General features: G+C 34.2%; 2 protein-coding genes and 2 pseudogenes across 2 annotated transcripts; 2 read left to right on the top strand and 2 right to left on the bottom strand.

Moving 5' to 3' along the window:
- Nucleotides 1-16114: 16114 nt before the first annotated feature.
- Nucleotides 16115-17421, bottom strand: LOC149578012 (expansin-like B1). The gene is made up of 5 exons (XM_089795138.1): nucleotides 17244-17421; nucleotides 17036-17145; nucleotides 16772-16950; nucleotides 16555-16687; nucleotides 16115-16456 (listed from the first exon to the last, which is right to left on the bottom strand). Exons 1-5 carry the CDS (start codon nucleotides 17371-17373, stop codon nucleotides 16259-16261), a joined length of 750 nt encoding a protein of 249 aa, XP_089651264.1. The 5' UTR covers nucleotides 17374-17421; the 3' UTR covers nucleotides 16115-16258.
- A 20126-nt stretch (nucleotides 17422-37547) lies between these two features.
- LOC149578011 (expansin-like B1) lies at nucleotides 37548-38878 on the bottom strand (annotated as a pseudogene).
- A 187-nt stretch (nucleotides 38879-39065) lies between these two features.
- Nucleotides 39066-78820, top strand: LOC149578010 (uncharacterized). Its single transcript, XM_089798963.1, has 4 exons — nucleotides 39066-39131; nucleotides 74958-75319; nucleotides 75409-75498; nucleotides 78817-78820. Exons 1-4 carry the CDS (start codon nucleotides 39066-39068, stop codon nucleotides 78818-78820), a joined length of 522 nt encoding a protein of 173 aa, XP_089655089.1.
- An 8532-nt stretch (nucleotides 78821-87352) lies between these two features.
- Nucleotides 87353-88458, top strand: LOC149578009 (ABC transporter G family member 39-like; annotated as a pseudogene).
- The last annotated feature ends 55721 nt before the right edge of the window (nucleotides 88459-144179 follow it).

The raw sequence follows: 144179 nt of genomic DNA, 5'->3' as shown, positions 1-144179 counted from the left end.
AAATGTGAGATGTTGCAAATGGAAAACCCTACAAGATACCCTATCTATGAGGGACTAGCAGATCACTTAGGCTTTCGGCCTCCTTGAAACCTACCATAATTTTTAAAATACCAAAAGGGAAGTAAGAAGAGAAACTATATGGAATAGATGTAATTTTTTTTGAGTTTAAACTCAATTTTGATGAAGTAACTTGGAGAGAAAGCATAATGGAACAAGGTATGATTTGGGATCATAAGGATTTTTTTCTACTTGCCTATGCATGGAAACTAGAAGTGGTCACTAACAATCAAGCAAAAGTAATGGCTCTTTTATGTCGCCTATTATTTTTTACCTCTATTACTAGCAATAAGATAAGCATATAAGGGGATTCAAAGTTTTTATTATGTGTAATGAAGGAAAAGATTAAGTGGGGTTGGATTTTTACTAATATCATCAATGATTATAAAGCTATCATCAAGGGGTTGAAGATTACCACATACAATAAATCTATCAAGAAGGTAATGAGGTGGCATATGTTACCATAGAAAAAAGGGCTTAAATGTGAGGAGCTTTATTGTTGGAGAAATTTACCAAGCCTTCTTGAAAATATAATGGCTCGTGTAACTAAGGAACAAAGATAAGTGGTTAATAATGACAAAATTTATCACAAATTTAAGAGGCAAGGAGAATAAGTATTGGAAGATGAGGGTAAGAAAGAAAACAAGTTTAAAAATTAATATTGACATGGATTATTACAAAGTTCTCAGGGTTGAAGTGAGAAGTATTCATAAATTAGCTTTTGAGAAGCATCACACCAATGACAATATGTATTCAGATATATCGAATGCATCATTATTTGAAATGAGAAATTCTATGATCTTTAGATATTGTATCATATCTCTAGATTATACAAAACACTTTCTTTTCACTCTACAATGGAATCATTTTGAGGACACTTAGTGGTAAAATAATAGTAATCATTATAGAACTGGTTGGTTCTCTCATGCCTTAGAGAAGACTTTACTTTCCATCAATCCAACTGATCTTTTATGTGTAAATGGTGTTCTTCATAATAGATAAAGAGTCCATACAAAAAATTGCACAAGAGAGAAAATGGGCAGAGATAGCCAAAGCTGGTAAGATTTCATGCATGGAAGTCATGATTGGCTTCAATGCCATATTCTTTCTACAAATTGTCAATAGTTGGAAGAAGAAATAAAAAGTAATGATTAGGAGTATCACTTTTGATAGAACATTTTGTTAGGCTATTCGTAGAAGGGTAGCAATGGAAAAGGATAAGTAGAGTTATGGATGAGAGTAGCCTAAGAAGGTACTTCTCCAAAGTGAGGAACAAGTAAAGTTCTAAGATGGTTTTCAAGAGAAGAGTTGATTGAACCATAGAACTTGGTTTGTTCCTTCATCAAAAACTATTTTATTATTTATGGTGGATAATTTTTTTGTAGTTTTGACCAATTCTCTTTTCTAAATCACATTTATCACCATGCCTCAATTTTAGTTTCAGTTTACCCTCTAGGGTCTTTGGAAGACATGATTAAGCATGTTACAGAGTGTAAGGGACTTGAAAAGAAGGAGATTTATTATTACACTACAAGTTAATGTACAAAATTTATAACTTCCATTTAGCCCTATTCCCTTCTTGTATTATTAGTATACCAACTCCTCAAACCCTCTCTACTAACCCTCTCATTATTGACCTGCCATAGGGGACAAATGGCCTGAAGAGTCTCAAAAATAATTTCCATGTAGATCTCCATGTCTTTGAATCCCAAAGGGATGTGGGTAATAAGGTGAAGTTAGCAAAATGAGAACATTCCAAAATGGCCCAGAAAACCAAGTGTGATTTATAAGTTCGTTTAATTATTTCAAAAGGTTAAAGAGGAAACACTTAGAAGATTGTTTAGACCTAGCTAAAAAACCTTGAACGATAGAAAAATAGGTTAAGGAAATAATTTTTTATGTGATTAAAACCACCAAAATTGAGAATAAAGTTGGGTCTAAGATAGGAAAGCATGATGGAAATAGTGAAAAGCATGTCTCTACAAATGTTAAAGTGGATAGAACTATTGAATGCCTAGATATTAGTGGAACCTAAGAGTAAATAAATTCCCCTCCCCTTATTTTACCTTCTTTCTTGCTCCCTTCAGTTAATAGTAAAATTTATATTACAAGTATGGAGGTCATCATGATGGCCAATAACAAGGAGGTTAGATATTGTAAATGTTGTACAAACAATTCAAAGGAACTTAAGGTGTTATGGAAAGGGCTATAGGGGATGTAAATAGACTTCACAAAGCTTGCCCATTTGTGATCAAGTTGATGCACTCTTTAGCTAATATACTCTACCTCTTAAAACAAGAGAAAGATAATAATCACAATTAGGGAGGTGAGGCTTCAAGGTTATCCTAAAGTACCTTGTATAGGACTAGATAACTATGGTTTTTGTCTTGTCTTGAAATTTTTCTCCATTAATATGAAGCAGAATATTTATAGGATTTTTAATATTGTTTCTAAAACTCTTTATACTTTTATTTGGATGTTCCCTATTGAGGTAGAAACTTATTAATATTTAGGTTTCTATAGCTTTAATTATAAGACTGCATACTATTGTTAAGTTTAACACTTTGGACATCATGATTTTAGTTATAAATTTTAATTGCATTATATGGGTTTTTTATTTAAGGATAGAGGCAAAGGATTTAGCATATTTTTTACTTTGTGGATCATGAATTTATTTAGAAAATTTAATTGGTGACTATATTTTTCCTATTTTGTTGGTGATTGTCCATGGATTTTTATCTATTTTTTGTCTTTCAATGTGTTTGTAATTGAATGTTGTAGCTCAGTTATAACTCTTTATTGTTTAGGTCAGCCCCCATTTTGGCTACTTATTTATCAAAAAAATTAGAAATGGAGAGAAATTAAGTGATCTAATCTTGCTAAAAAGTGGTTCTTCTTTTGCTTTATTGCTTGTCATTAGGTTGTGATTTGTGTTTTTTTATCCCTATAATTTTTTAACATAGCGTAAGAGTTCACTCAAAAAATATTTTAGCATTTAATTTAGAAGTTTTCTTATATAATTAAATACTTTTTCTAAATTTTAATCAAAGATATGAATACCAATAAAATATTTAATATTATGAGTATTTTTATGTTTATTATTAACAACTTTATTTGTCTCATGATATAAAGGATAACCCAACTGAAACTTAAATTTGTCTTTAGAACTAGCATTTCATTGAACAACCTAATATATCTATGTGCTAAAATGTGAGCACACTTTTATGAGTCATTTTATCCAAGATTTCTCAAGAATGAGGTCTCGAATAGTGGCTCATATCTCTCTATTTATGGAGTGTAAGGGTTTGTGATAAACGCCCTCAACTTGACCTAGTTTGTGCCCAAGCAAGTACACCATAAAATGAGATATTCAAAGATCAAAATATGAATGCAAATGAAGATGAAAACTGATGTGAATGATAACAATGCAAAGCAATGAAAGAAAGGAAATAACAATGCAATATTAATCTACAAAAACAAATATGACTCTAGGATAATATGAAAATCCAAGGATGAAACCTAATGACGGAAGCCATGGATGCAAGAGAGAATAAGACAAGAAGAAAGAAGTTGCAATGAAGCTCCAATGTCGAAACACTAAGATTCAAACTCCTCCAAATAACTCTCTAAACCTATATCATAACAATACTATAGCAATGAGCTATCTTCTCTATATGTCTCTCTATTCTCTATATTTATCTATATTTATCTCTATTGTTCTATATCTCTCTCTATATTTCTCTCTATATTGCTCTATATTAAAATGAGAAGGAGAGGGCTCCTTATAAAGGAAAATGTGGAGTTAGGAGGCTTCTCACAACCAATATGGGATAATAGAGTTTGATCCATTTGAGAAAAAATTCCACCAATGAGAAAAGAAGAGTCTTTGAGAAGAAAGTGGAAAGAGGAAAAAGAGGAATCCCACTTAGAGATATGCACATTTAAGTGCAGAGGAAAAAATAATTTCTTTATTTTTCTTTAATTTATTTCCTTTTTCAAGTTGATTTATTTTTAATTTATTTAATTTCCTTTTTCATGTAGGATTTTATTTCATTAAAAGGGAGCAAGTTCTTTTAATTAAATAGGAAATAGTTAATTAAATTAAAAGAGGGGTTTTTTTCTCTTAATTAATTAAATGTGGATTAATTATTTAATTAAAAGAGAGGTTTTCTTTTAATTAAATAAGACTTAGGATAAAATGATCAAACCTTCTTCTTCTTTTTCAAGAAAATGGCTAAAAACTTATTTAGTCAAATCTAGATTACAAAGTAAAGGCCAGAGACCCACAACAACACTATATATTCCTATCTTCCAATATACTTTTTTTTTGGATTTTTGAAATATATCATTTTTTTTTTGGATTTTTTAGGATCAATAAATATGTACAAACATTCTCCCACAGAGAATGGGCATCATGGATAGAACTTCTTTAGGTGCAAGACATTGATAGGATTAGGGAGCTTCTCTCCCTCTGCTATAGACAATAAATAGACACCAAACCCAAAAGTTGCAATAATAATGTAAGGTCTAAGACAATTAGGTTCAAATTTAGCCTTTTGATCTCTATTTTGTTAACTTTTAGGATTTTCACAAAGGACAAGATCTCCCACTTGGAGTTCTCTAGGGTGAACCTTTTTGTTGAATGCTTTTGACATGCACTTTTGATGGACATTCAAACGGTCAAATGATCCTTGGCATTTCTCATCTAAAAGTTCTCACTCTGGAAGTCTCATGCCATGGTAGTCTTCATTTGTAACTAGACCTTTGAGGGAAACCCTGAGTGAATAAATCTCAACCTCTAAAGGTAACATTGCTTCGACACCATGTGTAAGGGAAAAAGGAGTAGCCCCAACAAGAGTTTGAATACTCATTCTATAGGCCCACAAAGCTAGATTTATTTGTAAGTGCCAATCCCTACTATTCTTATGAACTATTCTATGTAAGATTTTAAGAATGGTTTTATATGATGCTTTTGATTGACCATTTCCTTGTGGGAAGTAAATGGAGGACCAATTTTGTTTTATCTTGAATTTCTTACAAAGTTGTTTAAGGTCCTTATTTTTAAACTAGCCCCCATTGTCAGTGATAATCTTGGAAGGAACTCCATATCTATAGATAATATAATTCAAAATAAGTAGAGAAACTATGTTGCTCAAGTCAACAGAAAGTGGAACAACTTCTACCCATTTAGTGAAGCAATCAATAGTAGTGATAATAAACTTTTGTCCACATGATGAGTTGGGATGAATCTACCTGACAAGATCAAAGACCCTACACCAAAAATGGCCAATGAGAGATAGAAGAAATGAATTCCCTACCTAGAGCATGTATCATGTTGCAACTTTTCACATGACGTTGCAAAAGATATTTAATCAATTTTCATCATAGGTCAATAGTATCCCAACCTAAGAAATCGTCAAGCCATGGAAAGATCATTTGAATGTCCTCCATAGATGCCCTCATGGATGTCAACTAATGCTTGACTAGATTCTTCCTTTTTAAAGAATCTAAGAAGTGTTCCATTTAGACCACTCCTATTCAAATCTCTAGAGATAAGGGAATGGAGAGGTATTTCAAAGAAGGTTTCTACATTTTGATTGGTTAAAGGTGTTAGGTATAATGCTATCCCAAAGGTATGAATAAATGGCATCATAATGGGCTGACTCATGACCAACAAGGGTACAAATAACATGACTTTCATGGGAATCATAGACAGGGTGATGTAGCTCTTCCACTAGGTATTCGAATCTTGATTCATGTTGCTCTAATTGAAGAAGTGAAGCAAGTGTAGCCATAGCATCAGCTACTTTGTTTTCTACTCTAAGTATTTTGTAAAATGGGACAAACGTGAAGTAGCATCTCAAGGAATCAACCAATTGTTTGTAAGGTACCAATTTCTCATTTATTGTTTAATAATTGTCATTGACTTGATTTATTATCAGCTATGAATCCCCATAGATGTGTAACTCTATAATTCTCCATTCTATAGCCATCTTAAGTCCATTTGTTAAATCTTCATACTCAACAATGTTATTTGTACATGGAAATAGTAACTTGTAAGGTTTTGGAATCATGTGCCCGTGGGGAGAAAAAAACAACACACTAGCTCTAGAACCATTTTGCATAAAGGACCCATCGAAGAACATATTCTATGTTCTTTCAGTCATATACACAAGATGCTCATCTAGGAAATCAACTTGAATAGGTGTATTATCTTGTAGTGGGAAATCAACCAACTGATCTACTATGGCTTTCCCTTTGATTTCTTTATGCTCAATGTACTCTATGTCAAACTCTAAAAGGATCATTGTCCACTTAGCAAGTCTACCCATGAACACAACCTTTCTTAGTAAATATGTAAGTAGATCAATTTTTGCTATGATCTGCATAGTGTGCACAAGCATATAATGTTGTAACTTTTGGGAAGAAAACACAACTATGAGGTAGGCTTTCTCAATACTGGTGTAATTAACCTCATATGAAACAAGAGTACGACTAATGTAGTATATTGTTCTTTCTTTCCCATATTCGTCTAGTTGAGCTAATAATGACACCAAGGAAGACTCTGTCATTGAAATGTATAGAATAAGTGGTATCCCTGGCTTAGGAAACATTAAAATAGGAGGATTTGCCAAGTATTTCTTAATTTGATCTATGCTCTTTTGACACTCTTCATTCCATACACATTTGATTCCTTTATATAAGTTCTTTTTTAAAGGTTGAGCTCTATCTGCCAACTATGAAATAAACCTCCTTATAGATTGAAGATGCCCTTGAAGACTCTGCACGTGGCTAATGTTTTTAGGAGATGGCATATCCATGATTGCTTGAACTTTGTTAACGTCCACCTCTAGTCCTTTTGCTGAAATAATGAATCCTAGAAATTTTCTAGAAAGTGACTCCAAATGCACACTTTTAAGGATTTAACCTTAGTTGAAATTGTTCCATGTGATCTAGACTAACTTGTAAATAATTTAACTATGTATCTCTTTTCTTAGACTTGGCCAAGGTGTCATCCACACAATCTTCCATGTTTTTATGCATCATATCATGAAAAATAGTTGTCATAGCTCATTGATAGATGGCTCATGCATTTTTTAATCCAAAAGGCATAATGTTCCAACAATAGGTACCCCATGTACAAGTAAATGTAGTCTTCTCTTGATATTTAGGAGCTATCTCAATCTAATTATATCTGGAAAAATCATCCATTGAGGAATAAATTACATAACCCTTAGTCATATCCACTATCATGTCTATATTAAGAAGTGGAAAATCATCCTTTAGGCATGCTCTATTAACATCTCTAAAATCTATGTAAACTTGAATGGTTTTGTCATGTTTTGAAATTGGTATAATGTTTGATATCCATTCAGCATAGTCAATAGCTCTTATTAATTTTTCACGAAGGAGTTTCTCTAATTTTTCCTTGACTAGGAGAGCTATGTGAGCATGCATCTTTCTCAATTTCTACTTAACTAGTTTAACACTTAGAGCTATGGATAAGTGATGCATAATAAGATTAGTGTTAACCCTAGGCATATCTAAATAAGTCCATGCAAAATTGAACTTCTTTTCTTGTAAGAACTTAGTGTAGGATTCTTTTATTTGTGATGATGGTTGAGCTGTTATTTTGTACGATGCTTAATGGAACGAATCCTTTTGAACTCCTCTCTTGAAAAGTTGATCTTGGGGATCAACTCCGATGTTTTGGGTGATCTTATGTATTGACATATCAGTCAAGTTTTTTAGTAGTGACACACACTTATTCAGATTTTGTATAGCTACCGAGCTCATTGAATAGATTACATTGTTTTCTATGTAATTTAGTAGCAACTGAGCTTTACAGTTGCTACCAAGTCTTTTGGATCAATTCCAGTGGCTACTAACTAGATTTAGTTAATGTGAAGTTTTGAAGTTCAAACCATGTATTTCAGTGTATACCAAGTTTATTAGTGGTTATCAATTTTGTAGTTCATGTGATGCAAAGCTAGTGGTTACTAAGCATTGCAGTATCTACCAAGTTCTCAGTTTAGGTGACAAGAAGCCAATGTTAACTAAGTCACTTCATGGTAACCAAGTGATTTAGTGTTTAGTTGCAACATATCTACTAAGTCACTAGTGCAGGCTGATTTCAAGATCATTTGAAAGTGATCAATATGGATTGAGCTTCTATGTCTACCAAGAGCATGATGATGCCAAGTACTGATAGTGGATGCCATGTAATTCAGTAGCAACTAAGCTTTATAGTTGCTATCGAGTCTTTTTGACCAATTCCAATGGTTACCAAGTAGATTCAGTTAGTGTGAAGTTTTGAAGTTCAAACCATGTATTTCAGTGTATACCAAGTTTATCAATGGTTACTGAGTTTTTAGTTCATGTGACTCACTTATCCTCCTAGGAGTGCAATTCTTCCAAAATGCATATGTAAGCCTATTAGGGTTCCACTTTAATACCAAGTTCAAAAAAGGTTTTGATGAGTTTTAAGGTACTATTGGAATACTTTTAGTATGCTTGAATGGATGGTAACAATGGGTTCATACCCAATTTCTTGGTTTCTTCACAAAAAGGCTACTAGAAGAGCCCCAAATTAGGCCTCCACCCGGATTTATAGGGCTAATAAATTATTACCCTTAAGGATTCATTAGACCTGACCTTAATAAAATTTGTTTCATACATTAAATAATCAAATATTTTTGAGGTTTTAGGCCACCAAAAAACCGTACAACAATAATAGTAAAAATAAGGGTTTTGAAGGGTTTTGAGGGCTGCTTTCTGTCCTCAACTTTGAAACACCTTATTCAACTCATAGAAACTTCTCCTATACAAAAAAGAACCTTCTTATATCCCTCTTGAATCCCTCTAAAGGGAAAATCTTGAATCTATATGTTTTTCTCTTGAGAACAAATTCTTTGTGTAGACACCTAAATTTGATTACACCGCTTTGGTAATCTAATTTAGCCATCTCTAAAGGCATCATTAATTAAATTCTTATTTAATTAATCCTTTTCCATCCCTAAATCATTAATTTAATTAATCATCTATAGTCCTAATTGATAAATCAAATAACTTATTATTTATCAATTAAATCCTATTCTTCTATCTAATTCCAAAAATCCCCATTTATTAAATAAATCTATTTGATAAATAAAATCCTCAAATCTAAAAGCCCCTAACTTATCCCTAATCCTCTATTTAGCCTAATCCACCCCATCCACCCATACTAACCAAGCTTAGCCACTAACTCACCCACCCTCATTAATGTCATCCACTTGCACATCTCTAACATCTCTAATCTAATCTTAAACCCAAGCCTAATCCACCCCCTAATGTTGTCACATTCCCTAAGAAAGGTTAAGACTTTCCTAAACCAAACCAAAGTCCCCCCTCAAAAATCCCAACCACCAAGTCATGAGTGCTCTTACAAAGTATAAAAGACTCTTACAAGCCCACTCATGACTCTTACATCCATCTTCCACACTCTTCCCTCTTTCACACTCATTCCTCTTACATCTATCTTACATACTCAACCCCACTCATCATGCCTTTAACCAACCCTTTACCCTACCCTCTCACACTCATCCTCCTTGTGATAAGTGTAACCTTCCCATTGGTGCTAAACAAGCACAATCCATGTGCTCTCCTTTGAGTGCATCCTAGCCCTCCTTAAGCCTTCATCTCTCCTTGCATCTTATCCCTCCATCCCTCAAGCCCTTAGCCTATAAATTGAATCCCCTCCCAAGCCATTTCAATAACAATCTTTGAGCTAAAGTTACCATGCTATTTTGAGAACCAAAGTCATTAATCTTAACCTTATAATGCCAAATTGAGAGCTCACGAGGCTACCAATTTTCCATTACCCATCTCCACCATTGAAGCAATTGGGGCAAGCAATTGAGTATACATCCACATCAAAGGACACATCTAAAAAATCAAGAAAGCATGGAGTGTTTTCTCTTTTGAGGTTTGCACTTCTTGTTTATTTTTCTTTGTCTAAACATATATGTGAATTTAGTTTTAGTTTGTGAATGTTTACTTTAATGTTAATGTTCCTTGCACACTAAGATCTAGTTCTACACTTTGATGCTTGCTCCTAGCGGAGCATTGCCTAGCTTGCCTGGGGCTTTGTCAAACAAATGCTTGCACACATTTTTTGGGCCCTTGCTTGCAATATTTTACACATTAGGATCTGTAGTCTTGAAATCCAAATGGCCATGGAAATCCCACTATGGAAACAAGAGCTACAGCCTGTTCATTGTTGACAACTCAAAATTGGACAACAAAATCTTACTTTTAAAGAAATTTAGTAAAACCTTCCAAAACATGTTTACAGATCTAATCTAATTCATGGATAATGGAGAATATAAAAGATACAAACTAGAACATGCAAAAAAATGACAATGAAAATGTGATTTTCTGCCAAACAACACTATAAACTAGTAAAAATGTATTAAACACCAGTCACAGTTTGCTGTAGCAACACCATGCAATGCAAAAAAATGACTTCCAACCCTTGGTTCAGATTCTTCCAACCTTAAATAGGCTATACCATCATGTATGGGTTGAGTTAGGGAATTTTCAGCCACTTACACAATTTAACTTTCTTTCTAATACAAGTTGCTCAACACTTTTACATAAGTGACCAGCAACTTAGCAATTTTTATTTCTTTTTATCTCTCTTTTTGCAATTCCATCACCAAGACCATTGTTGGGTCTTCTCAAGGAACTTTTGGGCTTTAAACTTCCCCCAATACACCATTCCAATATTTTAGTAATAGCCTATGCACCTAGAATGCAAAAAATTCACAACATGACAATACATTGCCAATCACCTAGACCAAGAGCCTAAACTAGAGCAAAACACACCAAATGAGTTAGAAACTCTTATTCTATCCACATACTTCTAAGAAGAAGTTCATCACACCAAAATTTGATCAGGTGGGAGTCATAAAAAGGTCCTCCTCCACCAGTGACCAAGCAAACTATATGTGAATCCATTAGCCAGTGCATCTAATTTTTCAAGCTTACGCTTAATCCACCACTTTGTAAAATTAGAAGACTGGCTTTGAAAGAGCTTTAAGATCTATAACCTCTTTTCTTTTCCAATCATAGGGCTGAGCTACCATTTCTAGATTGAATCTTTTTCACATCACATTTGGATCTTCCCCCATTTGGTCAAGAACCTTGCATATGTGTCATTTTATAATAATGGTTAACAATAATCTTGAATGCATGGGTAAAAGCACAAACCTGTGCCATCCCTTTACAAAGGAAAAGGCCAATGAAAGTATATCTTTTCACCTTCAATGACATAAAAGTTGTATGATTATTTAGAATTTGAAAATGAAGTAAACTAATGGAATGTGTAGAAATGGATGAAGTTTGGGACTATAATTTTTAATAATTATTTGAAATAAGAAATGATATATTCTCCTAATTTTTAAGGATAAGTTTTTAGTTGTTGACAAATGTTGGAAATCAAGGGTCTAGTTCCCACCAGAAAACTACATGGATATAAAATTATTTCCCTTTGATCTCATACTATGTTATAGATAACATATGTAGCTAGAACAATCAAAAATAAAAATTGGCTTTTGACATATATTTTCTCTTTTATAATGATTCAAACTTCAACTTATCCAAATCAATAGTTTTCATCTCCCACCACATTTTTCAAACTAATTCTATTCCAACCAAATGAAAACTTATAGATTCTAAAAGAGGCCTCTCTCATCTAGAAGATCATATAAATTTTAAATTTTAATGATTTGATTTAATATTTTTTTCTTTCACCAAATCGACATCTTCCCGAGTGTTAAAATAAGTTCTTGTAGACTTTTTTAATTACAAAATACTATATCTAATTAAAACATTATGAACTCTATATGTGAATATTCTTGACTTTGAGCTCTATAAAATGGTATTTATATGTTATTAAGAAAACATCATAAAAAATAGTAATAGTTATTGAAATGTCAATTTTCTAAATTAATTGTATTTCTTTAGTAATTGGATATAACTAGTATAAAACTTACACTTATTAAATGTTTCCAATTAGAAATGTGTGTGACCATATATAACTCAGCTAGAGTAAATTTATCAAGTTCATATGTTTGAACAAAATTATGTTTTAGGTAGAAATACTCAAATTCAGTCGTTATGATAAGTCAGCCTAATAGGAGAGACATCTTTGTACTTTTACTTGCATCTTCTTTTGAATCTCATTCTCATCTACAACATTTATTGAAAATTCTTCAAGGTGAACATTGTGTTGGTACTTTGATCATGCTACTGATGTGATCTTGTTACAAGGGTCAAAATCCATCCTTTTTGGATATAGAAAGAGACAAAAGAAGTGAAACTCATCTGTTGATTTCTCTACAACCTTTAGACATGGGTATACCTCAATTCTTCCTTCTCCTATCGAAATTGGGCATTGTAATTCCAAGTTATTCTTCCCTTTCTAGATCTTGTTGTAGCGTATGAGTTGTCAAGTAAGCTCTAACAAGACCAACTTAGCTATTGGGTACCTAGGAAGTTTGTATGGCTACGTGGAAAATCCCTGAACTAGGATGTATGAAAAGGTAAGAAATTGAATGAACCAGGCACCATAATATTCGACCAACTTCATCACACCAACTGACAATCTCATATGTTGTCTCTTTTGTAGTATTCTCACTATGCATATGAAAGAGATATCATTAACCCTTATGTAATCATCCTTTGAATATAAATACAACTACGAATAATGTTCATGAACTTTGAGTGGGCTTTACTTCCAATCAGTCTTTTGCATCATAGTCCATCATAATTCATTCTCCATGGTAGCATGTAGATGACATAAGAGCTTATATAAAATTTCCTTGTATTCTCTAGATTCATCAATTGTTCATTCAGATTGTCACTTATGATCCTAGCCCAATCTATTCTATCACTTTCCTCTATCACCTGCTCAACAAAATATCACATCCAAGATTCAAATCTATAAGAATGAGGCATGCCAAATATGCAACTCAGCATTGTGATCATGTCACTATAATCCCTCTACAAGTTGAGCCATACTATTTCCTTAGGAATCTTGGAATGATGCAAACTCTTCTTTTTCAAACATCTTTTGTTCATTATTTCTTCATAGAAATGGAATACAGAGGTGTAGAATCTAAATGCTTTCTCCTATATTTCCGTGGCTATCATTTGGTGAGAAGAAATCTCAAATTCCTTAGATATGGATGCTAGAGAAAAATATGCAAGAATATTTTGTTTAGTATCTCTAATATTTTTGTCCCTAGGACTGTAGTGTTTGGTGCATTCCGCAATCAACTCTAGATGCTAAAATGAACAAGGGAAAATAGTTGTAGGAACAATTTCACTTCTCACAATTCTTGTAGCTAGGTGTGTTGGATGGTGGTCATTGTATCCAAACACTCTCCAATCAAATTCTTTCAAATCAAGGCCGCCAAGGCTTGTACCATTGATTTCTGCCCACTTCGACATAATTTTGGATTGAAGGTTTGAATCCTCTCCTTTCATTCTTTATCAATTATCCACTCAGTTTTGTTGTTCCCCTGGGTTATATCATTCGTCCTTCTTGCAAAATAGAAGATGCCGATATGTAAGTATATGTAGAAAGCATAAGAAATAGATATAATTTGTCCAAAAGACAAAGATTTTGAATTTTTGTCAAAATTTTCACATTCCTCCTCAGGATTCACTTTTCAATATTTTCACGAGAAACATGCAATTTTTCACAACTCACTAAAAATGTTACTTTCTAATAAAATTCAAGATCCTTTATCATGAATTCTTAAAAAATTCCTCAATAATTTTAGAAATTCCTCCAAAAATCTTCTTTCCAAACTCTTTGAATTTCACTCTTATTCTCAATTTTCTCTTGAAATTTCTTTTTGGGAAGGATTGAATGAAAGGGTTTATTATATGATACATCCTTCAAAAAAGTTGCTTCAAAGCTGAATGTTAAAATTAAATAGTTACTTTACTTAACCATCAAGATTTCCAATCTTTTGTGCCACTTGTTGCTTTTTCCACTTCTTTTCAAAAAGTTGTCATTATTGATGCTTTTAGCTTCACAATGAAGCTAAGTCTTCATTTATCCCATTTTGATTTTGATTTTTAATTAATTGAAATCAATATTTAATTAATTTCCATAATTTAATGCAAAAAATCAAATTTCTTTCCAACTTTTTCATTTTTTATTTTGATTGATTTCTTTTATAATTTTTGAATTTGTGATTTTTTCTAGAATTTCTCAAATATTTCAATTTTTTTTGTATTTTTCACACTTTCGGGGTTTTTGTGTGATTTTAGATTTCATATTTTTAACTTTTCGAAAACTCTTGCTATTTGGATTCCAAAACACCTTTTCTGCCCTTTGGAAATATTAGGAAGTCTTGTATTTTCATGTTTCACAAGTTTTCATGATTTTTTAAAATTTCAAATTTTTTTATTGGCTTTGATTTCTACATTTTGAATTTTTACATTGACACCCAAGAAGTAAAAAAAATTGAATATTTCAGATCAATGATTTTATTATCATGAAAAATTCATGAAGTGCATTGGGATGTGTGCGAGAAAATATATAAGGTAGCCTGGTCTCCATCAAGGAGGAATAAATCCATAATAGGAGCAAATATACACCCCACCTATCTTGTGAGAGCAGTTTTGAGGAAGTAATGGATGTTTTCATAGACAAGATCTATAGTAATAGGAAAAATGTGCTCCGGACAATGCGGAGAGAGAAAGTTGAAGTGTGCCGAGGATTTTATCGACAGCAAGTCCGTTACCACAAAGTTCTGCTCCTTGCATGGCAATCTACACTTCACACAAACACAGAAACACCAGGACTACTCACGGTGGATTCATCTTTGACATTTGCCAAGGCTGTGAACAGGGGTCCCATACAAGGACGGTGAGTGACATTATGTCCCAACAGTTGCGTGTGGAAAATAACTTAATTTTTGTAGAAGTATATTTTTTCTTTTGTACAGTATAATAACAATTTTTAGCCATAAAAATTGAAACTACAATCATAAAAATAGGAAAATGTATTTTAATTACTTTACCATCTATTATGAAAGTAATACTTTAAAGTTATGATATCAATATTTTCACATACATTGTTGGAGTGCTTATAATTCAAATTAATTATCCCAAGCATCATCAATAATACCTCTAAACATTTCTCAATTTATATTATTTACTGATTACAAGTTTTTAAAATAATATTGATATTATTTTATTATATTTTTTTATCAATGAAAATAAAAATCCTATTTTAAAAGTATATTCTACAATATTAGTAAAAAAATTCAAAGACATAAAAGTCCCAACTATTATGAAAATAGAAGACAAACTTTTATTTTTAATCACAAGATACACAAAGAAATTGACCTCTTGATTTAGAACCAAGGTCTATCAAACTCTCCCAATTTTAAGAAGGAAAAACTAGATCTATAGATGTTATAGACAAGGAAAAATGGTCACTCAAAACAAATAAAGCTGCAAACAATGCAACAGACAAAGAAAATGACCTTGAATCAAAATAGCAAGATACAAATGCTACAGTCAAAGGGTAACCTTCAAATAGATGCTATAGAAGAATAAAAATAGTCTTCGAAATCAAATAAAAATGCTTATCATAAAGAAACTTCAATTTGCTGTGAAATGCAAATCTATATTTTATTTCCCACTGGGCAAAGACTCTAGCTCCTCCAGAGCTCTTGTTATTCCTGTTATTTACTTTCTCAATGTAATATTTGCCTAATTATTTATATTTTAAATATTAGATATAGTTTATCTTTAAAAATATATATATATTTTTTTAATATGCTAATTAGAACCCAGACAAACTAATAATAAAAAAATATTAAATAAACAGAAATAAAAACTAAAATATTTAATAAAGAAATATATTTCGATATGGAAGACCATATATAAAGCAAAAAAAAGTAAATGATGGAAAGAGACATATATTGATACATTTTCAAAGAAAATATTGAAAGTGGAAATGTGGTCCATTTCTCCAAAAAATACATGAGGGTAAATTATTATACTTAAATTTTTATTTACGAACAGTAAGATGACATGTTTTGGTGGCAAGTGCAAGAAGAGAGAAACGCATTGAATCTCCCTGCTTGAATTTATTTAATTTAAATGCCACGAAATTAAGTAGTCATTGTAATAATCAGTATTTGAGCTGAACACCGGCATCATAAACAGCGCCAGCTTTCCAGTAAGAGGGAAGAGGATTTGGAGCATAAATCCATTCTCCCCCTGACACTTGAAATCGGATAACCAGGCTTCCCTTGCTGGGTGGTGACATTACAATGTCCCACACACCGCCGTAACTCCTCCTCATTGTCTTCCACTCAGAACTTCCCTCCTGCCATTACAACCTCCCAGTGTCAGCGATACAAAAATATATCACAAAATCTGATATGAATTTGAAATCTAATATATGTATGCTTTTGGTTTCTATACCTGAGACAATTCAACGGCCACTACATCTCTTTGGCCACCTTGGTGCAGCAACACCAAAGATAGATAATATGGGTAATTGCTGCTCTTGTTAATCTTAAGATAAATGTTGTATCCAGGATAGTTGCAAGCCACTCTGCCAAGTATTTGCAGAATTCATTAGCATGAGCAATTGTCTAGAATATAGAGTGCAGTGTAATGCGAAAAGATCATATCTTACCGTTTGTACTCAATGTCAACAACACCCAACGCCGTCAGTTGCTTATGTTTGCCCTGCTTCGCCATAGTTGTGAAAGCGTGAGGACTCATAATGAAATCTGTTCTATCGCCTTCCCCATGATCTGTGACCACCACTGTTACGCCGCTCTGTGTACATAGATACTCATTCTTGCATCTCACCTATTTATATCAAGTAACGTCAATCAGCACTCCAGTTTATTACGAAAAAGAATGATGGTAATAATGGTTCATGTTCATTAATTACCTGATAGCAGGCGCCACATCCAGCCCCATTTCTGTACAAAAACTGACTCGCTGCAGCAACATTTCCTGCCATGACGTCTCTTCCGTACTCTTCATATCCGCAAGCACCACCTGCACATTCATATTTTGCTTAATAACATTTCTTTTGTTCAACGATAGAGTAAAACTAAATCATGATAATGGCAACATAGAATTCAAGTATGTATTACTGGAAGTTCCTAAGCCATCTGGAGACCCATAATAAGCAGCGCGTGAATGTATGAATTCGGAACTGCAGTGACCAACGCTGAAGAGTACTTGGAGCAATATGAGCGCGGCGTATAATTTAAGACAAGCCATTTGTACTCGCAGGGATATGAAATTGAATTCACCTGTATAGGCAGAGAGAGGAATGAAATAAGTTGAGATTTCTAGGAAGTATTTATAGATAAAACGATCGGCGCGGGCCTCCCGTTTGATTAAGAAACTACAACGATTCTGCGTTGTAGAGATAACTTCTATTCCTCACCTGCTACCATTTGAATTTGACCATGTCTGTATAAACCACGCGGCCATCATTTGTCTGACTTTTTCATTTAATTGATATATTCAGAGATGAGTATAAACGATTGACATTTTCTTGTAACACTTCGAGCTTGAATGTTTCATATCATGATGATGTAACTTGCACCATTAGGTGGCTGGCAGATTATTCTTTAAAACTCAAAAGAAGTGCATGGTATTCAATTTTTTCTACGCCGTCATGTCCGTCGTATTAGTTGACGGTACCACGCGCTCCCTGGTTTTTAACAATTTAGACAGAGCATTGGTATTTACATTTAAATATATACTGTATTCTTGCAGCGTGACAAAAACTCGGTTATAATAAATTTGCCCGCTTTCGTATACGAAAAAGGATAAAAAGGAAAGGTTCCATAATGTTTGTAGTCAAATATTTTTCATCTTGTTTAAGTCAGACAACTACGCTACAAAACAAATATCCTATCTCAGGTAGAATTTGAATTCATTTTTTCTTCTAACCATAGATCTTGAATACTGAACAAATCAACATAACAACATGATTTTTAAATAGTTTATATTATTTATTTGGAAACTGAACAATGTGTTTACATTTCAGTTTACGTAGAATGGTTGTTATCATATTTATGTGTAGTAAAAACTTAGTGCTTTCACATTTATTAGTCCTTGCGTAAGGCAGGAGACAAAAGTTATCCAGTGGTTCTTCTCAATTAGTCTAATCTTGGAAAATTGTGCACTTGATAATATTTCCTTATGTTTGGTATAGATTAATACATTAAATAATATTTTATCAATTTTTCATAATTTTAAACTTTTTTATGATTGGTCATTTCAGTTTTTCCTGGTAGTCTTTTTGAACTTTAGAGGAGAAAAATAGCATAATTTTTGACATCCTTATTGAGACCTCCTTCATGATGTGGTGATTTGCATGTGCTTCTAGTAGAATATTATTAAAGATGGCAAGAGTCAAGCATGTGCTGCTAGGAGACAATAATTAGAGATGACAAATTTCATGATTGTTCATATTTTATTTCTCTTAACTTATGTTGATCAATCACTCTTTCCTTATCATATTTTTTTGGCTGAAACTCAGTTTGGTGTTTTGCTTGCATTCCTAAAATGTGAAGGATAAAATGAAATTAAATTAAATCCTCTCAATTTGAAGGTTTGTCTCTGGATTTCAAGATTTCTCTACTACATAGTTAGACTTTTTTTGAAGTTTTAACCACTATGACGTAGTAGCATTTTGCAGACATCGTACAAAGCCTACTTCTCCAATGCACAAAGGGCATATATGTAAACTATGTTTCTTCATAGTTTGCAATCTATAGCCTAAAGTACATGTTTAGCACTCATTTTCTATAGTTCCTTTGAGTACTCAATCTTATATCTTGCTATGTGGAGAGATCTTTTCACTTTATGAAAGTCATTTTAATTGATTTCATTGTTGTGGTTCATCTCCTTTGACTATGGTTATGTAGTGATTGAGTTTTTAGATGATGTATACATTTTAGTTTGATTTGAAATGATTAATGGTTGCACACGATATGGTGTTGCTTAAATGCTGAAATCTATAAATTCTATACCAAAGACAAAGAAAATTTAAATCTTTGATTAAACTATATGATCATGTAATGTCCTAGCTTTAATTTCAATGGAAGATCAAAATAATTTTCTTACAACCAAAACTGCTAGAGGCTAATTTTATTTGCATTCAACAATTTTGGATGAATTTTTTATTATATGCTACTAGTAAATTACTCAATGGTATATGTAAAGAGCTGGTGATTTTAATGATTTAATTAATGATGATAATGTAATCTTCAACTAGTGAATAAAAATGTAAATTCTTATCATACAAAGGTGTGTATTATAGTTTTCTTTCTCCCTTTTGATTTGTGAATATGTTAAGAAATGAGAGTTCTCACTAGTAAGAATATATACACAAATAGTAAGTTTATCCATGCCACTATTGAATGAAAATCATGATTAGTTGCCTCAACCATAGCATTGATAATTCTCCAAAGCTTATACTGAGTCTATGCCCATTAATATGTTGAATTACTATCTTCAACTCCAGTTATAGATTTCGAGAAAGTTTTTTTATTTATTAGGTTTTCATTTCTAGAAAGTTTCTATTTTTAGTAGGTTTCCATTTTGGAAATGTTTCCTTTTTAGTAGGTTTCCATTTCTGGAAAGTTTCTATTTTTAACATGTTTCCATTTTAGGAAAGTTTCCACTTTTAGTCAATTTCCTTTTGAGAATGTTTTTCCAAATTTTAATAAATTTAAAATTATTATGGTAATAATTGATAAATATTATTAATAATAATTTTAAGAAGTATTGTTAAAAATTAAAAATTAATTATTTGAAATTTAAATTTATTACTTTGTTATTTAAATATAACTCTAAAGTAAATTGAGAATCAAAGAAATTAATTGGCCGGATTAATGTTTTCTTTTATAAACTTGGATGTGTTTATATGGTTCAAATATATGAAAATGATTTGCACTACTAGGGAAATTTTATTATTCGAAAACCCTAGTAATTATAATACTTTGAGAAAACAAAAATGTGAACCCTGATTGAGATTGAAAACTCTGTTAAAATTAATACTTGCAAAAGAAAATTGAAACCTTAGTTGTTATTAAATCTTGTGTTTTTAAAATGAATTGAACTATGAAACAATGTTTAAACAACTTTATATGAATTGTTGAATCGTCTAGGATTTTAGTGAACTCAAATACTTTAGAGAATTTGTAATACCTGAAAAACAAAAACAAAAACTTGAAAGCTTTAGTGAAAATTGAACTATTGTGTTTTCAAAACCTAATGTATTGAGAAAGTGACATTGTTTGTGTTGTATGCGATGTGTGGTTTACCGATGTTGGATTTTGGGGTTGACTTAGCTTTGACCAAATCAGGATGTTATCAAAGGCTTAAGGTTTGTTTTGTAATGTCATGATGATGTTTGGATACAATCTTTTATACACAACTTTGGTGATGTGTCGCATGTTTCTATGATGAGTTTGATCGTATGATGGTTATTGTTTTCTAGTGTTCTTGTGTGAAATTGAGGTGGATGATGTGTCTTTCCTAATATAACCTTTGAGTCTTTGATGAGTTATCTTTGGATAGCTTCCTAGTTGCTTGTATAGGTCTAAGGTGATTAAATGATTTTTGTTTTTTGGCAATGTCATATTATGATATGGATTTGGTTTATGTGTACTTAATTTTGGATCAATCCTATTAGGATGATCATATTGGTGGAATTTGTGATTATGATCAATAATATTTTAGTGATTTCTAGTTTCTTGTTTAAGAACTGATGTGTGGTTTATAGTCATTTGAGATGTTTTGCTTTTGCTAAGCTTAGGGTAGGTTTTTTGTATGTTATCTTTGGAAGTGGCTTGCAATGGAGGTCAAGGCCCTAATGAGGCTGATAGGTAACCTATTGTAAGTTATTTTAATAGATGATAAAATTTCATTAAATGGGTTTGAAACGAATTAATAAGGTATGGGTACCACAAAAAGTCAATAGGGGGTCTGAAGTATTAAAAGACTACCATGGTAAGATTAGAGCTAACTTGTTAGTATGAATTTTCTGAACAAAAGGATATTGATGTCGCAGAGAGGCACTAGGTGGTCCAAAGTATTAAAAGACTACCATGGTTACCTTAGAGTTGGTTCATGCGATCACACTTTCCCATTTGCACAGTAGTTTTCCTACATGCTTTTGTTGCCCCTAGGTTTATTTGATACTTGTGTTTTGGTACCCTTTGAGATAGTTTTCTTTTAGGTGATTTTTTGAACCTAGATGTTTGATTTGACTTTTAAGTTTGTTATGTTGTTTAGGACTTGAGTTTATCTCCTCACCATTGTGGGAATGGACCTTTTTGTGTTTCATGAGGTTGGGTGGTAGTGCATTTTTTGATACCATTGAGATCTGATAGTTCGATCTTGTGGCTAGAATTTCCTAATTTGTACCCTCTTTCATTATTTTCCTTATGTACTATGATCGATGGTTGTACTGTATTGTACTTTATTTTATTTCATAGATCATATGAGATGATGTAATCTATTTCATGATGTATATCATTTTAGCCTTTCATGCCCTGTGAACTATATAGTGGATGATTGTGCATTCTGATTATTGCCAAGTAGCATTCAAGATAATTGGATATTTTTAAAATAGGATTCATATTTGTAGTTATCATTTAAATTTAGAATTTTTTTGTATTGATTTTAGTATTAATTAAACTTAAATGTGATTCAATGTCATGGGACCCTTAAGAATTATAATATTTTTTATGGTATGTGCTTATATGTATGTTATTGCTTCCACTATATTTATATCTATTGTTGTTAAGTTATTATCTTTAAAAAAAATTGTTTGACAAAGTTAGTGAAACTTTAGGTTAATTTCTTTTGGGTCACCTGGTGGGGCTTTACAATAAGGATATGTTTGTCCTTAAGTGGTTAAAATAAAACTAAGTTTCCCATAATATTAGTAGTCAAAAGAAGGGTCAAAACAAGGATTGATCCTCCAAACTATCAATAGTTTAGAAAGAGATCCACAAATAGACCAAGGTCCGAGGAACTATCCATATTTCCTAGAAACTATAAGGAAAAATGAGAGAGTCCTAAACATGAAATGACAATGCATAGATTTGGGTATACCTCAAGAATCATATAAGGCACAAAAGGCTGAAGTGCTCCAATTTGTACATAGAACATGTATCTATATTCCATTGTCAATTTAATGAAGAAAAGTCATTTTGGGCCAAAAACATTGAGACCAAAAAGAATTGGTGCTACCATATCATATACAACCAAGAAGAATACAAAATCACTAGTACAAACAATAGCACAAGTATGACTTGATGTAATGTATCTAACAAAATACAAAAGAAAGAGAAACAAATAGAATAATTTATATGACATGGAAATCAGTTTATTCTCTTGAGTTGAAGAAAGAAACAAGAATAATGTAAAGTAGTCAAACTAAGATAGATACCAAAAATACAACATAAGAACATAGCAACTACCACGATGAAAAAACTCCACATCATGTGTTATGTATACTCCCCCCCCCATCTTAGTTATAAATGGTAGGGAAGTGTTGCGACTGGTGAGAGGAACATCTGTTATAGTGGGAATCACATCAAGTCCTAAGAAAGGACTTTGTGACTCACTATGCTCATTACTAGAAGTGATTGTAAGCTTGACATAAAAAGTATGTTAGAAAAATCATTATCTTGGTTATTGGATCATATTTCTTTGACATTAATGCATTCAAATCATCATCAAATAAAATGCCTAGGATAACTAATTTTCCAAAGTGAAATTTCCATACCTTATTCAAAGGAATATCAAGTCTTCTTTCTATAAACCATTTACAAAATAGCTCTAAATCCCCAACAGATACCTCAACATCTCTTAACCAATTTTCTTTTTCATAAAAACCTTCACTGACCAATAACCTAGGGTTCTATGGTATGAATTTTTTTCCCCTAGAAAATTCATTCATGGATTATGGCATGTGCTCTAAAAGATCATCATGCACAACCCTTTCTAGGTAATCTTCTTTCCCCAAGAAATCCCTTCATGGAGGCATGTTTAATAATTATCTTACTATAAATTTTTTTTCTCAATTTTCAAGAGATCCAGTTACTTACCCAGTTTTCCTTCTTATCTCTCCAAAAATTGTTATAGCAAAGTGAAACCCTCGAAAAAATGCACCGTTAGCTTTGAAAATCTTCGCTTTGTGAGAATTCTACAACTTTAGTGTTCAATAATGGAAAATCAAAATCCTTATTACAAAATTAACCTCACACAAAATAGCATTGATCAAAATTAATGCCCCAAATGTCATATTTTATGTTGTGTCATGGAGTTTAAAATTCAACCATCAATCTTCACAAATCAGATGACTTAGCTTCAAACATAAATGACTGCATTACCCTTTTGTGAAACTGGCCACCTATTAAGAAGGGGCTTCCCCCAATAGATACCTAAGCATCTCTTAACCAATTTTCTTTGTCATAAAAACCTTCATTGACCAATAACCTAGGGTTTTGTGGTATGAATTCTTTTCGCCTAGAAAATTCATTCATGGATTGTGACATTCGCTCTAAAAAATCATCATGCACAACCCTTTCTAAGTAATCTTTTTTTCCTAAGAAATCCTTTCATGGAGGCATGTTTAATAATTACCTTACTATAAATTTTTTTTTCTCAATTTTCAAGAGATCTAGATACTTACCCAATTTTCCTTCTTATCTCCTACAAAAATTATTAGAGCAAAGTGAAACCCTCAAAAAAATGCACCCTTAGCTTTGAAAATCTTCGCTTTGTGAGAATTCTACAACTTTAGTGTTTAATAATAGAAAATCAAAATCCTTATTGAAAAATTAACCTCACACAAAATAGCATTGATCAAAATTAATGCCCCAAATGTCATATTTTATGTTGTCTCATGGAGTTTAAAATTCAACCATTAATCTTCACAAATCATATGACTTAGCTTCAAACATAAATGACTACATTACCCTTTTGTGAAACTGGCCACCTGTCAAGAAGGTGCTTCCCCCAATTTGCTAAAGTTCAAGAAATTTTAAATTGTAGGAAAGTGTTAGTCATTGATCTTCATGAGATCCACGATCATGAATTTAAACCTTTGGAATTACTATGTTTTCCTTTAATATTTCAGACCCACTTACACAGTCACCCTCCAACTCATTAAACATGTATATTTCTCAACAAAATGGCATAAGACATTTGGCATGCATCCCAAATCAACATTAGTAGGAAAATTTTGGAATGAAAAACCCCACCTAGCCATGTGTCATGAAAGTACTTCCCTACTTTCTTTAAACATCAAACATCTTCATAACGTAGGAGAGCACTCTCAATCGATCTTCACAAGATCGATGACTCCATAACATTTACTTCATTGAAAATCTAGTTAGCAACACTAACCAACAAAAATGAGTTAACTTGCCATGTCTTCTAACATTTTCCAATTGTTTTGACAAATTTTCAATATGGTGGCTCATAAGAAAAATGAACTCACAAATAAACATGTCATGTATGCACTTCCTCGCATTCTATAAAGTTCACACGTCTTTAAATTATAGGAAAGCAGTCACTGTTGATCCTAAGATGATCTATCTAGTGCAATGTTGTGCTTTTTAAAATAGTCCTTGTCACCTAGTTTATCTAATGAAATAGCTCAAGCTTTTGAGCATGTCCTAAAAATAGTCTGATGACCTTGAACTTTTTTGACAAGTCTAACCTTTGTAGCTCATTAAAGAACTAACATCATTAGGGGCTAAGTGTCACCAAGGTGCTTCCCAGCATTTGCTAAAACTTGATCACTTTCATATTGTAGGAAATTGTTGATCGTTGATCTTTCTTTGTTCAATAGTATGTAAAAGTAGACCATACCACAGTTAAGAACACTTTCGAAGAGAAATTAGTGAGTCAACATGAGGGTAAAACCACAGTTTTAAAAAATAGGTTAATAACATTTAAAGTTTTTCTGGAAAGTAGTTTTTTTAAAGAAACATGGAAAAAAAAAAGAATTTTTAAAAGCGAAAAGCTTCCGATGTATTTTCTAAAATATACCAATACCTTCCTATTTTTTGAAAACTAGGGAATACACAATAGTGATTTCATGAACCTTAAGGTTTTTATCTAGGGATTTTACCACACCTTACTTCTAAAATCATGAATCCATTGGGTTTTCACTGTGAAATGCAACAAAATTATTAAAAGTGAAAAACTAGGCCAACAAACATGAAACAATCTAGGGATACATATAGATATGGCATACTACACCATCTCCTATGTGGTATGGGTTGTACAATATTGAATAAGCCTTCTAAAAGAAATTATTGAAAGCATCGACTGGTTCAGATTCTTGCCTATTTATCTAGATAAACTACCTATAAAATTCAATAGGGGTGATATGAAATTTGAGCTTCCCTTGGAAGGCATCCTTTAATTATTGCCAAGTTTATATTAAAATTGTAGGTAGATTGATATACCAATAAAATCCTTCCTCACCGAATGAATAAGGGATTAGTTTGCAAGCAACATCCTCATCTTGCACATTTCTATTCTAGAGGACTTCATCAAAAATCTTAATGTACTCATCAGCATTGTGGTTAACATCATTCACAAAGAATTTAAAACAAAAGTGTTCAGGATTCTTTCACATATTATTATAGGTGGAAAGAGTTACAAGGGGTGATGCATTCTACAAATTCCATTGCTAGAACTTGTTGTTGGATAGTTGCAGATGCACAAAATTGTATAGGTATTTGCAAAAATAAATTTTTAATTTTTGTAGCTCCTCATGGAACTCCTCCTTGGATTGATCCTTGTGCTTGTTGTTGAGGTTGTGGATTTTTGAATATCCTTGTGAGATCAGCTACACTTAGGGAATTCTGACTTGTGTATGCTTTTTCATTTCCTTACCTATGATTTGGATCAAAATTCAACTCTTGCAATTTGTGCGCTCCTCAAGTGAGTCTCAAGGATATTTAATGTACCTCAAGAGGGGTGAATCAATTAGCACCAATATGTGAAACTTCTATAAAATCTTTCAATTAAAGTGCTCTTTCTAGTGCTAGTTTATGTTGATGTGTGTTTTATGACCCACCACACAGTAGAACAAAATACTAAAATATCTTATCCTCTCTTGAATAAAGTCTTTTGTATGGTAAGATTGGTAGAAGATCATTCAATGACTTGAATGTTCCTTTAATGCTAGGTCTTGACTATGGATAAGATTGATGGTTGATGTGATTTGCTAATGATCAAAATGGGCCTTACATGTTTATTTAAATTCATTTCAACCCATACTAGATGTGCGAACTACCTTTAGGTTTTGCAATGAAGTACTTTTTGGAGTTTTCAAAAAATATGTAAGATTTAAATAGGATAGGGTTCATGAATTCTATTCTAATCCTAAGGATAATGATGAAAATAAATGGTACTCTAGTGGATAAATTCCTTAATTTACCAAGCTCTAGTTTGCAAAGTTATACTACAACTACACTTGAACTGTTGCAATCTTAGTTATAAATGGTAGGTAAGTGTTGCGACTGGTGAGAGGAACATCTGTTATAGTGGGAATCACATCAAGTCCTAAGAAAGGACTTTGTGACTCACTATGCTCATTACTAGAAGTGATTGTAAGCTTGACATAAAAAGTATGTTAGAAAAATCATTATCTTGGTTATTGGATCATATTTCTTTGACATTAATGCATTCAAATCATCATCAAATAAAATTCCTAGGATAACTAATTTTCCGAAGTGAAATTTCCATACCTTATTCAAAGGAATATCAAGTCTTCTTTCTATAAACCATTTACAAAATAGCTCTAAACCCCCAACAGATACCTCAACATCTCTTAACCAATTTTCTTTTTCATAAAAACCTTCACTGACCAATAACCTAGGGTTCTATGGTATGAATTTTTTTCCCCTAGAAAATTCATTCATGGATTATGGCATGTGCTCTAAAAGATCATCATGCACAACCCTTTCTAGGTAATCTTCTTTCCCTAAGAAATCCATTCATGGAGGCATGTTTAATAATTATCTTACTATAAATTTTCTTTCTCAATTTTCAAGAGATCCAGTTACTTACCCAGTTTTCCTTCTTATCTCTCCAAAAATTGTTACAGCAAAGTGAAACCCTCGAAAAAATGCACCGTTAGCTTTGAAAATCTTCGCTTTGTGAGAATTCTACAACTTTAGTGTTCAATAATGGAAAATCAAAATCCTTATTACAAAATTAACCACACACAAAATAGCATTGATCAAAATTAATGCCCCAAATGTCATATTTTATGTTGTGTCATGGAGTTTAAAATTCAACCATCAATCTTCACAAATCAGATGATTTAGCTTCAAACATAAATGATTGCATTACCCTTTTGTGAAACTGGCGACCTATTAAGAAGGTGCTTCCCCCAATAGATACCTAAGCATCTCTTAACCAATTTTCGTTGTCATAAAAACCTTCACCGACCAATAACCTAGGGTTTTGTGGTATGAATTCTTTTCGCCTAGAAAATTCATTCATGGATTGTGACATTCGCTCTAAAAAATCATCATGCACAACCCTTTCTAAGTAATCTTTTTTTCCTAAGAAATCCTTTCATGGAGGCATGTTTAATAATTACCTTACTATAAAATTTTTTTTCTCAATTTTCAAGAGATCTAGATACTTACCCAATTTTCCTTCTTATCTCCTACAAAAATTATTAGAGCAAAGTGAAACCCTCGAAAAAATGCACCATTAGCTTTGAAAATCTTTTCTTTGTGAGAATTCTACAACTTTAGTGTTTAATAATAGAAAATCAAAATCCTTATTGAAAAATTAACCTCACACAAAATAGCATTGATCAAAATTAATGCCCCAAATGTCATATTTTATGTTGTGTCATGGAGTTTAAAATTCAACCATCAATCTTCACAAATCATATGACTTAGCTTCAAACATGAATGACTGCATTACCCTTTTGTGAAACTGGCCACCTGTCAAGAAGGTGCTTCCCCCAATTTGCTAAAGTTCAAGAAATTTTAAATTGTAGGAAAGTGTTAGTCATTGATCTTCATGAGATCCACGATCATGAATTTAAACCTTTGGAATTTCTATGTTTGCCTTTAATATTTCGGACCCACTTACGCAGTCACCCTCCAACTCATTAAACATGTATATTTCTCAACAAAATGGCATAAGACATTTGGCATGCATCCCAAATCAACATTAGTAGGAAAATTTTGGAATGAAAAACTCCACCTAGCCATGTGTCATGAAAGTACTTCCCTAATTTCTTTAAACATCAAACATCTTCATAACGTAAGAGAGCACTCTCAATCGATCTTCACAAGATCGATGACTCCATAACATTTACTTCGTTGAAAATCTAGTTAGCAACATTAACCAACAAAAATGAGTTAACTTGCCATGTCTTCTAACATTTTCCAATTGTTTTGACAAATTTTCAACATGGTGGCCCTTAAGAAAAATGAACTCACAAATAAACATGTCATGTATGCACTTCCTCGCATTCTATAAAGTTCACACATCTTTAAATTATAGGAAAGCAGTCACTGTTGATCCTGAGATGATCTATCTAGTGCAATGTTGTGCTTTTTAAAATAGTCCTTGTCACCTAGTTTATCTAATGAAATAGCTCAAGCTTTTGAGCATGTCCTAAAAATAGTCTGATGACCTTGAACTTTTTTGACAAGTCTAACCTTTGTAGCTCATTAAAGAACTAACATCATTAGGGGCTACGTGTCACCAAGGTGCTTCCCAACATTTGCTAAAACTTGATCACTTTCATATTGTAGGAAATTGTTGATCGTTGATCTTTCTTTGTTCAATAGTATGTAAAAGTAGACCATACCACAGTTAAGAACACTTTCAAAGAGAAATTAGTGAGTCAACATGAGGGTAAAACCACAGTTTTAAGAAATAGGTTAATAACATTTAAAGTTTTTTTGGAAAGTAGTTTTTTTAAAGAAACATGGAAAAAAATAAAAGAATTTTTAAAAGCGAAAAGCTTCCGATGTATTTTCTAAAATATACCAATACCTTCCTATTTTTTGAAAACTAGGGAATACACAATAGCGATTTCATGAACCTTAAGGTTTTTATCTATGGATTTTACCACACCCTACTTCTAAAATCATGAATCCATTGGGTTTTCACTGTGAAATGCAACAAAATTATTAAAAGTGAAAAACTAGGCCAACAAACATGAAACAATCTAGGGATACATATAGATATGGCATACTAGCCCATCTCCTATGTGGTATGGGTTGTACAATCTTGAATAAGCCTTCTAAAAGAAATTATTGAAAGCATTGACTAGTTCACACTCTTGCCTATTTATCTAGATAAACTACCTATAAAATTCAATAGGGGTGATAGGAAATTTGAGCTTCCCTTGGAAGGCATCCTTTAATTATCGCCAAGTCTATATTAAAATTGTAGGTAGATTGATATACCAATAAAATCCTTCCTCACCGAATGAATAAGGGATTAGTTTGCAAGCAACATCCTCATCTTGCACATTTCTATTCTAGAGGACTTCATCAAAAATCTTAATGTACTCATCAGCATTGTGGTTAACATCATTCACAAAGAATTTTAAACAAAAGTGTTCAGGATTCTTTCACATATTATTATAGGTGGAAAGAGTTACAAGTGGTGATGCATTCTACAAATTCCATTACTAGAACTTGTTGTTGGATAGTTGCAGATGCACAAAATTGTATAGGTATTTGCAAAAATAACTTTTTAATTTGTGTAGCTCTTCATGGAACTCCTCCTTGGATTGATCCTTGTGCTTGTTGTTGAGGTTGCGGATTTTTGAATATCCTTGTGAGATCAACTACACTTAGGGAATTCTGACTTGTGGATGCTTTTTCACTTCCTTGCCTATGATTTGGATCAAAATTCAACTCTTGCAATTTTTGCGCTCCTCAAGTGAGTCTCAAGGATATTTAATGTACCTCAAGAGGGGTGAATCAATTAGCACCAATATGTGAAACTTCTATAAAATCTTTCAATTAAAGTGCTCTTTCTAGTGCTAGTTTATGTTGATGTGTGTTTTATGACCCACCACACGGTAGAACAAAATACTAAAATATCTTATCCTCTCTTGAATAAAGTCTTTTGTATGGTAAGATTGGTAGAAGATCATTTAATGACCTGAATGTTCCTTTAATGCTAGGTCTTGACTATGGATAAGATTGATGGTTGATGTGATTTGCTAATGATCAAAATGGGCCTTACATGTTTATTTAAATTCATTTCAACCCATACTAGATGTGAGAACTACCTTTAGGTTTTGCAATGAAGTACTTTTTGGAGTTTTCAAAAAATATGTAAGATTTAAATAGGATAGGGTTCATGAATTCTATTCTAATCCTAAGGATAATGATGAAAATAAATGGTACTCTAGTGGATAAATTCCTTAATTTACCAAGCTCTAGTTTGCCAAGTTATACTACAACTACACTTGAACTGTTGCAATCTTCAAGGGTTATGCCAAAGATTTTCATACCACCACATACACCATCATAAAGAAAAATGTATATGAATGATAGAATTTAAACATATGCATGAAAAAGGTTCAAGATAACTTTGCACAATGAGTTAGAATCACTAAAACATCAAAAGTATGAACCAAAGGAATTCAGCAATACACTATCATTTTTTTCATTTTAATCACCACACATTAACTAGGCTAAACCTAATCTAATTAAGGGAATTTAAGAGAACAAGAAAGCACTAAGACACATCAAGTATTCACCAAGATTGAATGAAAACTTTATTATCTCAGTTGCTCATAACAACAATCACATAAAAATCCCCCTTTTACTAATGAGAAATGGGACCTTTATATAAGTTCTCAATTATAGTGGGCTACCCAGATGATAACAATAATTGATGGCCAAGATTGTGCCACATCTACCCTTATCAGGGTTAGGGAAAAGGAAAGGAATCTACATTAATGCAACAAGGAATCTACTACTATAGTGGGTAATAAATGCCCACTATGCATACTAGTTTACGAAAGGAGTAGGGTGTAATATATGACCACTAAGAATACCCACTATGCATTAAATGCATATATCCTTGATTCCCCCACTAGAAGGCATGAAATTGATCCAATACTATTTCCAACTCCTCTCTACTGATGCTTGGTGTAGATTATTTCTTGAATTCTAGAACTACAATTGCTCTTTTTGCTTTTCCTAAGTTTTCCTCCCAATCTAGTAGCAAGTCCTAAGTAGTGTGAATTGTATTTGAGATGATGGAGAAGTTCTCAAAATCATCTCTTCCATAGAAATTTAGTTGGAAGAATTCCTTTAACTTGAATTTCAAATGATCATTTGTCATTTATTCTTCCACTAATATCTATATGATCACAAGGATGCAACCGCATTGGATTTTTCTTGCTTGATGTTGTCAACAATCTTCTTCCATCAAGTGAATTCCTTGGTAAAGCTCTCAAAATTTTCCTTAGCTATGATCACTACACTATACCATCGAAGAAAATCATAGACAAACCCCTCATTAATAACATGACTAGTGATCAACGCCTGCTTTGGGGTTGCCATCAAATTTTGGATGTCGGCAGTCACTTCATCTTAGTAAATATATTCATCCTCCAATGATTCTTCCATGCACTAGATCTTGGAGAGTGTAGCTAATGCCTTACTGTGTACTTATAGTTTTCCTTCTACATGTTTGAAGGCTTTCGCTTGAATTCCTTCGACCCAGACCTTTGCACCTTGAATAATCTGCTTGATTTTGTCAATGTCATCTACCACTTCAATGGAAACACCCGTCAAAGGGATGAATGATGGACCTTCCCCTCTTACTAGATGAGGAAAGCCATTGATGTACTAATATAGGATCTTAAATTCTCTTTTCAATTTCTCATACCCCTTTTTTTACCTTCTTTAGTCTATCCTTCAAAGCATATGTAAAGTCATCAAATTCCTCTAATTTTTTTAAGGAGGCATGACCAAAATTTATTTCCATAATAGGTATTCATTTGGAGCAATATGATTTTTTCTCTTGTTGACTATAGGATTTGGAATTTGCAAGATTCTAGACCCCAATTCTCCTCTAACAACTTTAGCATATCTTCATGCTTTACTTTACACTTTTGATCAGTTTGCTCGGTCCCAAATTTCTTGTAATTCAATTTTTTCATCAATCTCTTTTTGTTGAATCATCTAAAATTGTTGTCTCAACCATTTGAAATGGGTATGCTTTGGTCCCTTGGAATCACCAATTGCACTTTCCCTTGGACTGCTCAAATATCAGTATCCTCTTCACCTCTTAATCTATCTATTATTACTTCAGGAACTACAGCTTCAACATTTGGAAGATGTATTTCTATTGCAAGAGCCTCTCCTCTAGTGGACAATCTCTAGTGTTCATCATGTCTGACTCAAAGATTGTAGCAAGACTTTTCTCTGTAGTGATATATTCATCTCTCCCTCTTTCTTGCATGGATTTTTCATAAGCATTTATACTTAGTCTATTTTGCACTGGCCTATCCAATTTTTTTTCTCACTCAAATCTCATTATGCTTGTCTCTACATCCTACCTTTCAAATGTTTCTATCTCTTGGACATTGGGAGTGCCACTCGAAGAAAAGGGAGCATTTCCATGTGTTTTCTTCTTATTTTGAGGCTTTTGGATGACTTCCTCAATCCTAGGATGCTTTCCTCAAGATACCTCTTTCCCTTTCTTGGTTCCTCCATCCTCCAAGAAAGTTCCTCTTCTTCAATAGTCCCTTTAGATATTCATCTCGATCATTCATCCCTAAGTGGTCGGTGACCAAGAAAACTATATGTGAATCCATTAGCTGGTGCACCTAATTTTTCAAGCTTATGCTTAATCCACCACTTTGTAAAATTAGAAGACTGGCTTTGAAAGAGCTACGAGATCTATAACCTCTTTCCTTTTCCAATCATATGGCTCAGCTACCAATTCTAGATTGAATCATTTCCACATCACATTTGGATCTTCCTCCATTAGGTCAAGAACCTTGAATATGTTGCATTTTATAATAATGTTCAATGGTAATCTTGAATGCATGGGCAAAAGCACAAACCTGTGTCATCCTATAATTTTTCACCTTCAATGACATAAAAGTTGGATGATTATTTAGAATTTGAAAATGGATTAAACTAATGGAATGTGTAGAAATGGATGACATTTAGGACTATAGTTTTTAATAATCATTAGAAATAAGAAATGATATATTCTCCTAATTTTTAATGATAGCTTTTTAGTTGTTGACAAATGTTGGAAATCAAGGGTCTAGTTCCCACCAAAAAACTACATGGAAATAAACTTATTTCCCTTTTATCTCATATTATGTTATAGATAACATTTATAGCTAGAACAATCAAAAATAAAAATTGGCTTTAGACATATATTTTCTCTTTTATAACGATTCAAACTTCAACTTATTCAAATCGATAGTTTTCATCTCCCACCACATTTTTGAATCTAATTCTATTCCAACCAAATGAAAAATTATAGATTTTGAAAGAGGACTCTCTCCTCTAGAAGGTCATATAATTTTTAAATTTTATTGATTTGATTTAATATTTTTTTTCCTTCACCAAATTGACATCTTCCTCAATGTTAAAATATGTACTTGTAGAATTTTTTAATTGCAAAATACGATATCTAATTAGAACACTATGAACTCTATATGTGAATATTCTTGACTTTGAGCTCTATAAAATGGTATTTGTATGTTATTAAGAAAACATCATAAAAAATAGTAAGAGTTATTGAAATGTTAATTTTCTAAATTAATTGTATTTCTTTAGTAATTGGATATAGCTAGTATAAAACATACATTTAATAAATATTTCCAATTAGAAAAGCGTGAGACCATATATAACTTAGCTAAAGTAAATTTATCAATTTCATATGTTTGAACAAATTTATGTTTTAGATAGAAATACTCAAATTCAGACATTCTGATAAGTCAACCTAAAAGGTGAGACATCTTTATACTTTTACCTGCATCTTTTTCCAATCTCATTCTCATCTGCAACATTTGCCGAAAAGCCTTCAAGGTGAACTTTTTGTTGGTACTTTGATCATGCTATTGATGTGATCTTGTTACAAGGGTCAAAATCCATCCTTTTTGGATATAGTGGAAGACGAAAGAAGTGAAGCTCATCTATTGATCTCTCTACAACCTTTAGACATGGGTATACCTCAATTTTTCCTTCTCCTATGGAAATTGCGCATTGCAATTCCATGTTCTTGTTCCCTTCCTAGATCTTGTCATAGGTTGTGAGTTGTCAAGTAAGCTCTAACAGAACCATCTTATATATTGGGTACCTAAGAAGTTTTTATGGCTCCATGGAAAATCCCCAAATTGGGATGTATGAAAAGCTAGGAAATTGAATGAACCAGGCACCATAATAATCAACCAACTTCATCATACCACCTAACAATCTAATAGGTAGCCTCTTTTGTAGTATTCTCACTATGCATATTGAAAAGATATCATTAACCCTTATTTAATCATCCTTTGGATATAAATGCAACTACGAATAACATTCATGAACTTTGAGGTGTTGGGCTTTACTTCTAATCAGTCCTTTGCATTGTAGTCCGTCATCATTCATTCTCCATGGTAGCATGTAGATGACATAATATCTCTTGTAAAATTTCCTTGTATTCTCTAGATTCATTAAGTATTCATTCAGATTGTCACTTATGAGCCTAGCCCAATCTATTGTGTCACTTTCCTCAATCACCTGCTCAACAAAATACAACATCCAAGATTCAAATCTATAAGAATGAGGGACGCCAAATATGCAACTCAGCATTGTGATCATGTCATTGTAATCCCTCTACAAGTTGAGCCATACCATTTCCTTAGGAATCTTGGAATGATGCAAACTATTCTTTTTCAAACATCTTTTGTTCATTATTTCTTGATAGAAATGGACTATAGAGGTGTAGATTCTAAATGCTTGCTCCTATGTTTTCATGGCCATCATTGGGTGAGAAGAAATCTCAAATTCCTTAGATATGGACACTAGAGAAAAATATGCAAGAATATTTTGTTTAGCATATCTGATAGTTTTGTCCCTAGGATTGTAGTGTTTGGTGCATTCCATGATCAACTCTAGTTGCTAAAAGGAAGGAGGGAAAGTAGCTGTAGCAACAATTTCACTTCTCGCAATTCTTGTAGCTAGGTGTGTTGGATGATGGTCATTGTATCCAAACATTCTCCAATTAAACTCTTTCAAATCAAGGCTACCAAGGCTTGTACCTTTGATTTCTACCCACATAATTTTGGATTGAAGGTTTGAATCCTCTCCTTTCATTCTTTATCAATTGTCCACATAATTTTGTTGTTCCCATAGGTTTTGTCATTCCTCCTTCTTGAATAATAGAAGATGCCAATACATAAGAATATGTAGAAAGCATAAAAAATAGATATAATTTGTCCAAAAGACAAAGATTTTGAATTTTTGTCAAAATTTCCACGTTCCTCCTCAAGATTCACTTTTCAATATTTTCACAAGAAACATGCAATTTTCCACAACTTAGTAAAAATTTTACTTTCTAACAAAATTCAAGATCCTCTATAATGAATTCTTAAATAATTTCAAAAAATTTAACCTTAAAGCTTGTTGCAATTAATCCAATTAGTGAGACAAACAAATTAATAAGATCACTAAACAATTGACTGGCCACCATAAGAAATATTCAGGATCGGTTTTTTCTCAGCCAACCATCTGCCTATAGAGCTTATGATAATGGACAACAAAAATGTGATTAAATTGAGGGTTATGACAAGGTTGCTCAGATGAACTTGGTGGTTGTGCTCATGTTTAAATCATTCACTATACCAAATTATTGTAACCAAGAAATTATCAATGTGTAGGCATGAACTAAATCCTTAAAATTTATTTAATCTCTTGAAAATGTTTAGTTTTAGTTTAATGACGTGAAATTTGATCACTAGGCTGCATTGGATTCATAAATGAATGCATTTAACTTTAATAACAAAAAATTGTTATTCTAGGTATTAACAAGTCCTTAATTTTTCCTAAATCTCAAAACCGTAAAATGAATTCTTCTTTAAGGATCAAATTTGAAATTTATTACAGCTGAATGTTCTTGATTGTGGAAAATAACATAATTTTTGTAGAAGTAATTTTTTTCTTTTGTACAGTATAATAACAATTTTTAGCCATAAAAATTGAAACTACAATCATAAAAATAGGAAAATCTATTTTATTTACTTTACCATCTATTATGAAAGTAATAATACTTTAACTTATCACATCAATAGTTTCAGATACATTGTTGGAGTGCTTATAATTCAAATTAATTATCCCAAGCATCATCAATAATACCTCTAAACATTTCTCAATTTATATTATTTACTGATTACAAGTTTTTAAAATAATATTGATATTATTTTATTTTTATTTTTATTAATGAAAATAAAACACCTATTCTAAAAGCATATTCTACAATATTAGTAAAAAAACTCAAAGACACAAAAGTCCCAACTATTATGAAAATAGAAGACAAACTTTTATTTTTAATCACAAGATACACAAAGAATTAAACTTTGTGATTTAGAACTAAGGTCTGTCAAACTCTCCCAATTTTGAGAAGGAAAAACTAGATCTATAGATGTTATAGACAAGGAAAAATGGTCACTCAAAATAAATAAAGCTACAAACAATGCAACAGACAAAGAAAATGACCTTGAATGAAAATAGCAAGATACAAATGCTACAGTCAAAGGGTAACCTTCAAATAGATGCTATAGAAGAATAAAAATAGTCTTCAAAATCAAATAAAAATGCTTATCATAAAGAAACTACAATTTTCTAGGAAATGCAAATCCACATTTTATTTCTCACTAGGCAAAGACTCTAGCTCCTCCAGAGCTCTTGTTATTCCTGCTATTTACTTTCTCGATGTGAAATTTGCCTAATTTTTTATATTTTAAATATTAGATATAGTTTATTTTAAGAAAAAATTAATTTTTTTAATATGCTAATTAGAACCCAGACAAACTAATAATAAAAAAATAAAACATAAATCTCCCTTATACTAGATTAAATAAACAGAAATAAAAACTAAAATATTTAATAAAGAAATATATTTCGATATGGCAGACCATATATAAAGCAAAAAAATGTAAATGATGGGAAGAGACATAGATTGATACTTTTTCAAAGAAGATATTGAAAGTGGAAATGTGGTCCATTTCTCCCAAAAATACATGAGGGTAAATTGTTATAATTAAATTTTTATTTACGAACAGTAAGATGACATGTTTTGGTGGCAAGTGCAAGAAGAGAGAAACTCATTGAATCTCCCTGCTTGAATTTATTTAATTTAAATGCCACGAAAATAAGTAGTCATTGTAATAATCAGTATTTGAGCTGAACACCAGCATCATAAACAGCGCCAGCTTTCCAGTAAGAGGGAAAAGGATTTGGGGCATAAATCCATTCTCCCCCTGACACCTGAAATCGGATAACCAGGCTTCCCTTGCTGGGTGGTGACATTACAATGTCCCAAACACCGCCGTAACTCCTCCTCATTGCCTTCCACTCGGAACTTCCCTCCTGCCATTACAACCTCCCAGTGACAGCGATACAAAAATATATCACAAAATCTGATATGAATTTGAAATCTAATATATGTATGCTTTTGGTTTCTATACCTGAGACAATTCAACGGCCACTACATCTCTTTGGCCACCTTGGTGCAGCAACACCAAAGATAGATAATATGGGTAATTGCTGCTCTTGTTAATCTTAAGATAAATGTTGTATCCAGGATAGTTGCAAGCCACTCTGCCAAGTATTTGCAGAATTCATTAGCCTGAGCAATTGTCTAGAATATAGAGTGCAGTGTAATGCGAAAAGATCATATCTTACCATTTGTACTCAATGTCAACAACACCCAACGCCGTCAGTTGCTTATCTTTGCCCTGCTTCGCCATAGTTGTGAAAGCGTGAGGACTCATAATGAAATCTGTTCTATCGCCTTCCCCATGATCTGTGACCACCACTGTTACGCCGCTCTGTGTACATAGATACTCATTTTTGCATCTCACCTATTTATATCAAGTAACGTCAATCAGCACTCCAGTTTATTACGAAAAAGAATGATGGTAATAATGGTTCATGTTCATTAATTACCTGATAGCAGGCGCCACATCCAGCCCCATTTCTGTACAAAAACTGACTCGCTGCAGCAACATTTCCTGCCATGACGTCTCTTCCGTACTCTTCATATCCGCAAGCACCACCTGCACATTCATAGTTTGCTTAATAACATTTCTTTTGTTCAACGATAGAGTAAAACTAAATCATGATAATGGCAACATAGAATTCAAGTATGTATTACTGGAAGTTCCTAAGCCATCTGGAGACCCATAATAAGCAGCGCGTGAATGTATGAATTCGGAACTGCAGTGACCAACGCTGAAGAGTACTTGGAGCAATATGAGCGCGGCGTATAATTTAAGACAAGCCATTTGTACTCGCAGGGATATGAAATTGAATTCACCTGTATAGGCAGAGAGAGGAATGAAATAAGTTGAGATTTCTAGGAAGTATTTATAGATAAAACGATCGGCGCGGGCCTCTCTTTTGATTAAGAAACTACAACGATTCTGCGTTGTAGAGATAACTTCTATTCCTCACCTGCTACCATTTGAATTTGACCATGTCTGTATAAACCACGCGGCCATCATTTGTCTGACTTTTTCATTTAATTGATATATTCAGAGATGAGTATAAACGATTGACATTTTCTTGTAACACTTCGAGCTTGAATGTTTCATATCATGATGATGTAACTTGCACCATTAGGTGGCTGGCAGATTATTCTTTAAAACTCAAAAGAAGTGCATGGTATTCAATTTTTTCTACGCCGTTATGTCCGTCGTATTAGTTGACGCTACCACGCGCTCCCTGGTTTTTAACAATTTAGACAGAGCATTGGTATTTACATTTTAATATATACTGTATTCTTGCAGCGTGACAAAAACTCGGTTATAATAAATTTGCCCGCTTTCGTATACGAAAAAGGATAAAAAGGAAAGGTTCTACAATGAAATATTTTTCATCTTGTTTAAGTCAGACAACTACGCTACAAAACAAATATCCTATCTCAGGTAGAATTTGAATTCATTTTTTCTTCTAACCATAGATCTTGAATACTGAACAAATCAACATAACAACATGATTTTTAAATAGTTTATATTATTTATTTGGAAACTGAACAATGTGTTTACATTTCAATTTACGTAGAATGGTTGTTATCATATTTATGTGTAGTAAAAACTTAGTGCTTTCACATTTATTAGTCCTTGCGTAAGGCAGGAGACTAAAGTTATTCAGTGGTTCTTCTCAATTAGTCTAATCTTGGAAAATTGTGCACTTGATAATATTTCCTTATGTTTGGTATAGATTAATACATTAAATAATATTTTATCAATTTTTCATAATTTTAAACTTTTTTTGTGATTGGTCATTTCAGTTTTTCCTGGTAGTCTTTTTGAATTTTAGAGGAGAAAAATAGCATAATTTTTGACATCCTTATCGAGACTCCTTCATGATGTGGTGATTTGCATGTGCTTCTAGTAGAATATTATTAAAGATGGCAAGAGTCAAGCATGTGCTGCTAGGAGACAATAATTAGAGATGAAAAATTTCATGATTGTTCATATTTTATTTCTCTTAACTTATGTTGATCAATCACTCTTTCCTTATCATATTTTTTTGGCTGAAACTCAGTTTGGTGTTTTGCTTGCATTCCTAAAATGTGAAGGATAAAATGAAATGAAATTAAATCCTCTCAATTTGAAGGTTTGTCTTTGGATTTCAAGATTTCTCTACTACATAGTTAGACTTTTTTTGAAGTTTTAACCACTATGACATAGTAGCATTTTGCAGACATCGTACAAAGCCTACTTCTCCAATGCACAAAGGGCATATATGTAACCATATTGTGTGCATAGACATTAGTAATGAGGTGTGTCCATAAATAAGGAAAATTTGTGACCAAGAACAAATTATTGCACCAGCTCCTTCTACCCATGATTCTCAAGAATTATGCATATTATATATTTTTTCCTTTGAAGTTTTATATTTTCAACTAAAACTATGTTGCTTCATAGTTTGCAATCTATAGCCTAAAGTACATGTTTAGCACTCATTTTCTATAGTTCCTTTGATTACTCAATCTTATATCTTGCTATGTGGAGAGATATTTTCACTTTATGAAAGTCATTTTGATTGATTTCATTGTTGTGGTTCATCTCCTTTGACTATGGTTATGTAGTGATTGAGTTTTTAGATGATGTATACCCCAGCCTTCCCCCACCCCTAACACTTTGAAATGGCCAGTACGGGAAAAGTAGTTCCAACAAACTTATAACTAATATTTAGCAAAGATAACATTTACATAATTTTTATCTTTCATTCAACAATATTTATGTTAGGATTTACTTAATAGTATATTAATTAATAATTCTACTTTTAAATACATTCATTTATCATAAAAATGTAAAAACGTTTTGGATAAATGACATACATAATTTTCACATTAGAGACACTTCAAAGGAATTGGGTGGTTACTTATAACTCTTTTGTGGCTGTTATTATGCCTTTTTTAAGAATATAGATCAACAATTAAATTTATCTTAATTATCACAACTTGGCACTATATTATGGAGTTGTTTCCATTGTTTCATTAGAATGTGGCCATTTAATGAGATATATAATTCACACAAATCATAATGATAAAAGGAACATAAAGAAATAACACCATGACATAAGTTAACAAGTGCCACACATAGAAAGTACTTGCCATAAATAGTATTTGAATTAATAGATTGTAATACATAGTTAAAGCATTAGTTAAAATATATAAAAAACGAGAGTTGTGTTACAACACAAGTCTCACCTAATGAAAAGCAAAATTGAGAAAAATAAATATTAAATGAATTGGATTTGTATATACTGAAAAGTCTTATGTCTTTATTTGCATTTCATGCAAACACATGTAAGATATTTTTGAAGGAGAAATTGTGTATAAAAATTGTAAGAAATTAATTAGATTGTTAAAAAAAATTTTTAATATTTTAATAAAAAAATCTGAATTACACATTGAAATAAATTATGTAAAGCTATATTCTTGAAGTGATAGAACCTATTTGAAAACCTTTTATAATAATTACACCAAAATAAGTCACTACTTAATAGTGCTAGTAGTCAAACAATAGCATTCACCACAGCAAAAGTGATAGAAGAAGCTACCTAAAAAAGTAAAAAATAAATAAATTACACTAACAAAATAAAAGTCACCACTTAATGAAAAATATATAAAATGAATCATTTACCATATTAATAAATAAACAAGAAGTTGCCCCATCACCCTAAGTCCAATATATAGCCAGACGCATCTGCCAATCGGCAGAATTTTTATCTGCAGTGCTATCGGTAATGAGATAACCAGAATACACAAATCCAAAAGCATGAGGTGCGAGGTACAGGCAGAAGTTGAGAAACAAGGGGGTGCCCTTTACAAATAAGGAGGGATTGGTTTACTTTAATTCCATTGCTCCGCTGGCCCTACTATCTATAAGGGGCAGTCGGCCACGTCCGGCTCGCGGGCATGTGATTCTCATTTTCAACTGGTACTCTCGATGGGATAATGGAAGCTCACTCTAATGGCTGATCCAACTATTGGGCTATTGGAGTAATGTAGGCATACTCCGGTAGCTGCACCCGATACTGAGGCAGGCGTTCCACCTACGGCTCTTTGCAATTCCACCTAGATCTGAAAAGGATGCTTCTCCTCTTCCCATTGGCCCTCTATTATCTACCATTTTAAATTTAATTTAGAACTAAAGTTTTATTATCTAATCAAAAGTAAATGTGTCTAATCACTACTCACACATCTTGCAATATCTTCTAAATGTGGCAACTTGTGCGAAGACTATACACGAAAGTCTTGGATATGTTCTTTGTGTTTTCAATGGTTCAATCATTTGCTCTAATTCACTAACATCATTGGATTTTAATTTTTATCGATCAATTAGGATTTAGGGTTTAGAATTTGTGATCTTTTACTTTCTCTAATGTGAAGGTGCATTTGCTAAGTATGAGGGAATTCTTACTGATATTTAATTTTCAAAGCTTAGCTTTATTTTGGCTAAGAAATTGGTTTTCTTTTCAATTTTCAAATATCTTACCTCATTCAAGCTTATTGGAGAATCGGTCTCTGTAATTATTTTCCCCAATCCATGGGAAAACAGCCCCGTATGTCTTTTGCATCAAGATGTAGTATTGCAACTACCTCATGCGAAATAGATTCAGTTGATACCATTTTTGCAATAAGTTGCATTCATACTGTAGCATATATATTTAAGAAAATCAATCTATAAAATAATGACCAGCAATAAGTTGCATTCATACTATAGCCATATATATTTAAGAAAATCAATCTATAAAATAATGACCACTAAAAGTTCTAGTTGGAAAAAAGTAGTTATGAAATGTGTATAGGTGTTATGAAATTTTGGGTGGCAAAGGTTTACGTGCACAATACCATGTCAATTAAAATTCTATAGGCCAAATTATTTTTAGATTTCTCATTTTTATTGCAAGTGCAAACAAAGATGTAAGAAAATGGAATTGACGAGTGTAAAGCCAAACTCTTGCTAGCGATAAAATGGGAGCTTTGGGTTACGAAAGGATATCAATTTAAACAATATGGTTAGTTGATTCTTGTGAGGTAAGATCTCAATTTCTCAAAAAGATGCTAGTTAATCAAAATTTACCAAAAATATGTTTAAAAATGTTGAAAAGTCATGACAATGAAATATTGCAAAAATTGGTTCCTATCAAATTAAAGTTGGAATCATACATACTGACATTTAATCAAATTGAAAACTAGGATCAAATGTCATCATTACATAATCACCATTATATTGTTATTCAAATGTTATTACATTGTTGCCCACATGTTGGTTTCAACAAATATATACTAATGATGTAAAGTTTACGCATCAAACACATGTCAAAAGTATGCTGATCTACATGTCAAATAAACGGAATCGTGAGAATGTTAAATAAGATAAATCTGCAATAACATAAAACACAAAAGATATCATGCCATTGGACCTGGAAGCCCATCCACATGTAGTGCAATCTCCAAGCCATTAGAACATGGTCCATATGCTATCATAAAATGAAAGAGTGGCTTAGGCATTTTTATTGCCCAACCATGGATTGGTTAACTCCCCAAGGTTCTTTGGTTAAGAAGAACTACCTAACCCTAGCACAAGAAGGATAACAACTGGGCACAATTGGATTGGAAGGATCTCATGTAGTTAAGTGCCTAATTCTACTTTACACATGTCTACTAGGAAACATCCACATGGATGTGGAAGAGGGAAAACAAGAATTTAACCGTGCATCTCAAGCTTATGCAAGTTATTTTCATGAGCTTGGCCAAGCATCAAAACAAGTATAATGTAAAACACTAGCATGTAGAAAATGAGTAAGTTGATCACTTTTAATTTACCCTCCTCTTTCAACCCACATTTAACACCCTCCAACTTTATTCATAAAAGAATAGCACTCGGAGATATGCTAAGAAAACAATATGTTACTATTGTGTAAATGACAACACCTACACTCATTAATTCATTTGGGTAGACAAAATGCATATTTCAAAGTGAAATTTAAGAGAGCATATTAAAAGAAACCCTACCTCAATCAAAGAGTAGGACAGTAAAAAATAAAATTGTAATCAACTAGAACAAACATTGTGTCACTTTTCAGAAGTAAACCCCCACCTCCCTTGACCCCCAACACTTTGAAATGGCTAGTATGAGAAGAGTCATTCCAACTAACTTATAACTAATATTTTGTCATGCCCAAACTACGAGGGCAAAAACAAACAATTTTTTTTTTTTGAATAATAATTAATAATTAGAAATGCTCTAAGTTTGATAAGGTTGAGTTTAAAATCAATGGGTATGATTAGATCATCAAAATTAAAACTTTCATAGTTTAGTCGGTTAATTAATTTCAACAAATTCAAATTCAATTAATGAAAGTTTTAACACATTGATATTTCATTTACTTTAAAGGATAAAAATAATGATTAAAATAGAAATAAGGATTAATACCCTTAAATCAATTGAATAACAATTATAATTCGAGGTCTAATTATTTTGAAACTTTTGTACTAAAAAGATATCATCTAATTAAAATAACTTTTCATCCACCATTAAACTCAGAGATTAAGATTTCAATATTATTTACATCTATTCTTAAATATCATAACATACTTAAACTTTATTTCTAAATAAAAATATCAATTAACTTTGTAATCTATTAAAATCAAACCATACTAACATTACTAAACAAAGAAATAAAACATACTAATTACAATATTGCGTAAAACTATACTTCATTAGAGATTAAAAAGGACTTCCTAAAGTCAAAGTAATTAACTATTAAAGATCAACGTCTATAAAAATTGTAAATTAGTCATAAAGATATAATTGCATTTAAATTGACAATCTAACTTAATTTAATCATTTAATAAAACACAACTCATATTAACCACAACTAACATACATACTAAACAACTAAACTATAATTATCTGTGAAGAACCTCCTTATAGCAATATCGTGAGAATGCTCGAAATAACAGAATACAAAGTGATAGCAGAACTCAGAATGAATCTACTGATCGCAGGCCACTTCGAGGGGGTAACCTCCTTTGAGCAAGCTCAATACAATAAATTCGTCCGTGCCCATCAAGGGCCTCAACCTATTCTTATATACTGGGTACGATCTAGAAAAGTAATACTACCTATGCATGTGGGATAATAAAATATACTCACGGGACGACTTACAAAGCATATGCGTCCAACAATACTACTCTAACAAAATAAACAGAAGGAACACACAGGTTCCTAACATCCCCTCTCCCTTAGAAAAAAGCTTTGTCCTCAAAGCTTAAGGTGTGGAAATTGTTGTTGAATCTGAAGAAGGGGTTCCCAGGTAGCATCCTCTGGTTGCATGCCATGCCACTGAATCAAGACCTCAGAGATGGAGTGAGAGCGAAGCTGGCGAGTGCGCTGGTCAATGATTGCCACCGGCTCCAGGATAATGGATCCTTCCGTATCCATTTCAGGGAGAGTAGTTTGTGCTCTGACAGTGGTACCCAGAACTTTCTTTAGACAAGAAACATGAAAGACTGGATGAATGCGGGAAGAAGGAGGAAGTTCCAGTTTATAAGCAACTAAACCAATCTTCTGCAGAACCTTATAAGGCCCATAAAATTTTGGGGCCAGCTTATGACGCCCTTTCAGCTTTAGGGAGGATTGTTTGTATGGCTGTAGACGAAGAAAAACCATATCCCCAACTTGAAATGAGCGCTCAGAATGGTGTTGATCTGCTTGCTGTTTCATCCAATTACGGGCCATGTGAAGATTATCCTGTAAGGTACGAAGAATCTGATCCCTGCTGCGGAGAACTATGTCAACTGCCTGGACTGGTGAGCTGTTGGGAGTGTAGGGAAGGAGCACTGGAGGTGCCTGACCATAGACTGCTTCATATGGAGTCATTTTAGAGGCAGTGTGGTAAGAGGTATTGTACCACCATTCAGCTAAAGGGAGCCACTTGGCCCACTGATGTTGCTGTTCGGAAGTGAAGCCACGAAGATAAGTTTCCAAGCATTTATTGACAATTTCAGTTTGGCCATCAGTTTGTGGGTGATAGCCCGAACTCATCTTCAGTTTGGTGCCAGTTTTCTGAAACAGTTCAGTCCAAAAATGACTGGTAAAAGTTGCATCACGATCAGAGACAATGGAAGAAGGGAGTCCATGAAGACGAAATATCTGGTCCATGAAGATTTGTGCAACAGAGGAGGCAGTATAGGGGTGGCTGAGGGCACAAAAATGACTATATTTCGAGAGACGATCAACCACAACCAAGATCACTGTCTTGCCACCGGATTTAGGAAGCCCTTCAATGAAATCCATAAAAATATCAGTCCAAATCCGTGTAGGGATGGGCAATGGTTCGAGCAAGCTAGGAAGGAGGGTCGTTTCACCCTTGTGGCGTTGGCAAGTATCACATTCAGCCACCATCTGTTGAATCGTCTATTTCATCCCTTTCCAAAAGAAGTTTCTCCTTGCTCGCTCATAAGTTTTGAGGAAGCCTGAGTGCCCTGCTGAAGGAGAAGCATGGAGTTCATAAAAAATAGCCTGATGTAGAGCTGGGTTCTGAGGAAGCACTAGCCGACCCTTGTATCGAAGAGAAGCCCCATCCCAAGAGTAATGTGATATAGCAGAAGGATTATTGGCTAGCTGGTGAATGATTTGAGATAAAGAAGAGTCACTGTCATAGCCCTGCTGAACAGACGCTAACCAATTGGGAATGGGCATAGAAATAGCGGAAAGGGAAGCTTGATTATCAAATGTGCGAGAAAGAGCATCTGCCACAATATTCTCCTTACCCTTCTTGTAGGTGATCTCATAATCATACCCCATGAGTTTGCTGACCCATTTCTGTTGTGTAGGAGAGGATACCCGTTGTTCCAGGAAGTATTTCAGACTTTGGTGATCGGTTCTGATGCAAAAATGACTCCCTAAGAGGTATGGCCGCCACTTCTGTACAGCATGCAAAATAGCCATCATTTCTTTTTCATAAGTAGAGAGGGCTAGATTCTTACCAGAGAGGGCTTTGCTTGTGAACGCAATAGGATGGTCATCTTGCAGGAGAACAGCACCCAATCCATTGCCGCAAGCATCACTCTCAATAGTGAAGGGTTTGGAAAAATCTGGCATCGCGAGAACAGGTGTACTGCACATAGCCTGTTTCAGTTGTTCAAATGCAGTCTCAGCAACAGGGGTCCAGGAGAAGGCATCCTTTTTTAACAGAGCTGTCAATGGTGCTGCAATTTTTCCGTAATCTTTGACAAACTTGCGGTAGTAGCCAGTCAACCCCAAAAAACCCCGAAGGCTCTTGAGAGTTTTAGGATGCGGCCAAGTTTTTATGGCATCTATTTTTGTAGGATCCACCCGCACTCCATGGTGTGCAACAATATGCCCGAGATACTCCACTTCCTCCTGGCCAAACACACATTTAGATAGTTTTGCACAGAGTTGATGATCAGAGAGAAGTTGCAAGACAAGCTCCAGATGATGGAGATGCTCAGCCCAAGTTTTGCTATATATGAGGATATCATCAAAGAAGACCAGAATGAATTTTCGGAGGTATGGTCGAAATATGTTATTCATCACTGCCTGAAATGTTGAAGGAGCATTCGTGAGGCCAAAGGGCATGACTAAAAATTCATAGTGACCATCATGTGTGCGGAAGGCAGTTTTAGGTATATCCTCCTCATTAACCCGAATTTGATGATACCCAGAACGAAGATCTAACTTGGAGAAAAAATGAGCCCCATGAAGTTCATCAATAAGTTCATCAACAACTGGAATGGGAAACTTGTCCTTTATAGTGAGATGATTAAGTGCTCGGAAATCAATGCAGAGTCGCCATGACCCATCTTTTTTGCGAACAAGTAGAACTGGAGAAGAAAAGGAACTGGTACTAGGGCGAATAATACCTTGCTTCAGTAAGTCACGGACAAGTATCTCGATTTCGGTCTTTTGATGAAATGGGTAGCGGTAGGGCCTGATGTTGGGCAGAACACTGCCAGGAAGGAGCTGAATACGGTGGTCCTCTGGACGAGAAGGAGGTAATCCCACAGGTTCAGCAAATATACCAGAATACTTGTCCAAAATGTGCTGGAGATCGGCAGGAGTGCTAGAGACTGTTGATGGCTGCATCTGAATGGAATGGAGCTGAGCGATGACACCATGTGAATTCTTCTTAAGAAGTTTTTCCATACGGTGTGAACTGATGATGCTGAGAGACCCTGGTTGTAAGCCTTTCAAAGTGTGTTGGTGCCCCTCGGCTGAAAATTGCATCCAAAGTTCAGCAAAATCCCAGAGAATGGGGCCAAGAGTGCGTAACCATTGGGCACCCAAAACCACATCATAGCCACCTAAGGGTAAGGCAAACATGTCAGAGCGCATGTTATAATCTCCAATAGAGAGACGCACATTGCGACATTTCCCTTTACAAGGTAAAGTGCCCCCATTGGAAATCATGACTTCAAAGCTAGAGCAAGGATGGATAAAGCAATCAGCCTGTTTGGCTATTCGTGGATCAATGAAGTTATGAGTGCTACCAGAATCAATGAGTATAGTAAGAGGGATCTTCTTGAAGAAACCCTGGACCCGCATGGTTTGTGGAGTAGTGACTCCTGCCAAAGCATGGACAGATATCTCTGGTGGAGCTTCTGGTGAAGGAGGTTCAGGCTGGTGAGGCTCAACCTCATCATCCACTATTTCCTGAGCATCTACATATTCTTCCAGTTCCGGTGGAGAATCCACATCCAAGAGATAGAGCTTTTGCTGAACACATCTATGGCCCCAAGACCATTTCTCATCACAATTATAACAAAGCCCTTTGTCTCGCCTGACTCGCATCTCTGTTTCAGACAAGTTCTTGATCGGAGTAGTTCTGGGAGCTGGTATGACTGGAGGGTTGTGAGAACCTGTATTTCTGAATGGAACAAAATTAGATCTGGAGCGTTGTAGAGCACTAATCTTGTCTTCCGCTAACTTAGCCAACCCAAGGGCTTCCATCATTGTAGTAGGTCGAAACATTTTGACTTCTGAGCGAAGTGCATCCTTCAGACCACTGACAAAACAACTACGGAAGAATTCATCAGACAAGCCCTCTGTGTAATTAGCTAATTTTTCAAACTCTGTCTGGTATTCTCTTACAGTGCCTGTTTGACGCAGTTTAGTGAGTGCTCCTGTGAAATCATCAAAGGAACTAGGGCCAAAGCGCTCCAAAATGAGGGTGCACAATTCTCTCCACGTTGGGCCTACATTAGCCTTGATGTACCAACGAAACCATTGAAGAGCTTCATGTTCCAAATGAAAAGATGCAAGGGAGACTTTGTGGTTATCCAAAGTATTATGCAAGCTGAAATACTGCTCTGCCCTATAGATCCATCCAGTCGGATCAGAACCATCGAAGCGTGGAAAATCAAGCTTTGGTCCACGGAAATTGCCAGAAGAGGACCCAGTATCTCCTGAATGGTTTCAGCTCATGGCTGACTGCTGAAAGTTAAGACCCAGAATTTTGTCATCCAGATCTAGAAGTTTGGTTTTGAGGGATGCAATTTCCTCTTCCATGATTTTCACTCCTGTACACGTAACAACCATAAAAAAAGGTTTTTTTTTTTTTTTTTTTTTTTTTTTTTTTTTTGGAATGGGTAGAAGATGAGAAACAAAAACTTTTTTAGTTACGGCAAACTTGGATTTGGGTAAAACTCATATAGGAAATGGGTGTTCGACGAGTGGTGGGAGACTATCTAGGGACAAGGGAAAAAGAAAAATGAGGGTTTCAAGGGTAGGGAGGCGAAATGAGGCGAACAGTCCAAGAGGGATAAGGGAGCAAAATGAGGAATTGAATCTTTGTGGCTCAGTTTGGTGGCGATTGGATGAGAGGTGAAAAAGATAGGGCAAACCCTAAAATTAGATAAATGAGGGATTTAGGGCTTTGATATGTAAAATTTGGGGTTGGGTCGCCAAGGAAGGAAGTATGCGAAATGATATTGCAGACGTTCTGCGGAAGTATGAGCAGAAACAGAAAGCAAACAAGGAAGCTACGACTAAAAAACAGAAAAATTTTTACTCTTTTTTTTTTTTTTTTTGAACAGTCGACTTAGAAAAATTCACTCACAGACAGAACAACTGAAAAGAGTTATTGCAATAACAAGAGATATTAGAAGTGAGAGGAACCTGAAGGCCACGACAGAAAAAAAAATTTGATGTAATTTCCACCCAGCGAGCCCAAGAGAGTGCTCTGATACCAGATGTGAAGAACCTCCTTATAGCAATATCGTGAGAATGCTCGAAATAACAGAATACAAAGTGATAGCAGAACTCAGAATGAATCTACTGATCGCAGGCCACTTCGAGGGGGTAACCTCCTTTGAGCAAGCTCAATACAATAAATTCGTCCGTGCCCATCAAGGGCCTCAACCTATTCTTATATACTGGGTACGATCTAGAAAAGTAATACTACCTATGCATGTGGGATAATAAAATATACTCACGGGACGACTTACAAAGCATATGCGTCCAACAATACTACTCTAACAAAATAAATAGAAGGAACACACAGGTTCCTAACATTATCTTAATTTAAATATTTAATAATCACAAATTAAAATAAAACAAAACATACTAACTAAACTTCATCTAACTCTATTACTAACTTTTCCTAACACCACTAAGTTTAAGCATTTAAAATGACACATACAACATTTAATAATAAATTAACTAACCCAAAGCTATTTACTAACAACTACTAACAACTAAACAAAACTAAGCTAACCTACAACTACTAACCTACTCCCAAAACCCCTAACCCCCTACACACCTACACCCCCACTAACCCTTGGGCAAGCGCTTTCCAAGGAGCGCTTTCCAAGTGTTGTCCTTGGGACAGTGCTCTGCCTAAGGGTAGGCTTGGCAGAGCCGCCCCCCTCAAAACCTGTGGCCAAGACTTATGATGCGCAGACCAAAATTTTAATAAGCAAGGTGGCCAAAATGCTAAAGTCTTCAAACAAACATTAACCCTTTTTCATTGTCAGTGACCATAATGAAGGGGGACAGAGGGTAATGTCATCCATGAGATGACCAAGGACTTTACAAGCATTAAACATTCTAAAATGATAGCTTCAACTAACGCCCAAGGATAGAAAGTAAGGCATTTAACATAAAAAGTTTTATAGGTAGAACAAAGATATTTTAGGATTTAAAAAAAAAAAAGTTCAAGTCTATTTTGGAGTTTTACTCATATTTATGAATTTATTAAATAATATTTATATTCCTCAAAGAAAATATGAAAAGAATCTTTTAAAAGATTCTTTGTTGCCCAAACTAATTAATTTACTTTTCTCATACAAAAGACAGAGAGTTTTACTCTCTTTGTAACACTTTTTTTTTTGAAAAATTTCTAAGTATAGAAATTACAAGGCAAGGATATATATATTTTTTTCAAGGTGTATTTTTTTGAATAGATTTAAAACATTGATACCATAATCATTTGATCTTCTATACGGCTTAAATTAAAATAATTCGACCTTTTTCATTATTTCTTTTTAAGGAAAATCTATAAGGACTTGATACAACCATAACCTATCAAGAATTTGAATTATTCGTTTTAAATCAATAATGCAAGAATTGTTTGATTCAAATAAGCATGCAACCTGAATCTACATCCATGATCATAATTTTCATTTTCAACATAAAAGAAAACTTGAAATTTTACCAAATTGAACATCATCAATTCCACCCTATTTTTGAGATTCATCCATCTAAATTTAAATCACAATTAAATCACATGATAACCAATTATACTCCAACACCAATTTTATTGGCAAACCTGATTCAGAGGCTCAGCTGGGAAAGAACCAGGAAGAAAACCCGGCTTCGTTGCCATTTACAACAAAATTTAAAATACAAATTTACATATGATATCAATCCCAAATTTCAATGATTTAATTGAATTTTCTTCGTGACCCTCATCAAGGTATTTATAATGTTTTTCGCAACACATTTCTATAACCAAGGAGGAAACAGGATTTGATCAAGTGACCAAAAGCATGACCAAGAACAATTCAAACATGCATATTCATACAAGGTTCTCACAATATGACTCGCAATGAATCAACACTAGGGAAAGGTGGATTCTTCCAATAGGAGAAGTCAAGCACAACGCCAAATCAGATGCCCAATCAGGGCTATTAACCAAGAACTTCCGTTCTTCCATTTAAACATTGCATACTCATACGAGGTTTGTGCTGACGGGTAGGGACCCATAACACCCTACCCTCTCTCTCTCTTTTCATCCTAAGAAGAGACTCTACATTGGTTGGAGTCCAACTAAATAGACCTTCCCCAAAATTGGTCACTTCTGCCCTCTCCAAGGGCGAGTAATACCAAAACACCCATGCAAGAAAAAAAATTTCAAAATTGCGAACATCAACATGAAAGGAAATCATCCAAAATAACATGGTTTTCAAATCTTCCCAACATGCCCACAAACATAAAAACATTGAAACAACAACAAGGTAGCATAAGCATGAAACAAACATGAAAACTGAACAAGGGAGATGAGAATTCCTACCTTCACAAAGAAGTAATGGCAATGAACAAGTTTGAGTAGAGTTTCCCCTTCCTTCCTTCAATCTTCAAAAACTCCTCTCTAAATGTAGAGATTGGGTAACAACCTCCACTAGTCCAAGAAGGGCCTCTAAATAAGACTCAAACTCAACCACCAAAGGGATCAATAACTACATCCACCCACCTTCAAATCTAGAAGCTCCTAACTCAACCCACACCATGGTTAAACACTAAATGGAGGTGAGGTAACTCATGATGGTCATATTCAATTTTCGCACAAAGGCAAAATGAGACTTTTTGAGTGGCCTCAAAAGTTTAAAAAAAGGGGCTTAGGGGTTGGAAAAGACCTCTAACCCATACCCATACCCTTTGGGTATAATAATTTGATGTTTTAAGCCTTAGGAAAAAAATTTAGAGCAAAACAAAAGCTAGAAATAAAATAGGACCATCTAACTACTCTAACATTGCAGATTAAGCACTAATTTGGATTAGGGATGACTAAACTCCATTAAGAACCAGATAGCAAACTGGTACTAACTTAAATCAACTTGGGTCCAAAGGTTAAACAACTAACCCTATACAGCACATTGAAGAGCATAAACAATTTACGAGTGTCAAGCGACACTAAAAGAACATAGTTACGAACACTAACATTCACTGAACACAAAAATATACATACATACATCTCACAATACAACACATGAATTACGAACAACAAGGTTTCCAAAATTAGCACATAGAGATCAGTTCTATTCCTCCATAGGGTTTCTCGGCTAAAATATTTGCACACTCATTGCACACATCAGTAGTCCCACAAAATCACATGTACATATATGTATACGTATCAGAAATTCACATAAATTGAAACATACATCAATAAGGGTTTCTTCATCCTGTTGAGTTCTTAACCATTTAAAATCTCTTAAATCAAAGTCTCAATCCTACATTTACTGATTTAATCAACATACATATACATGAAACATTAAATGACAATCATCAAATATATCTGAAAGTAACATCACACAACATGAAATAACATAGTATGTTCTAAGCATTAGATAATGTCTCGACATCTCAAGTCGTGAATATCAAAATAATAGTAATGTATCACTATGCTACGATGGGTCGGGGCGAGGCCTCACATATTTAACAAAGATAATATTTACATAAATTTTAATTTTAATTCAACAATAATTATGTTCAAATTTACTTAATAGTTTATTAATTAATAATTCTACTTCTAAATACATTCACATATCATAGTAATGTAAAAACATTATGGATAAATGACATGCATAAGTTTAGTTGGAATTCTTTAGAATAACTGAGAGTGGGGCGAATCGGTTATCCAAGGTTTAGATGTAGAAATATAACTTTTCACAACTTAGTGAACTTATATTCATAAAACATATTCATCATGCATGCATCAATGAGATCATATAATCACTTAAACTTTGTAGGTTACTGCCAAATCAACTTTGCACAAATGCTTAAGCATGAAACATAAAAAATTTAATAACATGTTTGACATAATGATTTTACTTGAAAACCCAATTTGGGAAAAATCGCTAGTAACATGCTACTCATTCTCACTCTTTTGAAGTAATGCCCTATTAAAGGTTACAATGCACATTGTTAAATGTGACCTGGTCAGAGGATTTCGATCACCCTATTAGGAGTGAGCCTTATTAGAGGAATTTTGATCATTTAGTTGGAATGTCAACCAGTTAAATGATTTGCAAATGACTATTAGATGAATCTTAATCTTTGTTTGACACATACTATCCACTTGGTCAAGCTTGGCACATTGAATTATTCTTACTTGTTCTTCTAGAGTTTGTTAGTATATCCAACCTTTGCAACCTTAAGTAGATAATTAGTAGACTATATCATCACTATCTTAACTAATATTTGTACTACTTTTTCATAGCTTAACTCAACCTTTCCTCTAGGTGATTTTGTTATCTTATTTGATCAAAACCTCCTCATCAATAAATTAAATGATAGTACTATTGGCATTAAGTTATTATTTCCATTAGTGACAACACTTATCTGTATTAGTATACCTACCGAGCTCATCACTCAATCTACAATGTATATCAAGAATTTAGTGGCAACCTTATACATTCATCACTTAAGCAGTTCACACCAAGCATTCAAGTGTTAACCGAGTTGAGTATAGCTACCAAGTGAATGTGCAACCTAGCAGTGTCTACCGAGTTTACAGTGTTCACCTAGCTTCACTATGTTTACCGAGTGATGGAAGCACAGTTCCTACCGAGTGATGAAAGCACAGTGTCTACCGAGTGATGGAAGCACAATGTTTACTGAGTAATGAAAGTATAATGTTGATCGAGTGAAAGCAAGGTAAACGAAGGATTCCATTTTTACCGAGTGATACTATATCCACCGAGTCTCTAATGGTTACCGAGTTCAGAGCTACGTTAGGTGATTAGTATGGACTGAGCCTTCACTTCTACTGATTACATGACGATGCCGAGTAATGCAGTAGACGTAGAGTATCAGAAGGTCATCGAGTCAGTTCAGTGAACCTGAGTTATTTACTATTTAGCCAACTCAGTAATATTTTTTTCACTTGTGTTTTAGTCAACCTTGCAATTGTAATTATTGGAATGGTATATATATGTAATGTATTAGATCATTTATGAGAATATATACATATGAGGATCAAAGTATCAAAAGAGACATATTTGAGAAATGCAAATGCGAATCAGCAGAAGAGTAGAGTAAGCAACAAGGTCAACAAGGAGGAGTAATGATACATCAGTCACAAGAGGTGATATATACTTTAAGGATCTAATCAGCAAATCAAGTTTGTAAGTAGATCCATTGTTTCATTCTAATAGGTGAATCAATTTTGTAAATCCTTTAACATGGTAGACTTGATAGTCTTTGTATAAATCTCCTAACAGAGTACATACCTTAGTGTATGTTTGTAAATCCTCTAACAAGGTGGACCTAGTAGTCCTTTATGCTCCTAATAGGGCAGATCACCAGAAGTGGTCAATGTAAGCCTTAACAGGCCAACTTCATACTGTAGTAACGAAGTTTTGTGGGTATCATCCCCACCCTAGTTTTACTTTCTATTTGGAAGGTCTCTAGGTCACCAAATCACTGTGTACATGTGTTATGGATGTTTGATTTCTTATATATGCAGTAGATTAGACAAATGAATGATGAATGGTTAAAATGATGAATTGTTTAAAGTTTTGAAGTTACTAATTCACCCCTCCCCTATCAGTAACCTATCATATCTTGAATATTTCCAACAATTGGTATCAGAGCACTTTTTGGTTCTCAGGACAAAGCTTGACAGCTTGAGCAAAGATCAAGGACAATGAAGATATCCAGACTTGACAAAGCTATTGAAAATGAAAAGCTAGATCTAGAAATGGCCATGGCTCAACTCAAAGAAGCTAAGGAGCATCTTTTTCAATCCTTCAAGAGAAGGAAGGAACTTGCAAGACAAATGAATGATCATCAGTATGTTGAAGAAAAGACTAAAGACCTTTTACCATCAAGCAGTTCAGATGAAGCTAATGAGGCTATTAAGGAACTCCTAGCAAAGAATGGTTCTCTGCAAGAAGAAGTAAGAAAGCTTAAAAGAGAACAAGAAATCTAATCAATCATGCTATGTGAAGTCTTGGAATAGAGAGACAAGGCAAATGAAGACTTAGAGGCAAGAAATAATCAATCCCTTTAGCATGAAATTTTGTAAATCAACTATCTAATGCAAATAAAGAAATTATGAATCTGAGATTTGAAAATGAAAGCCTGAGGAATGATTTGATCACTGAAAGACAAATCAATGAAAGCCTAAAAAATGACTTGAGATCTGAAAGACAAATCAATAAAAGTTTGAAAAATGACCTAATCACTAAAAATAAAATCAATGAGAGAATGATGAAATCTCAAGCAAACATGACTCAATTAAATCAACAAAGTGAGCAAAATCTTCATAGACAAAAAGGCAAAGCTGGACTTGGTTACAAGGAAGAAGGTGAAACTTCCAAACAAGGTGCCCAAAGGAATCAAAGACCTACTTGTAATCACTGTGGTAAGCTAGGTCACACATCAAAGAAGTGCTAGAGCAATGGAAAAGGTAAATTCAATGGTAAATGCTACAATTGTAGTCAGCATGATCATAAAGCTAATGAATGCAAGGAAAAACTAGAATTTGAAGGCAATTGTCACAAGTACAAGAAGCATGGTCACAAGGCATTCCAATGTAGATCCAAATCATTCAATCTAGCTAAACAAATTGTTAAAGCAATCTTTGGATGGGATTACAATACCTAGTGCAAATTTTATTATTGTGGAGAATATGAACACATTGGCAAAGACTACTCAAGGCATCACTTGAGGAAAAGAGACACAACAGTAAGATGTTATACATGCACTAAACTCAGTCATATAGCTAAAACTTACATGAATATAGGAAGAGTTGAAGATGACAAGAAAGCTAAAGCTGAAAACATTCAGAAGAAAATGAGGCAAGAGTGGATTCCAAAAACTATAGAGAAAGATAGTTCAATTGATGGCAATGTCACTCAATAAGTGGGTGACTTCATCATTTCCAATTAGATTCATAAAGGATCTGGAACTGTATCATCAAGCTATATCTAGAGCAGTTCCAAATACAAGAAAGTAAAATGATCAAATCAGTATTTTAGATACACAAAGCATATCTTTTTCCGAGTTGCATCTACTGAGGAAAGTCGCTATAGACCTTACCGAGCTAGGTCGAGAGCAACAAAAGTTTTGTTCGATCATCGAGTTGCAAGCTTCTACTGAGAAAATGAATGAATGCCTGTCAAACACTATGTCATCTCAAATACCTTTGTACCAAGCATTTATGGCAAATTTTTGCCAAAAGGGAAGAATTCGACTTCATTCTTCCTTGTGATTTTTAGAGCTAAGAGATTTCAAGCGAATTCCAAGCAACTCCGAGTGATTGCAAGCAATTTTAAAGCAGAAAAATTGTTCAAAATTTTCTTACACTTACCAAGAATCAATGGCATCTGGGAGTAGCAGTAGTACCAAGGCAAAAAGAGGCTCAAAAATGTTGATAAAGGGTACAAAATGGAAAGCGCCCAACTTCAAAATTATTCTGGCCATTGCAGAATCACTCGACCCGAATGGAGCTCAATCGCAAATTCCACCTAAGGTACTTCTTATCAATGATATTCATACTCATTTCAAATGTTCTATTCAAAAAATTGGAAACTTAGAGATGGACAATGCCCTAGGAGAAATGAGTGTAGATGGCTCTCTAAAACTCGAATACAAGCATCTTAAAACCAAAGATTTGACTCATATCTCGCATATGCCTAGAAGCTTCCAAACTAAATGGATTAGGTATATTTTGAGTTGGGTGCACAATGGGCAACTATGGTTAGAGCAGTTAGTGTTAATTAAAAAAAAGATGAATAATAAAATCACAGATCTCCCTATGCTTAGCAAAGAAAAATCCACCAAAACCCTAGGTCAGGAGGAGTTACAGAAGCAAACCCTAGTTGAGTGGGATAGTAGAGGTTTGAAGGTTAACACTGTATCAGATATTGAACTAAGTTTTGGCATTCATGTCACTGCTTACAAAATCTATAGCTCTAGTCGACTAAACAATTTACCTTGTGAGGCTATGGATTTGGCCTTCAAAATTGTAAAGAAAAACCTTGAATTTGATATGTCAGAATTATTGTTGAGATAATTGAATAAAAATATGGATAGTATAAGGAATTCAAAGAATAATCCTTGTAAGTTTGGCTCTCTATTGATCTGTTTATTTTTCTATGTTCAAAAATTCTTTCCATCAAAGGGAACAATTGTATGGAGAAAAGACATTCCCATTCTTTACCAAATTAATGAGTTTGTAGCAGAAATGGGTGGAAATTTTGATAGTATCATGGACAATTACTTTGAATATTTCAAGGAAAGAATGAATAATAGGTTCCAAATTCCACCAAAATTGGTTGAAGACTACAGAGATGATGTATGCTTTATGGTTGACTGTGATAAGGTATACATCTAAGCAGTTAGACCACGAGCTGCATGGGTAAAACCTCTTCCTTATGAGGTAAATATTGATGAGGCCAGGGATATTATTGAAGCATTGGTGAATGAGCCAGTAGACCCAAGGCAACCAATCTTTGAAACTTATGATGAGGCAAAGGCTAGAATTGAGCTTGAAATCAAGCTACCCTAGGCCATAAGCAAAGACAAGAGGAAGATAGAAAAATTAAAAACTGCTACTAGTCCTCTTATGCTAACCAAGGGAAAAGGTGAGGATGAGGAAGATGATGATGAAGAAGAAGAAGAAGAAGAAGAAAAAGAAGAACATGAATCTGAAAAGGAATAGCCAAAGAAGAAAGGTAAGGTAACTATTACCAAACCTAAGAAAAAGCCCACTATAGTATTCTCTAGAAGAACTAGGAAAGGCAAGTAGGAACCTATAATGGTTAGGCCTCCACCCACATTTGAGGAAAGGCTTAGATAGTTGGAAGAAGGAGTTGGCATCACAAATTTCAAGGTAGTGAAATTTGAAACAAGAACTGATGCTGAGAAAATACAAATTAAGGAACTAGTACTCAACAAGATGGGTAAATGGAAATACTCCCTGGACTAGCTTGCCTCTCAAATCTCCAAAGAATTGTTGGAGAGATTGCAACTGATATGGGAGTCAGCCACCCAAATGATTAAAGACATATATGAGCAATCTCTAAAGAGTCTTCTACCGAGTCTCACTAGAGCAAAAATAAAGGCAGCAATGAAAAACCATGAAGGTAAAATGATGATTATATTTCACACATGTTTGATCTTAATTAAAGACATTGAGCATGTTGTAAATGATGCAACAAACATGTGGAAGAACATCTATCATCTGCAAAAGCCTAGTGAAGATCCAGTTGAGATCAAGGATGATGATAGCAATGATAGTGATGATTTTGAGAGCACAACATCCATCATAGTTACTCCAGGAGAACAAGATGCACTTATGGAAGAAAAAGATGAAGAATACAAGGAGGAAGAAGCAAATGAGTAAGAAGAAGATCCAGTTAAAATTGTAGCAGAAGTGATTGCATCCCTTCCTCACTCTCCACCAAAAATTGTTACATCCACTATGGAGATAGCTTCTGCAAGTGTGATTGTGAGCACAATTGCCACATCAATTGCTCAATCTTCACCGGCCACCTCCTAGCTCTAGGTATCTGAAATAGAGGTGCCAAGCACTTCATCTACCGAGCTGTCTATCACTTCTTCAGCTACTAAGCCAGCCTCCTCAACTCCTTCATCAACAAAAAGTGTACCAGTAAGTTCCACAATTTTGTTTGCATCAGTTCCAACTAGTTCTACAATTTTTTCAGCATTATCTGCATCTACTTTAAATCCAATTAGTTCAGATACTGCTATACCGAGTGTATCATCATTTTTGGGAAGTATTCCAATTTTTTATCCAGTTAATACTTCTATTGGCATTCAATCCTCAAGTCATATCCCAGTTTTTACTACTAGCCCTTCCATCTCCACTATTATGTCTATTCCTAAGGTCAAACCAGTCATCACAGAAGTCCAAAAAAAGCATCCATTAAGACTTCTGATCACTGGAAAGGAAATTCCAGAAGATATTGACTTAGACACAGAGATAGTAATTCCAAAAATTGACTATGAAAATGCCACCATTGAAGAGATGAGGTTTGCTAGTCAACTAATATAGATGAAAGCTATGCAGAAGTAGATAAGGTCTAAAAGGGATAAGGAATATAGAATAATTGAGAATGCCAAGAATATAATTATAGATGTTATAGGTGTTGAAGTAGATTCTACTCAACACATTTTGATCCAGTTAGAAGAGGTTGTGCAGAAATTCAATGAGGATTCTTCTGGACAAGAAAAAATTATTGAGAAAGATGAAAAAAAAATTTGATAATAAGGTGCTAGAGCACATTGCTCAAAAGATAGCAATAAAGAAAGTTGATTTGTCAACATTTTTGGGAAACTTTGAAAATTCTTTTAACAATCCAACATCACTTTTTGCTAAACTTTGTGATGTTTCTGGCTTCACCAAAGAAATAAAAGATAAGTTAAATAAGATTGACATTGATATGAAATCAAGTGCCTCCAAGCTAAAGGTGGACTCCTCCTCCACAACCTCCCATCACACCAAGATTATATATTTGATAGATATACAGGCAGAACTATTGAGAGAGGAAGCAAGGATCTGATCTACACTCATAGACATTCAGACCATGATCCTTCCTATCATGGACACAATGCAAAAACATCTTGTACATTACAAAACATTGGTCCAAGATCAGATCCAATTATTAGCAAAAGTTCAAATTGCCCTCTCGACCTGTCAAATTATCACTTAATCCAATTATTAGCAAAAGTTCAAATTGCCCTCTCAACCTGTCAAATTTTGTAGAAGACTTGGGATAGTACTTTTGCAACCATTCTTAAGGTACATCAAGAATTTTTATCTCATTTTGGTGTAGCCATATAAATTGTATATATACAGTCCTTTGGCATTATTGTTAAAAAGGGGGAGAGATTCACAAGACAATCATCACTATAAGTGAAGAGGATAGTCATCACTATAAGTGATAGGGGGAGTTCACTCACAATAAAGTGGAGTTAGCACACAATAAAGTTTGTATGTGTACATAAGTATATTTTTATATGCTGAAGTTCTACAAAGATCAATTTTGTAAAACCTAAATTCATTCAGTTAGGCTGTGTACATATGTTTTGGCTTATAAGTGTTTCTGTCACTAATGCCAAAGGGGGAGATTGTTGGCATTAAGTTATTATTGCCATTAGTGACAACACTTATCTATATCAGTATACCTATCTAGCTCATCACTCAGTCTATAATTTATACCGAGCATTCAGTGGCAACCTTGTACATTCATCACTTAAGCAATTCACACTGAGCATTCAAGTGTTAACCGAGCTAAGTATAGCTACCGAGTGAATGTGCAACCCAGTAGTGTCTACCGAGTTTACAGTGTTCACCTAGCTTTGCAGTGTTTATCAAGTGATGGAAGCACAGTGCCTACAGAGTGATGGAAGCATAGTGCCTACCAAGTGATGAAAGCACAGTGTCTATCGAGTGATGGAAGTGCAATGTTTATTGAGTAATGAAAGATAATTTTTACCGAGTGAAAGCAAGGTAAATGAAGGATTCTGTTTTTATCGAGTGATACTATATCCACCAAGTCTCCAATGGTTACCGAGTTCAAAGCTATGTTAGGTGATTAGTATGGACCAAGCCTTCACTTCTACCAAGTGCATGATGATGTCGAGTAATGCAGTGGACTCCGAGTATCAGAAGGTCACCAAGTCAGTTCAGTGAACCCGAGTTATTTACTGTTTGGCCAATTCATTAATATTTTATTCACTTGTGTTTTAGCCGACCTTACAATTGTAATTATTGGAATGGTATATATATGTAATGTATTATATCATTTGTGAGAATATATGCATATGAGGATCAAAGTATCAAAAGAGACATATTTGAGAAATGTAAATGCGAATCAGTAGAAGAGCAGAGTAAGCAGCAAGGTCAACAAGGAGCAGTAATGATACATCAGTCACAAGAGGTGATATATACTTCAAGGATCTAATAAGAAAATCAAGTATGTAAGTAGATCCACTATTTCATTCTAACAAGTGAATCAGTTTTGTAAATCCTTTAATAGGGTAGACTTGACAGTCTTTGTATAAATCTCCTAACAGAGTACATACTTCAGTGTATGTTTGTAAATTCTCTAACAAGGTGGACCTAGCAGTCCTTTATGCTTCTAACAGGACAGATCACCAGAAGTGGTCAATGTAAGCCTTAACAGGCCAACTTCATACTATAGTAATGAAGTTTTGTGGGTATCATTCCCACCCCAGTTTTACTTTCTATTTGCAAGGTTTTTGGATCACCAAATCACTGTGTACATGTGTTATGGATGTTTTATTTCTCATATATGCAGTAGATTAGACAAATGAATGATAACTGGTTAAAATGATGAATTGTTTAAAGTTTTGAAATTACTGATTCACCCCTCCCCTCTCAGTAACCTATCATATCTTGAATATTTCCAATAAGTACTCAAATCAACTAGGAAGATGTCTTACCAACAAGTAGTAAGTTTGACATTAGTGAAAAAGCAATGATTAAAATACCTTCTCATACTTGTGTCAATCTATTTTCAACAATTTTATCATTAGAGACATTACATTAAAGAAAAATGTGAGTATTGCATCTTATTGCAAAATATAATTGTAAAATTAAACAAAAGTATTGAATGAATTTGGTGGTTACTTATAAGCCTTTTGTGGTTGTTCTTATGATGTTTTTAATAACATATACCATCAATTAATTTTATCAATTAATTATGATAGTTTGGCACTATATTATGGTGTTGTTTCCATTATTTTATTATAATGTGGCCTTTTGATGAGATAGTACAATTCACACAAATCACAACAAAAAAAGGAACACAAAGAAATAACATCATGGCATAAATTGACAACATCCTAAATTTATCATTGACTTGGATTCCCTAGGTCTAGTATAAAGTTATGAGCATACTACATGGGTCTTGAGGGAAGACTTAAACAAGAGTTTATCATTAGCTAGGATTGCCCATCGCACCACCTAATGATTAAAGAACTATAGACTCTAATCACTCTAGATAAGTTGTGATTATATGGAAAGAGAGAAATGATCAAATATTTAGGGATGAAGAAAGGTCTCTAGATTTAATTATTATTGGTTTGTTGAGATTATTGCAAGAAAACATGAGATGTTACAAATGGAAAACCGTACAAGATACCCTATATATGAGAAACTATTAGATCATTTAGGCTTTTGGCCTCCCTGAAACCTACCATAATTTTTATAATACCAAAACGGAAGTAAGAAGAGAAACTATATGGAACAGACATAAATTTTTTTGGGTTTAAACTCAATTTTGATGAAGCAATTAGGAGAGAAAGCATAATGGAACAAGGTATGATTTTGGATCATAAGGATTTTTTTCTACTTGTCTATGCAAGGAAACTAGAAGTGCTCACTGACAATCAAGCAAAATTAATGGCTCTTTTACCTCTATCACTTGCAATAAGATAAGTATGTAAGGGGATTCAAAGTTTTTATTATGTGTAATGAAGGAAAAGATTAAGTGGGGTCAGATTTTTACTAATATCATCAAAAATTATAAAGCTATCTTTAAGGGGTTGAAGATTACCACATACAATAAATCTGTTGAGAAGGTAATGTGGCGGCATATGTTACCACAGAAAAAAGGGCTTAAATGCTAGGGGCTTTATTGTTGGAGAAATGTACGAAGCCTTCTTGAAAATATAATAGCTCATGTAACTAAGGAACAAAGATAAGTGGTTAATAATGACAAAATTTATCACAAATTTAAGAGGCAAGGAGAATAAGAATTGGAAGATGAGGGTAAGAAAGAAAACAAGTTTAAAAATTAATACTGACATGGATTATTACAAAGTTCTTAGGGTTGAAGTGATAAGTATTCATAAATTAGCTTTTGCATCACATCAATGACAATATGTATTTAAATATATTGAATGCATCATTATTTGAAATGAGAAATGCTACGATATTTAGATAATGTAGCATATCTCTATCGTATCATATCTCTAGATTATACAAAACACTTTCTTTTCACTCTACAATGGAATCATTTTGAGGAAACTTAGTGGTGAAATAATAGTAATCATTATAGAATTGATCAGTTCTCTCATGCCTTAGAGAAGACTTTACTTTCCATCAATCCAACTGATCTTTTATGTGTAAATGGCGTTCTTCATAATAGATAAAGAGTTTTTAGCATAAAGTATTGTCTTTTGAGTAATTTTAGTAGTGCTAGAAAGGAAAACCATACAAAAAATTACACAAGAGAGAAAATGGGTGGGGATAGCCAAAGTTGGAAAGATTTCATACATGGAAGTCATGATTGGCTTCAATGCCAGATTCTCTCTACAAATTGTCAATTGTTGGAAGAAGAAATAAAATGTGATGATTAGGAGTATCACTTTTGAAAGTAAAGAAGAGGTGATAGAACATTCTATTAGTCTATTTGTAGAAGGGTAGAAATGGAAAAGGATAAGTAGGGTTATGGATGAGAGTAGCCCAAGAAGGTATTTCTCCAAAGTGAAGAACAAGTAAAGTTCTAAGGTGGTTTTCAAGAGAAGAGTTGATTGAACCATAGAACCTGGTTTGTTCCCTCATCAAAAACTATTTTACTATTTATGGTGGATAAATTTTTTGTATTTTTGACCAATTGTCTTTTCTAAATCACATTTATCACCATGCCTCAATTTCAATTTCACTTTACCCTCTAGGGTCTTTGGAAGACATGATTGAGCATGTTACAAAGTGTAAGGGACTTGAAAAGAAGGAAATTTTTTATTACACTAGAAGTTAATGTACAAAATTGATAACTTCCATTTAGCTCTATTCCCTTCTTGTATTATTACTACACCAACTCCTCAAACCCTCTCTACTAACCCTCTCATTATTGACCTGCCATAGGGGAAGAATGGCTTGAAGAGTCCCAAAAATAATTTCCATGTAGATCTCCATGTCTTTGATTCCCAAAGGGATGTGGATAATAAGGTGAAGTTAGCAAAATGAGAACATTCCAAAATGGCCCAAAAAACCAAGTCTGATTTGTAAGGTCATCTAATTATTTCAAAGGTTAAAGAGGAAACACCTAGAAGATTGTCTAGACCTAGCTAAAAAACCTAGAATGATAGAAAAATAGGTTAAGGAAATAATTTTTTATGTGATTAAAACCACCAAAATTGAGAATAAAGTTGGGTCTAAGATAGGAAAGCATGATGGAAATAGTGAAAAGCATGTATCTACAATTGTTAAAGTTGATAGAACTATTGAATGCCTAGATATTAGTGAACCTAAGAGTAAATAAATTCCCCTCCCCTTATGTTACCTTCTTTCTTGCTCCCTTTAGGTAATAGTAAAACTGATACTACAAGTATGGAGGTCATCATGATGACCAATAACAAGGAGGTTAGATATTGTAAATGTTGTATAAACAATTCAAAGGAACTTAAGGTGTTATGGAAAGGGCTATAGGGGATGTAAATAAGCTTCACAAAGCTTGCCCATTTGTGATCAAGTTGATGCACATTTTAGCTAATATACTCTACCTCTTACAAGAAGAGAAAGATAATAATCACAATTAGGGAGGTGAGGCTTCAAGGTTATTTTGAAGTACCTTATAGGACTAGATAACTATGGTTTTTGTCTTCTCTAGAAATCCTTCTCCATTAATATGAAGCAAAATATTTATAGAATTTTTAAAAGTGTTTCTAAAACTCTTTATACTTTTATTTGGATTTTCCCTATTGAGGTTGAAACTTATTAATATTTAGGTTTCTATAGCTTTAATTATAAGACTGCATACTATTGTTAAGGTTAACACTTTAGACATCATGATTTTATTTATAAATTTTAATTGCATTATGTGGGTTCTTCATTTATGGATAGAGGCAGAGGATTTAGCATTTTTTTACTTTGTGAATCATGAATTTATTTAGAAAATTTAATTGGTGACTTTATTTTTGGTATTTTGGTGGTGACTGTCCATGGATTTTTATCTATTTTTTGTTTATCAATGTGTTTTTAATTGAACATTGTAGCTCAGTTATAACTCTTTGTTGTTTAGGTCAGCCCCCATTTTGGCTACTTATTTATCAAAACAATTACAATGGAGAGAAAGTAAGTGATCTAGTCTTGCTAAAAAGTGGTTCTTCTTTTTCTTTATTGCTTGTCATTAGGTTGTGATTTGGGTTTTTTTTATCCCTATAATTTTTTAACATAGCATAAGAGTTCACTCAAAAAATGTTTAGCATTTAATTTAGAAATTTTGTTATATAATTAAATACTTCTTTTAAATTTTAATCAAAGATATGAATACCAATAAAATATTTAATCTAATGAGTATTTTTATGATTATTAGTAACAACTTTATTTGTCTCATGATATAAAGGATAACCCAACTGAAACTTAAATTTGTCTTTAGAACTAGAATTTCATTGAACAACCTAATATATGTGTGTGCTAAAATGTGAGCACACTTGTATGAGTCATTATATCCAAGATTGCTCAAGAATGAGGTCTTGAATGGTTGCTCATAGCTCTCTATTTATGGAGTGCAAAGGTTTGTGATAGAGGCCCTCAACTTGACCTAGTTTGTGCCCATACAAGTATACCATTAAATGAGAGATTCAAAGATCAAAATATGAATGCAAATGAAGATGCAAACTAATGTAAATGATAACAATGCAAAGCAATGCAAGAAAGGAAATAACAATGCAATATTAATCTCTGAAAAGAAATATGACTATAGGATAATATGAAAATCCAAGGATGAAACCTAATGATGGAAGCCATGGATGCAAGAGAGAATAAGACAAGAAGAAAGAAGTTGCAATGAAGCTCCAATGTCCAAAAACTAAGGATCAAACTTCTTCTCCAAATCACTCTCTAAACCTATAGCATAACAATACTATAGCAATGAGCTATCTTCTCTATATGTCTCTCTATTGCTCTATATTTATCTATATTTCTCTCTATTGCTCTATATCTCTCTCTATATTTCTCTCTATATTGCTCTATATTAAAATGAGAAGGAGAGGGCTCCTTATAAAGGAACATGTGGAGGCGGGAGGCTTCTCACAACCAATATGGGATAATAGAGTTTGATCCATTTGAGACAAAATTCCACCAATGAGAAAAGAAGAGTCTTTGAGAAGAAAGTGGAAAGAGTAAAAAGAGGAATCCCACTTAGAGATATGCACATTTAAATGAAGAGGAAAAAATAATTTATTTATTTTTATTTAATTTATTTCCTTTTTCAAGTGGATTTATTTTTTATTTATTTAATTTCCTTTTTCATGTAGGATTTTATTTAATTAAAATGGAGCAAGTTCTCTTAATTAATTAGGAAATAGTTAATTAAATTAAAAGAGGGATTTTTTCTCTTAATTAATTAAATGTGGATTAATTATTTAATTAAAAGAGAGATTTTCTTTTAATTAAATAACACTTAGGATAAAATGATCAAACCTTTTTCTTTTTTTTTAAAAAAAAAATGGGTAAAAATTTATTCAGTCAAATCCAGATTACAAAGCAAAGGCCAAAGGCCCACAACAACACTATATATTCCTATCTTCCAATATCCTTTTTTTTGTATTTTTTAGGATCAATAAATATGTAAAAAGATTCTCCTACATAGAATGGGCATCATGGATAGAACTTATTCATGTCCAAGACATTGACAGGATTAAGGAGCTTCTCTCCCTCTACTATAGACAATAAATAGGCACCAAACCCAAAAGTTGTGGTAATAATGTAAGGTCTAAGAAAATTAGGTTCAAATTTAGCCTTTTGATCTCTATTTTGTTAACTTTTAGGATTTTCACATAGGACAAGATCTCCCACTTAGAGTTCTCTAGGGTGAACCTTTTTGTTGAATGCTTTTGACATGCACTTTTGATAGACATTCAAATGGTCAAATGATTCTTAGCATTTCTCATTTGGAAGTTCTCACTCTTCAAGTCTCATGCCACGGTAGTCTTCATCTACAACTAGACCTTTGAGGGAAACCCTGAGTGAAGGAATCTCAACCTCTAAAGGTAACATTGCTTTGACACCATGTGTAAGGGAAAAAGGAGTAGCTCCAATAGGAGTTTGAATACTCGTTCTATAGGCCCAAAAAGCTAGATTTATTTGTAAGTGCCAATCCCTACTATTCTTATGAACTATTCTATGTAAGATTTTGAGAATGGTTTTATTTGATGATTTTGCTTGACCATTTCCTTGTGGGAAGTAAATGGAGGACCCATGTTGTTTTATCTTGAATTTCTTACAAAGTTGTTTAAGGTCCTTATTTTTAAACTAGTCTCCATTGTCAATGATAATCTTGGAAGGAACTCCATATCTATAAATAATATAATTCAAAATGAGTAGAGAAACTATCTTTCTTGAGGCAACAGAAAGTGGGACAACTTCTACCCATTTAGTGAAGCAATCAATAGTAGTGATAATAAACTTTTGTCCACATAACGCGTTGGGATGAATCTACCTAACAAGATCAAAGGCCCAATGCTAAAATGGCCAATGAGAGATAGAAGGAATGAATTCCCTACCTATAGCATGTATCATGTTGAAACATTTCACATGACTTTGCAAAAGATAATTCATCAATTTGCATCATAGGCCAATAGTATCCTAGCCTAAGCAACTGTCAAGCCATGGCACTAATACATTAGGGGTCAATTTGCAACGCCAATTTGCGATGACAAGAAAATGTTATGTGGTTTTGGCTTTTTTTTTTCAATTATAGCCCGATGACATCACAATTGCGACGATAGGGAAATGTATGTGTCGCAATTACGACATAGGCGAGCTATAATTGAAAAAAAAAACATTTGGCAAGTTTTTGGCATACATTAATATATGCGCGCCATTGCAAAAAATTTGTGTCACATACAAGCGTTGGTTAATTCATTTGCATCTATGAGTTATCATCCCGCACGCTACGAGTTAAAATAATCTAAGTTATCGTTTCGCACGCTACGAGTTCAATAATCCAAGTTCAAACCTCTGCAATTGAAAAGGGTTTGACTGCAATGCCTGTAATCCAGGACACGTGAGGGTGATAAACATGAAGCCCATCATAATCTCCTTCCTCTATATTGTAATGAGCATCCCACAGGCTTAAACGTCCATTGTTGTCTCCACTCACCACTATAGCCCTTTCTCTGCAAGGAAAGAACTTGACACACGTGGTCTCGCTTGGAGCAGTTTTAGATATATGCTTATAGTCTAGCGTTAGGTCCTCCAACTTAAACTTAGGCATATGGTATTTAATATCCATTGAAGAGGCAATATTTCTAAGACCTTTAAACTTGTCAATATCAAGATTTTAAGGCATCGACATTTTGCGCACTTTGAGGCTACATTTTTTCAAGGCAGGGCACCGTTTGCAACCTACGTGGATGTTTTATCAAATGGGAGCAGTTGGTTGAAGGAAGGGTGATTAGCAGGAAGAAGGATCTCAATGCCAATGTCTGGTATGTACATGTAAATGTGATAAAATAATTTATTATTTCTGTGTTTTTTGGATTACTGATTATACATACCTCTATCGATGAACACATTTATTCCACCAAATAGGAGTTGACATCTTAGGGTAAAGCTGATGTGCATATTTTATTACATAATGCAATTGTTCTTTATTAATTCTCAGCTACCGAAAAGTAGAAAATATTTTTCTTTAGAAATATAAATCATTTTAAACAACGTCCCCCTACTAACTATTGACAATTAAGTGCAGAATCACATATCAACATAATCAAAATTTCACACAAGCAAAGTTCAGTGAAATGAATGCTAGGATAAGCATCATTTAGGGCATCCAAAGCTCAACAATTAGAATAGTTAAAATGCATAAAGAACAGAAAAATAATGTCACATATTGTTTAGGTGGGAAGGCCTTTGTATTTATAAATATAAACTTAAGATGACATAACCTACATACCTTGAGAAATTACCTAGAGCTATACAACAAAATTAGCCACTTAAGTGAACCTTATAATTTAGTTTTTGTTACTTGGAATAATACACCAAAACACACCTTGGGTGACCTTATAGAGCGTAGCATTGACTCTCCATCTCCCCTATTAATGATAACTTCAGCAAGTCCAACAAGATTTTTAAAATTGAAAATTTTAACCTTAAACAACAAGCTGCCCAAAGCTGTTATCTGGTAATGGCTTCTACAATATCAACTTCAACCATCCTATCCAACTTGTACCATCAAATACTCTACTGATGAATCTCAATATGTCTATTCATGGTGTTTAAAACCCAATCACCCTTGCTGTCAGAAAATAGTACCACTAATTACTTGGAGATTCATAACCCAATACTCACAATAATCTCGAATCAATGCAATTGTGGGTTTGTTCAAATTTGTGACAGGAAATATTGCAATATTCAAAAGAAATTGTTCTTTCACTAAAGAGAAGGCACAGGAAATGAAAGTTACTCTGATACCATGATAATAATATGAATAAATTGATAATAACAAATTATTAATCTGAAGGCCGATACTTATATTTCTATTGCTGCCTGTTATATATTTTCTAAGTCAGCCCTCATACTAATATATATACGGACAACCACTTAAAAGTCATACTTTATTAGTAACGACCATTCATACAAATGGTGATCATTCATAATGAAAATTAATTATAATTATGTTTATAACTTTATATATATGCATGTATGTATGTATGTATGTGATGCAGAGGAAGGGTGGTGAACTTCAAATGCACAAGAAGATTTATAAACTTGAGAGGTTTAGGCACTCTCACCTACCAAATCCCTTAAGTGACTTGCAGGTTTCACTTCTTAAACTTATCTCCTAGATTTCCCTGTGATGTTTTGGACTCAATATATTCCAATCCTCTTGGATTTCAAGACTTTTAGAGTTCTAAGTTAATACCAAACTCCCACACTTCACAATCTCCTTTAATCTGTCCTAGAGACCTGACTAGCAGCCTAGTATCCCAAAAACCTTTGTATGACTATTTTGGGCCAACACCAACATATTTCTATGGCAGATGCTCTATTTTAATTGCATACATTCACCAGATTAACAAAGGAACTATATGTAATACACTTCCTAACACCTTCAACTCTTGGAAAATGCCTACTTATACTATCAAATGGTCAAATTCCAAAAGGAATTAGCCCCAATAATTCTGCAACACTCGAATCCCCAAATCTGGACTCCAAACCCCTATTTTAGGGCCTCCTTGATCTCTTGTCTGCGCATACTCTTGTAACCAATTAAAGATGGGTTCACCATCTACTGGACATCACATAATATTCCCAATCACCACCTATCTCCTTTGCTTGGCAGATTAGCTGCTGCTACACTTTGTCACACCTTTACAACACATGGTCAGACTGTTCTCAACAATGATCACCTCTGTCCCAATGAATTCTACATATGCATGGTCAATATTATATAATACATGTTAAATTTATTCATTCCATGAATATAAGGCCTACATATTCATGGAATGATCACCATTTCTCTTAAAACCCGACTGTGGTAAAAAAATGGTTAAAGAAAATTATTGTTATTTCAACAGGTGCAATAGTGAATTCAAAAAAATATGGAATTCATCTAGTAACTGCAATAGTTAAAGAAACTCTTGTCAAATCCTATGAACTCCAATGAATCAATAAAGACTTCCAAAAACCAAATAATAGTAGAAATCTCAGAGTTTTTTTATTCACCAATGTTACAAACCCGCACACCAGTCTCATTCACTGTCGCATAACAGAAACTCCACAAGATTAAATAAGTTAAGAAACTATCTCAACCAACTTGTCATTGAATTGAGAATAATTCATTAAACAAAGCACAACTAAACTCTAACTTCACTCCAATCCCAAACTAGCCATTTATGTTTAAATATTTGAATATTTAACTAACAAAAGGTTTTATTTGAATATTCACCCTTAATTGTAATGTCTTGGGATTACCTCCTACCCAACCTAGACTTATCAAACATTATTAAAAGAATTATTAAACATTGCATCCCAATACTTAGTCCTTTGTGGACATGACCAACATTACACAATGAAGAGTAGTCCTTTAAGGACCTTGTAAATATGCCAATGTAGTGTACTACTTGAAGGTCATGATTGAGGCTAGGTTCTTCCAACTGGTCCTTGGACTCCACTTATACATTCCACACCTTTGATTTTCTTGGAGAGTTTTGAAGGTCTTCATGATCCTTAAGCCTAACTTGAGTGTTTGAGGTGCTCTTGCACCAGTATATTTATTTTTTCCACATATATATTAAATATACAAATATATATTCAAACTCATATCCATTCCAAATAATAACCAATATAGTTCATATAGAATTCAAGATTAATTCTATATTAATCCATTACTGATCTGACTGAAACTATAACACTGACAGCAATATCATAGATTCATGAATTCAAATACAATTGGCCACAAACAATATAGGCTTATAGAACATACAGGTATATACCTATGCTCCACGATATAATGGCCTGCCTAGGGAAAGACATGAAAAATAGAAAACTTCATTTTTTCAACCCAAAAAAGATATAATACACTATACATTGAATGCACTCAAAAGGCTGTGAAACACTGTGGGAGTTCAAGAAAATGGCATGTTTATTCAAGAAACCCTAGTTCTGGCAATGAACAGGCCAATGGGTTTGGAATTTTATTACACTGTGCCAAACTATTCACAAAGATCTACCAAAACATATAGAGCAAGGAATCAAAGCAAACTAACTAAGAATAACAAGAAATTGTGAATTTCAATTCATATTAAGGTAGTTTCTCGAGTTACAAGCCAAACTGTGACAAAATTGCAGTGTAAATGTTATTGCTTTCTATTAAGGTTTGAGAAAAACCTCAACCAATACATACACCAGGCCTTGGATGACCTTATATATCTCCATATGCCATGTTCCAACTATTGGAACTAACCCATAACCACCTTTGGAGATTTTGTAAAATCTTTCCCAAATGTTGAAGTTAAAATGACAACTTTACAACTTTTCAGCATCTTGACTCCTATCAACCTACCATCACCTCAAATTGATGTAGAATGCCTTCCTCAGCTACATGAACCATGTCTCCATCCTTTTCAAAAAATTATGCTAAAAGTGTTAGATGATACTCATCAATGGCAAGTTAAAGCAATGTAAAGTTCTTCTTTGCCTGCAACACATATAACATCAATGTAAACTTATCTTGAAACTTCTTCTTTTCCTGCAACACATATAACAACAATTATAAGTGCTTGCAAGGTATATACTTATGAATAAATATTACATCCTGATTTAAATGTATGAAAACAATTTTCATTCCTTTTAAGCTTCATTCATCTCGAGGTGCAATTCACAAACTCAAGAATAGTGGCTTCTGTTCTTTAGGATACCTTTAGGGGAAGAGTATGTGAATGCCCCCTCATGTCTAGAGTCCAGTTTAGAGGAGATGGCTATTTACACTGCTAAGGTTTGTTGAATCTAATTCTGAATAACATTGCTTGCTATTGTATCATGACAGAAATGAAAGCAAATGATTTAAGAGTTAAAAGAACAAAATGGATTTTTTGAAAAGGCTTTAGAAAATTTCAAGTAAATACTATTGCTAATGATTTATTGATGCTCTATTTTGGTATTTGATGATTTTCCATTCTTAAACATTTAATGTCATTATGGTTATATGAATGGATTCTTTGCCTTAGAACACTATCATCTTCAAAATCCCATATGAAATCTATATGACCATATCATTTCTTCAATATGCCCTATGGATGTCCCTATCTAACTTTATATCTTTTAATTGCATATAATAACTAATTTATGTGCTTTTTCATGACTATGTTTGACTCATATAATTGTGATCTCTCTAGCACTATGTTGTCATTTAATATTTCTTGCTAAAGCTTGTAAATTTTGTTCCTTTTGCCATGTCATGTAATATGTCTTGCCTTGTAGCTTATATGTTTTGAAATTTTTGTTAGGCATTGTAGCTTGTATGATTTGATTGCTGGAGAGCTTCTACAACTAAGCAAGAAGGTCATTGCACGAGTTATAGCCGCACGTTCGGGTATGAAAATTTTATATTTTTTAATCTAATGTATATTTTAACTAGACTTGTAGCTTATATGTTTTGAAATTGTTGTTAGGCCTTGTAGCTTGTATAATTTGATTGCTAGAGAGCTTCTATAGCTAAGCAAGAAGGCTATTGCATGACTTATAGCCACGTGCTCGAGTATGAAAATTGTTTTTTTTAATTCTAATGTATATTTTAATTAGACTTTTAGCTTATATGTTTTGAAATTGCTTTTAGTGGCTTAATGTTGTAAGGTCTCTTGAAATAAGACCTTCAGGCGGTTGGTCAAAGTTTTACAAATAATCTTAGGAATAAAGTCAAAGAAAGTATTTTTAAAATATTTAAGTATTTAGCTAGGTCTAAGAAGATTTGTGTACTTTCGAAAATTTTTCTTAGTTTTTGAAAGTTGCAGTAGACCGAAGTTTTCATAGCCCAATTTTTGCTTCCTGTAAAGAACGATCATGTTAGATAATATAAGTGAAGAACAAAACAAGGAGACAATCGCTAGATTGTGGTCTAACTTGAAAAGAAAAGGTGATGGAAAATGTTATTGTCCTTGCAATATTTGTAAGGGCTTAAACTGTAGAAGACTGCTAATCAAAACAGTTAAGAGACATTGTAGGGAGAATTGTCACATTGAATGGGGGCATGACTATCATCCACTGGTAAGTCATTCATTATATCATTTTAACAATTTATATACATATGAAATCACTTGATGATGAATTGATGATCATGGTTTATTTATGTTAATCAATTTTATATAGGTTGATCTTCCTATGGAAGTACATGATATGAACCACAACAATTCGAAGAATATGGTTTTCGAGGTGGAGGAACATGGAGGTGCAAATATCCAAGGTGAAGATAATGATCCCATGGAAGATGACGATCATGCACCAGAAAACACAATTGAAGAGGATGGTATAAATACATTGATCCATGACACATCTAGTCCAAGCATATCTGATCATGATGATGATGATAGCCTCGATGTACCTCTACTTCAGAAGGCATACGAGCCCCTATACAAAGACTCCCAAACAACTCTTCTCTCTGTTGTATTGTTGTTGTTGAACTTGAAGGTTATGAATGGTTTATCCAACATAACAATGTCACGTATGTTAAGGTATGTCATATATGTCTTTATAGTTAACAAAGGGTGAATAATGTACCACTAATATTGTTTATATTAACAACTTATATTTTTTTTTGTAGATTGATAGGTGAGTTTTTGTTACCATCATCAAATATTCTACCTCGCTCATATCGAGAATTAACTACTGTTATGAAAGATATTGGAATTGAGTATGAAGCAATACATGCTTGTCCCAATGATCATATTATATATTATAAAGAACATGAATTTGCAACACAATGCCCTGTATGTCATACGAGTAGATATCAAATAGATCGAATAACAAAAAAGGTGCCTCAAAAGGTTCTTCATTACATCCCCATTATTCCACGGATGCGACAATTATTCAGGTGTAGTAGCTTGGCTCAATTTATGGATTATCATGCACACAATAGAAGTTGAGATGACATTATTCGAATCCCTACAGATGGTTCAGCATTTATGCACATAGAGGAAAAGTGGCAACACTTCAAAGAAGAACCTCATAATCTCAGGCTTTCATTGGCAGCAGACGGTGTCAATCCATTTGGAGAGATGAGATCTGTTTACTCGGTGTGGCCTATTTTTGTTATCAACAATAACATTCCTCCATAGATGTAAATAAAGAGGGAGCACATTATGTTGGAAATTATTGTTCTAGGTATCTTATCATTTGATAGTTATTAATTTACACGTACTTACAAATCTTGCAGTAAAACGGTCACAATAACTATGTAATGTTACTGTTCATTCAAGTAGGTAAATATCAAGTAAAAGATATGAATGTATATATTGAGCCTCTTATCGACGAGTTGGTGGAGTTATGGAATGGTGTCACTATGTATGATGTGTCTAGACCAATACGACAAAGACAATTTCAATTCCATGCAATACTTGCATGGACAATACATGACGCCCCAGGGCTAACACATTTTTGTGGTATGTTATAGTGAATTCAAGTTGCGCACAATAATTCTAATTATAAAAATCAACATATTTAATAATCCAATTACATCATTATCTTGTAGGTCTTCAAACAAAGGGAAAATTTGCATGTCCAGTTTGTGGTCCAAAGATGAAATCTCATCATTCAAAAAGTTTAGGAAAGCAGGTGTTTGATGAGTGTAGACACTTCCTCCACAAGAATCATAAGTATTGAAGTACGGAAAAACATCTTTTCAATGGGAAATAAGAGACTACATCAAAGCCACGAAGAATGACACCTCGCATATGGAAGTTGGAATATAATAGAATTAATCGTCGAGGTAATGTCGTTCCACCTAATGGTTTATGTTTGTAATTTATATATTTCTATTGTGATTTTTGTTGACTAATTGTGTAACTGATGATCGTGAAGGTCATCAAGGCAATACTGACAACCTTCCAAAGGGACTAAAAAGCTATCCCAAAAAATTTAGTAGGTTGCCCTACTACGAGCACTTACAAATTGTGCATTTGTTTGATACTATGCATATTGGAAAGAATATAACAGAGACATTGTGGAAAATATTGGATGGAAGGCGTGACAAAGAAAAAATTATCAAAATTTTTAATGACATACATGAATCCAATCATGCATTGAAAAATTTCATTCACTCAAATAGCAACAGAGATCAGATTAATATAAGTTCCCTTCCATGGTTATTAACGGAGCAGCAAAGTGATGCCATAAAAGAAGTCATATGAAAAATTCGATTTCCCACAGGATTTACTGCGAACATAAACAATCTCATATCAAAAAAAAGTGAATTTGGGCCAGGGCTCAAAATGCATGATTGGCATACTTTCGTCAAGGTAAGTTATGTTCTTCTGTATTTACAATATATTCATAAACTACGTGAATTGTTCGTTATGTTATGTTAGAAAACAATGAAATGATTGGTTTATAATTACTGCAGTACATGCTTCCTCTATCTCTCCCAGAGCACTTCAACAATAACATCAAACAAGTGATATATGATCTTGGAAAATATATGAGGTAAGAAGTAATATCTGTTCAATTTGTTGTATATATTTTTTATATTCGTGATTGTTTTTTCTTGCTATGTAATCTATTGTATATTATTTTGTAAAGTCTCATATCTATATATTTTTTGTGACTTGAATCTCTTAATGTAGGTGGTTGTCATCTAAATAAATCCATAAAGAAGATATAAAATATTGGAAGAGAAGAATTCCTCATTTACTGTGTGAAATGCAAAAGTGTCTACCTCCAACTTTTTTCAATGCATAGGAACACTACCTCATACACCTAGTTGAGGAGATTGAATTGTGTGGACCTGTACACACTAGGTCAATGTTGATGGTTGAGAGGCATTTGAAATCTTTGAAGGCTTTGGTTCGACAAAGAGCACATCCTGAGGGAACCTATGGTAGAGGGATATATGGTATACCAGACTATGGTGTACATTACTGAATATCTTCCTAAGTTTGCATCAAATATCTATGTAGATTGCATTTGGGATCTCGAGCCTTTTAAAAAATTAGAAGGGGAGTACTTGATGGGGAAAGGTACATTGAGGAAAGTGAGAGGTAATAAATTATAAGATTTTATTGTAATAAATTATTTCTTAATCTTCAAAATAAATTGGTTGTAAGTTGTCTATTTTTTTTTTGTACAGGTGCTTGAGAGTGGGATGCACTACATTTGTATATTGCAAACAATCTTGATTGGATGACGGTATGGATTGAACAATGTCAACATTTTGGTTGCACATTAACATGGGAAGGTGTATCTTCATTGGTTAAAGAAGCTCATCGTAATGGAGATTCCAATGTTATGCAAAGGGAAATAGATTTAGCACGTGGTTCAAGAGATTTCCAGGTACGTACAAATTTATTAATCACCCGTATGTTTATCAACTCACGATACAATAATTTTGATATGTTTCACATATTATTGCAGGGTAAACACCACAAGGCTATGTTCTGTAATGGTCAAAAATTTTGCATCAAAGTGTTGGATGACACGAAGAAAACTTGTGATTCAGGAATAACTGCAGTCTTTCAAGTGACTAATATTTCATCTAGAAACGACTTACATCCTCAAGAGTCTAAAAATTGATACTATGGCATTTTGGATGAGATAATTGAGTGTGACTTTAGTTCCTTCAAATTAGTACTCTTCGTTGTCAAATGGTATAGGCTACGAATTAATCCAAATGATCCTGATAGAACTGTTATTGAACATGATAATGGATTTACAATGGTTAGTACAAGGTTGTTTGAGCCAGTTGGGGATGAGCCTTATGTTCTTCCAAGCCAATGTGAGCAGGTATTTTACTCAAAGGTTCCACATAAATCAGGTTGGTCATTTGTTGCTAGACATGAACCAAGAGGAAGACCAATAAAGTATAATGCGATGGAAGAAGAAGATACCAAAGAAGTAGAAGATGATGTAGATGGTGATCATGATCGACAGTTATTGGATGATGTTCTTAACACAAATTTTCATGAAGAAGAAGAAGAAGATGATGACAATGATGCTACTACTAATGATGACGATGAAGATGATGTTGATGTTGATGATGATGTTGATGATGACGACGACGACGACGACGACGACGACAACGACAACGATGATGATGGCAAGGAGGATGATGATGACAACGACGATGATGATGACGAGGATGATGATGATGATGATGACGATGAGGATGATGATGATGGAATTTAGAGGTATGCCATCAATCCTTAATCTATTTAATATTCATTTCTTGATAGAAATATATTTGTCTTATATATATGGTTACATAGTTTATTCATTATCTATTTAAAAGCTACAAGTTTCAACTACAAATAGAATACTACTAATCTAAATTAACTATTAATCTAAATTAATTAAATAAAGCTATTTAAAACACATATTGATGCATGAATGTATTGAGCCTTATTTTCTTTCAGGTCAAAAGCATTTGTAAGTGTTTAGTTTAGAAAAGGGAAATCATTAAATATCTATCAAAGGGAGTTGTACCTAGAATATAATTCATAGGGAAAACATAATATAAGTGCTTACCCAATTTCTTGGTTAATAATTCAAGTATCTCTAACATTTCATTTTAGAATAGGAATAACATTGTATCAGTATGTTGATTTACAAACTATAAATAGAAAACTTATTTCAGTACATGTATTTGGATCTATGGGATTTACACGGTAAGTAAAAAGAAACCAGTAATCCATTTTAAAATTATTATAATGGGTTTTGGAAGAAATTACAGTTATCTTAATTAATATAAAATATCTAACTGAATTTCAAAATGTTATGCAAGTGGCTTTAGTCTAGGTGTTTCTTCCACCTCCACACACATCAAACAACTTCAAATATCATGTCCCCAAGGTGACTAAGCCCTCAACTCATCAGCTGATACAAAAACCCAATTTTAGCCCTTCACTAGGCCTACTTCCCTAGTACGCTTATAATGTGAGCTTGATTTAAGTGTTTTATTGTGTACCTTTTAATTTTTTTAATTTTTATGTGATGCTAATGATGGATGTGATTATGATTATGATGTGATTATGCTCAAGATAATTGAATTACATTTGTAGGAAATTGAACCCCTTTTAGGAGCATCCCACACAGTCTCATGGATCGACAGGCATAAGTCAATACTCCTTATAGATAATCTATTTAATACACTTATCAATAGTAAGATTGATGTCTTCTAAGATCTCTCCCATTTGCAGGTACCAGCGAATAGGTATTTGTCAGAAGTGTATTCCTCGAGTGAGGGAAATATAGGAATAGAAGAGGAAAGTGAGACATGCAGTTTATCTAGAACAGGGAGATTAACTAGAGGTCAAAGGACTAGAAGGAAATTCAATAAACGCATGAAATTTTTCCTTGCTCAAGGGGGGTCATGTTCTTATGATGATGAGATGGAAGGCGACATCAAGGTGCCCTTGAGGTACCAACATCTACAGAAACATTAGGTACCCAAGGAACTTCCTCCAATAAACATTGATTTTTGTGTTAACGAGAGGATATATTGCATAGCACCATCATCACATGGTTTGGGCCTATTTTCTATGGACGGCATAAAGGTGTCTTACAACAAAGTTTCTGAATTGATGGAGTATGTTGGACCATGTTACGATTACAAAAGTTGGATGCATATTGTTAAATATAAAAAAAGTATGCGTAGGTATGCCCTCTCAGAAAATTATATACAACAACAAGACAATAATCAAATTAAAAGTGTGGCTATATACATTGATGGAAGGCCAAAAGAAATAGGGAATATTACGGGTTTTATAAATAGTACACGACCTAGGTCAACTATAAAGCAACCCAATTGCATATTTGAGGCGCGCGAGGGAAATCGTGTATTCATCTGTGCGATAAAATCAATACGTGCAGGGGAAGAGCTTCTTATAGATTACAATTTGAACTGCATAGATACAAATGAGGCTACTATCATGGGGGTGGTACATACTATTAAACCAACTTCTAATCAATGACTCCAACATACCATTTAGTCAATAAATTTTTGGCTAACATTTTTATACTTCATCTTTGACACAGGGGCACAATATGGAGCAACCGCCCAGAGGGGATGCTGATGATGCTCCTGGCTCATCTACACATGAGCAGGTAAAACTCATTTGTAATTGTGCAAACTAGATAGAAGCAAAATGTTATTTTTTTAATGTTGTTTTCTTTATTGTTTTGGAGTAATTTTTATAATACTAATACTATTTTTGTCACAGAGGGCTAGTGGTCGAAGGGAGGGAAAGGAACCTGCAGTCCCTCAGCAGGCCCCCCCTGAGGAGGACCCTTTCTATATCGATTTAGCAGAGACTGATGACCCGATCGGTTTGATTAAAATTAATTTAAAGAAAATTAGCAAAGAAATTCTATGTTTGGCAACCATAAAGCCTATGACTCAACAAATAAAAGATAGGCCATCTGAATTGTTTCACACCTCTGAGTCCTTAAAAGTAAGTATTAATGAAATTTTTAATTATAACAAGAGTTCAATAATGGTTTTTATTTTATGCTCTTTTATGGCATTAATTAAAATATGGATGCGTTGTTTTTACAGAGTTTTTTGCTTGATTTCGAGCCCCGTTCCCATGATGAGGGTGCTGCAGGTGGTTCAGGTAGATCGCATGTTCCATTCTCCACTTCTGTTTTCCACTGAATATATATAGGAATGATCATAATCATTGACAATACATGCTTGAACAATCCTTTTTTTTAATGCTCTAACAATCTTGTCCATGCTAGTCCACGCGTTCTATATTTATGCATGCTCTAACAATTTTATTCTTCAGCTTCACATCAATTGAATCCTACGATGACGTCACCTCCATCTAGGGCAACCACAAATATCTTTCTAACTGCTGAGTCAGCAACACGCAGCTTACGTGCATCGACTATTGCACCATCTACTGGTACACAAATCCCTCTTTTTCTCTCTTATGACACAAATAGTTTCTTTTTTACAACTTTATAACATCAATTATCATTTGTTCTTTTATACTTCGATCGTGAAAAAGACTTATGAAACTTATGAAACTTTTTGCAATAGGACCTACAACATCATTTCCTGGATGTTCCTATGTTCCTAGTATGGGAACGGTGAAGGATGTCACATTGATCGTCAGCGACGATGAAGGCATTCCATTAAAAGTAGCCAAAGGTCCAGGTACTTTAAAATTATTATTATTCTATAGTGATATAATAGTAATTTAGTTTTTGATCACTCTTCATCGACTAATGATCCCATGATTGTTTTGTAGGGAATGATCTTTTTTGGAGAAAACTTGGTGATGAGTGTTTGCAAATATTTGGACCCACCATGCGTACTTGTGGAACATCATATTCTAACTAAAACCCCAAATCACTATTTTGATTTCATATCATTGCTATAATAGTTTTCCTTTTCATCCATTTCTTGAACTATATTAAAGGTAGCTTGACTTCATTTATGAGTCTAACATGTTTTTTTTTACTTAAAAGGTGGAATCACCAACGCAAATCATTGAAGGATGATCTTATAGAGAGCATGACCCAACTCTTTGGACCTCGTGCATTCGAGAGAAACAAGCTCCTTGAAAAAGCTGGTTTATGTTTGAAGTATATTAGGGACCAGTACAGAAAAAATTTACGGGATAAGCCGAGGTACGAGCGTCTACCCTATGTTCCTGAGGCTGAGTGGCAGGCTCTGATTTTGGATGGAAAGTATAAAGCTGACAAGAAAAATAATATTACACCAGTGGAGAGTACAACAAGGTATGTGATACTATTGAGAATCTAATTATGTACTAATTAACCTCCATATTTATACTATCTAACATATTTCAAACTTTTCATAGATTGCCTGACACATCAAAGGCAACAAAGGCAAGACTAGAAAAGCACGAGACACAAAAGCTCGGCTCTGGTGGTTTTTCGAAACTTCAAGTAAGAGTTGTAAGTATTAGTAAATGAAAAATTGTATCAAATTTTTTATATAATGTGAAGGGAAATGCTAGGACTCCCTTATTTAGCTCATCAATTATAAATAGGTCAATAGAATATAATAACAGTAGTGGATTTTCATATTCAATATAAACAATTCAACAATTGAAGTCAAGACTCTGCAATCTAGATTAGTGAAGAAAACTTGTGATTCACTAATATGACATTATTTAAAATCTCACCCTTGACTGAATTTTCCTCCAATAGTTGAGAATAAAGGCAGTGATTGAAAGAATGAGGGAATGCCGTAGCACTTGCAACCATTTTTATTTCCAAAGAGCTGAACTAACTCTTACCCAACTTAAGAATTTGGAGAAAATATGTTGGTACAAGCAAAGCATACAAACATGCAACATTTATATAGTAGATTGCTCCATCAAAACTACTCGATTTTTCTCCTATTATATTGTGATGGATATAGATGATTTTTTGTTGATATTTTAACTACCCTCCATTGGTTGATGAAACAATGCAAGTAAAATTCACCATACAAACAAAAATGCAGGGCTCAGAGTTCAAGAGATGCCTCACAGAAGACGATAAGAGAATTGGCTTCCAACAAGGCTATAGAGCTGTGGCTGAATGACTACGAACTGAAATTAGTGTGGAAGGTTCTAATACTGATGCATCTCAGCCACAAGTAAATAAGCTAAATGAAATTTATTTCAAATTGAATAATTTACCAATTAGTCTATTTGATGTTAAGTTCCAATATAAAGTGAGTATATCTATTTTAAGCAAGCAATGATAACAATGCGTAGGATGTTGGAATGCAGCCTGACAATCCTTCTACACAATCTGTGGATGTCGAAGGTTCACATGATGTGCATCCCATTGGTGGAGGTATAAATTTGCTATTAAAAATTTTTATATGTAATTGCAATTGGCGTTTGGATTAACGTAACATTTTGTATAGTAGCTGTAGAGGATCGAGGGGTCGATGTTCATGACCCTGTTGATGTTGAGTCCAGACAAAATGATGTGGTCAGATCAGGTAAAGAGACACAGTTATGTTATTTAAAATAATTAAATACTTGTAACAATTATAATAAATTATTTTTAATTTAACTCTTTTATTTTTTATTGCAGAGGACCCCCCTTTGCAACATCATAGGAATTTGAGATCATCAAGAACAGAGAACAGAACAACTGATGAGGGGGGAATTGATGATGACACTAATGCTCCTCTTAGAGCTTACATAGAAAAAAGAAATAGAAAGAAAAAAAAGAAATGATTGTCACTACATACCTTAATTGATAATGACTGTATTTTATGTCTCAATGAATTTAATTATGTGCTAATGAATGTTCATGAATTATGTGTTAATGCAGAATATTGATGAATGTTGCATGTTAACAAATCTAATGTGTTAATGAATGTTATCATGTGATATTGATTGAATGTTATCATGTGATATTGATTGAATGTTACATTTTATTAATCGTTGAAAGAATGAATGAATGTTAGATGTTAACGGGGAATGTAGAGTGATGTTAGGGGGAGGGGGGTGGGGCCAAATGAGCTTCCACCTTCATGTGGTTGGCCCTGTTTAGTAGAGAATATTAAACTATTCTCGAAACAAAGTGAAGCTTAATAAGATTTAAGTGAAGCTCAAATTGGCACAAATAGGGAGTCTATATGATGTAAGGGGTAGTGTTTACATGATGTAATAGGCTATTAAAGCCCCTAAATGATGTAAAATGCACTCAAAGTGCAAGATCCGTTATTTCCCGCTCCTTCCCCAATATCAAATGCTTTAATTTTGATCTCCCTGAAGTCATCTCAGAGGCTCCCAATTACACCGATACATGGATGCAAGAACACTGGCAACAACCTCATGTGTTAATAGGATATGGCATAAAGCTGCATAAGATGACAAGTTATTTTAGCTCTTGGTGGATTTCAGAAACTATATTCTCTTTCCTTTTGGCCTATGCTTAATCCATCTGCTTCTTCTTCTTCTTTTCCATGTCCATTGCCTTCTCAAGCCTTGTCTCCCTTCTTATCAAAGCCTGGTCTAAATAAAAAGCACAGTGCAAAGACTCAATCTTGGGGTAAGGATGAGATTCATCTTTCTCTTTCTCTTTTCTCTATCCATTGCTATGAGAAAATGAGTAGTCCTCCAATGCAAAATGTGTCCTCTGCCCAGTTTCAATCTTCCAAGAATCCCATATTTGAAGATGCAAGCAGGCCCAAATAGGTATAAATCCATCTAGCCCCACAATAGATATTGTTGGTATTTCAGTTTTGTGTGTATTAAATTTTCATGAAGACCAAAGTTTGTATCTTTTCATTCCTAATTTGATCATGGACTTGTAAGTAAACATCAGAACCAGACAGACCTTATAGTTTTCATGTTATATGTAAATATATAGCTAGTTTGATGCCCATACGTCTTACATTGCCTGGTCAGAAGGAGCGCTCATGTGCAGCCTTGAAACCCTTCTAGGTGGCTGATAAGAAGGTAAAATTTCTAGATTTGATTTGTTTAGAGTGTTCCGTGATTGTTCATAGGTATTGATGCATCAATGACAATAGCTTATGAGAAGAAAATAGGTATTGATGCACATAAAATTATTTTTTTGTAGTCTATTCGTGCATTTGTTGATGCATCAATGGCAATAGCTTATGAGAAGAAATGGCCACTTTACCTGAGTACTAAAAACACAATTTTAAAAAAATATGATGGAAGGTATGTTTTCAAATCAATACAAGGATTGATGATCTTATTTTTACCTTTTTCTCTAACACACCTTACTTCCCATGTTATCATTCTTTATGATTCTCTAGCTTAAGGATCCTCATATTCTTGGAGATTCTTCTTATATATGACTTAAATTGGTAGGTTTAAAGATATCTTCTAGGAGGTATATGAGGCCAGTTGGAAAGATAAATATGATGCAGTAGGAATCTGGTTGGTTTTGTTTCTTGGCACAATAATATGAAGATTGCAATGTTGATTATCTTGATTCTATCGGGCACACAATAACTTCTTTCAATGATTGATTCATGAACAGGTATGAGCATAGGCTTATTGATGACATGGTAGCCTATGATTTGAAGAGTGATGGTGCCTATGTTTGGGCGTGCAAAAATTATGATGGTGATGTGCAGAGTGATTTCCTTGAACAGGGTTAGTGGTGCAAAATACTATTTTTCATTGAATCTAGCTTTGAACTGATCATTATATCTAATCTTACATATATCTATTGTTTTTGTAAGGAAGGAAACATGAATTGAGATTTTTTCGGGGAAGATATTGGCTAGCTCCAAAATCATGATTAATCAGGTATAGTCAATGATTTTGCAAATTATTGCTTCTCTGGTTTAAATCTGTCACTTCTTTTATAGAGATAATATAACAATTTATCAATTATATTGCTTATTCAACAATTACAGTACTAACAGATTTGAAAACACCAAGCAATAACAGTATATGCATTAACTCTTTTGAACATATAGTTGAATATTCTATGGAAGGCTTGTACTACCGTGTTTCATTGCAAGGTTATGCATATTTTTGTTCTCAATAAGATATCACAGATAGACTTGAGACTTGATACATATTCCAAATTGAAATAAGTCACCATCTTTTCCTGAAGTAACCAAATTGTGTAAATATGTTACCTTGGATATTTTAGTCTTACAATTTATGTATAGATTATTTTATAGTATGATTAAGTATTGTTAACTGCGTATATTTACTATTTAGTTGTATAGGATACTTAATGAAATAAATTAATGTAACTTTTTTTTTTTTTTTTTTTTGTATGGAGTTACCCAGCCCCAAAAAACATTTTTGTATTGGTATGTTGTATGCAACTACCCATTCCCAATTATGATTCCAATTTGGCAACTTAGGAGTTGTGAGAGCAGTTCAAATCACTCATTGGGGAAGATGGTTCATAATCATTTCCCCACTTGCTTCCTTGTATTGTCATAATTGGAACATAGGCATCTCTCTCTAATTAATGCTTACCTCTGATTTATTAACCGTATTGTTACTATGGATATAACACAATTAAATTTAAATCTCTTGATATCTGGATCATCAATCCAAGCATGGGTGTAGAGAATCGTAGCTGTGTAGACACCAAATTTGAACAGTCCACTTACAATTGAGAAATAGATTATTGGTAGTGTCCTCATCTAATTGACAGATTGAGCATGCAGAAGCTTGCTAGTTGCCTCAAACTTAGCCCTAGTTTCATTGCCAACCATAAATTTGGTGTATACACAAAAGCTGTTTTGATCTTGTGAGCATTGAATATCAGGATCTCCATTTGACTTCTCGTTATTAATGCCTTGACTCACTACTGCTGGATAAACAACCTAGTTTAAGTCCAATGCAGAGTGGTTGTTGGCTACCAAAGATTTGATAAGTGTTATGAAAATATTCACTGTAACAATCTCCTTCTAAATTGAACTCCCGATGAATATTTATCTGGAATTCTTTTGGCACCATCTTTTTTATTTGTTTTTTAATATTTTAAATTCCTACTCTAGCCTCATTGCTCTATTTTTTTTTTATTCTATTTAATTATATATGTAATATTACAATGTGAAATTCAATGTTCAGATGTTTGTGGATGAAGTAATGGAACTTGTGGAGCTCACTTCTCTGAGAGGTGCCTTGGTTGGGCTTCCTAGACTAAATGGCCTATCTACTGAATAGCATAAGAAGTTAACAATAGCAGTAGAGCTTGTGGCTAATCCTTCAATTATATTCATGGATGAGTCAACTTCAGGCTTGGATGCTCGGGTAGTAGCTATAATTATGAGAATAGTAAGAAATATAGTTGACACAGGGAGAACTATTGTTTGCACAATCCATCAGCCTAGTATTGATATCTTCAAGGTATTTGACGAGGTAAAGATTTGGTTTTCTTAAAATAGCTTTGTGAAGCATTTGAAATTGGCATCTTCTTAAAGCTAAATGAAATATGCTGCAGCTATTCTTAATGAAGCGAGGAGGTCAGCTTATCTATGCAAGTCCACTTGGTCACAATTCTAACAAACTTATAGAATATTTTTCGGTAAGATGTCATCCACTACGGTTTTATTCTGTTGAGAGATTTAGATCTGAATCTGGTACCTTTTGATGAGCAGTTTGAATTTTGGAGTTGTAAGTAGTCATAGTTTATTGTACTAGAACCAATAGGAAGTTGATTTTATATACAAGGAATTGGTCCTGCCGGATAGTGTTGACCACTAAGCTTTTAGCAAACATTCTCAATACGTTGACCTTAAGAGTCAAGCACTAGCTGCAATCATCATATATGTTTCAGCTAATTGAAAATGATTCATGTAGGCCATTGAGGGGGTTCCACAGATCAAGGAAGGTTATAATCCAGCTACGTGGATGCTGGAAGTAACTTCTATGTCAGAAGAGCACCGTCTAGGTGTCAACTTTAGTGAAATCTATAAATCATCATAATTGTATAGGTGAGTGAGTTTGCCTTATTGATCTCTTCAGCCTATTCCAATGGATTTTACATTTTATTCTCTATCTTGTACATTTTCCTATCACAGGCAAAACATGGCACTGGTAGATAGTTTGAGCAAGCCAGTTCTAGGCTAAAGAGAGCTTCATTTTGAGACAAAGTACTCTCAGCCCTTTCAAGGATAATGCATGGCTTGCCTATATGGAAGCAGCACTGGTCCTACTGGATAAACCCTCAATAAAGGCATCCAAATATCAATTGAAGGATAGCTTAAAGCACAATTTTTTTTTTTTGTTTTAATCCTTCCGCCGTCGCAATTGCGACGGTGTTGCTATCGCACCTACAGTAACCCCGATGCAATTGGAGGGGTTGGTGTCGCAATTGCGATGGAAAACACCAGAATTGTGATGCGATTGTCATCACACCTACCCTCCAATTGCGATGGGGTTGCTATAGGTGCGATGGAAAACACAAGAATTGCGACGAGGATGACAGGACAACAAGGTGGCTGCATAGTGACAGATAGGTGTTGCAATTGCGACGGCAAGGGGTAGATGTCGTAAATTGTGACTTAATAACTATGACGTCTATGTCTGTCATAGTGGTGACACATTACTATCGTAATTGCAACACATAGCCGTCACAAATCGATGCCAAATCTATTAGTGTGGAAAGATCATTTGAATATCCTCCATAGATGCCCTCATGGATGTCAACTAATGCTTGACTAGATTCTTCCTTTTCTAAGAATCTAAGAAGTGTTCCATTTAGACCACTCCTATTCAAATCTCCAAAGATAAGGGATTGGAGAGAGGTATTTCAAAGAAGGTTTCTACATTTTGATTGGTTAAAGGTGTCAGGTATAATGCTATCCTGAAGGTATGAATAAATGGAATGATAATAAGCTAACTCATGACCAACAAGGGTACAAATAACATGACTTTCTTGGGAATCATAGATAGGGTGATGTAGCTCTTCCACTAGGTATTCAAATCTTGATTCATGTTTCTCTAATTGAAGAAGCGAAGCAAGTGTAGCCATAGGATCAGCTACTTTGCTTTTGACTCTAGGGATTTTCTAAAATGAGACAAATGTGAAGTAGCATCTCAAGGAATCAACTATTTGTTTGTAAGGTACCAATTTTTCATTTATTGTTTAATAATTTTCACTAACTTGGTTGATTATCAGCTATGAATCCCCATAGATGTGTAACTCTATAATTCTCCATTCTATAGCCATCTAAAGTCCATTTGTTAAATCTTCATACTTAGATATGTTATTTGTACATGGAAATAATAATTTGTAAGGTTTTGGAGTCATGTGCCCATGGGGACAAACAAACAACAAACCGGCTCTAGAACCATTTTGCATAAAGGACCCATCAAAGAACATCTTCTATGTTACTTCAGTCATATACACGAGGTGCTCATCTAGGAAATCAACTTGAATAGGCATATTATCTTGTAGTTGGAAGTCAACCACTGGATCTGCTATGGCTTGCCCTTTGATTTCTTTATGCTCAACGTACTCTATGTCAAACTCTAAAAGGATCATTGTCCACTTAGCAAGTCTACCCATGAGCACAACCTTGCTTAGTATATACTTGAGCAGATCAATTTTTGCTATGATCTGCATAGTGTGCACAAGCATATAATGTTGTAAATTTTGCGAAGCAAACACAACTCTGAGGCAAGCTTTCTCAATACTAGTGTAATTAACCTCATATGAAAAAAGAGTACAACTAATGTAGTATATTATTCTTTCTTTCCCATATTCATCTAGTTAAGCTAATAATGACACCAAGGAAGACTCTATCATTGAAATGTATAGAATAAGTGGTTTCCCTGGCTTAGGAAGCATTAAAATAGGAGGATTTGCCAAGTATTTCTTAATTTGATCTATGCTCTTTTGACACTCTTCATTCCATACACATTTGATTCATTTATATAAGTTCTTGTTGAAAGGTTGAGCTCTATCTACCAACTATGAAATAAACCTCCTTATAGATTGAAGATGCCCTTGAAGACTCCGCACATGGCTAATGTTTTTAAGAGGTGACATATCCATGAATGCTTGAAATTTTTTACTATCAACCTCTAGTCCTTTTGCTGAAATAATGAATCCTAGCAATTTTCTAGAAGTGAATCCAAATGCAGATTTTTTAGGATTTAACCTTAGTTGAAATTGTTCCATGTGATCTAGACTAACTTCTAAATAATTTAACTATGTATCTCTTTTCTTAGACTTGGCCAAGGTGTCATCCACACAATCTTCCATGTTTTTATTCATCATATCATGAAAAATAGTTGTCGTAGCTCATTGATAGGTGGCTTGTACATTTTTTAATCCAAAAGGCATAATGTTCCAACAATAGTTACTCCATGCACAAGTGAATGTAGTCTTCAATTGATATTTAGGAGCTATCTCAATCTGATTATATCTGGAAAAACCATACATTGAGGAATAAATTACATAACCCTTAGTGATATCCACTATCATGTCTATATTAAGAATTTGAAAATCATCCTTTAGGCATGCTCTATTAACATCTCTAAAACCTATGTAAACTTGAATGGTTTTTTCATGTTTTGAAATTGGTACAATGTTGATATCCATTCAGCATAGTTAATAGCTCTTATTAGTTTTGAACCAACGAGTTTCTCTAATTTTTCCTTGAATAGGAGAGCTATGTGAGCATGCATCTTTCTCAATTTCTACTTAACTAGTTTAACACTTAGAGCTATGGATAAGTGATGCATAATAAGATTAGTGTTAACCCCTAGCATATCTGAATAAGTTCATGCAAAATTGAACTTCTTTTCTTGTAAGAACTTAGTGTAGGATTCTCTTACTTGTGATGATAGTTGAGCTATCATTTTGTATGATGCTCGATGGCAGGAATCCTTTTGAACTCCTCTCTTGAAAAGTCAATCTTGGGGATTAACTCCAAGGTTCTAGGTGATCTTATGTGTTGACATATTAGTCAAATTTTTTATTAGTGACACACACTTATTCAGATTCTGTATAGCTACCAAGCTCATTGAACAGATTACAATGTTTTCTATGTAATCTAGTAGGAACCAAGCTTTACAGTTTCTACCGAGTCTTTTGGACCAATTCTAGTGGCTACTATGTAGATTTAGTTAATGTGAAGTTTTGAAGTTCAAACCATGTATTTTAGTGTATACCAAGTTTATTAGTGGTTATCGAGTTCCCAGTTCATGTGATGTGAATCTACTTGTTACCAAACATTGCAGTGACTACCAAATTCTTAGTTCAGGTGACAAGAAGCCAATGTTAGCTAAGCCACTTCATGGTAACCAAGTGATTCAGTGTTTTCCAAATTGCACAATATCTACCAAGTGACTAGTGTAGGTTGAGTTCAAGAGCATTTGAAAGTGATCAGTATGGACTGAGCTTCTATGTCTATCAAGAGCATGATAATGCCAAGTAGTCATAGTGGATGCCATATAATTTAGTAGCCACTAAGCTTTACAGTTGCTAACGAGTCTTTTTGACCAATTATAATGGTTACCAAGTAGATTCAGTTAGTGTGAAGTTTTGAAGTTCAAACCATGTATTTCATTGTATACCAAGTTTATCAGTGGTTACCGAATTTGCAGTTCATGTGATGTGAAGCTAGTGGTTACTAAGCATTGTAGTATATACTGAGTTCTCAGTTTAGGTGACAAGAAGCTAGTGTTAACCGAGCCACTTCATGGTAACCAAGTGATTCAGTGTTTTTCAAGTTACACAATATCTACCAAGTCACCAGTGCAAATCAAGTTCAAGACTATTTGAAAGTGATAAGTATGGACCAAACTTCTACATCTACCAAGAGCATGATGATGCCAAGTAGTGATAGTGGATACCAAGTATTAGAATCTCATCAAGTCAGTCTTCAAAAGCTAAGTATCTTCATGTGGGCCGACTTTGTAATACTTGTATTAACTTGTGTCATGGCTGACTTTTTAATTTTTCAAATTGGATTGGCATATATATGTGATGTATTATATCATATCCAATATAATGAAATGTAATAAAGAGAAAGAAGGTGCAAGAATGTGAATGTGAAAGCTTATAGAGAAGATAAAGAATTGTAAAGGCCATATCAACATAAGGAGTAGCAGTGAAAAATCTATCATAGAAACGTGATCAGTACACCATGTAATCTCTATAAGAAAACCTAGTTGCAAGTCAGAGATCTATTGCTTCATCTTAATAGGTGAACTAGTCAAAATTCTTTAACAAGGTAGACCCAACAGTCTTTTCTATAAATCTCTTTACCAAGTGCATATTTCATTGTATGCTTGTATATCCTCTCACAAGGTGGAACTAGTAGTCCTAATTGCTCCTAATAGGGAAGATCATTAGAAGTGATCAATGCAAGCCTTAACTGGCAACCTTTATACTACAATACTAAAGTTTGTCAGTACCATCCTCACCTGAGTTTTATTTTCTATTTGGAAGGTTTCTAGGTCACCAAATCTTAGTGTTCAAATGTTGTGTATGCTTTCATGTTTTTTAGTTTCTCATGCATACAATTAGATTAGATGTGATGAATTAAATGCTAAATGGTTTATTGGATTAAGAATTGAAATTGGTAGAAGTTTTAGAAGTTACTAATTCACCCCTCCCCTCTTAGTAACTTAGCAAGCCTAGAATATTTACAAAAATTGGTATTAGAGCTTTGTGGTTCCCTAGAGAAAGTTTAACAACTTTAGAAAGTATCAAGGATATGGTGATATTCAGACATGACAAAGCTATTCACAATGAAAAGTTGGATCTGGAAATGGCAATTACTTAACTCAAGAAAACTAAGGAGTAACTTTCCCAATCCCTGAAAAGAGGAAAGGAACTTGCAAATCAAATGAATGATCATCTCTAAATTGAAGAAAGAATTGAAGACTTTTCCCCTTGAAGCATTTTAGATGAAGCAAATGATGCAACCAAAGAACTCCTAGAGAAGAATGGTTCCCTAAAAGAAGAAGTAAGAAAGCTGAAAAGAGAACAAGAAATTCAAATAATAAGGTTATGTGCAGTTTTGGGACAAAGAAACAAGATAAAAGAAGAAATGGATGGAAGGAACAATGAGATCCAGAACCAATCCCTTTAGCATGTAGACCTTATTTATCAGGTCTCCAATGTAAATGAGGAAATCATGAGCCAATAAAAATCAATGGAAGAATAAGGAATGATCTAAATTTTGAAAGACAAGTCAATGAAAGAATAAGAAATGAGCTAAGATTTGAAAAGTAAATTAGTGAAAGATTGAGAAATGACCTAAACATTGAGAAGCAAATCAATGAAAGGTTGAGAAGTGACTTAAACACTAAGAAGAAATCAATGAAAGAATGATGAAATCTCAAGTAGACATGGATCAACTGAATCAACAAAATCTCCATAGGAAAAAAGGAAAAACAAGAATTGGATAAAAGGAAGAAGGTGAATCCTCCAAATAAGGTGCTCAAAAGAATCAAAGACCTACTTGCAATAACTATGGTAAGATAGGTCATACATCAAACAAATGTTGGAGTAATGAAAAATGCTACAATTGCAATAAACATGGTCATAGGGCTAATGAATGCAAAGAGAAACCAAAATTTGAAGGCAACTGTCATAAATGTAAGAAACATGAACATAAGGCATCAGAATCCAAAACAAAGACATTGAATCCTATAGAAAAAATTATGAAAGCAATATTTGGATGGGACTACAATACCTGTTGTAGATGTCATTACTATGGAGAATTTGGACACATTGGTATGAATTGTGTTAAACATTATATGAGGAAAAGAGATACCACTATAAGATGTTTTATTTGAACAAAACTTGGTCATCTTGTCAAGAATTGTATGAATAATGATGAAATTGAAGATGAAAAGAAGGGAAAGGGTGATAGTATTTGAAAATAGATGAAAAAATAATGGATTCCTAAGTCCACCAAGGATACGAGTTTGGGTAATGATGGTCAAGTCGCTAAAGAATTGGGTGACACTACCATTTCTAATTAAGTTCTTAAAGAAGAACTTGAACCAGGCTATCAAAGAAAACATCAAAATCAGTTCTAGTTGAAAAGGTGACAAAGATCCAAATTTGCATGCAAGATACAAAGGGATTACCAAATAAGATTGATATCAGTTATTACTGAGTTACCTCCTCTACTGAGTAAGGTTAGGTCATAGACTCTATCAAGCAAGGATGGGAGTAACAAGACACTTATGGTTACCACATCATAAAAGCATCATTGAGTGATCATTGGCAAAATGGGTGATAGACTATCAAGCATAATGTCATCTCATCTACCTCCGTATCAAGCATTAATGGTGAAATTTTAACAAAAGTCATGTAAGTGAATTCATTTTTCACTGTGAATTTTTTATTGCTATTCTGAAGAGCTATTTTCTATGCAATTAGGTGACTTGAGAAAATTTTCTCCAAATGTTTTCAAAGTTCTCTCAAGCTACCGAGTGAAAATGACATCTAGCAATAGCAACAAGGTCAAGAAATGTTTTGATATGTTGGTTTGAGGTGTTGAATGGAAGGTACTAGATTTCAAGCTTGTGTCCGTGATTGCTAACACCCTAGACTCCAGCAAAGCTCAATAAAAAATCCCTCCCAAGGTACTTCTTGTTAATCACATTTGAACTCATTTTAAATTTGTAATTCAAGAAATTGGTACTCTAGAGATGGATGATGCCTAGGTCAGTTATGTGTTGATGGAACCTTGAAACCTGAACATCAACATTTGAAAACAAAAGGTTTGACATACATTCCCCATATGCCCTGAGAGTTTCAAATAAAATTATTTAGATTAATCCTTAGCTAGGTGCATAATGAACAGCTGTGGTTAGAAAAACCAATATTGATAACCAAGAAAATAATTCGTCGGATCACTAGCCTTCCCATGCTCACCAAAGCCAAAACAACTAAAACTCTAGGTTAAGTAGAGCTGGAAAAGAAAATCCTAGCCAAGTGGGATGGTAGAGGCATCAAAATAAGTAGTTTCATAGATGCAAAGTTGAAGTTTGGTATTCATGTTATAGCCCATAAGATATATAGTTCAGCCATCTTAACAGTGTATCATGTGAAGCAGTGGACTTGGCATATAAAGTGGTGAAGAACAACCTGTCATATGACCTCATGGAGTTATTATTGAGGAAATTCAATAAGAATATGGAAAGCATTAGAACTTCCAAAAATAATCCGTACAAATTTGATTCTTTGTTAACATATTTATTCTTTTATGTCTAGACATTCTTCCCTTCCAAAGGCATAGTAATCTAGAAAAAATATGTGCATGTACTGTACCAAATAAATGAATATATTGTAGAAATGAGAGAGAATTATGGCAGAATCATGGACAACTAATTCAATGTGTTCAAAGATAAAATGAATAATAGGTTCAAGATACCTAAGAAGTTAGTTGAAGATTACAAGGATGATGTGTACTTCATGGTTGACTATAACAAGGTATATATCCAAGTAGTCAAGCCTAGGGTTGTATGGATCAAACCTCTTGGCTATGAGGTGAACATTGATGAAACCAAGGATATCATTGAAGCCCTTGCCAATGAACCTATTGATCCCAAGCCCCCTTATTTTGGTACTTATGATGAGGCAAAGACAAGAATAGAGCTAGAGATAAAGCTCCCACATGTAGTTGACAAAGGGAAGAGGAGGATAGCCAAACTAAAATCTAGGCACCTCTCATGTTAACCAAGGGAAAATATGAGTATGAAGAGAAATCTAAGAAAGAAAAAGGGCAAGGTGATCATCACCAAGCCCGCAAAGGCATCCACTGTAATCTTTATGAGGAGATCATGAAAGAAAGGAAGTGACATTATTATTAGCAAACCTCTGCTTAACTTTTAGGAAGGATTGAAGCAAATGGAAGGAGCTAGAATAATAAATTTGAAATCTTTGAAATATGAGACTAGGATAGAGGTTGAGTAGAAACAAGTTGAAGAACTAGTGCTAAAAAAAATGGGTAAATGGAAGTACTGACTAGACCAAATTGCCTCTCAAATATTTAATGAATTGCTAGAGAAAATAAAGCCAAGATGGGATTTTTCCATGCAACAGTAAATGAAATATATGCATAAACCCTGAGGTAGTTACTACCAAGCATATTAGATGCTGAGATAAAAGAGTCTTTACAAAAAATAAGAGAAAATGACTCTAAGTTTTAATACTTGTTTAATTTTGATTAAGTATATAGAGCATGTAGTTAATAATTCTACAAACACTTGGAAAAAAAAATTTCATCTTCATAAACCAAGTGATTGTCCAATTGGAGTAAAGGATGTTGATGAAGAAGAAGATAAGGAGAAAGATGAGGAAGAAAACGTTGAAGAAGTGATTCATTTTGATAACAAGGAAGATGAAGAGGAGCAAGGTGTAGAAGCTACTGAGGAAGATAAGGAAGATGATGAGGAGATTGACCCAGTCAAGATAGCTATTGTAGTCATTGCCTCACTTCCTCATTCCCCAAGGAAAATTTTGATTAAATCAAGTTTTTAGACAACTTCAACAAGTTTGGTTGTGACTACAACTGATACATCAAATGTCCAATTACTCTGTGCCCCAACTTAGCTCAGCATATCATTGATAGAAGTGACTTTCACTTCATCAACTAAGCTGTAGACTCCCTCTTCATCTATCGAGTTGAGTTTTTCAGTCATCACCTCTCCAATTTTGACTTCTTTAGTTTTGAGCTCATCCATGGTAAGCACTCCAATTTTGTCTACTTCAATTTTGTATTCTATAGTTTTGACTTCATTAATTTTGGATTCTTCAAGCATTTCTATAAGTATTCCATCAGTCAGTGCATTATAATTTTTACTACAAGCCCGAGTATGTCTACTATTGTTTCCATTCTAGGTACCAAGGCAATAAGTGCAAGGAGAGTTGATCCTAAGGCTCAACTGAGTACCAATTTTTTTAAAGGTAAGGAGATAGAAGAACCTATAGATTTAGATTAGGAAATACAAATTCCCAAATGGTATATTTATAATTTTTCTACAGACCAAATGCACATATTTAGTGAGCTCATCAATTAAAAAGAAGTTCAATAATAAAGTGATGGAGCACATTACTCAGCAAATTGCTATTCATCAAGTTTGGTTATCAAAAATTTTATTCAGTTTTGTGTCATCCTATTCCAATGTTTCATCACCTTTTGCAAAGCTATGTGATGTCACCAAGTATACCAAGGAAGTTAAGGAAAAATTGTCCAAAATTGATACTAATCTTAAAATAAGTGCTTAGCAATTGCAACTTGACCCCAGTTCAAGCTCTGCACATTTTAAGAAGATCAGATTTTTGTTAGATATGCAAGTAGAGTTATTAAGAGATGAAGCAAGGATCCATTCAACATTGGTTGATATACAAAATATTATCCTTCTAGTCATGGATTCTATGCAAAAACACATTGTATATTCAAAGATCGTGATTCATGACAACAACTTCTCTGTGGCTAACCATATGATTGAATTATCAATAGAAGTGCAAATTGTCATTCATTCATGTAAGATACTACAAGAAAATTGGGATAAAACTTTGGTAGTTACCCTCAAGGTACACTCTAAATTCTTATCTCATTTTGGTGTCTCCATGTAAATATGTTGAATAAATCTCTGGCATTACTATCAAAAAGTGGGAGATGAGATATGAGAAGAGATGAGATATGGCAGAAAAGTTAAAGGGGGAGAAGAGAAGAGTTATAGGGGGAAATATCTATATAAGAGAAAAGTTACATGTACATAGTTGATCACATGTATGGGGAAGAAATATGCTATGGTGAAGAAATACTCTATATATACTTTACAAAGATCAATTTTGAAAAATCTCAAAAATAAGACCAAGCTAGTATCACATGGTATTGAATAAAAGATATTCATTTTTGGGCTAATAAGTGTTTTTATTACTAGTGCCAAAGGAGGAGATTGTTGACATATTAGTCAAGTTTGTTATTAGTGACACACACTTATTCAGATTTTGTACAACTACCAAGCTCATTGAATAGATTACAATGTTTTCCATGTAATTTAGTAGCCACTAAGCTTTACAGTTGCTATCAAGTCTTTTGGACCAATTCCAGTAGTTCTCAAGCAGATTTAGTTAGTGTGAAGTTTAATAGTTCAAACCGTGTACTTCAGTGTATACCAAGTTTATCAGTGGTTGCCGAGTTTGCAGTTCATGTGATTCAAAGCTAGTGGTTACTAAACATTGTAGTATCTACCAAGTTCTTAGTTCAGGTGACAAGAAGCAGTGTTAACCGAGCCACTTCATGGTAACCAATTGATTCAATGTTTGCCAAGTTGCACAATATCTACTGATCACCAGTGCAGACTGTGTTCAAGACTACTTGGAAGTGATTAGTATAGACCAAGTTTCTACATCTACTAAGAGCATGAAAATGCTAACTAGTGATAGTGCATGTCGAGTATTAGAACCTCACAAAGTTAGTCTTTAGAACTCAGGTATCTTCATGTGGGTTGACTTTGTAATATTTGTGTTAACTTGTGTCATGGATGACTTTGCAATTTTGCAAATTTATTGGTAAATATATCTAATGTATTGTATCATATCCAATTAATGAAATGTAAGCAAGAGCAAGAAGGTGCAAGAATGCAAATGTGAAAGCATATACAATAGATAGAGAATATATGGGAGCAATAGTAACAAATCTATCACAAAAAGGTGATTAGTACACCAAGGAATCTCTATGAGAAAACCTAGTTGCAAGTCAGAGATCTACTACTTCATCCTAACAGGTGAACTAGTCAAAATCCTTTATCAAGGTAAAACTAATAGTCTCTTCTATAAATCTCTTAACATAGTGCATACTTCATTGTATGTTTGTAAATCCTCTCACAAGGTGGACCTAGTAGTCCTAATTGCTCCTAACAGGGAAAATCATTAGAAGTGATCAATGTAAGCCTTAACTGGCCAACTCTATACGACAATACTAAAGTTTGTGGGTATCATCCCCACCCCAATTTTAATTTCTATTTGGAAGGTTTCTAGGTCACCTAATCACTATGTTCAAGTGTTGTGGATGCTTTCATGTTTTTTAGTTTCTCATGCATGCAACTAGATCATATATGATGAATTAGATGCTAAATGGTTTATTGGATTAAGAATTAAAATTGGTAGAAGTTTTAGAGGTTACTAATTCACCTCTCCTCTCTCAATAACTTACCATAGTCTTGAATATATTTGACACTTATGACCTACTAGAACCCACTCAGTTAAAGATAAATGTGAATGTCCATGAGGAGCCCATTGTTGGTTTTGATAACTATGCATAAGATGTAGAAGCTGTTTGCGACTTCAAAAGAGTAAACACACAAAAAGAACTATGTTTTTTGTATTTTTTATGATGAATGCAACTAATATGAATTCCTAATTTAACAAGGGGTTAGCAAAGAAAATAATGAAGATAAGGTGACAAGAAGTTTAAGAAAATAACATGAAAAGTAAATCCTAACAGACATAAACTACAGAAACAACACATCTATGAGTTAAAATTTCAAAAATACTGGTTGGTAACCAATGAAATTAGGATCAATGCTTCCTTAATTCCACCAATGCAATCATCAATGGGAATTTAGTAACCCTAAGATGTTTCACTTTTCATCAGACTGCAAAGCCACAAAAAGTGTGATCATGCAAGACAAAAAGCTATGTAGGAACAAGATAATGATCTCTTCTTGAACTAAGTACATCAATAAAAATTAAAAAACCATAGTAAACACCAAAATTAAAATATTGCACAACCAAAAATAACGCAATAAACTTTGGTTCAATTACATTCCATGAACATAAATCCACAAAATATAACACACTTAGGCAAGAATCACTACACTCCAAATGTGAGCACCAAAAGCATATATTATTGCACAATAATGGTGGCGTTGATTACATATTACAATCCTATATTTATAAGAAATAATCTCCTCAATTTGTGTTGAGAGTGAGAGATATATTTATGCAATCATATGCTTCTAAATTAATCAAACAAATCTAATTACGTACAAACTAACCCTCTAAGTAGTGCTTAATAGGACTTCATCCATTTTATATCATTAATTGGATGTATGAGCCTTTATGTGTCATTAAGACAAAGAAAGTATGAGAAAGTAAGTTGAAGAGAGCCTTCATTTTATGTAGGAGTGTCTAAAAGTGCCAAAAATTAAAGCTTCATCTTCTCTAGGCATATGTCATAGTTAAACTACCATCAAAATGCATTTCTAATGCATGGAAAGCTTTAATTTTGGAACTAGCAGTTAACTATCGGTGCACCTTTGACTTCTTTAAAATCTTGTAAAACAATGGTGAAAAAAGTGCACCAGCACACCAGTGTAGCAGTGCACTTGGTACAATAGAAAACCTTGGAAATGAGGCTCCAAAGATGAAAAATTTCACGAAATGTCAAAATTAAAATTTTGGCATTTGGGTTTTCTTCCCCTTTATACCAGAGCTATGTCTAGGTATTTTCACTCGAATTTCTCAATTATCTTAGTTACTTGAGCCACATCTATTAAATCTAAGACATTATATTTATCCTTTACTTTCTTCCTATAGTTATCCACTTCTATACAGGTTTATACAAAATCCCTCAATTTTATATCAAGTTCTAACAAAGCTTCTTCCATTCTAAATGCCTGACAGATATCCTCATCATTAGAAACATCATCAAAAGTTTTTTGAAATATTTGAACTACTACCTCTACTAGTATTATCTTTCCCCATGCATCATCCTCAAAAAGTGTAGACATAAATCACTATAGTATCTATCAACTTCCAAAATTCTCTCTTGGGCTTAGTGCTCGAGCAAGTGGATCTCTGCATGTAATGTTTCAATTACTTTATTACTATCTACAATCCTCTCTATCCAATCATCTATTGTATCTAATTCTGCAGCTATATATACATCCATTAGCATCCGATACCTTTGGCTTTTCATTTCCTATAATGCTTGCAAGTCTTTCCCCCAACTATGCACTTCATGCGTTTATCAAAATCTTGATTAAAAATTGCTACCAACTTATCCACATTTTGTCACATAACATGTAATAATTTAAGATTTCCTTGAATAATCAATATGCCCTTTTCGTCAAAGCTTTCTCACCATTGCTAACAAGCATTCAAAAATGGGTCCAACTATATTGCTCCCCTATCTCTTCTCTAAATTGATCCATTTAAAGTTTCCTCAGGGTTAGTGGGATCCAAGGGGTGAACAACTTCGCTCAAATATCCCTTTAAGATTTTTCTTTTCCAATGAAGTCTTATCAATTCCACCCCATCCTGCTCTAAGCTACTAAACACCTCTTTCATCCCTATTCTTAGTATTAGATTTGCAATCTCCAAGGTTGGCTTCCCAAGAATAACTTCTTGGATCTGATAATCCCTTGGAATCAATTCTTCAACATTTGATTCTAGAGGAGGGGTTTCTATGTGAGAAAAGGGTCTTAATTCTAACCACTCAAGACAAAGGCTAGTGCCCGTGCATCCTTTGGAGGTGAATTAGGATTCCTTAGAAATTTTATTAATTCCATTCTATCCTCCTCCTCAGTAGTGAATTTGTTTTCAATTTTCCTTATTACTTCTTTTCTAAGCCACCTTAGGATATGTTGTACTAGGGATTTTTTTTTAGAGGATGAAGGATTTTTCTCAATTATACCCTTCCCCTTATCACACTTTTATGGAGTCTTCTCCCTCTATGAGATATCAAAACATAGAGTCTCTAAAACTATGGAGCCAACAATGCTCACCTCAGTGTCATGGGAAGTTTGTTATGGTTGTTCACTTACCTATTCTTCTTCTGATTCATCAGTGGATACTTTTTTTGGCTCTTCTTGATGCTTCGTTTGGACCTATTAGGTTTTTGTTCTTGGAGGAAGAGAGCTAGCTAATCCCTTGTCTATATAGAATGTGACTTGTACCTAGGATGCAAAAACTACCTTGGATCCTTGTGATTCAGAGAGCATCTAACTCTAATCCTCTTGTTGAGGTTAATGGTTGGCGTGTCTTTGATCTTATCCTCAACCAACTCAGTACTCAATGGCATAAAGTCAAAATCTAACATCTTAGAGACATTAATGCCTATCACATCCTACTCATCTACCTATTAGGTATGTGCAGGATCATCGTCAACCAAACTATGGCCTTAAGTGGTAGTGAAAAAACAACAAATCAAAGTTATGTCAACTTGACACATAATTTTAATGTGGGTTTGGACTTTATATAAAAAAGTTGTAAGAAAATAATATGTAGGAAATTGAAATTAGTTTCAAAACTACTAGGCCTTATCTAGCGAAAAATTAATTTGATTAGTCAAAAGTTTGGATTTTAATGTAGTACTACAAAAATTTAAGGGAAAAAATTAAAAGTAAGTGTACATTAAACCACCTTAATCAAAATCAAATGATAATATTTTTGAATATAATTATAGATATAAAAAAGTAGACTCATGCTCGGATGTGATGCATATTTTTGGGAATTTTTATTTGAAATAAATAATTAATTATGAATTTTCTACTATAATATTTTTAGAATTCAAAAAATCCCATGTCTGACCACCTTATCTAGTTCAAAAAATTCGAATTTTTTTTTTTTTTTTTGTTATATTAGTTGAAGCATAGAATGTGTTGCATCTTTTGGATTTCACAAATCTTATACGATTTGAAAGTTATAGCTATTCAATCAGTATGATAATCAACACTTTGTAGCTAACTCCATTAGAAAATAAGTAATAATTACTTACTTAACTCATAATTTGACAAATATTATATTGATGAAAAGATGAGAACATTCTCAAGAAACACCGTTCATTTCATCAAATTTGGATGAAAAAAAAGTCGTCAGCTACATCAATGAAGTTAGAAACACACAACAACACACCAAAAACACATATTTGAGAAGTTTGTGGTGTTGACCATTGAGGGTTGGCATCTAAAGAAAAACCAAGCCTAATCAGGTAGCCATTCCCAAATTGGATATTCATTCCCAAATTGAATACCCATTCTCAAATCGGATACCTTTTTTAAAAAAAAAAATTTAATAAATTTTTAATTTTAATTATTTTAAATTCTTTTATAATAGTATGACCCATTTTTAGGATACTTAATATGTTTTTAAAAGACTTTAGGACCCTTAACCATACATATAATTGTTTCAAAGGATCAAAAGGGGTCAGAAGGTATATTTTAACACTTTTTAATTCCTTCAGTCAAGATATCTCTGCTTATGGTTCCCAAGACCCCTAACCACATAAATGATGTGATCTAATGACTCAAAAAATCCTTCAAATATCATATGACCCCTTTTGACCCATTTGATGACATGAAGTGTTCTTAGGGGTCATAAGATACTCTATTATCCCTTTTGACTCATTCATACACATAATATATATTCATATGACCGCTAGGAATGTATTTTCTTATTGAATGAGTTAGAAGGAGTCATAGGGAACTTCATAGTCCCATTTGACCCATACAAAAACATAATGTATGTCCTGCGGTCCTAGAACCCCTAGGAACATATGTGATCCTATCCTTTTGGACCCATATAAATGATTATAATATTTCCCTAGGAGTCATAGGACACCTAGACCAATATGTTGTCATGAAATGTGTCAAAAGGGGTCATAGGTTGTCCTATGACCCTTTTCGATCCATATAAATGATTATAATATGTCCTTAGGGGTCTTAGGAACCCTAGAGACATATGTTATAATTAAATATGTCAAAAGGGGTCATAGGTTATCCTGTGACCCCTTTCAACCCATATAAATAATTAGAATATGTTTCTAAGGGTCCTAGGACACATAGAGACATATATTGTAATGAATGTGTTGAAAGGGGTCATAGATTATCCTATAACTCCTTTAGACCCATATAAATGATTATAATATGTCCCTAGGTGTCTTGGGACCCTTAGAGACGTGTTGTAATGAAAAGTGTTGAAAGGGTTCATAGGTTATCCTATGACCCCTTTCAATTCATATAAATGATTATAATATATAATGAAATGTGTCCCTTTTGACCCATATAAATGATTATAATATGTCCCTAGGGGTCCTAGGACAATTAGAGACATATGTTATCATGAGATGTGTCAAAGGGGATCATAGGTTATACTATGACCCTGTTTGACCATATAAATGATTATAATATGTTCCTAAGGTCTTGGGACCCCTAGAGACATGTTGTCATGAAATGTGTCGAAAGGGGTCATAGGTTGTTCTATGATTCCTTTTGACCCATATAAATGATCATAATATGTCCCTAGGGCTCCTGGGACCCCTAGAGACATATGTTGTAATGAAATGTGTCAAAAGGGGTCATAGGTTTTCCTATTACCCCTTTCAACCCATATAAATGATTATAATATGTTCTTAGGAGTCCTAGGATCCCTAGGGACATATGTTGTAATGTAACATGTTGAAATAGGTCATAATGTTATCCTATGGCTCCTTTTGACCCATATAAATGATTATAATACGTCCCTAGGGGTCCTAGGACCCCTAGAGACATATGTTGTAATGAAATGTGTTGAAAGTGGTCGTAAGTTATCCTATGACCCCTTTCAACCCATATAAACAATTATAATATCTACCTAGGGGTTCTAGGACCCCTAGATACATATATTGTAATTAAATATGTCGAAAGGGGTCATAAGACATCCTGTGGCCCATTTTGATCCATATAAATGATTATAATATATCGACTAAAGACATATGTTGTAATAAAATGTGTCGAAAGGGGTCATAGGTTATGCTATGACCCCTTTCAACACATATAAATGATTATAATATGTCCTTAGGGGTCTTGAGATCCCTAGAGACATATGTTGTAATGAAATGTGTCAAAAGGGGTCATAGATTATCCTATGAACTCTTTCGACCCATATAAATGATTCTAATATGTCTTTAGGGGTCCTGTGACCCCTAGAGACATATGTTGTCATAAAATATGTCAAAAGGGGTCATAGGTTATCCTATGACCCCTTTCAACCCATATAAACAATTCTAATATGTCCCTAGGGGTCCTAGGATCCCTACAGACATATGTTATCATGAAATGTGTCGAAATTGGTCATAGGTTATCCAATGACCCCTTTCAACCAATATAAATGATTATAATATGTCCCAAGGGGTCCTAGGACACTTTGAAAATGTAAGGATTGACTATCTCAGGTGTTGTCAAACTAAGGTTGAAGACAACAAGGGATGATCTAAACCCCATTGTTTTAAACAGAAGGGTCTTCTTGAAAGAATTGCTAAGATCATTTTTTGGTTTGAGAGTTTCTAAAAACTATTAAAAGAGGAATGCAAGGGATGTTCACGAAAGATCGAATCCAAGAAATGACACTAATGTCTTGGCCACACAGTCTAAGAATGGCCAGGGTATAGAAATGAAAAAAAAAACAAAAAGAATGGTGTTAAGACTAAAAGATTCTAAGAGGTCTAAAAGGGGTAATCTAATAAATGGATATGCATTCAAAATAAGCTATCAAATAGAAAAATATTTCTTCATCAAAGAATCAAATGGTGACATTATGAACTACATGGAGCAAGTATTTAAAGGATTGCCAAGGAATTCAAATGAAAAATTAACAACCTGCCAAGAGCCCTCAAAAGTGATTCTCTTATCTGGTCAGACAAAGGATTGACAAACAACTTTCATGGAGATTCCCAAAAAATGGATTAGATGGGGTGGAAGATTTTTTCTAAGTTACTAGAAAATTTCAAGTAGAATTTATCTTGTGATGTTGAATGACATGAATACTGTAGTGCCTACCCTTGTTCACATATTTTTGGACATTGTTGTTGTTATTATCAGACTATGTTAGACTAGCTTTATGTTGATGGATTAGTGGTATTGTTTTGAGACTATCAGACATTATGTTATGGATTCAGTTGATATATGATGAGATCATTTAGACTTTACATTTTATGTATGCATGATGATCATTACATTGCTTTCAATTATTGATGATGATTAGTTATATGGTTTATTATCTCATGTGTTTTATTATGGATACTTAACTCATACTTGCATGTTTATGGTGTGCGTGTTTGTTCATATTGTATGGCATTTCTGATGTGGTTAAGGAAGGGAGTCGTAGTCACCTGCTTAGTTGGGATCTACATGATGCACCACTTCTTGCCATTGTTTGTTTAGCTTAGCATTATATATATTGTATGTACATGCATGGCTTTTTTGTAGGTTGTAGGTACTAGGTATTGACTTCTTTGAATTTTTAGGATGAGCGTACCCTATTATACTATCTCAATGATAAGAGAAGGGAGATAAATTCTCAAGTCCAAATCCCAAACCCTTAAACCAATTGTCCTAGTAAAGTAGGACAAGTATCTGGATATTTTACCCACCGAATGTGTGGGATGACATATTTCATGATTTTTAACCCTTCAAACTAATTTTGTGTGAAATTGCTCTATGATGGGTTTTCATATTTTATCTTGGAGGTCTATGGTGAATTTCTTATTAATTAAGTCTTAATAAATAGATTTAATTAATAAATTAATTATTTGAGAAAAGAATTAAATAAAAGAAAATTAGAAATTAAAATTAATAATTATAAAATAATAATAAAGTAATAAATAAATAATAATAAAATAATATAAAAATAATAATAATAAAAGTTATAAAAATTTAAATGAAAGTTATAAAAATTTAAATAGAAATTATATAAAAATTAAATTCGAGTTATAAGCTTGTCTAGGAGTTAACACACCTTTTCATTTCTCATATGTCAACAACACGGGGGTTAGTGCATCAATTAAGCACATGGTTTCTACAACCCTATCACTCATTTAGAAGGTTGGAAAACACACATGCTTAGTTTGTGACACCTTCTAGCTATTTCTGGAGACATTCTAGGTGTTTCCTGAGAGCTCTTTATAATCAGGCATTCCTAGAAGCTTAGACATAGCATTTAGAGAGCATTTGGAGCATTGGAGGACTCAGGAACTCTAAAGAAGGAAGGAGCTTGCTTTGCGAGTTTTCTGAGGAGGAGAAAATTAGCATCAGAATTTGGGTAGATTCTTATGATTTTATTTATGCTATTTTTGCATCTTACACTTCCTGTCTTCTTCGTGTCTTCCATATGTCTTCTGAGGATTTTCCTATTTAAATTGTATGCATTCTCAATATGGGTAGTTAAAGTTGATTATATGCATAGATCTAAAAAGAACATGGGGCTAGGGTTTAATTATAGCCAAATCCATTAAAAAACTAATGGGTAAATTGAGAGATCAAATAGCTTATAGGAAATTTTGAAAATTGGAATTTTTAAATAAACTATGTATATACATGTTTATATTTTTGAATCTGCATAAACATATACATATATATATACAATTATATATATATATATGTATACATGTTTATATGTTGTGATATTTGATGAACTCTGCGTATATATATATATATATATATATATATATATATATATATATATATATATATATATATTTATTTAATTGAAAATTGAATGATATCATACCATGATTGATTGAATACGTTTTAAAAATGGTATTCAAGAAAAATTTTGTTAAAAAAATCAAAATCGCATATATTAAACGGTGAAAGAAATCGCTTATGCGATTTTAAAAAAAAAGAAATATGTTTTAGTGGGGGAGGAGACCTGTGCCCCCGTACCCACTATGGTCACAACATACCTGCTATCATAGGTACTGTGATGGTAGGGGTACACAGTACCCACTAACGTCGTAGGCCCTGCGACCGCAGGGTCTCGCCTACTATTGGTGGTACACGTTTATATATATGCAACTGCATAATAGTTGTTTCATGTTATACATGAAATGGGTTTTTATTGTTAATAAATTTTCATATGTTATATTCTATCAATCAAAATTATTGTGATTCAATTTTATAAAATGCAACACTAATAATTTTGTATATATTTATATATGTATGTGTGTGTATATATATGTAATATGTAAATATGTTATTAATAAATTTGAATTATTATATAATTGATAAATGATTTATATCAAAGGTTAATTTTTATAATGGTGAACTCTTTTATAATATTCAACTATTAAGATTTAATTAATTGTTTTAAATTATTAAATAAAGTATAGGAAATCTAATTGGTAGTTTGGTGGGGGACGTTTTCAAACAAATAATATAATTGGAAGATGGATTTTAGACCTATTAAGGGAAACTTTTATCCATTTAAACCAATACATGTGTTAGGAAAAATGTACAAAATGTTCCTCCATTCATTTTCCAAACTTGGAAATGTAAACTGAGACCTCTACATTTAAATTCAAGTATGTAAATTTAGCAAAACTAAAACATGTGTTTGCATTGTGTATTCCTATGCTATTGTTTTGGGTTTTTTGGTTGACTAGTGTTGACCAGTTATAGGATGTCTACCAAAGGCTTGGGGGTTATGTGATTGTGATGTCATGATGATGTTTTAATCTTGATCTTTATAAACCCAACCATGATTATGTGATGGAATGCTCTATGTAATGTTTTTAATTTACTGATTGTTATAGTTGAGATTCCTATGTATGAGACACTTGACTTAACCATATTTTTGGTTCATCAATTAGTTATCCTTGGTTATTTTCTAGTCATCATGATGTGACTGAGATGTGGAGTTATTCTTGATGATGTCATGTTGTGACATGCTTAACTCAACCATTTTGGAGTCTTTGATTGGTATGATTGAAATATATTTTGGTTATTGAGAATCAATGGATACTTTTGATTATTAGTGATACTTCAGTTGCCAATAGAGAGCTGTTGTGATCATGATTTTCGATGGATACTTGCTCATGGAGATTTGGTGCTTTTATGCATATTTGATGTTCTTATGATGGTTATCTTTTGTGATTTTGATTTTTTATGATTCCATGAGCTTAGGGTAGGATATATGCATGTAGTGTCGGGAAGTGGCTTGCAATGGGGGTCGGGGCCCTAAGAGGCTGCCAGGGTAACTCATTGTAAGTTTGTTAAAAAGTGAAAACATTCACACCTAATACTAACTAAATGAACCTAAAAAGATAAGTGTTTTGTTCTTGCCCATGCCTTGAGTGCTTGTACAAGCTGGGATGGGAGTAGAGAGGATGCATGGTTGCGACCTTGCATTCCATAGTATGCCTCGTTAGTATGAGAGGATACTAGTGGCCGCATGAGGATCAATATGGACCAGTGGAGTTTAGCTAACTGCTAGGATAACTTGTACATGATATATGTGATGACACTTTCCTGCTTGCATAGTAGGTTCCTACATGTCTTTGTGTGCCTCTAGGATTAGATGTCGATTTTGTGATGGAACTTTTGAGTTAGTATACTTTTAGGATTCCTAGACTTATAGAGATTTATGCTATTTGTTTTGGATAGCCTATTTGGGACTTGAGATTATCTCCTCAGCATGGCGTGAGTGGACCACTTAGGTACCACACGGTCATGTGGTAGTGTTTTTCCACTCTTATCATTTGAGATTCATTGAGACATCGTGGCTAATGCGTCCTTCATGATGGTGGATATGTATCCTTTCATTGATGATTAGCATATGTTATATGATGTTATCTTATGCTTATTTTTGCATGTTAGATTACTTTCTGCATATGATATAGCATATGTTAGGAGTGACATTCCTACAATGTTAATACCAATGACCTCTTCGGTGATTTTGGAATCTTATGCACAGAGGGATGGCTAGGGCCCACGATGGTCTGATGATGCTATTTATGGTTGGGAGGAACCATGCACTTAGTTTATTATGTTTGATCTTTTATGATGTATGTTTATATCTTCTATGATGGTGTATCATGTGATTATCTTTACTTTGATGTATCATGGATTAGAATAGGATGATGTACCATATTTCACATGTGTATATTCTTTTAAGCCTTTCATACCCTGTGACATGTACATTGGATGATTGAGCATTTGGTATGTGATGTATAAACATTGGACTTATCATTATCATTTCATATGGATGTTATATTAGATGGATTCATGTATGTTAATTGATTTAGATGTAATTCAACGTTAAGGGATCCTTAAAGAATGTAATTTGTAATGCTGTTATGTTTACTTTTAGATGGATATTGTTATTGCTTCCGTTATTGTGTATAAGTTATATGTGGTGTTTAATTTCATGTTTTTTTTATTAAAAAAATGCTACCAAAATTAGTGAAATTTTAGGTTAATTCTTTGGATTTCTTGATGGGGCATTACAAATACACAAAGCATACGCAAAACTTGGAGCTCGAGATTCTAAGGTTTTGATTGTAGAGTGACTCAAAATACAGGATGCAGTTGGTGCTTGGCACATGTTAGACAAATGTTTGCTAATGAAGAAATGTATTTGTCATTTCTTCCTTTTTGGCAGGGCTATTTGTTGTGGTTTGACATGCACACCCCATTTCCATCATAAAAGGGGACCCCCTACTTTATTTTTAGGATTTTTGGCTTTTTAGACCCCTAGTCTGAGATATGAGTCATTTTGAGGTCTTATCTAGTGTCCTAGTTCTTGTTTAGGTCCTGACTAAGAAGCCTAGGGGTTGAGAAATCATAAATCTAAGAAAGGAATGAGTCATTTTATAAAATTAGGAGGTGCACCAGTGCACCTCCCTAGGTGTGCTAGTGCACCAAAACCTTGAAATTTTGGCATTTTTACATCGATGATGTGCATTTGTGCAACACCAAAAGTCCCCTGGGGCTATATAAATGGGGGGTCACCTCCCTTCTTACCGTGTTTTTCTTTATGGTCCTATCTACACAGTTGCATAATATATTTGATGCGCTTCCTCCCTCCTTGCTCTACTTAACACCCTGCACAAAACATAACCTAAATTGGGTTTTCATTAGTGCACCTATCTAGGTGTGCTAATGTGCACCATTTTCTCCTTTAAAAGCATTGATATCAATACCCAAAATAGGTGCACATCAATGCACCTTCTCGGGTGAGCTAGTGCACACCTATTTGTTTCGCAATTTCATTTCAAAAAACTTAAAAAATAAAAAAGGGCTAAAAAACTCAAAAAAAACTTTATTTTTTTTTAAAACTAACAAAAAAAAACCTAATTCAGTTGCATATCAGTGCACCTAGTTAGGTGTGTTGATGTGCACCTTGAATTCTTTAAAACATTTCCATTCAAAATAGGTTGCGCATCAAGCACACCTATTACGTGTGCCTAGTCCACTGTGTTTTTATTCTTTCTTGTATTCAAGGTGTTAAATCAGGCTTTTTTTAGTATTTTTCATTGGGTTTTTTAGTGTTTTAATCATGATAATCTAGGGTGTCATTGATCCATTGTTCTTCAATTCTGGACTAATGGACATACTTCTTTTGCAAATTCAATGGTGTCTTCATGATCCTCCCTTGGTGAGAAAATGGTACCAAAACCATATTATAATTGTTTATATTGGTCAAAAGGGGTCATATGATAAGCTATGACCCTTTTGACACATTTGATGACAACATATGTGTTGCACATGTTGATGCACAAATGCCAAAGTTTCAAGGTTTTGGTGTACTAGCACACCAAGGAAGGTGCACTGATGCACCTCCTAATTTTACAAAATGACTCATTCCTTGCCTAGAATTTTGATTTCTCAACCCTTGGTCTTCTTTGTTAGGACCTGAACAAGAACTAGGGCACTAGATAAGACCTCAAAATGACTTGGATCTCAAACTAGGGGTCTGAAAAGCCTAAAAATAAAGTAAGGGGTCCCCATTTATGATTGGAATGGGGCATGCATTGTGGAACCACAACAAATAGATCTGACAAAAAGGAAGAAATGATAAAGGCATTTCTTCATTAGCAAACATTTTTCTGACATGTGCCAAACACCAATTGCATCCTGTATTTTGAGTCACTTTATAGTCAAAACCTCAAAATCTTGAGCTCCAAGTTTAGTGTGTGTTCCATGTATTCATGTCCTTCAACATCACAGGATGAAGTCTATTAAAAAATTTCTAGCAATTCAGAAACAATCTTCCACTCCATCCAATCCATTCATTGAGAATCTCCAAGAAATTTTTTTGTTGTTCCTTTGTTTGACTAGATGAGAGAATCACTTTTGAGGGCTCTTGGCTATTGTCAATTTTCATTCAAATTCCTTGGCAATCCTTTTAATGCTTGCTCCATATAGTTCATAATGTCACCATTTGATTCTTTGATGAAGCAATGTTTTGGTCTTCGATAGCTTACTTTGAATGCATATCCATTTATCAGATTACCCCTTTTAGACCTCTTAGAATCTTTCAGTCTTAACACCATTCCTTTTCCTTCTTATTTTATTTTTGTATCCTAACCATGCTTAGATTGTGTGGCCATGAAATTGGTATCATTTCTTGGATCCGATATTTTATGAACATCCCTTGCATTCCTCTTTTAAAATTTTTTTAGAAACTCTCAAACCAAACAACAATCCTTGCAATTCCTTTGAGAAGACCCTTCTATTTGAACCAATGGGGTTTAGATCTTCCCTTTTTGTCTTCAACCTTAGTTTGAAAACACTTGAGATAGTCGATCTTTAAATTTTCAAAGTGTCAGGAACTTGTTGGTCTACAATTCTGAATTCAAGACTAAATGTCCCCTATTACTACAAGCACCATCTATTCTTCAGTTGGTATAAGACATAAAATCATCAAAATGTTTTGACAAAGAAATACATGTCCCTAAAATTGGAACCAAAAGAATAGTTATTAAGATATATCAAGATAAAAATCTCAAGTAGTGACTGAGAGAAAACATGTAACCGAAAGCAAAAATGCAACTGGAAGAAACACACTTGCGAAAATAAACACAGTTCTAGATTTATTTATTTTTTGGGTCTTTTAGGCTTCAAAGTAATGTTTTAGAAATTTCCCATTGAATTGAAATAAAACCAAATCCCCCTATATGGAACTTAGCCTAGAAGTATTTTCTTCAAGAATTTGTGTGATTTGAGAGGGACCAATCCACAAGCATTGAAACTTAGTGTGGCTACCTGGCTTTTCCTTTTCCTTATCCCAAAGTAGAACAAGGTCAGATATTAAAGCCATATGCTCCAAAGTAGCTATCCATTTTTTATCCATATGTAAAAGATTCATTAATCTAATTTGTACTCTATCAACATCTTTAGCATACTAGCTCTTATACATAGAAAAAAAAATGGAATACTAGCTCTTATCCATAAACAAGCAAAAATGGAGATGTCCCCAAAGCTTTCTTGACCCTTACTTGATCTATCCATAAAGCATATTTGAGTTGTGTATGCAAATCTTTAGGATTCTCCTTCAATGAACATTTTATCACTGTGATTAAGTTCTTGTTTATAGATTTTGCTACACCATTTCCTTGTGCATAGTAATTTGAAGAGAAATTGATGATGACCTAATTTTCTAGTGCCCATTGAGTTAAGAATATTGATGTAAAAGCTGATTCGTTATCACACACTAGGGAGAATGACATCCAAAATCTAGTAACAATGTGTTCTTCCAAGAAGTTTGTTACCACCTTGGCAATGCAGTTTTTGAATCTCTTTGCTTCTATGCATCATGTAAAATAATCATTGGCTATAAGAATAAAAGTGTGTCTAGTTGAGGATGGCAAATTATCGGGCTAATAAAATCCAGCCCCCACTTTGCGAAGGGGCATATTTCGCATACTAATTATAATGGCTTAAAAGTGTGTTTGAATATTGTGTGCCTAAAATAACCTAATCTTAAAATAAAATGAGCAGTCACTTCTACTAAACCATGCCCTATACCATACTTATTATGAAATTATTCTAGAACTTCTTTCACTTCCTCATGACCTAAACATTTCAGGTAGATTCCTTCATAGTTCCTTTTGTATAAATTTCTATCATGCAACATGTAGGATTCACACTTCATTTTGAGTCCCCTACACTATGAACTATCTATTCAATTGGGATACTAATTTTGTAAAAGATAGTAAACAATATCCTGGAACCAAACATCTATTATTACTCCCTTATCAATATCAACTTGAGATATTAAAATCTTCTTCTAATCTTCCACATTTGTTTCACTTTCAAACCTAAATTTATTTTCATCTTTGATTAGGTTATCTACTATCATCTTTGAAAATCCTTGACCTCATGCTAACCTCATGGGTTGAATTTCTAGGTCAAATTCTTGAAGGGTCGCAATCCATTTCCCTCACCTTTCATCAAGTGCATTTTGCATTAGCAATGTCTTAACTACTGGATCCGACACAATCACATATACCTTGCTTCTTAATATGTAGTAATAGAACTTCTTTACCACTTTGATTAAGGAAAAAGATAGTTTGTTGAGGTTAGAATAATTTAACTTTGCATTTTTTAGAGGACAACCCATGAAGGCAATGGGTCTTTCATCTTCCTTATCTTTCTTCTGCATAAGAATCTTGGTAGAAGAATGTTCTAAAGAAAAAGAGTATATTTTGAAAGGTAGTCTATAATTAGACTTATCATTACTAGGGCCATGAAATGACCACTTTAATATCATCAAATGATTTCTTAATCTCTAAAACCAATTATCTTTTAGCTCCCTTTTTGAGTAAATCATTAAGGTGATGAACTATCTCTACAAATTTGCTTACAAATTTTCACACAAAATTTATCTTCCCAAAGAAAGAATTAAGTTCTTTTTGACTATGAGATGGTGATAACTTAAGAATAGCTTCAATTCTATTAGGATCAACGGAGATTTCTTCTTCAGAGATGATATGACCTAGGATCTTTCCTTTAGTAACCCCAAATGAAAGTTTCTTGGGATTGAGGGATCTGTTGTATTTTTGACATCTATTGAAGACCTATTCTAAATCAGTAATGTGAGTGCTTCAATCCTTTAAAAAGATAGTTAAATCATACATGTAAATGACTATACACATGTTTATCAATTCTTCAAAAGCTTCATTCATGGCTCATTGAAATGTAGCACCTACATTAATCAACCCAAAAGGAATTTGTCTATTAGAAAAGGTTCCCCATTTAGTCATGAAGGCTATCTTTAACCTATCTTTGTCATCAACCATTACTTGATTATATCCTGAATACACATCCAAGAATGACATGATCTGTGAACCATTTACATTTTAAAAAAGCTCATCTAGTGAAGGCAATGGATAGTTTTCCTTTTGAGATGCAATGTTCAAATTATGAAAATCTACAAAAAGATGAATCTCTCTAGTCTTTTTCCATATAGGAACCAAATTAGCCACCCATGTAGAATAACAAATGGGGAAGATGATCTTGGCATCAAGTAACTTCTTAACTTCCTTCATTATCAATGGTTCAATAATAGGATTAATAAGCCTTTATCTTTTCTAGAAAGGCTTTGCATCAGGTTTTAAAGGAATGTCATGTGTAGTAATCTTGGGATCATATGTCTTTAGCTCTTCGTAGCTCCAAGCAATATCATCCTTATACTCTATGAGTAATTTAAGCATGTCTTCCCTTACTTGTGTATTGCACAATTTTTTGATCCTAACCATTTTAGGATCATCATTGATACCGAAATTGTATGAATCAAATTCCTCAATTCCCTTCTCTTTGTCTATTATTCTATTAATTTTTGATTTGTCATGATAAAAATGCACTCCAACTCAACCATTCAATTAGGAATAGTGATGTTTTTTAAGTTCAGGATCCCATCTTCATCTTCAAGTTCATCATCTTCAAGTTTTTCATTTAGAGTGTCACCAATTTCTTGCCCTTTAAAGTGGCATTGAACATGATAAATTCTAGCATATGTTGATCATCTTGAAAGACTTGGAAGTTTGTGATATTGTCTAGAATAGATGGAGCAACAACCAATTCAACTAAAAATATTTTCAATTTCATTCTTTCAACTAGTTGTAATGTACTAGCTAAAATAGTGAGAGCATCTCGTACCATGTTTTTCCTTCTTGGAATGGACTTTATGTTTAAATCTTCAAAGTCATTCGTTAAATCCCATATTATTTTCCTGTAAGAAAGTAGCCTCTTATCATTGCAAGATTATAATGATTTTACTTATCTTATAATTAACTAAGAATTTCCTTTGACTATGAGAGTTGTGATTCCTTTCTCCAGAGTGAAAAGAAGTCCTCATATCAATGCTTCATATTCTACCACATTGTTAGTGCATCTAAAATATAATCAATATGCCTCATAGAAAGACTTACATTTTGGGTTGATCAAATCAATACCTATGTCAACACCTAATTTTTATTTGGAACCATCAAAGAGAAGTGTGTAAATTGGGTCTTCCTTAGGTTTTCTAACCTTATGCTTATTCATCCATAGCTTCTCTTTCACTTGGGCCTGAAATGATTGTTTCTTGGGAACCCATTGTAATTTCTCACGAAGTGGACTTGATGATTTTCCATTGTTACTTGTTGATAGAGGGAGTGTATGTTTTTCTTTTTCATCATGAATTTTCCCTACCAATTCCTCAATTCCATCCACTTTAGATTTTGGATGGATAACTACTAAAGTCTATCCTTGACCTTTCACATATTGTCTTCTTCTTTGAACTTTGATCATTCTTGTTGGAGGAGAAGATAAACCTCCACCATTTGAAAGGTATCACTATATGATGGATTTAGATCTTCAATTCCTCTTCAACATTTCCATAGATTTGGATATGTTTATAAGATTTTGATTCTCTATGAGTTCATCCTTTGGAATGTTACCTCCTTTTATTTCAATCATTTGTGTTAATACCTTAGCAACCTCTTCTTGACACAATGAGCATTCAAACTCTGAATGAATAAATTTATGTAATCAACAAAATCTTGGGAGAAATGGGATACTGGGGTAAACTTCTTCTCCTAAACATTGTAAATTAGCCACTAGGTTATCTATGAATTGTGTCACAATCTCATCCCTTGGGATTAGAACCTTCAATTTTTCATCTTGATCATTTGATGTTTTAATTTAAGTTGTATCAAATGCCATCACTTTTTAAGATCACAAATTTCATTGTAATAATGCCACCTTATTCGATGCATTATATTTCATAATCATTAATTTAAACTTTGGCTCTACATTTATCTTTATTTGATTGTTCAACTCTTTCCATGGTAACCATAACTAAGTGAAATCCATAGAAACCCATCCTCTTACACATTTCTTCCATCCTCTACTTAGTAGAAATCCATAGGCTTCAAGAATATCAACCACATGTATATCAATGACATCTTGAATTTGAGGGTCAACTATCAACTGTATCCAAATGTCTTTCAACACACCAATGACTTTCACCTCTATTTAATCCAATTGTATAACTATTCAATTAGAGGGCTAAGGAGTGACTCTCAACCTTTGTGCTATTGATAGTGGCATAAAATTACATGAGGCTTATGAATCAATTAGGAAATTATGAAGATTCTTTTCATATAGATCTTGATGCTAAGTAGAAATAGGGGCACCTCAACCTTATCTTTAAACATAGTTGGCATTGCCTTTGAAGCATTGACTTATTGAGATACTATCTTTTGAGAAATAGTATTCATATTATGGGGTACCTTTATATGGTCCAGAGTTTTTATTAGTTCTTTTCATTATTGAGGATAGTTTTGCAGCATGTCAAACATGGACATGTTGGCCTTTGTTCAATTCAAATCTTCCACCACACTATACTTCTTAGTAGACCAAGTTGGATTTTTCAATATTTTTGGGATAGTTCCTTAGTTTTGATTTTGTTGTCCTCCATACAGAAGCTTGATTGGCACTAGATTATTACTTGCTCTCGAATCAGGAGGATTTGGTTGTAGTCTTGGAGGAATTCCATCTATCATAGGTTCTTTTTGAGTTCATAGATTGTATGTGTTTTGATTATCATTTTGAAAGGAAAACACCTCTCCAGGTTGAATGTCTAGTTCCTAGCTAAATGGAAATGAGAATTCCTTGTTGGCTAGTTGTTCTACTTGTACGTTTTATATAGAATCATATAATTCTAATAGCATAGCACCAAACTATACATGAGGGAAATTGTCACTTTTTTGTGAATTTTGAGTCATGTCTTGATTCCCATTATAATATAAATTAACATTGTTAGAGGCATTTTGGCCATTGTCATACTAATTGATATCTACATATAGAACATTGTTGTTATTGTTATCTCTAGGAATGCTTCCATTATTTGGATGAGTGTTCCATTGTCTATTCTATGTCTAGAATCCATTGTTATGATCAAGAAGTTTATAATTGCTTCCTCCATTATTATTCCTAGAATTTTTGTTTTTGGAAAAATTCCTATTATAAGTTCGATTGTAATTATTGTTGTTGTAAGGACCAGTTTTGTTTATTTGAAAGTTATTATACTTTCCTTGCAATAATCTTAAGCAAGACAACTCATTGTTCATTTGTGACATGATATTCTTCATCTGACCAAAATTAGAGGAAATTTTTTTGTCTACCTCAATAGAAGCTATTTCCTTTTGTTCGAAGAAAGCTACTTTTAGTGGTTCATACAATGGATATGTTAAAGCTAGGTTTTATGGAGTAGGCATTTGTTGTAATGGAATTGGATTCATTGGTATGAATTGGCTAGGCATTGCCAAAACTTTGATAAGATATGTTTGCATTGTAGTAATAGCTTGAGCTATTAGGATTGGACTACTTAGTGAAGGTAATTTCTTCTGTGAAGACTTTTTCCAATGTATCGATATCCATTGCTAAAAGTCTTCCCAAAAAAATAGCAATAAGATGGTCCGTAGCATTTAGATAAATCTAAATAACAGCTTCAATTGTCATTTCCAAAAAAATAGTAATAAGATGGTCTGTAGTATAGTGTATGGCATTTCCAAGTTATAGTATTCCATGTAAAAATGATGGTTAAAGCATGGCACTGTCTCAGCTAGATCCTTTTTGATTGATATGAATTCTTGATGTGTCATAGCTAGTATGATGAAAGTCTTAAATTGTTTTAAGATTTTTTTTTTTGAAAGTAGCTCAATCTCCAATACATTGAGGTGGTAGATTAACATACCAATTAAAGGAAAATTCCCCCAAAGAGTAGGGGAATAAGAAAAGAACCACATTCTCATTAGCAATCTACTTTTAGTTGCAAATTTCCTTGAACACCTTAATATGATCTTCAATAGTTTGTGTGTCTCCATAGATAAACCATGGTCAAAACTTCTTAGGATTCTTCAGAAGATGATTGAGTACACCTATCAAGTTGATTGGTGACTCTACAACATTTGCAAAAAAGGCCATTGAAGGATTTGGTCGACTGAGGGGTGGTTGTTGTGGAGGTGGAGTTGATGGAGATGATAAAATGTTAAAAGGAAGTGGTAAAATTCTATGGATTCCTTTATCACTATGAGGTTTGAAAAAATGGCTAAGCTAGAGGAATTTGTGTACACTTGGTGAAGATCTTAGAGCTTGCTAAAATTGGGATTCTAGACCAAAATCCTCTAGATTAAATCAACCCTAGGAAAAGTGCACTTCTAAAATAGTAAAATTTTCAAAAAATAAGGTGCACCTTAGAATTTGGCACACCTAGCACACCTAGTGCACCTGCACAAAAACACACCTCAAAATCTCAAAAAACTTAGCAAATTTTCTAAACTTGTAAAAAGGTGCAAAATTTTTAAGTTTTGGCAAAAATATTATTCTAAAAGTCAAAAGGCCCTCCTTCTACTGCCACTTTTGTTGAGATGTCGTTATGCACAATGCTTAATTGTAGGAATCCTTTCGAACTCCTCTCTTGAAAAGTCAATCTTGGGGATCAACTCCAAGGTTCCAGGTGATCTTGTGACCTACTAATATCTACTTAGTTGAAGATAAATGTGAATGTTCATGAGGAGACTCTGATAACTTTAGATAAGATGTAGAATCTATTTGCTACTTCAAAAGAGTAAACACACAAAAAGAACTCTATTTTTGTATTTTTCTATTTTATGATGAATACAATCTAATAATGCAACTAATATGAATTTTTAATTTAACAAGGGGTTAGTAAATCAAATAACAAAGATAAGGTGACAAGAAGTTTAGGAAAATAAAATTAAAAGTAAATCCTAATAGACATAAACTATGAAAAAAACACTTTTACAAGCTAAGCTTTCAAAAAGATCAATGGGTAACTAATGAAAGTAGGAGCAACAATCATTGATGGGAATTTAGTAACCATAAGATGTTTCACTTTTCATCAGATTGTAAGGCCATAGAATGTGCACTTACACAAGAAAAAAATCTATGCAAGAACAAGATGATGATCTCTTCTCAAACCAAGTACGTCAATGGAATTCGAAAAACCATAGTAAACACTAGAATTAAAATATTGCAAAACAAAAAATAATGCAATAAAATTTTGTCTCAATTATATTTCATGAACATACATCCACAAAATATAACACACTTAGGTAAGAATTATTGTACTCCAAATGAGAGCAGCAAAAGCATGTATTATTGCAAAATAAAGGTGGCCTTGATTACACATTAGAATCCAGTATTTATAAGAAATTATCTCCTCAATTTTTGTTGAGAGTGAGAGATATCTTTATGCAATCATATGCTTCTAAATTAATAAGAAAATCTAATTATGTACAAACTAACCCTCTAACTAGTGCTTAATAGGACTCTATCCATTTTATATCATTAATTGGATGCATGAGCCTTTACATGTCATTAAGAAAAAGAAAGCATGAGAAAATAAGAAGGAGAGAGCCTTCTGGAAGTGCCAAAAATAGAAGCTTCATCTTCACTAGGCATTTGTTAGAGTTAAATTATTGTCAAAATGCATTTCTAATGCATGGAAAGCTTTAATTTTGAAACTAGTAGTTGACTACTAGTGCACCTCTAAATTCTTCAAAATATTTCAAAACACTGTTGCAAAAAGCCCACTAGTGCAATAGTGCACCTTAGAAAGCAAGCTCCAAAAATGAAAAATTTCACCTAAGTATAAAAATTGAAATTATGGCATCTGGGTTTTGTTCCTCTTTATACTAGAGCTATGTCTATGTATTTTCCCTTGAATTTCTCAATTATCTTAGTGACTTGAGCCACATCCAGTAAATCTAAGGCATTATTTTTATCCTTTACTTTTTTCCTATAGTTGTCCACTTCTATATGAGTTTTTGCAAAATCCTAAAGTTTTGTATCAAGCTCTAAGAAGGCTTCCTCCATTCTAAATGCCTGTCGGATATCCTCATCATTAGAAACTTCATAAAAAGTTTTCCAAAATATCTAAACTACTCAACCTACTAGTATTAGTATTTCCCATGCATGATCCTAAAAAATATCAAGACATTCATCACTATAATGTCTTTCAGCTTCCAAAATTTGCTCTTGGGCTTGGTCCTTGAGCATATGAATCTCCATGTGTAATGTTTTCATTACTTTATTAATATTTTCAATCTTCTATATCCAATAATCTATCTTATTTAATTCCTAAGCTATATATTCATCCATTGGCATCTAATATCTTTGGCCTTTTATTGCTTTTCATGCTTGCAATTCTTTTCCCCGGGTATGCATTTCATCCATTAAACCAAAATCTTGATTCATAAATTCTACCAACTTATTTGAATGTTCCTACATAACATGGAATAATTTAATATTTCCTTGAATAATCAATATGACCTTTTCCTAAAAATTTTCTCACCATTGCTAACAAGCATTCAAAAATGGGTCCAACTATATTGCTCCCCTATCTCTTATCTAAATTTCCACATTTTAAGTTTTCTCAGGGTTAGTGGCATCCAAGGGGCCAACAACTTTTCTCAAATATCCCTTTAGGATTTTGTTTGTCCACCAAAGTTTAATTAATTCCTCCCATCTTGCTCTATGCTCCTAAACACCTCTTTCATCCCTATTGTTACCATTAGCTTCATAGTCTCCAAGGTTGGCTTCACAAGCATAACTTCCCTAATCTTATAATCCCTTGGAGTCAATTCTTCAACATTTGATTCTAGAGGAGGGATAGCTACATGAAAAAAAGGTCCTGATTTTGATCACTCATTACAAAGTCTAGTGCTTGAACATCCTTTGGAGGTGAATTAGGCTTCCTTAGAATTTCTATTAATTCAATTCTATCCTCCTCCTTAGTAGTGAATTGTTGTTTCTTTTTTCATATTAATTCTTTTCTAAGCCACCTTGGGATATGTTATATTGGGGTTTATAGGATGAAGGAGTTTTCTTAGCTATACCCTTACCCTTATCACTCCTTTCTAGAGTCTTCTCCCTCTGTGAGATATTGGTATCTAAAGTCTTTGTACCTATGGAGCCAACAATTCTCACCTTGGTTTCTTGGGAAGCTTTCTATGGTTGTTCACTTACCCATCCTTCTTTTGACACTTCATTAGTGGATACTTGTGTCTCTTGTTGATGCTCTATTTGGACCTATTCAACTTCTATTCCTAGAGGAAGAGGGGTAGTTGATCCCTTGTCTATACATAATGTGACTTGTACTTGGAATGTCAGAACAACCTTGGGTCCTTGTGATTAAGGGGGAATCTAAGTCCAATAATCTTGTTGAGATTGATTGGTTGGCATGTCTCTAATCTTATCTGCAACCAAATCAATACCCACAAGCATAAAGTCAATATTGACATCTTAAAGATATTATTGTTCATCACATCCTACTTATCTATCCATTGTTACATTTCATCCTCTGATGTAGTGGTCTACATGGGTTCATCATAGATAGATTTTGGTGTGATTGTGGAACTTCTCCTCCATTCCTTTTCTATTGTTTTGACCAGCTAAGTTCTATTCAAATGTAGATTGTCCTCTTCCTTCTCATCACCCTCTTCTTTTGCCTCTTTAAGAAATAGTTTAGGAACTAGTGGAAAAGGAATTACTTTCCTAATTACCTATTGCCTCCTCTTCACTAGAGTATTAATTTTCATTCTTTTAGGCATTAAGGGGATGCTTTCTCTCTCTATCTAGGTAGGGAAGCCTCTTGTTCTTTAGTTTTTGTTTCCTCTTGGCTTGGTGCAACTAGCAATACTTGGGGATTAGCTTGGGCTTGTACAACCTCTACATTCTCTTACCCTTTTATGTTTTCCTCTCCTTCTTATGGAGATGCCATAATTTCTCCCTCTTCAAGTTTAGCTTGTTGAGGAAAATTTGTCTTTCTCTTTGCCTTACCTTTACTCTGGTGAGCTAAATAATAACCAACTAGCCTATTAACTTGGGGCATCATTTCTGGCCTTACTTTTGACTAAGCCATAAATGTAGGGATAGTAACCTTTTTCCCTCTACCTTTTCTAGAAGGGCTTGTGCATGGATGATAACTTTCTCTAGAATTGAATCAAGCTTGAATGGTTTCTTAATCCAATCCTACATCAATTTGATGATGTGCCTTGCCTTATGGTTGATGTCTAAGTTTTCTTCTCTATCAATCTCAACATTCATAATAGGTTGTTCACAAATTTTATCCCTATTGAATAAAGAATCAAGCAATTCCTCTACATCCTATTGCACTATCTTCAATGAAATCTTTATCTTCAAGGCCTTCTTTATGAGATACAAAGTCATCCTACAATAGTCCATGATATAGACATCATAATCATTTGTTGCATTCATCCAATGGTCTTCAATGGATTCTTCATGTTGAAATGTTTTTCCCACTAAGTATTGGACTCTCTCGATATTATCAAAATATGGTCGAGGAGAATTATAATCTTCCAATGGATATTGATCCCATTCACATTCAAAAGAAGGAATATCTTACCTTCAATCCACCTAGAAAGGTGCTACAGTCATAGGCTAGGTCCAACATATTTTATGTTGCATTCTAACTCTGTCATAGGTAGACAAGAGTTGTCAAGAAATCTCCAAGAGAATCAATCTATCGCTGGGATACCTAAGGAGCTTCTTAAGGTTAATAGTTGTACCCACTACCCTCAAATATGTAAATGGTTGAAACTAGATATAGTAAGCACTAACTAATGATATCTATGTAGCTACCTCCTTTGATATTCTTTTTACATAATCTCCTTCTATAAATTGAATTATGGTGAATATAAAAGCATCATTTAAAATTCTTTATTATTTTCTTTTCTTTGAAAGCCTCTTCTTCACCAACTGAGGGTATACAATATATGGCCATGCATTGGCATCCTACATGATACACTTCTTCTGGAGCCCTAGATAATCAATTACCCTTGTGGCTAACAATTACACCAAGTACGATGCCATGTAGAAGTTTCTATTATTCTTTTCTCCCACCAACTACTCACCCAAATTCTAATTGAGTGTATTTTCCCAATCCACTAGCATCTCTACTTTCCCTATGATCTTAATATAATTCACCATGAAAATGTTTAGGTGTTCAACTATTGAAAAACCTATAACTTTACTCAAGAGTATGATTGAGTATTCAATATCCTCTTTCATATATCCTCTTGTCATGTCTATTGTACCCATTTTCTTTCCCAAAGGAGTCTTTTCTATAAGGTATGATGATTGGAAGATCTCAAAAGCCTCGTCAATATATTCTGGATACCATCTTTATGCTTAATTATAAGTTAGCCTAATGAATTGATCTATCCTTGGGAGATGGAGCACCTTCTCAACATTCTTCGGTTAGAGGTCTAGAATGGTTTCTCTCATTATGCTCTTGACAACCCTCTCTTCAAGAAAAAAAATTTCTGTGAGTGTCATGATCAGCTCTAAAGATTGCACCGACACTGGGTGTGATAATGCATTAATGAGTCCTGATCAGATTAGTGCAGAGATCATCTAGGACCTCTCAGTTGGTTTCCTGCATATCTTTAAGAATTCTCCCAAATCCATGTTACCCAAATATGCATCTTGAATCTCTAAGTGATGCAGGAGCATCCAGAGGTATAAGGGCAATCCTGTGTCACCCAAAAAAATGTACTTAGACTTAGTTCCTGTTTCATGTCTTTACATTTTTGGATACCCATTTGGCTCAAATAAAGGTTCCAACTCTCATAGTTCAACTATCAGTGCATTTGAAAATCCCAAAAAAATAGGAGCATGTATTTCGGCCATCATTTTGGTAAACTAGAAGGTGCGAATTGGCTAGATGAATGTAGTCATGATTTAGAGCATTCCAGAAAAAGAATCAGGTCAATAGGCCCCACGGTTTGAAAGTTATTGCAGTTTTTTGGGTTTTGGAGACCTCCTAAGAATGCTTCAAAGTTAGGTTTGGGGCATTAAATGACCTCAAAAATGGTCAAAAAATGGGGGACAAGCAAAGCTTGTCCATAGGGCTATAGAGAGCTTCGAGATCTTTCCAAAAATGTAAATGGTTCTTCAATCGGAGCTACGGTTCAAAAGTTATGCTTCCCGGAAGTTCAAGTACCGTTTCTGGATTCTTCTAGATTTGCACCGACTTCTAACCTAGCTTCTAGAACCTTCTATTTTGTCGGTGGATGCCTACTAGCACTTTCTAGAATGTACTCCTAGTCCTTAACCCTCTGGGGTCTATTTAAGGAGATTTCTAGCATTGTAAAAGGCAGTTCGGATTGGAGCTTGAGAGGAGGTGCTAATAGGAGAAATATTCTCCAGATTTATGCTATTGTAAACCTGTAGGGCATGTTCTAAAGTTTATTTTCTCTATACTATTTGTACTAGCTTATTTTCTTAGTTAATATAATTTTCCCTTTCTGTTGTTTCCATTCTGTTCTTGGGTTGTGTCCCATCAAGTGGTATCAGAGCGGGTTTTCCTGAGTGTGTAGACAAAGCGCTGACTGTGAGGCAGTTTGCACCAGGACTGTGTGGTTGTGGGATCGAGTTAGAAGATGCCTCCATGAAGAGAGCATGGAGGAAGGGCCAGAGCTATTGATCTTGAGGAGGTTAGAGCCCTCCAGAGGTAGGTACAAGCATTGCAAGAGGAGCTTCGTAGAGGAGAAAATGTTGCCATAGGTGACAACAGTGAGGATGACAATGAAGAGGAAGTAATGGGACCAGAAGAGGAAGAAGACGAGGAAGTTCTAAATCCTGTAGAGGAAAGGCTTTTTAGGGCCATTACTAAGTTTGGGAAAAGACCTACAATTGAAGTGGGTATATTTTCAAGAAATTTGAAACTAGATGAGTTGATCGATTGGATCAATGAACTGAAAGAATACTTTGAGTATGAGGATATAAGGGACCCAAATAGGGTTAAGTTTGCAAAGGCCAAACTGAAAGGCCATGCGAAAATTTGGTGGCAAGAGGTTCAACTGGAAAGACTTAGAAGAGGAAAGGAGAAGATCACAAGATGGGATCGCATGGTGGACAAATTGAAGAAGCAGTTCATTCCTGTAGACTACGAGCTTGATCTGTTTAAGAAGATGTATGGGTTAAAGAAAGTAGGAAGATCAGTCCAAGAATATACAAAGGAGTTTTATCGACTCTTGATTAGAGTGGGGCATGTAGAAGCAAATAAGGAGAAGGTTTCTCATTATATCAGTGGGTTGCGACCTAGCATCCAGGAGGAATTAAGTCTGGTTAGAATGATCAGCGTTGAAGAGGCATACCAGTTTTCCCTACGAGTTGAAGAGAAGTTGAGTAAAAGGTTTGAAGGAAGACAAAGAGGGCATGGTCAAGGAGAAAGGGGAAGTGGTAGATCATTTGGAGGCCGCAATGAAACCCAAAAGAAAAATGAAGATGCGGGTACTAGCAGAAACCAGAGGAATGAGGGTTTCAACTGCTCCCATGATCAAGACTTTGGAAATCAAAGAGAAAGAGGTAGAGGATGTGGACAAGGAAGAGGAGGCTTCCATGGTACCTGTTTCCATTGCAATGAAGAAGGTCATCATGCCTTTGAATGCCCTCAACGACAAGGAAGGACAGATAGGAGAGCTGAGGGCCAGGCTAAGGTTGCTCATGTGGATGAGGATGCACAATCATCACATTCAAAGGATGTAGAAAGAGGAGAGGCCTTGGTAAATGAAAGAGTCCTACTAAGTGGTGAAAATGAACCAGGACAGCGGAGGAGTTTGTTTCATACCAGATGCAAGTGTGAGGATAAATGTTGTGATGTGATCATTGATGGTGGTAGCACTGATAACCTAGTATCAGAAGAGATGGTCTCTAAGCTGAAGCTCAAGAGGGAGAAACATCCCCAGACCTATCAAATTTCTTGGGTAAAAGATGATCATAAGGTCCTAGTAAGTGAACAATGTTTAGTAAAATTCAAAATTGGGAGTTACCATGATGAAGTTCTCTGTGATGTTATTTCGATGGATGTTTGCCATCTATTGTTGGGTAGACCATGGCAGTTTGATAGACATGCAATACATGATGGACATGCAAACACATACTCTCTGACAAAGGATGGAGTTCGCCACAAATTGAAGCCCATGAAAAAGGAAGGTGAAAAGGTATGTAGCAGTGCTAGGATTTGTCTTGTTGATGGAAGGAAGTTTTTAGATGGCATGAAACATCAGTGTATGTGCTATGCTTTGATTCCTAGGAAAGATAAAGAAGGTAGTAGTGAAATACCATTTGAAGTTTCAGATTTACTAGGGGAATTTGGAGATATTATCTCTGATAATGTTCCAGATGGATTGCCACCAGTAAGGCAAATTAGTCATTAGATAGATATGATTCTAGGAGCTAGTTTGCCTAACAAGGCTACTCACAGGATGACTCCTACTGAAATAGAGGAGCTAAATAGACAGGTTCAGGAGTTGTTGAGGAAGGGCTTGATTCCAGAGAGCCTAAGTCCATGTGCAGTACCTATAGTACTCACACCAAAGAAGGATGGAGAGTGGAGGATGTGTACAAATTCCTGAGCTATAAATAGGATAACCATCAAGTACCAGTTTCCTTTGACAAGGATGGATGATCTTATGGACTGCTTGACTGGAGCTCAGTACTTCACAAAGATGGATCTAAAGAGTGGCTATCATCAGATATAGATTTGTGAAGGAGATGAGTGGAAAATAGCCTTCAAGACCAAGGAGGGTCTTTATGAGTGGTTAGTCATGCCCTTTGGATTGACGAATGCCCCAAGCACCTTCATGCGGCTCATGAATGAGGTACTTAAGAAGTTCTTGGGAAAATTTGTTATTGTCTATTTGGATGATATTTTAATTTTCAGCAAGACTTTGGAAGAACATTTACTGCATATTCGTAGTGTCCTTGAAAGGCTAAGGGAAGAGAAACTGTTAATTAATCTAAAGAAGTGTGTCTTTGCAAAAAGGGAGTTAGTCTATTAGGGATTTGTTATATCACCTGAAGGTCTCAAAATGGATCCAGAGAAGGTAAAAGCCATCTTGGAATGGCCTACTCCAAGGTCTGCTACTGAGGTAAGATCATTTCATGGTCTGGTTAGTTTTTACAGGAAGTTTATTAAAAATTTCAGTGGCATATGTGCATCCCTAACTGATACAATAAGAGGGGATAGAAAAGAGTTCAAATGGACTGCAGCAGCTATGAGAAGTTTTGAATTGTTGAAGAAGGTGACTGAACAGCCTATGTTGGCACTTCTAGATTTTAGAAAAGTATTCCAGGTGGATTGTGATGCTAGTGGTAGCACTATTGGGGCTGTATTAAGCCAAGAAGGTAAGCCTATTGCATATTTTAGTGAAAAATTGAATGATGCAAAGAAGAAGTATTCTATTTATGATCAAGAGTTCTATGCAATAGTTTAGGCCTTAAAGAAATGGAGGCATTATTTATTGCCAAAGGAATTTGTTTTGTATACTGATCATCAGGCATTACAGTACCTAAATAGCCAAGGTAAATTGAATCAAAGGCATATGAAGTGGGTAGAATTCTTGCAGAGTTATACATTTGTGTTGAAGCATAGAAGTGGAAAATCTAATAGGGTCACAAATGCACTAAGTAGGAGATAGTTGTTGCTTACAACAATGCAGGTTGAAGTAGTTGGGTTTGATGAACTCAAGAATTTGTACCCCGAGGATCTTAATTTTGCTGAAGCATGGAAAGCTTGTAAAGAACCTGTTGCTGTAGATAGAACCAAGTGGTTAGACTATTTGATTCAGGATGGCATGTTGTTCAAAGGTAGTCAATTGTGCATTCCAAGGAGTTCCATGAGGGAAAATTTGATTAAGGAGAAACACAGTGGAGGGATGGCAGGACATTTTGGTTGGGATAAGACCATTTCCATTCTTAGAGAACATTATTTTTGGCCTCAAATTACACAGGATGTGAAGAAGTTTGTACAGAGTTTCCAAGTTTGTCAAGTTGCCAAGGGGTTTAGTCAAAATACTGGCCTATATCAGCCATTGCCTGTTCCATCAAGGCCATGAGAGGACATAAGTACGGATTTTGTTCTTGGATTTCCAAGGACAAAAAGGGGTAATGACTCAGTATTCGTGGTGGTTGATAGGTTCTCCAAAATGGCACATTTCATTCCGTGCCACAAAACTCATGATGCTATCCATATTGCAGACTTTTTTTTCAAAGAGGTGGTAAGACTACATGGTCTTCCAAGGAGTATAGTTTCTGACAGAGATACTAAATTTGTGGGGTATTTTTGGAGGACATTGTGGAAGAAGTTGAGAACAGACTTGAAATTCAGTTCCACGCACCACCCACAGACTGATGGTCAAACAGAAGTGGTAAATAGAAGTTTGGGCAATTTGTTGAGATGCTTAGTTGGAGATAAGCCCAAGGGATGGGATTTGATTCTACCACAGGAAAAGTTTTCTTATAATAACTCTATAAATAGGAGTACTAGAAAATTACCATTTCAAATTGTATATGGGAATAGCCCAAGGACTGCACCAAAATTGAGGAAGATAGAACAAGAGGAGAGGACAAGTGCTGAAGCTAAGGAATTTGCTGAACACATCAAGCGTCTACATGAGGAGGTTCAAGCACACATTATCAAGATGAATCAAGAGTATAAATCTAGGGCTGATCAAAGGAGAAGACATAAGGAATTCCAAGTAGGGGATCTAGTCATGGTGGACTTACGAAAAGAAAGATTTCCAGTTGGTACTTACAACAAGCTGAAAATGAAGAAATTTGGCCCCTGCAAAGTTTTGAAGAAACATGACTCAGGAAATGCATATCAGGTGGAGCTGCCAGATTGTATTCACATTTCTCCCATTTTCAACATTGCAGATTTAACAGAGTATCATGATGATGGTGCAGATGAGGAGCTGGTTTTAGAGCCATGTCCAATTCCTGCTTCTAAGAAGGAGGAGATAGAAGACATTCTAGATCATTGTATGGGTAGAAGTACGAGAAACAGTCAGTATGAAGAGTATTTGGTCAAATGGAAAGGATGACCGATCGAGGACTCAACTTGGATTTCAGTAGCTGAGGTTTCCCATTTGGAATTTCCTCTACCATCCATAAAGTGACAGGGTCACTTTTCAATCTACCCTGGCTCTCTGATGCAGGAGCATCCAGAGGTATAAGGGCAATCCTGTGTCACCCAAAAAAAATGTACTTAGACTTAGTTTCTGTTTCATGTCTTTACATTTTTGGATACCCATTTGGCTCAAATAAAGGTTCCAACTCTCATAGTTCAACTATCAGTGAATTTGAAAATCCCAAAAAAATAGGAGCATGTATTTGGACCATCATTTTGGTAAACTAGAAGGTGTGAATTGGCCAGATGAATGTAGTCATGATTTAGAGCATTCTAGAAAAAGAATCAGGTCAATAGGCCCCACGGTTTGAAAGTTATTATAGTTTTTTGGGTTTTGGAGACCTCCTAAGAATGCTTCAAAGTCAGGTTTGGGGCATTAAATGACATCGAAAAGGGTCAAAAAATGGGGGACAAGCAAAGCTCATCCATAGGGCTATAGAGCACTTTGAGAGCTTTCGAAAAATGTAAATAGTTCGTCAATCGGAGCTACGGTTCAAAAGTTATGCTTCTCGAAAGTTCGACTACCATTTCTGGATTCTTCTAGATTTGCACCGACTTCTAACACAGCTTCTGGAACCTTTTATTTTGTCGGTGGATGCCTATTAGAAATTTCTAGAATGTACTCCTAGTCTGTAACCCTCTGAGGTCTATTTAAGGAGATTTCTGGCATTGTAAAAGGCAGTTCAGATTGGAGCTTGAGAGGAGGTGCTAAAAGGAGAAATATTCTCCAGATTTATGCTATTGTAAGCCCGTAGGGCATGTTCTGAAGTTTATTTTCTCTATACTGTTTGTACTAGCTTATTTTCTTAGTTAATATAATTTTCCCTTTTTGTTGTTTCCATTCTATTCTTGGGTTGTGTCCCATCACTAAGTTATCACCTTGAAATTATGATTTTGTCAAAAGGCCTTGGAACTTTGAAACTACTAGTTTTGGTGCCATTTTCTTGCCAATGGAGGATGATGAAAATTCCATTGAATCTACAAAAGAAATATGTCCATTAGTCTAAAATTGAAGAAAAATGAATCAATGATGCCCTAGATTATCATCATGAAAAATCCTAAAAAACTCGATGGTAAAAAGAAGAAGAGAAAAACCTAATTTAACACCTTGAATGAAAGAAATAATAAAAGACATAGTGCACCAGGTGCTCCTAATAGGTGTGCCTAATGCACAACCTTTTTGGATTGCAGAGGTTATAAAGAGTTCAAGGTGCATTGATGCACACTTGAATTAGATTTTTTTTTTTTAATTTCTAAATTTTTAAAGTTTTTCCTATATTTTTAGCTCCTTTTTGTTTTTTATGTTTTTTGGAATGAAATTGTTAAACAAAGAGGTGCGAACCTGTAGACCTAGGTAGGTGCAATTATGTGCACCTATTTTGGGTGTTGATATCAATATATTTTGAATGTTTTTAAAGGATAAAATGTTCTACATTAGCACTTCTAGGGAGGTGCACTAATGCACACCCAATTTAGGTTGTGTTTTGTGTAGGTTGTCAAGCAAAGCAAGGAGGGGGGAAGCACACCAAAGATATTGTGCAACTACAAAGATGAGAGCATGGAGAAAATTAAGGTAAGGAGGGAGGAGACCCCCTATTTATATAGGCTTGGGGGACCTTTGGTGTTGGGTAGGTACATAGGTGCATAACTATGCATCATTGATGCACAAATGCAAAATTTTCAAGGTTTTGGCACACTAGCACACCTAGAAAGGTACACTGGTGCACCTCTTTAGTTTTTAAAATGACTCATTCCTTGCTTAGAATTATAAATTCTCAACCCCTAGGCTTCTTAGTCAAGACTCAAACAAAAACTAGGACAATAGATAAGACTTCAAAAGGACTCATATCCTAGACTAAGGGTCCAAAAGGACTAAAAATAAAGTAGGTGGTCCCAATGTCTAATTGAAATGGGGTGTACATTATGGACCTACAACATTGAAAAATACTAAGACAAATGTACCATTAATGGAGCTTCATTTGTACCCGAATTTACTACTTATGTTGGTTCAATAAGCACTGAAGGTCTATCTTTAAAATAACTAGGGAGATGATCAAGTTACTTATCCTTAGGTGCCTCATAGAGGTTTTCACCGTTAGATATATCCTTTCCTTTTATTCTTTTTTTGGGTTTGACACTGGTACATAGTGGTTTTCACCATCAGAACTCCTATTCTTTTTTATCTTCTTTTCTTTTTATTTTGTGACTAAGGTACTTGATATCTAGCTCTATCGTGTTGGTAGTCAGTTCATAGGTGGAATAGACTATGGGTTCAATGGCATTTAGATAGCAAGCTATCTCATAATTATTCTAAAACATTAAAACCTCATGTTCATGATTGTGTTGGGACCAATCAATAAAATCAAAATGAACAAGGGGTATTTAATCAATGACTGGTTCAAAGTTATGAATGTGAATGATGTCTCTGGTGATTGAAGAGTCAGAGTTTATCAAGTAACTTCCCACACTACCCAAATCAAGATTCATCCTAACAAGTGAAGAATCATACACTAAAGTAACATGTGAGTTCAAATTATCTAATCCTACACATGAATCATCAATAACTCAAGTTGAGAACTATATGTATGAACAACATTAATGTCCATATCAATTCTAGAAGGCTCTAAGAGGGAGTCCCATTCATACTCATTAGAATATATTTTTGAATCTTGACTAGGATGCTTACACCATGAAGGCTTGGGACATCTGGGAGTGGAAGCCTCAATATCATGAAGGATCACATTCTCTTGTTCTAAATTAGAAACTATCCCATGAGATACTAGACTATTTGAATCTCCCCAAAGGAGATTCATAGAAGGGACCCAATCTTTACACTTGTCTTGTTGATTTTTCAAATTAGGTATGTACTCTTATTCTTCTTCACTATCTAACTTATGAAGGATATTATTGTGATTTGCATATCCTAGGCCAATAGACTTCCTAGACCTACATTCAAAAAGACCATGATCAAGAGGTTTGGCTCTAGCATCCAATCTATTACTAAGAAGGCCATGTCTAGGATAGCCCATATTTTTGACAAAATTATAACCTCTTCCTTTAGGAGAGGGAGTGAATTTCTCATTACCACATATACTTCTCTTCTCTATAAATCCAATCTCTAATAGCCACATCTTATTTCTCATCTTGAATTGGCATTGATGATTGTACAAATGTGTCAAATAATATCATAGCTAAAGAGGAAGGTTTCATCTCTTGTGAAGGTTTAACATAAGACCTAGGTGAAATTGGTAATGTTGTAATGCAGTTGAGTTGATATCCCTACATGCCAAGGTCTATGACTTTGAAATTTTCTTTATATTCAGTTGAAGTTGCATCAAAATCATTTTCTTCTCTATTGAGGGGAACATGAGTACTTGTTGAAATCAAGTTAATAGACAAAGTATTACCCCTAGGTATACAAATCTCTATTTCATTATAAGGGAACTTAATACACTAGTGATAGGTAGACAACACCGGTTGCATATCATGAATCCATGGTCTACTGAGTAAAATATTGTGTGCAAGGAGTTCAACATCAACTATTTGGAATAAAATATATTTTTCAAAAGGACCAACCCTAATGGGAAGGATGACAAACCCCTTTGAGGTTTTCTTTGCCTCATCATAGGCTTTGATAATAATCTTCCTTTTGGTATCAATAACTTGTTCTGAATAGCATGGAAAGTAGAAAAAGAATGTTGGGCACTTTAACAGTTTTTGAATCAGTGGGCTCGCATTCAGGCAGGAAACTGGTTGGGGAGAACTTAGCAGGAGGTATAGACCTTGGAGGATCTGTGGGGGGACTTGGGAAGATTGTTGGGTTGAGTTTTGTGGCTGTTGGGGATGATGGTAAGTCTAGACATGTTTCAAACACATTTTGTGGGGTCTGTGACCCACCCTTGGATTTCACCTTTTCTTCTCGTGTGTTGAGTCAAGACAAAGAGGAAAAGAAAGATAATGTGGAATCTAATAAATTGGTATTTAGGTAGGAAACTTGGTATCAATAACTTGTTCTGAATAGCGTGGAAAGTAAAAAAGGAATCTTGGGTGCTCTAACAGTTTTTTAATTAGGGGGCTCACATTCAGGTAGGAAACTAGTTGGGGAGAACTTGGCAGGAGGATCTATGGGGCGACTTAGTAAGATTGTTGGGTCAAGTTCCATGGCTATTGGGGATGATGGTAAGTCTGGACATGTTTTAGACACATTTTGTGGGGTCCATGACCCACCCTTGGATTTCGCCTTTGCTTCTCATGTGTTAGGTCAGGACAAAGAGGAAAAGAAAGATAATGTGGAATCTAATAAAGTTAATTCCTCTGTTGGAGAGAAGGTAGGGTCCTCAGAACATAAGACCTGGTCTTCACTTTTCGGCAGGAAACCAACTGGCAAATTTTCTTTCTTTTTGGTGACTTCTAAGACTAGTTGGGAGAAAGGTGAGTTCCAAGTTTTTATTCCTGACCCCTTAGTGTATTTCTCTATTTCCTCCATGGATTTCACGCTAGTGGGAAAATTTTTGGGGGCATGACCAGATCTAGATTCTCTAAGGAAAATGGTTAAGAGGAAATGGGCTATACGCAGGGAGGTGGACATAGCTCCCGTGCTGAATGGTTTCTTTCTTTTTATTTTTAATTGTAAGGAAGATATGAATCTGGTTCTCTGTGGAGGTCCCTAGTCTTTTGGAAAAAGTTCTCTTACAATCAAAAAATGGGAGCCTAATATGGTTTTATTAGATTCCTTTTTCCTAACTACCCCAATTTGGGCAAGACTTTCTGGACTCCCTCTTGAATTCTGGCATGAGGACATTTTTAAGGGTATTGCCAGTTCTTTTGGTGAATTGGTGGCTCTGGATAATGCTACTGCGACCAGATCCAAACTCTAGAGTGCTAGACTGTATGTGAAGGTGGTAGATCTGGATCATCTCCTAAAAAAGGTGGATTTAATTTCTAAGCTTGGTAAGAAAACCAAAGAAATCATTTTTGAAAATCTTCCTAATGCTTGTTATGCTTGTAAGAAATAGGGTCATTTGGTTAAAAACTACCCCTCCAAGAGTAAAAACCACTTGAGTAGTGAGAAGGAAGTGAAAAAGACTAAGGTTTAGCAAAAGAACATTTGGAAACCTAAAGACATTCATCTCAAAGAGAAGAAAGAGAATTAGAACTGAAAAGCTCCACCAGCAGTTGTGGATAATGTCTCTGAGATTCTTCTTGAGGATGGGGCTAGGCTCGTGTTTGGGACAGAGAATATGAACTCTAAAAAAGAAGTGAATGGATTACAACTAGATCCCATCTTGCCTGAACAAGGTATAGATGACCTGTCAGATTTATCAAAGCAAATTGTTCTTTATCAAAAGATGGATGATAAATGGGGTGATCTTGATGAGATGATTGAGCTTAAGGAAGGAGAATTCTTGGCTGAATCTGGAGCTCATAGTGAGGAAGATGAAACTCAGCCCAAGGAGATGTAGGTTTTTGACCATTTATTTTCCCAGGATACCCTTATTAAGAACCCTCCTATCCTAGAAGCTATCAAAGAAGATGGAGTAATCTCAAAGCTTAAACCAAATTCAAGGAAAAGGGCTGAAAAAAGAATAACATAAAGGGGGTTGAGACTCGAAGTAGTAAATTATATTTTCATACTAAAGTGAATCCCAAAGCTTCGACCCCGATAAAACCTAGAAAAAATTTAGACTAGCAATCCAAGGTGAAACCAGATGTTGGGTCTCTGAATGGACGTGGAAGGAAATCTTCTAAGAAAAATAGGGAGTTAGAAAGCTTGCAGAATATTGCTGATGGTTGTCAAGAAAGTATTCTGGATTATACCCATAAAATATGGAAATGAAAATAATTACCTGGAATATTAGGGGGTTGAATAATTACCATAAACTAGATGTTGTTAGGAATTTTGTTAGAGAACAGAAGCCTGATTTTCTTTTGCTATAGGAAACTAAGATGAACAAAGAGAAATCAGAGAAGATAAAAGCTTTTAAAAATTACTCTATAAATGCTAGTAGTTCAGAAGGTGCTTCAGGGGGAACCCTGATGCTATGGAAAAAAAATTTCTTTGCTAGGACTATTTTGAGTGCTAGTAAATACTTTATGATTGCTAAAATTACAAGTGTTGTTCAAAAAGAGGACTGGTATATTGTGAATATATATGTGCCCAACATGAAAAGCCAAAGGAAGAAGGTTTGGGACTCTATATCCAATTTTAAAAGTATGGATTACACTGGATAGTGAATAATCATGGGAGACTTCAATGTCCCTCTTTATGACCATGACAAAATGGGAGGTAATGCTACCCAGCTTGAAGGAAGAATGGACCTAAGGGAGTTTATAAACAAAGAGGGCTTAATGGATATGGATCTTAGTGGCATTCAGTTTACTTGGAGTAATAAGAGAGTTGGCAATGATTGTATTTTAGCAAGGCTTGACCATGCTCTTATATCTCTTGATTGGACAAAAGATTTCATCTGCAACTTGGAAGCCCACCAAAAAATTGATTATGATCATTTCCCTCTTATTTTCATAGCTAATAAGCTTAGTCCTAAGATGAATTTTCCTTTTAGATTTGAGAAGATGTGGATGTAGCACCCCTAATTTGAAAGAAAAATGGAAGAATGGTGGAACATCAAAATTGATGGTACTGCTCTCTTTAGAGTGACTTCTAAACTTAAAAATGTCAAAAAGAAAGTCAAAATTTGGAACAAAAACTGCTTTGGGAACATTTTTGAGGATAAATTTTTATTGAAAGAGGATATCCAAAAAATCCAGGATAAAATTTAGAATGAGGGATATACCCCTGACCTTCTTTTAGAAGAAAATGAAAAGCTGACTCAATACCATGACATCATTACTAAAGAAGAGATCTACTAGAGGCAAAGATCAAGATTGATATGGCTGACTAAAGGAGATAAAAATACCAATTTTTTCCATCTATCCACTCTAAAGCATAGAGCCAAATCTCACATTTCACATCTTATGAAGGGTGATTTGAAGATTTAGGAGGATAAGGACATCATGGATGAAATGGCGACTTTTTTCTCTGGTCTTATGACAGCTGAACCCAACATCAATATGGAACACCAGGCTGAGTTCCTCAGAGCGATCCCCACTCTGGTTTCAAAGGATCAAAACAAATTGTTAACCTTAATTCCTAAGAACGATGAAATTTTCAAAGCTATTTGTTCTCTAGGAGGAGATAAAGCTCCTAGTTCTGATGGCTTTCCCATCTTTTTCTTTCAAAAACTTTGGAAACTTGTTGGAAAAGATGTTTGTGATGCGGTGAAGGAATTCTTTGGGGAAAAACAAATGCTGAAGGAAGTCAATTCCACCTTGCTATGCCTGATTCTTAAGAAAATTGGAGCTGATTCACTTGATCAGTTTAGGTCGATCAGTCTTTGTAATTCTTTCTATAAAATTATCTCCAAAGTTCTTACTTCTAGATTGCTTCTGGTGACCCCTTTGATCATTGCTGGCCAACAAAATGGCTTCACTCTAGGTGGACAAATCCTCAACTCTGTTATTTCTACTCATGAGAATATTCATTCCTTTTCTTGTTCTAATAATCAAGGATTTGTAATGAAAGTGGACATTGCTAAGGCTTATGACAGAGTTGATTGGTCTTTTCTCTCAACCATTTTGATTGCCTTTACCTTTGACAACAAGGTTGTTATACTGATTCATCATTTGATCTCTACTTCTTCTATTGCTGTCCTGGTTAATGGTAGCTCTTCTCATTTTTTTAATCCCTCTTGGGGATTGAGACAAGGGGACCCTTTATCCCCCATCCTCTTTGTTATTATGGCTGATTGTTTGGGGAGGTGCATTGGGGATCTAGTGCATAAAGGACTTATTAAGGGATTGCAACCCTCTTCCCATCCTCTTATATGTTCTCATGGCCAATTTGTTGATGATACCATATTTATGGGGAAATCTAAAGTCAGGGAAGCCAAAAATTTGAAGCAAGCAATAAATCTTTATTCTTCTGCCTAAAGCCAACTGGTTAAATAGAATAAAAGTGATGTGTTTTTTCTCAATACCCCTATTCTTAGACAACATAAAATTGCCAAAATCCTTGGATGTTCTATAGGTTCTTTCCCTTCTTCCTATCTAGGACTTCCTCTAGGCTTGAAGGCTCTAGATTCCTTTTGGGAAGACTTTATTAACAAATTTAGCAAGAAGTTGGCTGGTTGGAAAGGGAACCTTTTAAGCCAGGTTGGTAAATTAATTTTTCTTAAAGCTTGTCTCCAAAGTATACCAACTTATGCTTTAAGTCTTTTTAAAATCCCCACTAAATTTGCTGAGGCTATTGACAAAATTCAAAGAAATTTTTAATGGACTAGTTCAGAGGAAAAAAAGAGAATGCCTTTAATTGCTTGGGACCAAGTTTGTAAACCGGTCAGGGAAGGTGGATTCGGCATCCAAAAAATCAAAAGTATGAATAAAGCTCTTCTAGCTAAACAAGGATGGTGTGTTTTCCATGAAAAAAAAGAGTGGAGTACAATTTGGAAACACAAGTACCTTCTTAATTTTGTTTCTCTTTCTAATTTCTTCTCTTCTTCTGATGTTATTCATCCTTCCTCCATATGGGGAGTTGTGTAGGGAACAAGGAAAATTCTTGGAGAAGGGTGCTCTTGGAAAATTGGTAATGGGATTAGGGTGAGATTTTGGGAAGATGTCTGGCTTAAGGATCACCCCCTGATTGAAGATGTTCAAGATATGACACAAGTTGACTTATGCAAGCAGAGATATGGCACTCTTGTTAGTCATTACTAGTAGAACAACTCTTGGGTGAACTTGAAGGACATTGATCGAAGCTTCAATCACATCCAATTATCTCTCAATGTTGTTTCTCTCCACCATTCTTTTGAGGATGAGATTATTTGGTATGTTGATCCTAGTGGGCAATTCAAATTTTCTTCTTTCTTTGTTTCTAAGGAGAAGGAAAATCTTCCCTTTTCATCTCAGGCTTGGACTAAGGGTCTCATTCCTAAAATTAACATCTTCTTCTGGGTCCTGCTTCAAAATCAAATTCTGACCCTTGATAACTTGTAGAAAAGAGGTATAAATTTGGTGAATAGGTGTATTTTATGCAACAATAGATTTCAAGATAGAGACCACCTATTTCTGAACTACTCTTATACCCAGCAAGTCTAGACTGAGATCCTAATGTATTGGAACTTGACCTGGGTTCATCAAAACAATGTGGAATCTTCTTTTAAAAGCTGGAAATGCCCTTCTAAGAATTTTGATGTTCAATTCCTATGGAAAATTACTCTTCCTTATCTTTGGTGGGGTATTTGGAAAGAAAGAAATAATAGAATTTTTAGAAATAGAGAGGTTCCAAGATGGGTGCTTGGTCAAAATATTATTAGAGCTTTTAAGGAGAATTTCAGATCTCCAAATAACCTTGATCAAACCTTTCCTATTGATTATCCAATGCTTTCTAAAAATCCTAAACTTCAAACTGATAACCCAAGATTGACCATCACTTGGAGTTCCCCCCCTAATGGTTGGATTAAAGGAAACTTTGATGGTGCTACTAAGGGCAACCTGGAAAGTGTGGGTTGTGGAGGTGTGTTGAGAGATCATATGGGAAATGTTAAAGATGCTATAGCAATCCCTATAGGTTAGACTAATAGTCACATTGCTGAAGCAATGGCTGCCCTTTATACTATAAAAATTGTCGTGGATTTGGGATGTCCGAATTTATGGTTGGAAGGTGACTCTTTAAATATTGTAAATATCATAAATAATAAAAGTTCTATCTCATGGTCGATAGAGGCCACAATCAAGGAGATCAAATACCTTATTCAAAAATTTGAAAAAGTTGTCATATCCCATAGCTTTTGGGAGGCCAATGGTGTTTCTGATTGGATAGCCAACTATGCTGTCCAAACGGGGCAAATGGTGAGGTGGACCGATGAATTAACTAACCAAGTTGATCTCAAAGAAATTATTCATTATGAAGCCATCCATGCACAAGTTAGAAATATTTGTAAAGATTAGAAAGTTAATGATTTTGTGGAGTGATCATATTATTGCCAAATTTTCATCCCCAAGGAAGTACACTCAAATGAATGCGATGTGCTTTTCACATGTATCTTCAAAAAAGGGAGTCTCTTTTGATGGGATGAAAATAGTTTTCATTTTAACCTTTTCATTCTCTATGTCTGGTTACTCTAGTGTCTGATTACTCTAGTTTGAGTGCATTCTCTATTCTTTGTAGTTGGGGGTCAAACCGCATAAGCAAGAACCAAAAAACTATGATGCCTAGAAGGATCGTGAGGATGTATGGGAAATTTTGCAGAAAGGAAATGTGACTTGTTATCTAGAGTGACTCAATGGTTTTAAGCCACACATCACTATGGCTTTCTTTAAGAACTGATCCAATGACAAAGTCACTCTCCATGGTGTTACTGTGAAACTTACAGAGGATTTTATTACAAAGATCGTGGGGCTCCCCACGGCAGGCATAAAATTCACCAAGCAAACTAGTTTTTCAAATGCAGCCTACAAAAAGTTTCCAGAAATGAAAGATGAGGAGAAGCAACTGGAAAAGAGTGGTGATTTCTTCGATGTGCATTAGATAAAAGAGATCTGGAGGGATGTTCTTTTCTATATCCATGAGTATTTCATACTTGATGGAAGAAGTAAAAGAGTTCATAAATTCCACTTTGTTTTTTTAAATCACTTTAGACACAAAGATAGAATATCTTTCCCCTTCTTTTTGTGGTTTTCTTTACTTCATAGTTTAGAAGCCCATAAGAAGGAGTCCAGACCCATTTTACATGAAGGGATGATTCTTCTTATTGAGGGGTATTGTAAAAATAAACACATTTCCTCTACTCCCTCTAAGGACAAGAAGAAGGACTCCATTAAGAGTAAGAAGGGTGACTCTGTTAAAGGTAAAGATAAAGCCCTAAATTTGAAACCCTTGGCTTCTCAAAAACATGAGGATGAGGAGTCTGAGATCAAGAAATCGGAAAGCAATGAGAATATTAACCCTGAGGATGAGGATGATACTGACGTCGGGGATTTAAGCTCTAATTTGGATGGGTACCTAGAGACTGAAGGTAATAATGAAAAAGGGAAAGAGGAAGCCAATAGTGAAGGTAATTCTGAACAGAGTAAACTTGTTAATGAGGGTAACTAGGCTATATCTAGTGGGGGTGATAAAGAAGAAGATAGCACTGTCGGGAACCCTATTGAGAAGAGTAAGGAGGACCATACGGCTAAGACTACTTCTCCTATCAAGGGGATAGAGTAAGAAAAAAGGAAGGACTCTGCTCACATAGAGGACTCTGTCGAGTCTTGAAAGGAGGATCAAATGGAAATGGAGGATAACAATGACAATGTCCACTCCCCCCCACACGAGACTACTGAAGATGATAGCGATTCAATCCAAAGGGATACCATGCTCACCTTCTTGCATTCTACAAAGGTTAAAGTCAACACCATGCTCAAAGTAGATTCTTGGATCTACAATGAAATGATGGGTTTGAAGAAAAAGGTTGAAATGCTGCAGCAAAACCAAGATACTATCAATGCCAAACTTAGCCAACTGGAAGGGCAGATGGGAGACATCCCTAAAAAACTTAACAACTATGAGCAGAACCTCAGAATGTTAATCAAGGAGAGTGGCACTAAGATGGAGCAAGTCACCTTGAGTATATGTGTGGCCGCTGAAAGCTTGGGAAAAAGGGCTAATGAAGAGATCACTTTAGCTGAGGGTCCGAGCAAAAGAACAAGGCAAAGCTCAAGGAAGAGTGCAATGAAAGTTGTTGCTGCTTTGGTTTTTGATACCACTCAAGAGACTACAAAAATTGGTAAGGAAGCTACTAAACTAATCTTAGAGCTGCAATAGTGGCTCTGGGTCAGGTTCTCTAGTTTTGTTCCTGTCTGGTGCTGGTTACTGGTTGGGGTCTCTGGTCCTAGTTTTTGGTTTTTCTTGTTTAGACTATTAGTGGTTCTAGGTCCTTATAAAACCTGGGTTAGTTTGTTTTTTGACTTTTCTAGTGGTTTCAGGTCCATGTAAAACCTAATTTTCATACTGTTCTATAGTTTTTTGTAGGTTTCTTTTTCCTGTTGGGCTATAATGCTTTATCTTACTACTTTTTGTTAAAGGGTTTTGGAGTCCCTTCAAAACCTATTTTTATCGTAATCTAAAACTTGTTCTGAATAGCCTAATGTCTTAAAAGACTCAAAGAACAAATATTGAGCCCAACACCCCCATCTATCAACACACACCTAACATGGGATGGATGATGACCTCAATATTAAGGGCAATATTGTGTGGATGGCTCAAGGATTTATCATCCTCCTTTGACAAGGAAAGGTAATGAGGGCTAGAATTATGATTAACCATGTTTTGGAATTGATCAACATCTAGATTTTTTGGGACACCTAACATGTGCAAGGTGTCTTGAAGGACTTGTTTTTGTCTCAGAGACAACTCTAAAAGCTCAAAGATCAGCCTAAAAATGTGTGTCACATACAATTATGTTGTAGAAACCATGTGCTAAATTAGAGTTGCTTACTCTTGTGTTGTAAACATGACAACTCATATGAGTATGCAAACTCCTAGGTGTTTAACCCAATAAATAATAAAATAATGCATTTATCATAAGTAAACTTAAGTAAAGTGTAAATAATAATTATTTATTTAAACAATACTAATGTAGAGAAAGGAAGGAGAATCCTCAAAGGAGATTTCCTAGCCCCTAGAAAATAAGCATGTAGTAGAAACATAACAGCAAGGAGCAATAACACAAGATTTGATACCAAATTACAATAATTTATTCATAGATATATAATTGATAACATGCAATGTGTTAGGCTATAAAGCCTTCCTAGTTACAACCAAATACAAAGCAAGTAATAGTTTTGCAAGATCCCTCAAGATCCAATCCAAACCTTGGTTATTCCAAATCCACACTCTAGTAGAAACCTCCAAGGAGGATCTCAACTTCTGCTCACAAGCCCTCTAAGCAATCTCCTTGTTTTACAAGTTGCAACTACTAGCTCTTCTCCAAATTCTCTCTCCAAGCTCCTTCTATTCTCAATGATGGATGAATAATCTCTAAATACTTCCCTACAACCCCTACTTATACCAATCTAAGCCACAAGTTAGCCAAAAACACAAATTAAATACAAATACATAAATTAAATACCACAAGTTGGCTTCCAGCAATAGCTAAATTCCAAAAATCAACATCTTAGTAAAATCATGATATCTCCTAGCTCCAAATGAATTAGAACTTGCACTTCAAACTATAGGTATAAATATAGGTCTTCTTCAATCCTTGAAATTTTCATCCTCTAAATCATTGTATAAAATTAGATAAACAACCTAAAACAAGCACCAAATTCCCAAACCATTTTGAGCAACCAAAGACCATTCTAAGAAACCAAAGACCATGTCGAGCTCCAAGACCATGCCAAGCTATAAGACAATGCTGAGCTCTAAGACCATGTTGAGCTCCATAGACCATGTAGATCTCCAAAGACCATGCTGAGCTCCATAGACCATGTTGAGCTCCAAAGACCACACCAAGCTCCCAAACCATGCCAAGGTCTATAGAACATGACAAACTCCTAGTGTATACCAAGCACTAGTACTTAACAAGCTCCATAACAATCAACCAAAATACCTTCACACATTTAGGATTGCAAGTGAACCCAAAATGCTCCTACATCAAACAATGT

Source organism: Cupressus sempervirens, chromosome 1, assembly GCF_028749045.1.
Source record: "Cupressus sempervirens isolate cs-2001-9-10 chromosome 1, ASM2874904v1, whole genome shotgun sequence".
In the NCBI taxonomy this organism is placed as follows: domain Eukaryota; kingdom Viridiplantae; phylum Streptophyta; class Pinopsida; order Cupressales; family Cupressaceae; genus Cupressus; species Cupressus sempervirens.
Note: the sequence above shows the minus strand (reverse complement) of the source record. Positions and strands in the feature narration are given on the sequence as shown.

What these genes read in the sequence shown, in the direction of transcription:
- LOC149578010 (XM_089798963.1), top strand. Translation starts at nt 39,066, where the DNA reads ATGTCCGTCGTATTAGTTGACGCTACCACGCGCTCCCTGGTTTTTAAC. An exon ending in ACAATTTAGACAGAGCATTG is followed by an intron (nt 39,132 to 74,957) that starts GTATTTACATTT and finishes AATTTTATATAG; the next exon opens with GTTGATCTTCCTATGGAAGT. An exon ending in ACAATGTCACGTATGTTAAG is followed by an intron (nt 75,320 to 75,408) that starts GTATGTCATATA and finishes TTTTTTTTGTAG; the next exon opens with ATTGATAGGTGAGTTTTTGT.
- LOC149578012 (XM_089795138.1), bottom strand. Translation starts at nt 17,373, where the DNA reads ATGGCTTGTCTTAAATTATACGCCGCGCTCATATTGCTCCAAGTACTC. An exon ending in AGATGGCTTAGGAACTTCCA is followed by an intron (nt 17,146 to 17,243) that starts GTAATACATACT and finishes ATGAATGTGCAG; the next exon opens with GTGGTGCTTGCGGATATGAA. An exon ending in GTTGACATTGAGTACAAACG is followed by an intron (nt 16,688 to 16,771) that starts GTAAGATATGAT and finishes AATACTTGGCAG; the next exon opens with AGTGGCTTGCAACTATCCTG.